The sequence below is a fragment of the Elgaria multicarinata genome, chromosome 9, assembly GCF_023053635.1.
Source record: "Elgaria multicarinata webbii isolate HBS135686 ecotype San Diego chromosome 9, rElgMul1.1.pri, whole genome shotgun sequence".
Lineage (NCBI taxonomy): Eukaryota > Metazoa > Chordata > Lepidosauria > Squamata > Anguidae > Elgaria > Elgaria multicarinata.
In genome coordinates, this window is record NC_086179.1 from 10,228,258 (window position 1) to 10,372,436 (window position 144,179).

Here is a 144,179-nt window from a genome sequence, read left to right on the forward strand (position 1 = left end):
CAATGTGCTGACCCCTATCCCCACAATATGTTCAGTGCTTTGGATACCTCCTTTAGTGTTCTGACTTGTTCTGACTCAAACCCAGAATGGATTCACAGCCCCACTGAAATCAGAGCCACCAGCCTCCACTGGGTCAGTCCATTGGCTCATCTTACTCAGTGTTGCCTATACCACATGTGAGTACCCAATCACTCTCTGCGTGGCTGCTCAACTGCTTCGGGCATCTGATAGGTGGTGGGGAAGACAGCGTTCTTTCCTGGCAGGAAACGGCAGGAAAGTAGCCATTTTTATCAGGTTCACTGGGGAGGTGGAGGTTAAAATATCTTCACGCCTTGTGCTTCTGATCAGGATTGCTGTTTCACATTGGCACTGTTGGGAGGGGGTTAAAACCTCTCTCCCCACCCTCTGTGATCCTGATTGAGAACAGGGGAGTGAAGTGAAACAGCGATCTTGCTTGCAGAACAAAGGATCTGCAAAGTGGTTTAAGGCCTCCCCACTGCAGTGATCTTGATCAGCTTTGTGTGTGAGAGAGACAGAATGAATGAACGGATGCACCAGAAGAGGCTGGTGGCTGCGATTTCAGTTGGGCTGTGAATCCATTCTGGGCTTTAGTCAGAAGCATCAAGGACTCTAAAGGAGCTATCCATGGTGGTGAACCTGTTTTGGAGATATGATTCAGCACTGTGGACAGCTCCTTCAGAGTTCTGGCTGGTTCTGCCTAAAACCCAGAATGGATGTACAGCCCCACTGAAATTGGAGCCACCAACCTCCACTGGAATGAATTATTGGGTGTGGTTATCTTGCCCCACCCACCACTGCCTCGCTCACCACCAGCCTCCACAACTGTACCCCCCCCCACACACACAAAGAATCCTGAAAAGGCCAATGTCTTTCCCCAGTCTGAAAATTTTGTACACCACTGGACTATGCTGACTGTCCGTGTCCTCATCCTCGTCCTTGTCCTCCCCCTCGTCCTCCCCCTCCTCCTTCCTCCTCTTCCTCCTCCCCCTCCTCCTCCTCCTCCTCCTCCTCCTCCTCCTTCTCCTTCTCTCTCTCTCTCTCTCTCTCTCTCTGGGTTTCATGTAGGAGACTTTCCCAGCTACACCTGGAATTGCCAGAGATTCAACATGGGATCTTCTGCATTTAAAGTGCATGCTCAACCCCTGAGCTATGGCTCTTGCCCTCTTGAAGTGGGGCTGTAAATCCATTCCGGGTTTTAGTCAGAACTCTGAAGGAGCTGCAACTTTCATTCTTTGAATGGGAGGATATTCTGCTCACTTCTCGGGACGTTGGGTCCTTTGCTGCTCCCTCACTTCTTCTTCATGTGATGATGTAGTGTAATTCACAGGGGTCTTATGGGAAATAAAAATGGCAGCCACAAGCTGCCCTGGCGAGCAACACCATCAACGCGAAACTGGTGGCAACAACACTGGGAAAGAACAGCTGGTTAGTTTTGGCACAACTTGCCACGCCCTGGTTCAATCCAGATGTTCTCAGCTCAGCTTTAGTACAAATGTATGTGTTACCTTCTCATGTTTGTATTCATGTTTGTAGCAAAATTATACTTTCCTTAAAGAAAAAAGATCTCCCATGATCCTTTAATTTAGCTCAATTTAAACTAAGGTGTGGCCAACATTCAGTAGTGCTCATAACGAAAAGAAACGTGTTTCCCTATATATATATAAAATGTGTGTGAGATGGAGTTTTAACACTTCATTGTTTCATTTCGCTTTGGCTTAGACGTGATGAAGAAATGTGTATACGTAGATGTACACCACCAAGGCATGTCATGTTCACAATTGCCATAGGACTCCCTTGAGGCATGATCAAGGAGTAGAACATCGGGATTTTTAGGCGAGATAATCAACAGGTTTTGAGGGAAGCCATCCATTTTCACATGGTAATAATGACTCCATCAAGCCCATAATTCCCTGAGCGGTGCAGCCACACCATTCATGCTAGAAAGATTGCCAATTTTGACTTAAAGACTGAAGTGCTTATAAATTCATCTTTGGTTCCAGCAAACCAGAATAATTGTCATCCCTGCCACCCACGTCTTTAGCTGGAGCTAGATGTAACAGAGGGCTGTTGCCAGAAACAGCAGTCCCAAGGCATCCCTGTATTGACAACATACGGCATCATCTTACTCTGCTTCCCACCCTCACTTTGTTTCATTGGTTTTTTCTTGCAGAAGTGGGAAAATGTGTAGAATTATAATGTCACATCCCATATTTGGTTTCCCTATAGGCATGGGGCTGGGGAATTCAGTCGCAGCTCCAGGTCCTCCACTTCCATCAACAAACATCTTGCTCCTGTGTCAAAATATTGGCTGGAAATGTTTTATTTCACATGTTCAGAAATGTATGCATTTATTTGTTACATTTCCATACCAGCAAGTAGCTAGAGATGTCTGGAGGATTCACAAACCAAACTTAAAAACGCAAGATACAATAAAATAGCAAAGGAAAGGAAAGGAACCTCTCGTGCAAGCACTTCATTGCTGAGTCCTAGAGGGACTCCTGCTTTTGCTGACGTTTTCTTGGCAGACTTTGTAGCGGGGTGGTTTGCTGTTGCCTTCCCCAGTCGTGGTTACCTTTCCCCCAGCTAGCTGGATACTCATTTTACCGACCTTGGAAGGATGGAAGGCAGAGTCGACCTGAGCCTGATTCTGCGAAGCTCCGCAAAGAAAGCTTATTAAAACAAAGAGGGAGGAACGGGCGTCTGCTGACTTGTTCCTTTCCCTTCCGCTCCCGGTTTCTCTTTTATATGAATCTGCGGACCTCTGCATACAAAATTTATAGTTTCCATCGTCTCCTCCCTAGCATCGTATCATTGTATATGCAATAATGCACATGTGCACATTTACAATATTACTGCACTCTAAAAAAATATTCAGGAAATAAATCGCTGCTGCGGCTGCAGTGTGACACTTTTTACCTAGATTCGACTCAATGGTCCAGGTCTGTGCCCGATTCAAAGTGCTGGTATTAACATTTAAAGCCCTAAACGGCTTGGGGCCAGGCTATCTGAAGGAACGCCTCCTCCTGTATGTACCTGCCAGGACCCTAAAGTCATCCTCAGGGGTCCTTCTCCGTGAGCCCCTGCCAAAGGAGGTGAGGCAGATGGCTACCAGGAGGAGGGCCTTCTCTGCTGTGGCACCCCGGCTGTGGAATGAGCTCCCTAAGGAGGTTCGCTTGGCACCTACATTATATGCTTTTAGATGCCAGGTGAAGACCTTTTTATTCTCCCAACATTTTAACAATCTATAAATACATTTTAACATGGTGTTTTAAATTTGTAATTTTGCATTGCTGCTGTTTTTATCTGGTTGAGCTTTTATATTGTATTTTATATTATGGTTTTATACTGTTGTTTTATACTTTGAATGTTTTTAATTTTTGTGAACCGCCCAGAGAGCTCCGGCTATTGGGCGGTATAGAAATGTAATAAATAAATAAATTAAGTCAATGGAAATTTGGGTTTATATTTAATGAGGAGCAATCCCGTTGTCATGTAGATGGGGGCTAGCACTAGCATAATGAGCAACTTTCTGAAATTCTTTCAAGAAACGAAATGCACACGCCTTTAGCTGTTGACTTTCTACAGTGTTATATTTGTTAATCATTTTATTCTTTGGTTTTAAGTGAAGTGCAATGCGCCTGGAGAGGCCTAAAGTGGGATGGGCAGGGTTTTAAGCAAAACAAAACCAAGCAAAACCAAGCAAAAGCCACTTATTTGCATTCCTGTCTTTATTTTTATTTTTTATTTTTAACATTCTCACTTCTGCTTTGGCTGGAGATTGGAAGAAAGCAAGAATGCATGACAGCAACAGAGACACAGGATTTCAACACCTCTGCCTTATTATTAAGACAGTAAAGAAAACAAACCCATCTTTCTCTTCCGCTCTATCTGTCCATATGCAAGATTATCCATTAGAATCAGTATAAATCCATCAATATGAAAAGAGCAGCAGTCAAAAGTTCATTTTCAATGGCTGCATCTAGAAATGCCAGCAGAGAAACCTAAATGGCAATGGCAAACCAATAGGTGAGCAGCTATGGGGCCATGTCAACTTCCTTGGGTAGGGTGTTCCCCATGTTGTTGGTAGTCTCCAATGTATGATGCCCTGATCCAGCTAAGGGCCACATGAACTTAGAAGATGGATTCCATGTGTATATCCCAAACTGAATTGGGAACTGTGCCTGCCCACGGACTCTGTATGTACAGTCCTGATCCAACCTCCAGGACTGTGCAGATGTAGAAAAGTAGTAGTTGTGACCATTGGCTGCTTGGGTCAGGGTGGAGAGTGGATGTGATGCTCCATGTTGCAGCATGGAGGTCGATAAATAATGAGATGAGACAAAGTTTAAACAGGGCCACATTTATTCCAAATCTGCAAAGGGGGTGGGGAATCCTATAGGGCATCCAGTATGGCCTGTTTACACGCTCCTCAAAGTTGGGTGAAGCATTCATATCCCTTGGGTTGGCGCTGCACCATTCGCCTTCCCCACGGGCCTGCCCCTTATGGGGTAGGGAGACCTTCCGGTGTCACCCCCAATCCAGGCTGCAGGGCTCTGAGTGGGTGAGAATGGTTGGCCTCAAAGGTCAGCCTTATCTCCCAGCCAGGCCATGGGGCTCAAAGCTGGGAGCTTCAGATCTTACCAGTCACCCTAACAGTGCCTGTGAATGCTCACCATTCCCAAATCCCACTCTGGATGCCCGTACCTAGCCGCCTATTAGCAAATGTGACCAAATTGAAAATCAACAAATCAACCTATTTAATACTCCCCACACTGTCTTGCAGTGTGGGGTAGGCGAAAAAACTCATGAACAATTCAGAACATGAGTAAAAAATTCCTACTCGGCCCTGAATGGCAACCAGCAAGCTCACACTGCCTAAAGGGAGGGAGGCAGGGAGCCGCGCAAACAAAGAGGAAGCTGGGAGAGGTGAGTCTTCTTTTAAAGACCCCGTAGTCCTCTCCCAGCCTGGTGGCACCATACTGTGCCCAGCCAATGGCTGGCGGGCGTGTCTCATTCTCTCCCCCGCCTGCAAAGGCCTCCCCACGCCCAGGCTGAGCCGGGTGTGGCAGAATAGCACTTCTTCTCCATCAAGGAACAGATTAGCATGATTACTGTTTTTCTAAAAAGGTTCCAACCATTCAGCAATGGCAGCTGAGTGCCATTATTAAGATTTTATCCCTGATTCAGAGATGGGTGCATGCAGCCCTGCACAGTAGTCCCTAGCTGTATCAGAACACATGTATACCCAATGATAAGAATGATTAAAAAAAGATAGCAAGGAATACCCCACCCACACAGTTAGGTGCAGATGGATATCGCATGATTAAGTCGGCACTAATATTATCTCATTGAACCTGTGTTGAAAACTGGGAATGTTCTTCCTATTTACCCAAGGTATTCATACGTGCATAACTATTTTGTTAGCTGCTGTGGAAGTTCTTTGGCTAAAAAGCAGCATAGGAATAATCAATCAATCAATCAATCCTTGCACTTTCACATTTTAGTGCATGCATTGGATTTGATTTCTATCGTTCTCATTGGTATCTTTATTTCATATTGCACCCTTTTCATCTGTTTCATGATACTGGCAGTTGATCAGGACATTTGGAACGAAGAGGTAATAAACTGGAATAAACATAATAAAGTAAAAGTTCCTCTAAGAAGAATGTAGCAGACTGAGACTTTTTCCTTCATCCCCACCTCAAAAGAGGCCCTAAATTTCAGCAGCTCACTACAACATGACCTGGATACATATTATGTCTATGGCACATTTTAACACTGAAGATTTCAATGATAGTGAAAAGTTCCGAAGACGAGTGCAATTTCAGAAGTGGAATTGAAGCCGTATATTTTACAAGGTTTATTGACTGTTTCCTTCAAAGGTTTTAATGTTCTCCTCCCTGGTGCATTCATTTGGCCAACATTTACAGAACCCTTTGATCCTCTCAATAAAATGGAGGAGGTGGGGAAGGACTGTAAATTCAGTTTCGTGCAAAGCAAACTTTGTCCTAAAAACCTTCAGTTGCTTTAAGCATGTTGCCAGCTTGAATGAAATGCTAAAATGGGCCACCGTCCCTCCCCCTTTAGTAGTGGCTTACCAGATGATTCCAAAGGGCATGATGGTGAAAATGGCCACCTCTTCCTGCTTATTCGCAGCCTCTGCAATCCAGTGTGGACATTAGGGGTGTGCACGGACCCCCCGTTCCGCTTCTCTTCCATATCCGCGATTTGCAGATCAGGCCGCTTCGCTCCGCCCCCGCTCCGCCTATGTCCACTGCGGAGCTCCGGATCCGGATTGGAGCTCCGTTTCTCCCCCCCCCATAGGCTTGCATTAAGCTAAAAAAATATACAACTTTTTTTCTGTTAAAGTTAGAAACCTCAAGTTTGGCACCATGACACCTCATGGATGTATACACATGCACGCCAAGACTCAAGGCAGTCCCATCATCCCCTGATTTTTGGGGAATTTATGAAAATCGGGCACCCCATTCACACCCCTTTCGATAGCTCCGTCAATTTGCATATTAGAAACCTCAAACTCGCCACCATGACAGCTTATCCAGGGATACACATGCATGCCAAGACTCAAGGCAGTCCCATCATCCCCTGATTTTTGGGGAATTTATGAAAATCGGACACCCCATTTGCAGACATGGGCTGTTCTCCTACGGTTTGACAGATAAAAAAAAAATGAAGCGGGCACCCTCCCAGATGCCACCCTAATACTAATTATAATATTATGTATAAGAATATAATACTAATTCTAATAATAATATGTATAAGAATATTACTAATACTATATGTAGGGAAATGGGACAAGAAGTGTGTATGCTTTGCCCAAACAGGATTTGAAATGCTCAATCTGTGGCTGTTGCACTTCACAAACAGTGCACACAGCACACTCACACAATAACACAGTCACACACACAGTCCAAGTAACAGAGAGAAGAAATAGAGAATAATATTTTTTTTTTTTTGGTATTTTTTGTATTTAGAAGAAAGAAGGAAGATGAAACACAGTCAGGCTTTAAGAGAGGGAATGGGGGGGGGGGGAACCAACCAACCAAACAAACACTCCAAAATTTAAAAATAAAGTTTATATTAAATCAAAGTAAGGGAAAAACACAGAGCAAACTAAGCAAAAAGTCAGAAGGAAGCAAACAAACACACACACACGCCAAGCTAAAACTAATCTATCTCCAAACACAGAAGCAGCACCTAACTAACTCCTCTCCCCACAAACGTAAAACCCACAAGACGCTGAGAGCTCAAAGCTCTGAGGGTGCCTCTGCCTTAGTCCCCCCCTCCAACGCTGGGATTGGAGGATTCTTCATGAGGTGATCAATTCTCATCAGGATTGGGAGTTGAATGTGCCTGTCATCGCTTCAAAAAAAAAAAAAAGCCGGTTTACCCGCTGTCCCTGTTTGTTTACCTGAATTTTCCAAAAATTCTAGCAAGCGAATCGCAGCCCGCAGAGAGCTGAGAGTAGGCTCAAAATGACCCCCGTCCATGACTCTCTAAGCACAATAAGTTTCAGAAAGATAGCTTAAAAAACAACACAGTTATCCCCGATTCTTTTCTGCAATGCAATCCTATGGGTGAAATTTTTCAAAATGGCGATTGGATCGCTCCGCGTAAAGAGAAGCGCTCCGCCAATGGCTGCTTCTCTTCGCCTTGCTTCTACGGGTCCCCGGTCCGCTTCTACTCCACCTCTGGGCAAGGTGGAGCAGGCCAATTCGCTTCTGATTCGCAGCTTCTAATCGGAGCGGAGCACATCCCTAATGGATATCCCATTAGCTATCAAGACTAATCACTCTTCACTAACCTATCCTCTGTGGATTTGTCTAAAGCCTTCCCCAAACCATGCATGCTAGTGTAATTTGCCAGGGATCTCAAAGCAGGGCACCACCTGTTTTAGGTTTATCTAAGGTCATAGCTAGACCTCAAGTTTATCCCTGGATGATCCAGGGGTCAAACCTGTTCATCTAGGTAACACACAGGGCATCCAATGCTCAGGCAAGGGCGAACCCTGGATGATCCCAGGATAAACCTTACGTCTAGCTGTGGCCTAAGTCAGTTGGTGTCACCACAACAGCTTTGCAAAGGGAGCTCTTCATCTGATCTCGACTGTGTGCTTCAGCACCACCATTATGGATGGTCAGAAAGTGATCCTGTAGCTCAGTAGGGCTTATGTGACCCAAAGTGGCCAGTATGGTTCCACCTGAAATTGCTTTAAGCGATTTCTCCCAGGCATTTTAACAGCATTTAACACGTTAAGTTTGTTTTTAATGTATCCAAGAATTGTTGTTTTTAAATGGATACTGTTTTTATACTGTTTTTATGTTTTTTTTTAAAAAAAAATTGTATACTTTTAATGTTTACTATTTTTAATGTTGTAAACCGCCCAGAGAGCTTCGGCTGTGGGGTGGTATATAAATGTAATAAAATAAATAAATAAATAAATAAAAGTGATGATTCTGGCTTAGGTCATCTCAATCTGAGCTGCTCCAATCCATCTCTGTCTGACTGCATGATCACTAGGTTGACCATCTACTAGCCTCGTGACTGCCAGCCTTAACAGATAATGACCATCATCAACATTTCTCATGACAATGAATTCAACAAGTTGGTTATGGGATTGGTGAAGAGATATTTCCTTTTGTTTGTCTTTAGCCTGATTTCTCCTAAGCACATTTGTTCATGTTTTTTCTAAACCTCTAGCTAGGGATGTGTGACTTAGCCAAACCCCAAGCTCACTGAGGTTTTCCAATTTCTGCCTCAAATCTTCTTCTGACTCATATCTGTATAACCTCTTGAGCCTTGTGTTCTTTTCCTTTTTTCATGAAAAATTGTGCATATTTGGGTGTGCATTTTCCAAAAGGACATAATTTCCACCTGCATGTTCCAAATGTATGCATTTTCAATGCATTTTCTTATTTCTTTCATGAACCACATCATGACGGTACAGACTTTGATCGCAGGCTGTGTTCAGGCCTGTGTTTGGTTCTAGGAGGTGCAGGCTGAGTAAATTCTGGCCAAAAAGAAATCAAAATGATTTTTCCCTACCTCTAGAACGTTCTCCTCTAAAGGGAAAACATGGCTTGGTGTTCGCCACATCTCTGTATCTCATAACTTGTATTGTCCTCTTCTTCTTTTATGGTCCTTATCTAAATTGGGACAACAACAACAACATCTCTGGATGGTTTACAAAAATTAAAAACATGTAACATTGGGGAGGATATTAAAAAGCCATCCCTCAATCAAGTAGTTGCTAGTGGATTCAGTTGCAAAATCAGGGAGTGATTTTAGGGAGGAGAGAGAGAGTTAATCATCTCCATGGCATGGCCTCAGACCTCTCTCTCTCTCTCTTTCTCTCTCTCTGCGCATGTGTGTGTAGCTTTTTCCACACCTAAGGGCCTTTAGGGATGGAAGGGGACGATCCCAGACTTACCTGCTTCTGGGATCATCCCAGGCTTGGGACCGCAATACCTGATGGAATGCCTCTCCTGACATCTTTCAGGCACCAGGTCAAGACTTTTCTCTTCTCCCAGGCATTTAACAGCGTTTAACAATGCTAAGTTTGTTTTCTAAAGGCCCCCAGAACTGTTGTTTTTAAATGGATACTGTTGTTTTTATACTGTTGTTTTTATGTTTCTGATGGTTTTTAAATTTTGTATACTTTTTTTAATGTTTACTGTTTTTAACTTTTGTAAACTGCCCAGAGAGCTTTGGCTATGGGGTGGTATATAAATGTAATAAATAAATAAATAAATAAATAAATAAATAAATAAATAAATAAATCCCTGGGTGTCTAAACGGAAATGTGAAGTACTGGAAGGGAAGAGAGATGTCGCACATGTCATGCCCACCATTTTTTTAAACAACAGCAACACAGGAACTGGAGCCCACTTGTGCCCCAGTGAAAAAATAAGCTAAACAAACAAAAAACCTCAGCCCCACTGCCCCGCTCGATGTCCCTGGACTCCTCCTGGCCCGGCTCCGTTCCTCTGTGAGGAGGAGGGAAGAAGCCAGGATGTGCACCCATACTGCCCGCGGTCCTCATGATTGTCCTGGGACTGTGGGTAAAACTGGGATAACTGAGTTCTTGGTTATCCCAGGAAAATGGAGGGATCGTCCCTGCCTGCTCACGGGATCCCCCGTGCATCTTTTGGATGCACAGGGATGACCCAGGGATGACCCTGGGGAAAAAGGCGGGTTTAGAAAGAGCCTCTCTCTCTCTCTCTCTCTCTCTCTCTCTCTCTCTCTCTCTCACGCGCGCACACACACACACACACACACACACACAGACTATTTTGTGCCCTAGGCAAGGCGAGCTACTTGTACCCACCCAACTTTGATTTTTAAAAACAGATGTTTTGTAGAAAAAAATAAAAAAGCACATAACTTGAACTTACGTTTTTTTCTTTCTTTTAACAGCTAATTTGTATAAAACTGTGACCCTCAAAGGTCAGTACTGCGCCCCTCTGAGGTCTGTGCCCTAGGCGGCTGCCTAGTTGGCCTAATGGTAGCACCGGCCCAGAGAGAGAGAGAGAGAGGGAGAGGGAGGGAGGGAGGGAGGGAGGGGGAGAGAGAGAGAGAGAGAGAGAGAAGTGCCTTCTGAGAATTTAGAAAGAGAAGAGGGGGAATCTCAGATACATGATACATTGAAGTGGCTGGTGTCCATCTGCCACAGTTATTCTGTCATTTCTTGCTAAAGTGTGTGTGGGGGGGATAGGGTGAGTTGAGGAATTCTTCATACAGAAAATGATTTTCATCTCTATGAAAAAAATACTAAAAGCAATCACAAGGAGAGATGAGAAATGGGATCTTGAAATAATGTACATATGTAGGAATGTGTTAGGCCAGTGAAGAGGGCACGGGGTAGTTTTGCGTACAACACTTGGCCTGAGGGGACTATAAATCTCTCAAGGTGAACCCACAGTTTGGTATAACTTTGTTATGCATTCTGCCTTTTTGAGACCCCCACCCCCACTTTTTTAGCTTTTTTTGGCCAGAGGCAACATTCCTGTCAGAATTAGACTTCTGTACAACATAACTATGCTATAAATTATGACACATTTAATTATCTTTCATTGATTCCACACATAGTAAAGATGCAGTGATATGTATTTTGCAACTAAGGTATAATCTCACAATTAACATTCTCATTTAATTTTGGTAAGGAGATTCGAACACTTCCCCTGGAATTACAGGTTCATCCAGCCAATGGGCACTGTAATATTCCAAGCAACGAGCAAATATTCTTTCAGACAAAACCTCTGACACTTGAAGGCATCCAACCAAATCTTGCAGGTACTGAATTCCATACATTAACTAGGCATAAGTTAATAAGAACTACTTCATTGAAACAGCCACCTGGTAGGGTTCATGCAGTTGGTGGCAATGACACTTGACTTAGCACAAAAAGCATGTCCCTGAAACCTGACTGTCCCCGAGGAGCCATTGTGAACAGCACCTGTCCAAATCATGGCCTCTGTTTTGCTCAATGAGGGCTGTGTAAAAAGAAAGTGGAACTATTTCAGTTTGTTTTACACACATCGGGCATTTCGCTTGAGGAGAGACCTTCAAACGCACTTTGAAAATTGCTTTGGGCCAAATGTAGAGTTAAATCCCCCCTCCATATATATTTACTAGACTAATTCAAATTATTTTGGGCCAACACATTTTCCTATTTTCAGCCCCTTGGGCTTTGTTTTGGTTCCGGCTGTGGCACTGGAATTGATTTGAAATGAGTTGAGCCAGTTGGGGCATTCTGCACATTTGTTTCTCCATGAATTCCATAATTCCATAAATTGCACAAATTTCTGAACTGGTTGCGCAAATTTGACCATGATCTGTGCAAATTGCTCAGATATCTGCGCCAATTGTGGAACCTGTGAGTAAAAAAATGCAGAAAAACATTCAGGGAAAAACCCACAGCTTGTCTCGCAAACACAAATTGAGGTGTACACACCGCAGATCCCCATAGATTTTTTTTCCAGCAATTGACATCCTAACATAAAGAAATGAATGAAACTGCTCTGTACCAATATGGACCACAGGTCCATCTGGATTAGTCCAGGCTATACTGACTGGTATTAGTCCAGGCTTTTCTGACATGATAGCACTCTTCAGATACTTGAAAGGTTGTCAGACAGAAGAGGGCCAGGATCTCTTCTCAGTCATCTCAGAGTGCAGGACATGGAATAATAGGCTCAAGTCACAGGAAGCCAGATTCTGGCTCGACATCAGAAAAAACTTCCTGACTGTTAGAGCAGTACGACAATGCAACCTAGGGAGGTGGTGGGCTCTCCCATACTAGAGGCCTTCAAGAGGCACCGGGACAACCACCTGTCAGGTATGTTTCAAGGTGGATTCCTGCATTGAGCAGTGGGTGGACTTGATGGCCTTATAGGCCCCTCCCAACACTACTATTCTATGATTCTGTGATTCTAAGTTATTGTGCAAGAAGAGGGAGGTTTCTCAGGCCTATTACCTGAGAAACCTTTGACGTAGGAGACATCAGGGATTCACATCCTCCTTGCATTCATAGCATGTGCTGTGCACCTCACTGACCAATCTGGGTCTGATGTTTTGTAGATCACTTCTGACCATGAATTCCCCCAGGACCAAAGTTGGTTCCTAATGGTCCATAAAACTTTTCTTACTCCTCTTTCATGTAGAGGCTGGGCAAGTTCTTTGAGCGAATTCAACAGTGAACTTTAATTCATGTATTTTAAACAAAGGTTATACGAGACTTACAGGCAGCTCACAAAAGAAAAAAAAATATCAGCAAGAATTGCATATTATGTTGAGAGTGCTTCTGACTTTCAAATTTCTCCACAGGTATTATTTCCTATGAATAGGAACAAAGAGCCAAAAAACAGTTAAAAAAAGCATATTCAAATGTGTGCATAAAAACGTTTGGTAAATGAACACTGTTTAGTTTGCTGACATAATTACTTCAATGTAATTTTTATGAGTTGTAGAAATCTTGGCATTTTCACTGAACCAGATAATTAGACTGTGAATAGAACAGGGTCAGAATAATTAATACATCAAAACTAGATGAACTTTTTCTAATTATTTTTATTTAATCTCTATTATAATTATTGTTATACTCTGTTGAGCATGATTGCCTCATGTTCATAGATTTGAATACCATCCTATAGTTGCATCGTGGGACTTTGTGGAATATTAACAAACCGTGGCATGGAGGAATTAGAATGGTGTCGTTTCATGATGGAATTCTAAATTGGAATTTTTCTTACTTTTTTTCTCTCTATACAGATGCACCAAATTTGCTCCACTGTCGTGTAAAAAATATTAATTTTATTTTATTTTTTACCAAAGAGAGAGAGAGAGAGAGAGAGAGGCAAAAAGGAGGGTATTGCTTGATTGTATTCCTTTATGGTTAAAGTTTTGGTAAAGTTCAAAACAAACTTGCAGGGATTGTGCACAGTGGATGGGAATACAGTATGAAGCTGAGGTGAATTAATTTTACCTCAGAGTTGTTGTCATTATCCTCACGCTATGTTAAAGCTCCAGTGACTTGCTGCCATGATTCTCGATTACCTATAAGGAATGGTTCACCAATCTACTGGGTTTCACCTGTGTTCCCCTTACATTACGTCCATTTGTGTGGTGACCAGGAACAAGGCTCTTGAGCACTTAAAAGCTATGTAGGAATTAGAACTTCGACGAGGAGGTGATTTGGACGAGAAGGTGCAGGGAACGCTTATCAAATTTGCAGATGACACAAAATTGGGTGGGATAGCTAATACCCTGGAAGACAGAAACAAACTTCAAAGTGATCTTGATAGGCTGGAGTGCTGGGCTGAAAACAACAGAATGAAATTTAATAGGGATAAATGCCAAGTTCTACATCTAGGAAATATAAACCAAAGGCACAGTTACAAGATGGGGGACACTTAGCTCAGCAATACTACAAACGAGAAAGATCTTGGAATTGTTGTAGATCGCAAGCTGAATATGAGCCAACAGTGCGATATGGCTGCAAGAAAGGGAAATGCTATTTTGGGCTGCATTAATAGAAGTATAGCTTCCAAATCACGTGAGGTACTGGTTCCTCTCTATTCGGCCCTGGTTAGGCCTCATCTAGAGTATTGCATCCTGTTCTTGGCTCCACAATTCAAGAAGGACACAGACAAGCTAGAGCGTGTTCAGAGGAGGGCAACCAGGATGATCAGCGGTCTGGAAACAAAGCCCTATGAAGAGAGACTGAAAGAACTGGGCCTGTTTAGCCTGGAGAAGAAAAGATTGAGGGGAGACATGACAGTACTCTTCAAATCCATTGCTTATAAGAACATAAGAAGAGCCCTGCTGGTTCAGCTCAAGGGTCCATTTGGTCCAGCATTTTGTTCGCACAGTGGCCAACCAGCTGTCAAGTAGGAACCCACAAGCAAGACATGAATGCAACAGCAGCCTTCCACCCATGTTCCCCGGCAGCTGGTGCACACAGGCTTACTGCCTGAGATACTGGAGATAGTACACGGTCATCATGATTAGTAGCCATCGATAGCCTTCTTCTCCAATAATTTGCCTAAGGACTAATCTACACCTACAGCCCTTTCACAACAGAGGAGGGGTACTTGTGAGGTTTCCCGCTTCCAGGATCGTCACTCACGGGGCACACGGGAGGGAGGTTTCCTGCAAGTAAAGGGGAGCCATTGTGGAAGGACGTGTGCCCCATGCTGGAGGTTCCGAATGGGCATCAGAAGAAGTGGGCAGGACTGGACAGATGGGTACAGGGCACGGATTTTTTTTTTAATAACTCCTCCAAGATGCACACCAGCGCAGACACAAAGCAATGCAGAGAGGGGGAAAGGGACTGTGTCAAAGATGACCTCCTGCACATTGGTGTTTGTGTAAAAAAAGAAAAGAAACACTTGCTGATGGAACACGCTGATGCCCATGCACACTGCCCTGACAGTGGATTGGCTGTCTGCTGTGTCAGGAAGTCGCACCAAACAGCAACAGCTTTGCGAAGGGTGTGTGTGTGTGTCACACCAGCCACAGAGTTTGGGATTGTAGCAAGAGAGCCAAAAAATCTGCTACAAGCCGGGCCCGATTCAAAGTGCTGGTATTGACATTTAAAGCCCTAAACGGTTTGGGGCCAGGTTATTTGAAGGAACGCCTCCTCCCATATGTGCCTGCCCAGACCTTAAGATCATCCACAGGGGTCCTTTTCTGCAAGACCCTGCCAAAGGAAGTGAGGCAGGTGGCTTCAAGGAGGAGGGCCTTCTCTGCTGTGGCACCCCGGCTGTGGAACGAGCTCCCCAGAGAGGTCTGCCTGGCGCCTACACTGTACTCTTTTCGTTGCCAGCTGAAGACTGTTTTATTTTCTCAGTATTTTAACACTTAATTTAACTTAATTTTAAACACTGCTGTGTGGTTTAAATCCAGGTTGTGCTTTTTACATTGTATTTTGTATTCATGTTTTTAAATGGTTGGTTGTTTTTATGCTCTTCATGGTTTTAATTTTTGTGAACCGCCCAGAGAGCTTCGGCTATTGGGCGGTATAAAAATGTAATAAATAAATAAATAAATAAATAAATAAAAATGCAATAAATAAATAAATAAATAAATACAAATCCAGTGAGTGACATCCTGGGAAAACGAAGTGGTCATGGGCTGATACGCCTAGAGTTAAATAAATAAAATAAATAAAAAAAATAAATTAATGTCGTTCCCTGCCTTGATCCACAGGGAGAGGCGGGTAATAAATAAAATTATTATTATTATTATTGTTATTGTTATTATTAATCATCCTGAGTTCACCACAGGAGCAGGTGAATGCCATGTGGACGGATAGGGATGGCTGTGGTATTATTCTGGAATAAACGGCTGGTGTAGACATGGGCCTTAGATAGACCTACCCGTCTAGTGGGATGGAGGGGTGAAGATCTCACAATATTTTTATCTCAAGATCCCCCCTCTGTTCACAGGCAGTGCGCGACGACCTCAGGGGGAGAGGCGGCGTGCTCGCCATTTTGGTTTTTTTTCTTAAAGAAGAAGATGCGCACCAAAAAAAACCCTTGATTTTTCCCCTCACCCCACCCCACCCCACCCCCAATGGGCGCAGTGCTCCTGAGGAGCTCTGTGCCCCATGCGCAGGTCCTGACTCCTTGCAAGGAACCATGAGGAACCGAGACAAACAGTGATGCCTTCACACACGTTCCACAGTCTAGGACTCAGCCCGAGACTGTGGAAAAAATGGGCCTAAAGTGTAGGGCGAGATCCTGGGGCAAGGGGGGGGATCATCCCTCCCTGATCCTGGGATCCCTTGTGCGTCATGTGCTGCGCAGGGATGATCCTGGGGATCGCCCCAGGATTTCGCCCCATCTAGGTAAGGCCATGGCCTAAGCTGTACATTTGTCACCCGTGTTGTAAGGGTGCCATGTCCTCTTCCCCATCTAATGACTCTAACTGCTTCAGTGTGGGTTGGACTAGAAGAAAGAAGCATATGGCATTTTATGCGGTGTGGGAAAGAAATGCTGCCAACTATAACAATGGTCCGGACTCTATACATGGCAGTTACATAACAGCAGTCATGGCACAATAGCAGTCATGGTAATTTCAAACTACAATGTGGCTTCAGGGCTGTGTCATTCATTCCAAGTTCCAATGTTGTATGAATTAACTCAGATAGCTGCCAATCTTTCTCAAGCACCCCTCTAGAAATCGTACTCAGGAGCAGTAATGGCAGGATCAATCAGCAACAGAATTTGGACCAAAACAGAACACAAAGAGTGGATTTGACATTAGTGCTGTAACATAGTGGTCGAACGCAGGCTTTGCATGCAGAAACGTCCCAGGTATAATCCCAGCTACCTCCACCTGGAAGGATTAGGATGCACAGGGACGCACAGGGATGCATGTGGATGCACAGGGACGATCCTGGGTATCACCCCAGGATAAAGCCCTGTCTAGGTATGGCCTCAGTTCTTTTTGGGTCCTCCTCCTTCATCTTGGGGCCCAACAGAATGGAGTAGAAGAGTCCCGGTTCATCTGAACCTGATGCACATCCCTACGTAAGACAACATGACATGACAATGTGGCAGCGAAGGGCCAATGGCATTCTAGATCGCAGTGACAAATGCATTGGATTTCAATGTCTCTATACACAGTGGTGCAGGGGGATAAACAACAGATGGAGGCCACCACTTCCAAGCTCTATTTGTGAGCTTCTAGTCCAAGGGGAGGGTGATGAGGCCCTCCAGAAGTATCCTCCAGACGTTTTGGGTTACAACTTCCATAATTCCTGACCTTTGGCCATGCTGGATGGGGCTGGTGGGAATTAGATTCCAAAAACGATTGGAGGGCACCAGGTTGTCTATTCCTGTTCCAACGTCATCTGGATGGGTATTCTAAGGAAACAGAAAGTGACACTAGGTGGACCTTTGCTCTTATCCAGCAAGAGCAGCTTGCCATAGTGAGCTCTTTTTGGGGGACTCCAAATCATGAAACTTTTTTTTGGGGGGGGGAATAGGATGCAAAAGAGAGGTAGAAAGGTCATAAGAGGCTGTGAAGGCCAAAAATTTTTTTAAAAAAATGGGGGGAAGGTGACATTTATAGCTATTCTGATTTGACAGATGAAAATCCCATGAAATTTGACATGTAATGGCATTATTTGAGGATGGTGAAGCCATCCCTTCATCATAGAATCATAGAATAGTAGAGTTGGAAGGGGCCTATAAGGCCATCGAGTCCAACCCCCTGCTCAATGCAGGAATCCACCCTAAAGCATCCATGACAGATGGTTGTCCTGCTGCCTTTTGAAGGCCTCTAGTGTGGGAGAGCCCCTTCTACCCAGGATCAGTACAAGACATATTGTTGCCTGTGAAAAACAAGATGCCCCCCCCCGTCCCACCAAGAGAAGCTAATTGGACTGCCAGTTGAATTGCTGATGGTCATGTTGTCTTACGTAGGGATGTGCATCAGGTTCAAATGTTGGGTCCCAAAATGAAGGAGGCTTCCCTATGAAGCCAAAAGAACTTAGGCCATAGCTAGATGGGGCTTTATCCCGGGGTGATCCCCGGGATCATCCCTGTGCGTCCACATGACGTACAGGGGATCCTGGGATCAGGGAGGGATGATCCCTGCCTTGCATTGAGATCTTGCCCTTCCCTTTTGCCCTGGTTTTTCCACAGTCCTGGGCTGACCCCGAGACTGCGAAATGTGTGGCCAGGCACCGTGGGTTGACCCAGCCCCATGCAATTCCTCACGAGGAGCCAGGAGCGGCACATGTGGCGCAGTGCTTCTCAGGAGTGCTGCGCCCATCGGGGGTAGGGTGGAGGGAGCGGGGAAAGTAATTTAAATCTTTAAAACCACTTGTCTTATGCACACGAGCGTTCATGTGCTGCTGGCCCTTTAATAAAAAAAATGGCAGGCGCGACGCCTCTCCTTCTGAGGTCATCATGCATTGCGTGTAAACAGAGGAGGGATCTCGCGTTAAACACAATGTGAGATCTTCCCTCCTCCATCGCGGGCTGATAGGTAGGTTTAGCTAAGGCCATATACTTCTTCACAACTAGGCTTTGTTACCAACTTGTTATTAACTTTTCTCTGTCTCTGTCTCTGTCTGTCTCTCTGTTTGTCTCTCTCTTTCTCTCTGTAAACACCCCCCCACACACACCCATTTTTTCTAACACTGGGCATGAAGAATCATCAAGAATCCTAAAGGGCTACTATATTTGCAACCACCATCCAATTCTGACCAAGAGAAAAAGCGTTGTGCCATTTATAAAACACTCCCCATGCTAGTCAATTGGAATCATTATTTTTGTTTTATTGATTTTATTTATTACATTTTTATACCGCCCAATAGCTGAAGCTCTCTAGGTGGTTTACAAAAACTAAAACCATAGAAACCATTCAAAATATAAAACAAACAGTATAAAAGCATAATATAAAGTACAATATAAAAACACAGCCAAGATAAAACCGAGCAGCAATGCAGAAATTAATACTGATTTAGGGTGACCAACTGTCAGGATTTCCCCGGATTTGTCCTGGTTTTTGTTCTTTCTATGGTGTCAGGGGGGATTTTCTATCATTTTCAATAATGTCCTGGAATGACACACCTTCCCCTTTAAGGCTGCCATTAGCATGGCAGGAAGGAATGACATGCTTTCTTGAGGCACATCATTCCCCCACCCCAAGCTCCAATTGAGGTCTTAAAGGGGAAAGTGGGTCATTCGTGGACATTATAGAAAAGGCCCCAATTGGAGCGGATGGTGGTGGTGCAGTATGAAATCCTTTCCTCTCCTCCACTCCAATCGGGTTCTTTAAGGTGGCGGGGGAATAACGTACTTTCTGCAGGACTCAGAAAGCTGCTTCACCACACACACACTAGGTGTCCTCTTTTTTGGTTTCCCAAATATGGTCACCCTAACTGATTTAAAATACAAATTTTAAACAGCAAAGTTAAAATTAAGTTCACAGACTGTTAAAATGCTGAGAAAATAAAAAGGTCTTCACTTGGCATCTAAAAGAGTATAGTGTAGGTGCCAGGTGAACCTCTTTAGGGAGCTCATTCCACAGTCGGGGTGCCACAGCAGAGAAGGCCCTCCTCCTGGTAGCCACCTGCCTTGGTTTAACAGACCTGAATTCAGGTTCGGTACCAAGTCAAAACAGACTGAGGCCTCATCTACACCAAGCAGGATATTGCACTATGAAAATGGTATATAAAAGGCAGGAGCCGCACTACTGCTTTATAGCGGTATTGAAGTGCACTGACAACTGTTGGTGCCCATGACACAGACCATGTACCACTATACCACTATATCCTGCTTGGTGTGGCTCCTGCCTTTTATATACCGCTTTCATACTGCTTTCATAGTGCAATATCCTGCTTGGTGTAGATTAAGCCTGACTCTGAATTAGTCTGAGTGGAAGTGGGCCATTTTCCAAAGCACCAAATCAGGGTTCAAGTTGAAGCCGGGGATTGGGACGCAGGCCCAAGCCTGAAAAATCAGTACCCCAAAGAAAGGACTTGTGGCGTGCATTATCAAATCTTTCTTTCTCATGGGGGAGGGTGTTGGTTAAAGGAAAGCCCTGTCAGTGTGTCTCACACAGTCCAAGGGTCACTCTCCTTCCTACTTCTCGGAAAGAACGTTTGGTCCCTAGAGCATTCTTCCCACACTTTAACTCTACTGATAAGATGGCTGCATTGCTAACATTTCAGGGAGGGCAGAATGACAAAATGAACATTAATTCAATTTGGCATCCAGTTTCCTTGGATTGACAACTTTGCCCACTAGCCGAAGTATGACTAGAGCAGGATCCACTGCTTTAAAACAGTTTATAACAGTTGTGACAACTGTTGGGGCCCAGGACACACTCCATATACAGTTTCCAACCCATCTTCAAAGGGTCATATCCTGCTTGGTGTAGATCTGCCCTAACCCACCATAGTAGGTTTGCAGGCTCTAAATAGGATCACCACATACCAACAGGGAAAAACCGCCTGTCTCTTTAATGTCTCCAGAGCTGTGAAAGAGGGTGAAACTAGGATCCATCATCTCTTCGCCCCCTATCCCTTTTCATTTATCTCACACATTTTATTAAGAGAGCAAAAAATAAATTTCTAAGCCTTGATTGCAATTATAGGTAAGAAACCCTAGCTGTATTACTAGATAATTAAAAGATCTGAGGCGGTTGTGGGAGGATGTGTAATTGATCTTCCGTTGTCTTGGCATAATTTAAAAGGTGCCGGCAGCATGATAAATCTTGTGATTTTTGTTTTCATGAAGCTTAAATAGCTCACGGAAGTTCTCTCCTCTGACCTTACATTGCTCATGCAAGTAGACCACTTGCAAGAAGAGGTATTTGCAAAAGTGAGTCAGCTTTGAAATGTTACACAACCAACTTTCGGTGATCTATTATGTTGTTGTTGTTGTTGTTGTTGTTATTATTATTATTATTATTATTATTATTACTACTATTATATCCTGCCTTTTTTCCCTCCAAGGAACCAAAGGTGGTGTACATAATCCTCCTCCTCTCCATTTTATCCTCAGAACAACAACCCTGTGAGGTAGGTTGGGCTGAGAGCCTGTAACTGGCCCAAAGTCACCCAGTGGGTTTCTTTGACCAAGCGGGGACTAGAACCCGGATCTCCTGACTCCCAGTCCAACACTCTAGCCACTACACTACACTGGCTCTGTGATACTTTTTTTCCTCATGTATCTTCTGTAGGTGGTCTGGGACAACTGTCCAGTTTTTGCCATTTTGGGTAAAACATTTCAGGTCCTTCTTTATGTCCTTTCCCTTTTCAATTTCCCTTCCATTTTCCTCCTGGATTTTCTGCAATTTATGTGCCTTATCGGACTTGATTGTATTTTCTCCTTCACACCTTGACCCTATACCGACATTGTGATAAGTCATACTGGTTAAGCATTTTGAGCTAAACATTATGGCTTAGTGTGTCGTGTGAATCATTCCTAACCATGAAGGCTACATAACCACATTTTAAACACACTCAGTAACCATTTGCTGCAAAAGGTTTAGTGGCCTAACCATGGCTTAGCATATCATCTGAACAGGCCCCTTGACATGGTTCACATAATCACCACAGCCCACCATGGCTTTTTTAAACCATGATTTGCTGTGGCACCCAGAGGCACCAGTTTCCATATTCAGGCCCCAGGATGTTGTCTGTATCTGAGGAGCATGGCTTGATGGAGGGGAAAACAACCCTCCAATAACCTATGACCTGCTGTAAGAATATCAGAGGGTTGTTTCATGTTCTACTTTGGGGCTCCCTCCCTTTGGGAACTGCTGAAGTGGAGGATGAAATTGACAACTTCTATGGAATATGACTCTGCTGGGCTAAATGAAGGTGTGTGTGTGTCTGTGTGTTCCTATAAAGAGGTTGAAATTGGCAAGGATATTTACGACAGGGGGGTATGCCTCTAAAGGGTTGCACACACACAAGTGGACTTATTACACACAATTGCGTAGCCATTTAAAAATAGAATAGAAGGAATCCACATATTGGACTGACTTGCTACATAACAAGTCAATGCCAGCAGGAGGAAATGGAGTGAAATCCACCAGGGCTTAACTGGTAAAATCTGTCAAGATTTCACCCAAAACAGAATTCTGATTCATCCCTACAATCCATCAAGATCTCTGGTTACAATGTATCACTCCAGCTAGACCATTTCCATGGATGAGGCCAAAAATGGGCATCTTCTTATTAGATCTGAGTACTCTGCTGCGCAACTGGGCCCAGGTTCCAATTCAATTGTGCTTGATGGTCACCATCCTTTGTCACTACCCTAACAAGTAAACAGGAATCGGGCCAGTGGCTGCCCCTGACATAATATAGGTAGAAGCTGCTGCCACAATATTTCATCCCCCTCCCAGCCCACCCTATAGTATTTCACCATTTATCCCTCATGCTTTGCCTAATGGCACAGTGGTCTAAAGATCCAAAGGTTCTTCACTCAAGCCATGATAAGAAGGAGGAGGAGGAGACCGCTATTGGGCGGTATAAAAATGTAATAAATAAATAAATAAATAAGAGGAGGAGGAGGAGGAGAAGGAGGAGGAGGAGAAGGAGGAGGAGGAGGAAGAGGAGGAGGAGGTGGTGGTGGAGGAGGTGGTGGAGTAGGAGGAGGAGGAGGAGGAGGAGGAAGAGGAAGAGGAGGAGAAGGAGAAGGAGAAGGAGAAGGAGAAGGAGAAGGAGAAGGAGAAGGAGAAGAAGAAGAAGAAGAAGAAGAAGAAGAAGAAGAAGAAGAAGAAGAAGAAGAAGAAGAAGAAGAAGAAGAAGAAGAAGAAGAGAGCTTCGGCTATTGGGCGGTATAAAAATGTAATAAATAAATAAATAAATAAATAAGAGGAGGAGAAGGAGTAGGGGGAGGAGGAGGAGAAGGAGGAGGGGGAGGAGGAAGAGGAGGAGGAGGAGGAGGTGGTGGTGGAGGAGGTGGTGGAGTAGGAGGAAGAGGGGGAGGAGGAGGAGAAGGAGGAGGAGGAGGAGGAGGAAGAGAAGGAGAAGGAGAAGGAGAAGGAGAAGAAGAAGAAGAAGAAGAAGAAGAAGAAGAAGAAGAAGAAGAAGAAGAAGAAGAAGAAGAAAAAGATTATTGCCTAAACAGAATACTGTTTAGCTGAAACATGATGAATATTCTACATGGTATTTTCCAATTGTTATTATAACTGTGTAATGTAAGCTTATTTTGAAATGAATTAGAAAATACCTGCCACAGACCAGTTTCGGTTTCAGCTTATTTATTTTGGTCACAGACCAGTACAGCAGCAAACATCAGCAATAATACTAATACTAATACTACTAATAATAAGATAAAATACATATATAAAATACATAAAGTCATTGTATTAAACACCACAGTCCCAACTTGAATTTAAAATATTATTGTTCAATAAAACTATTCAACATCAATTTCTGTTGGCTTATGGAAAGCCACATGAAAACTGGCCACTTTTAGAGTAACTTGAGGGTTCTGATCTGACAAGAAATATTTTAGGTAGTAGTCATCTGATCTACCAGGGGGTTGTTGTAAAATAGGGATTATAAAAGTTTGGCACAAATCCTGGTAAAAGGAGTAAATCCAGCAGAACATGGCCAACTCTTTCAACTTCACCCATCTCACAGGGGCATATCTTGTTTTTGTAAGACTAGAGAAATTTCCCAATGGTCATTTCCACACATCTGTCTATGTCCTGTGTTCAAATGATGATCTTCTTCTAGGCACCCGAGCACAACCACCTCAGGAATTTGATTGCTGATATCTGTTGATGCTGACTGGGAAGCCAGACATTCATTCTGGACCATGGCAAAAGACAGCTCCAATCCCTAATCCCTCCTACACATGACTTTCAGTGGCCCCCAGTGAGTCACAGTAGAGTTATTTACTTCATGAGGAGTATTGTTTGACTTCATCCTCTGCAGTTTAATTCCCATTGCTAATTCTACATGCGTTTAATCAATTTTTATGACTCCTTTCATTTTTATTTTCCTTTCCGGCTGTAGGCCTTTTCCATTTCTTCCTCTCCTCGCCCACATTTTCTCTGTATTCCCCCTGGGCCACTCTGTTTGTGTTACAAAATCTGGGAACCAAAAGAGAGGGGGGGGGAAAGGGGGATTCAGTATCACCAAGTGGGCTGCAAACAGAAATTTGCATCATTTGTTGAAAACCAAGATACCCTATTATCATATATTTCTTTTCCTTAAAAAAAAGAGACCTCATGAGATCAATCTCAGGACAAATTTGAAAGGCTCATTGTTTCTGGGATTTGCAATGGTGGGAGTCAGTTATATCTCTGAACACCGACAGGGGAGAAAAAGGTTGTATGAGGATCAATAACACTAAGGCCTTAGCTAGAACTAAGGTTTATACCGGGATCATCCCGGGGTCGTCCCTGCCAGCTCCCGGGATCCCCTGTGTGTCTTTTACATGAACAGTGATGACCCCAGGACGATCCCGGGATAAACCTTAGGTCTAGCTAAGGCCAAGGGCATCACACATGTTCAGATCCATCACTGCTGGTGCTACCAGAGCAGCAAAAAGGGAAAACAAATGGGCCATAGGTAGGGATGGGTGAAATGGGTGAGCTTTTGCCCCATGGGCACTCACCCTGCTGCAGCTCCCACCTGCACCAGTGAGCTGCCATTAACATAGTGGGGGAAGGTAATGGTGGGTAGAAAGGGGGACGTGCAATTTCTGGAGAATCCGGAAATTGCGCATTTCCCCGCTACATTAATGGCAGCCACCATTAGCATGGAAAGGAGGGATGCACAATTTCTAGAGCCTCCGGAAATTGTGTGTCAATCAATCAATCAATCAATCAATCACTTTATTACGGTCCGAGACCAGCACAACATTAATTCAGCAACAGCAACCATACAAAGTAGTATGGATCTTTAGTTCCCATCTCCCAGAGATTTAACAGTCCTCTGCGGTTACATGCCAATGGAGGCCTTAATAGGGATTTTAAGGCCGCCATTGGTCCAAGTGAGAAATGCATGATTTCCGGAGCCTTAAAGGCCCCATTAACATGAGGGTCAACTGGAAATTGCGCGAGGGTCTGGAAATTGTGTGTTTCCCTCTTCCATGCTAAATGAGGCTGCTGTTAGCATGGAAGGGGGGGAAATGAACGATTTCAGCAGTGGTAGTGGCCAGCTGCTTAAGTGGAGAGCTCACAAGCACTCAGCTGTGGTTCACGTTGGGTGCACCCTCGTAGACCCAGGTGGGCATCTGTGGCAACTCTAGCCATTGGACATAGGAAGCTGCCTGATACTGAATCAGACCCTTGGTCCCTCTAGCCCAGCATTGTCAACACTGACTGGCAGCAATGACTCTCCAGATTTTCAGGCAGGATTCTTTCTTAGCCAAACCTGGAGATGCTACCCTAGAAAAAGATGGAAAACAGAGGGGAAGAGGGGAAGGAATTGCAGGATAGGCACAACGCCATGTCGGTATCATGTTCCAAAATAGCAAACCAGGCAGGATGAGAGTGTGATGAAACACTGGTGTGATGGATAAGGTGACCATATGGAAAGGAGGACAGGGCTCCTGTATCTTTAACAATTGCATAGAAAAGGGAATTTCACCAGGTGTCCTTTGTATATATGGGGAACCTGGTGAAATTCCCTCCCAGAGTGGGAGGAGCTGGGGAAATGTATATAAAGCGCTACCTTCATCACAACAGTTAAAGCTGCAGGAGCTATACTAGAGTGACCAGATTTAAAAGTGCAGGAGAGCCCACAACCTCCCTAGGTAACTGATTCCATTGTCATACTGCTCTAACAGTCAGGAAGTTTTTCCTGATGTCCAGCTAGAATCTGGCTTCCTTTAACTTGAGCCCGTTATTCCATGCCCTGCACTCTGGGAGGATCGAGAAGAGAGCATGGCCCTCCTCTGTGTGACAACCTTCTGACCATCCAATCAGCACTCAGGCATTCCACCCACTCTCCTTACGAACCCAACCTGTGCATAGAAATTGTAAGTACATGGAGGCCTACTTACTTCTTAGAACTTTATGCACAATATAAACCATTGACTTTGCATATACTTACATGTAACGCATAATAGGCAGCTGAACATCACAGCTGCATGCATACAAATATGTTTAGCCTGGAGAAGAGAAGAGAAGATTGAGGGGAGACATGATAGCACTCTTCGAATACTTAAAAGGTTGTCACACAGAGGAAGGCCATGCTCTCCTCTCGATCCTCCCAGAGTGCAGGACACGGAATAATGGGCTCAAGTTAAAGGAAGCCAGATTCTAGCTGGACATCAGAAAAAACTTCCTGACTGTTAGAGCAGTATGACAATGGAATCAGTTACCTAGGGAGGTTGTGGGCTCTCCTGCACTAGAGTCATTCAAGAGGCAGCTGGACAACCATCTGTTAGGGATGCTTTAGGGTGGATTCCTGCATTGACCAGGGGGTTGGACTCGATGGCCTTGTAGGCGCCTTCCAACTCTGCTATTCTTTGATTCTATGATTCTATGAGTCTAAGAGAAGATGATCGGTATTCTATGAAATAATATCTGCAGAAATCTGGTCACCCTAGCTATACTAGAGTTACCAGATACAAAAGAGGGCAGGGCTCCTGCAGCTTTTACTGTTGTGATGAAGAGTCAATTTCACCAGGTGCTGCATGAATACAAATAACACCTGCTGAAATTCCCCCTTTCAATACCACCGTTAAAGATACAGGAGCCCTGTCCTCCTGTCCATATGGTCACCCTATTTTTAAACTTCCCTCTTATTCCTCAATGTTCTCGCTGTGGCTACCCAAAGTAATCCTGCACATGGTTCAATGTATTCTGTCCTTTAGCACGACCTCATCTCTCCATGTCTGTAGACTGTTGAGACGCCTCCAAACTAACTCGTCAAGGAAAGGGCCAGGAACCAAATTCAAGTATGTGTGACTGTGGGACAGCTGGATGAGGTTCGTGCAAATGCCCAGGCGCTGTGACGCCAGCATTCCATATCCCTCCACGCTTGGATGGGGATAATTCATACGGTGCCCTTGCGTGGCAAGCTATGATGCCATAACATTCTTTTGGCTTGTCCTCCACAGCCTTAGTGGAGAGGGGGGGGAAAATTAAAGCAGTGGAAGGCAGATCAAACATCTTACGTGGGACGCTTCGGTGGCGGTAGGCATGCAGCTTCGTCAGCTTCACCGCATCGTGACCTCAGTATGTGTTCATGTTCATCTCCAAGGATAAAAGGCATGTGATGGTTTAGGAATGAAAACATGGGTCACTTCCAAGACGAGGAAAGCAGAAACAGAAGTTGAAGACTATAGACAGAAATGTAAACCAGGCCTAGGATGTAGAGGTCTTGGCTGCATTATGTTGGAACAAATAGGAATGGCCAGGCAGAAGGTTTTGATAATGCTACCACAAACTCGAAGAAAGCCAAGGATCTAACCTCTATTATTTATTTATTTATTGCATTTCTATACCGCCCAATAGCCGGAGCTCTCTGGGCGGTTCACAAAAATTAAAAACATTCAAAGTATAAAACAACAGTATAAAACCATAATATAAAATACAATATAAAAGCTCAACTGGATCAAAACAGCAGCAACGCAGAATTACAAATTTAAAACACCGAGTTTAAATAACTCTAGTGTAAACCCATCCTGAGAATTGTTGTTGTTGTTGTTACTGGGCGATATATACTGGGTGGGGAAAAAAATATACAGATACGTGGGGCAAAAGTGCTCACTTTTTTTGCCAATACTTTTGGGAAGGTCAAAATGCTCTCGCTCTCTCTGGACATTTCCTCCTGCACCCAGCAGTGGTTGTGAAAATATTTTGGTATTCAATTGCATTGCCTGCAGTGATGTCATCTTATAATCAAATCTGATGTCTTGACTTACATGGCTTGGGACCACAATACCTGACGGAATGCCTCTCCCGACGTGAATATACCCCATCACTACGTTCAACATCTAAGGTCCTCCTCCGGGTGCCTACTCTGAGAGAGGCTTGGAGTGTGGCAATGAGGGACAGGGCCTTTTCGTTGGTGGCCCCCAGACTGTGGAATGATCTCCCGGACAAGGCTCGCCTGGCACCAACGCTGCTATCTTTCCGGCGCCAGGTTAAGACTTTCCTCTTTGCCCAGGCATATGGCGGCACGTCTTAATCACCCACATGTTTATTTTTTTAATGGTTTTTAATGCTTTATGTGTGTATGTTCTGTGTTTTAGAATTTTAAATTTTGTATACTCGTTTTATAGAAAGAGAGCCCTGGCTATGGGATCAGTATATAAGTGTAATAAATAAATAAATACATAAACAAATAAATAAAATTGATTGGGAGGTATTACCCATGCATCTAATCTAGGAAGGAGAAATTAGCAGCAGCTGCCGGAGGTAACACTAATCCCAAATGGGTGAATAGTGGCAAAACCAATGTTGGTTTTGGTGGGGAAATCCACCAATTTTCTTCTGTTTCTGCATTAATGTTTCTTTTTTGTAATAAATCACAAAAATGCATCTTAATTAAATATGTATTTTGAATGTATTTTCTCTTAAAATGTACATAAATAACTGTTCTCCCCCAAATACCTATTTTAAAAGCCATTTTGGTTAATTGTTTGAGCTGAGAACTGCATATTTCGGACTTTCAGGAAGTGCAAAAGCCAGCAGATAGTGAAGTCCTGATCTACACTTTGGTCCAGGATCAAGTCAGTTTATGTTGGGATTCGTCAATTACTTAAGAACTTGGATGGCCAAGAATTGTTCTCAAAATGATGATGTCCAGGAAAGGACTCATCTGCCCCATTCAGAACTTACCTTCTGTGCACCAGGCTCCATTGTGTGGAGACACCTATGAGTGCTCAGCTGAATGCATAACGGCTCCTTCTTCATTCCTTGTTTGAACATGCACATCTTGGGAGGGGCAAAGCCAGTGATCACAGCCCCACTTTCCTTCCACTAGCCTCACGCTTCTGAGGCCTTAGCTAGACTTAAGGTTTATCCCAGGATCATCCCGGGGTCGTCCCTGCCTGCTCCCGGGATCCCCTGTGTGTCATTTACATGAACAGGGATGATCCCAGGATAAACCTTAGGTCTAGCTAAGGCCTGAGATATCTTCGGAACAGGGCTTTGTGAATAGTGATATGGTGCAGTGATCAATAATAATTTCAAAAGCGTTCAAGAGCCCTTTAAAATAGGGAATCACATTTCTTCTCACCCTACAACACTAAGCCTTGGCATGGAAATATGGCTTCTAGATGGAACAAGTCACAAACACACAGTGAAATTATATTTGCTTCTTCAAACCACTGTTTGGTTTTCCTTTAAAGTTCTCAGACGTTTACCCAAGGAGGAACCAGCACATTCATCTCCAAATTATGCACCGGGCAACGTTTGGAGCCAACCGTTACTTGAATGAGATATTATTTATGCCTCGCTTGTCTTCCATGATGGAAGTCAAGATGGCAGGCGCGGGGTGCTTGGGAAGTTTCCCATCCAGGCATTTACAACATCCTGACCTGCTTGGCTCTAGCAAGGATGCAGCATGGCAGGATCTACACTACTGCTTTAAAACAGTTTATAACAGTAGTGACAGCTGTTGGGGCCCAGGACACGCTCTAGATACAGTTTTCAAACCATTTTCAAAGTGTCACATCCAGCTTGGTGTAGATCTGGCCCATGATGTGGCTTTAGATCATGCCTTGAGACCAACCATAGAGCTGGTGGGATTCCAGTTGAAACTAAGGTTATTCAGGCAAAATAGGACCCCATGAGAGCCAACTACAAGGACTATTGTGTCCTATATGCTGTTTGTAAGATGCAACCCCAGCTTGTAGCATGAACCATAAGAAAGTGTTGCCAATATAAGATACATTAAATGAAGGCCGTTGCTAGATGAGGCCTTAACACGGTGTGAGGCCCAGTTTCCCTCCTGTGCATCCAGATGACGTACAGGGGAATCCAGGGTCAGGCCACGCTAAAACTTCCCTTAAACCGGCATAAGCGAATTCGCTTATGGCCCGGTTTTTCCGCAGCCCCGGCCTAAGGCCGGGGCTGCAGAACGTCTAGCAGGGTCGGTGGCTTTTTGTGGCTGCTCGCTTACTCGCGAGTAGCCGGGAGAAGCCACGGACTGGGCACCATGCTCATACGAGTGCTGTGCCCATTGGGCCGGGGGGGGATCCCGGAGGGGGAGATAGGGGCCGCGGGGGAAGGACGGAACCGGCAGGAGAGGGGGGGAGAAGAGCAGGCATCGGGGATGGCAAGAGGGCAGGAGAAGAAGAGCGGGGGACAGGGCATCGGGCATGGGGGGAGGACGGGCGAGCGAGCGGGCAGGGGGGCATCAGGAATTGTGGGGGGGAATCAAGGGCAGGGGAAGCGGGGACCCTTTATTTTTTAAAAAAAAGCACTTACCTTCTCTGGCACACATGGCCCTTTAAAGGCCGAAAACCCAGAGCACGCGACGGGGCTTCCCCTTGCCCCGTCGCGTGTTGACGTCTAGAAGCCGGCGACGGCATACACTAGCTCTAGCGCGCCGTCGCCCCGCCTCCCTGCCGGCTTATCCGGCAGGTCTAGCAAGGCCCGAAGTTGACAAAATCACCCAAGGAAAATAATACTGTTGTTGTTGTTGTTGTTGTTGTTGTTGTTGTTGTCGTTGTATGTAAAGTGGTGACAAACAGAGCACTTCCATTCTTATTTTACTGTAAAATGAGAAATGACCTGTGATATTTTTCAGACACAACCCTTATTCATCTGTGCAAAGATGGCAAACAAAGTAAATTCATCCTGTATGTGTGCAGACACCAAGTTGTTGGCTCAAAGGTCTGATTTCTATCTCCTGTGTGCATGTGTGTATGTATATAAATCCACTGATTCCTGTAAACTCCCTTCTTGTGACACCAGCTGCATTGAATAGGGACAAAACCAAGCCTGTACAGGCGAGGGGATCTGGGGTAAATTTAGAAGGGGTGGGGGGAGCTGAAGAGATCAAGTTTCCATTTGACACCGACTGAATCCTGACTTCCTTCTGGGATGTGCAACCCTTTTTGCCACCGTTGGTTCCATTTCCCATCATGCCGTTGACCTTGGAGGTCACCTGTCATTGGAAGATGAAGCTCTGAATACACAGAGAAGACCCGGTGGTGTCTCTTATCTCTGTGTTTTGCCTCAAATCTCTGGGCGAGTTTTAAATTATTCATTCACTAGTGCTCTCTGCAAGTTACACATCTCTATCACCTCGTCGTCGTCCCCTCGCACTTTCCTCCCCCTCCCCCTTACCTCGCCATTTGTGAGGGAAGGCGGTATCCTTGGGAACCTTATCAGAGATCACAGATTGAGGCTCCAGAAATGAAATAAAAGAGGAAATTGGCTGTATTAGCATAAGAGGAGTCAGCCTGCAGTTGAATACACATCACCCAGGAGCTCTCTGGCTTCCCTTATCAGTATCAACTGATCGCTACTTCATTTATCTACTCTGTGTGTGTGTGTGTGTTTGTGTGAAACTTATACGAAGGGATGTATGAAATGATAATAAATGATTTAAGCTTCTTGAAATAGATTTCAACATGTCCAACTTTTTTTTTTTAATTAATATATTGTGGGTGGAAAAACAAGCAACACAAAGCAGGTAAATATCAAAATTAGTCAAATCCTTCCAACAAAGTTTTTTTCTTTTTCTTTTAAGTCTCCAGTGTGAATAAAAGTTATGCGGACTATGTTACCCCCAAATGAATCTGCTCTTTCCTCAGAAAGTAACAAAATCATCCATGTAATCTCAGACCAAGGGTTCTCCTTCAATTGTAGATCTCCTTCTGTGTATATTATTTTTTGTGTATATGAATTTTTGTATATGAATTTTTTGTGTATATGATTTTTTGTGCATGCACAATATCAAACTGCACCTTAGAAGTTGGAGTTTGGAATCATGTAATGCAACATGGCATCATGCATCACCGTATTATGTTCTCTTTTCTGATTGGTTGTTTTCAGATGTCGTAGGTAATATTTACTTGCAACAAAAAAGTACAGGGATAAAAATCCAGCACTGGGGTTCTAAAATGCCTGGGAGAAAAGAAAGGCATCTGGCATTGAAAAGATAACAATGTAGGTGCCAGATGAGCCTCTTTGGGGAAAGTCATTCTGTAGGTGGGGTGCCACAACTGAGAAGGCCCTCTCTCTTGTATCCACGTGTCTAGCTTTCTTCAGCAAGGTTAACCAGAGAAGGGCCTCCAAAGATGATTTAAGGGTTCAAGCAAGTCCATACTGGAAGAGAGATTTCTTTAGATACTCCAGCCCCCAGCTATTTAGAAAGCCATAGGAAGCCCTGATACTATTCATCTTTGGCATAGAGGGAGGCTACCCCAGTTGACTTCAAACAGTAATCCCTGGCCCTGCAATGCCCCAAGAGAAAACAGCAGATAGCCAGTGATGCCTGAAGAGCTGGAAAATAAGGAACACATTTTGTGATGCATTGTTTGCATGTTACACCTGTTTTTACAGTAGATGCAACTGTATTGTAGACCAAGCAGGATATTCCACTATGAAAGTGGTATACAAAAGGCAGGAGCCACACTACTGCTTTATAGCGGTACTGAGGTGTACTGACAACTGTTGGGGCACTCTGGCCTTTGCTAGACCAGCCTATATCCCAGGCTGATACCCGGGATCGCCCCCTGTGCGATGACGCACAGGGGGTCCCAAGGTCAGGCAGGGATCAACCCTGCCTGGCCCCGGGATATAGCCTACCCCTTTGGGCCTGCTTTTTCCCACAGTCTCAGGCTGAGCCTGGTGTCCACGAGCGCATAGCCCATTTTTTGTGGTTTCTCCCAGCTATGTGTGGTTACTCACATGTAGCCGGGAGCCGTGCATGGGGCGCAGTGCTCCTCAGGAGCGCTGCGCCCATCAGGGGCAGGGTGGGGGGAGCAGGGAAATCATTTTTTTTTAAAAAAAATTACCTTAGTCGCTCTTGCGCTCATGGGCTTGTGCACTCATGCACTTGTGCACTCGTGGGCAGCCGGCCCTTTAATTTTTTTTTAAAAAAATTAACCCGTCACGTCTGACATGTAGACAAAGGCGACTGTTAAAAATACAAAAGCCCTGTCCTCTTTTTCATATGGCGACCCTAATGGGAACCATTTTAAGCACTTGGAAATGTTACAATAGAAATGTGGCTCTTAATTTAAATAGGAGTCCTTTGGCCTTCAGAGGCCTAACAGATAGCACTGCCTGGAATTGTTATAACTGGACTGAAATACTTCTGTTTTTCTAAAATATTTTAATAATATTTTTATTGCTGCTATTTTTAATTGCTGGCTTGCTCCTCTGGTTGTTGTTCATTTATTTGATATAGATATATAGATATACCACTAAATACAATAAAATCCCTAAGTGGTTCATACATGAATATTAACAACATATTTAAAATACATTAGGAACACAACATTAAAAAACAATTGCAGTTACAATAAAAGCAATACAAGGAGCATTAAGAAGGAGCAGGATGAGTAATTTAATTGCAGCCCAGGGAAAAAACTTGGGTAAACAAGTGCATTTTTAGGAGGCATTTGAAGGATGCTGCATTGTCTACCTCCCAAACTGCAGGGGGAGGTTTTCCCAAAGAGGGGCGCTTCTACTTAGGGTGACCATATGAAAAGGAGGACAGGGCTCCTGTATCTTTAACAGTCGTATTGAAAAGGGAATCTCAGCAGGTGTCATTCGTATATTTGGGGAACCTGGTGAAATTTCCTCTTCATCACAACAGTTAAAGTTGCAGGTGCCCTGCCCTCTTTTAAATCTGGTCACTCTAGTATAGCTCCTGCACTTTAACTGTTGTGATGAAAAGGGAATTTCACCAGGTTCTCCGTATATACAAATGACACCTGCTGAAATTCCCTTCTCTATGCAACTGTAAAAGATACAGGAGCCCTGTTCTCCTTTTCATATGGTCACACTATTCTACTGAGAGGGTCCACCATCAAGTTATTGCATGGTGACATTCGTTAATTTCAGAACTACCAGCAAGGCCTCCTCTGACAGTCTTAATCTTTTGTAAACTGCCCAGAGAGAATCAGCTATGTGGTGATATAGAAATGCATAATAATAATAATATTTAATAATAATAATAATAATAATAATAATAATAATAATAATAATAATAATAATAATAACGGTCGTCTGGGTATGTATAAGTAGGGTTACCATATGAAAAGGAGGACAGGGCTCCTGTATCTTTAACAGTTGCATAGAAAAGGGTATTTTAACAGGTGTCATTTGTATATATGGGGAAGCTGGTGAAATTCCCTCTTCATCACCACAGTTAAAGGTGCAGGAGCTGTACTAGTGTGACCAGATTTAAAAGAGGGCAGGGCACCTGAAGCTTTAACTGTTTTGATGAAGAGGAAATTTCACCAGGTTCCCCATATATACAAAGGACACCTGCTGAAATTCCCTTTTCAATATAACTGTTAAAGATAAAGGAGCCCTGTCCTCCTTTCCATATGGTCACTGTAGTGTAAGGGAAGGTGGTATGCTAGGTATTCCAGTCCCAAGTTGCTTTGTGTGTGTGTTTAAATGTATTGTAATTTTATTTTGTGATTTGTGTTGTTAGCTACCTTAGGGTGACCATATGGAAAGGAGGACAGGGCTCCTGTATCTTTAACAGTTGTATAGAAAAGGGAATTTCAGCAGGTGTCTTTTGTATGCATGCAGCACCTGCTGAAATTCCCTCCTCACCACAACAGTTCAAGCTGCAGGAGCTATACTAGAGTGAACAGATACAAAAGAGGGCAGGGCCCCTGCAGCTTTAACTGTTGTGATGAAGAGGGAATTTCACCAGGTTCTCCATATATACAAATGACACCTGCTGAAATTCCCTTTTCCATGCAACTGTTAAAGAGACAGGAGCCCTGTCCTCCTTTTCATATGGTCACCCTAAGCTACCTTGAACTGCATAAGGAGATGCAGGTTGCAAGTACTTAAAAAAGCAACAATAACTAAATTGTCCAGTCACAAAATGGCTGCTCACAATAATGGCTGTTTGTGTGTGTAAGTGGAGTGTGGGGATCAGGAGGCAGGAACAACCTATATTCTATTTTAATTGGTTTTTTTTCAGTTGTTGTTTCAATTGATGTTGTACACCACCTTGTGATTTGATAATAAAGGACAGTGTATAAATATTTTTAAATAAATAGATAAATAAAGTCTCTGAGCATCTGGTAATAACTCGAAAAATAAAAAAGAGAGCTTTTAAGTGTATGCATGAGCCACTCTTTGGTTGAAAGTGCAGAAAGGAAAAAGCAGAGGAAAGAGAGAGAGAGAGACTGTTATCCAACTTCACAAGTCCCATCTCAAGCCAATCTTTCCTAGAGACAATTTGGAAAGTATGGGAACGCTGATAACCAGACCACCATGGACCCACAAAGAAAGAAAACAATCAGTTAAAACTTGGGCCTTGGAACTGCTACAAAGGGAACAAGAAAGGAAGAACTGGCTCTTTTTTACACCCACAATACTGATGTTTATGCCTGCTTGAGTCTTTCGCACCAGTGCATAATGTTTGTGGATGCTTATCACAATCGCTCCCTTGGCAGATGAGAATTTTAACTGCGGTAGCTTTTGGAAATGTAACAAAGGGAGAAGAGAGGATTCTCACCCACAACATTCACGTCGCCCAATCCTCTGACTCCCATCCATGTTCTAAACTGTTTAAAGAAACCCCGAACACTTGGGAAAATGGAGATCTGACCCCCACACACCCATTGAACAGTTTACAACTAACCATCATTTTCCCTAACGCAAAGAGCTCTTTGGAACTCGGTCAAAATACAGAACAGTTTCAAAGCTCTGTGATCTTTACCCGGGGGCCTAATTGACACTGCATGTAGGAATATTACATTCTCTCTCTCTTTTTCTCTCTCCCTTTCCGCTATAAAGCCAGTTCCAAAACTGGGCACTCTCCAAAATAGCTTATGAAATCAACAAACGTATACCAACCCCCCCCCTCCAAAATTGCACAGCATAAATTCAGAGCAAAGGTGAGACAGAAGAAAGATGTATTAGAAACAGCATCACAACCCAAGTTTTATTCAGCTAGCAAGTCGAATGAGGGAATTCAGTGATTTCCCCCCCCCCTTTCAGTTTAGTTTAGGGTTCTTGTTCTTGTATTTTCCTAAGTTCTCTTCCTTTTATATTGGTTGTTTGAAAAGGGATCTGAGGAAAAAGCCCAAATCCCCATGTAAAAGCATATATATTTTCAAACACTTGGATACCTACGCATACTCGCATTGAGACGTATCTCTTTTTTTTCAGTGGGCACTAGGCGATTACAGAGTTTTCGCAAAGTGTGTTTAGCAGTGGAGTTTGGCATTCTTACCATTCTGAAACAATCCTAAAAGTTTGCTGGATGAAAACTGAAGTAAACATTATGGGGGTGGGCAGAGGACAGAAATCGTTGGATTTGTTCTATTTTATATTTTATTTTAAATGATATTTTTTTTTTAGACCACCTTTAAGGGTCAAACCCTCTCAAAGCGGCATAGAAGATAAAAGCATAAACAAAATGATGTGAAACAAATACAATACAAAACAAAAAGAATCAATGAAAAGGTATAAAAAACCCACTCAGGCCTTTGCTAGACCTAAGGTTTATCTCAGGATCATCCCGCGGTCATCCCTGCCTGCTCCCGGGATCCCCTGTGTGTCCTTTACTAGGGTGACCATATGAAAAGGAGGACAGGGCTCCTGTATCTTTAACAGTAATATAGAAAAGGGAATTGCAGCAGGTGTCAATTGAAGAGGGTGAAATTCCCTCTTCATCACAACAGTTAAAGCTACACTAGCTATAGTAGAGTGGCCAGATACAAAAGAGGGCAGGGCTTCTGCAGCTTTAACTGTGTTGATGAAGAGAGAATTTCACCCTCTTCAATTGACACCTGCTGAAATTCCCTTTTCTACATTACAGTTAAAGATACAGGAGCCGTGTCCTCCTTTTCATATGGTCACCCTACCTTTACATGAACAGGGATGACCCCGGGATGATCCCAGGATAAACCTTAGGTCTAGCTAAGGCCTCAGACCTGCAAAGAAGGTGTGTTATGAACCCCTGATAGAAGCCAAATCCAGAGGTGATAACATAGGACCCACATCTCTAGAAATTTGTGATACATGCACACACACACACACACACACACACACACACACACACCTCTGGTTCCGATAGGACTGCTTAAAATAGATCAAATAAGAGGATGTCTACCAGACACTATAGGTCTCATGAACTCTAGTTGCTTTGGTCAGACCACATATAAATGAGAACAGCTGAGGTGTTCCTACAGCCTCCAAATATCCTGGCCTGGATAGGACCTTCTTTGCTACCCCACCCTAATCCTCCAGCATGGACTCAGTATGGACAGTATGATATGGACTCAAGGATGGGTAACGGAGATGGTACCCACCCAGGCTAGGAGGGCCACAGGTTACAAAGAGGCCTTTAGGTCTGTATTCCTAACAGTGTCATCTGGGGTGCAACAGGGCCTAGAAAACATGGGACATCCCTTTCCCACATGGATTGTGGCCATCTCACAGTCCCTGATGCCCTGATCCCTTTAGATGCCCATTGTCTCCACCAGCCCTTAGATGGGACGGCTGGTGGAGACAATGGGACGGACCTAATCTAAACCACAATAGGTTTGCCAGCATATTGCCAATGACAGTACCGGGATCGAAATAGGAAGAGGTTGGATGCACTGTGGAGACCCTGGGCATGTCTAGATGGGGCAATATCCCAGGGACCATCCCGGGATCGTCCCTGTGTGTCAACAGGGAATCCTGGAAGCAAGGAGTGATGATCCCTCCCTGCCAGTCTTTATTTTGAAATAATTGATGCCTTGTGGGGCACATGTTTAATGAATACTGTCCTGATACCTGTTTTGTTAAAAAGATGGTCAAGTACTACTCACCAATGTATAGTGTTGTAATTGTGGGAGAAGTAGGAGGAGTTTGAAAGGCCACGTGCATTATGTTGCTTGGGTTTGTAGCATGGCATATGCCACAAGCCACAGTGCAGTACTGCAATTGTGGGAGAAACATGCAAATCCCTTTGAAGGCCCTGCAAAAAAAGAGCAGGGAACAGCAGAAGGAGGAGGAGGAGAAAGAAGGAGAGGAAGAGAAAATGTTGGGAGGTCATCATATCATTTCTGCCTTCTTCTTCCTTAAGTACGATCACTGTATGCACACATTCTCAGCTCTTTAAGGATAGTTTAAAAAGAAACCACATGGCTGTTCACAACGGCACTGCTGTGTAGGTTTGCAATGCTAAGTAGCCACATGCACACAGAATAACAGGTTGCCTATCCTTAAATCCCATCAAAAGCTGTGTAAAGAAAGAGTAGATAAAGGAAGGAAGAGAAAGGCAAGGGGTGCGGGTGGGAAAGAAGGCGGGGAAATTAAGCAAAACAGATCCTGCAGCTTTATGGGCACTGCCACTGGTACAAGTAATAATACCAGTATAATAGAACACACATGATTTTGTAGTGCACAAAAATACAAGCACTAAGAAAATTGTCATAGCCATAGTTTGGTGGGGAAATGAATTTTTAGGAAGAAATAGCATTAGGGCAATGGTTTGGCGAAGATGCGTTGTGCCCTGTTCCTTGAAGTAAGAATGTTAGCATTGCATTTAATCTGGTCTGTATGAAGTTCACAGATTGGGTTGAGTTTTCCAGTCCACCATTTGCAAAACCGCAGACTCAGATTATTATTCTTTTCCTGCCCAGAAAAATCATAGAATCATAGAATAGCAGAGTTGGAAGGGGCCTACAAGGCCATCGAGTCCAACCCCCTGCTTAATGCAGGAATCCACCCTAAAGCATCCCTGACAGATGGTTGTCCAGCTGCCTCTTGAAGGCCTCTAGTGTGGGAGAGCCCACAACCTACCTAGGGAACTGATTCCATTGTCGTACTGCTCTAACAGTCAGGAAGTTTTTCCTGATGTCCAGCTGGAATCTGGCTTCCTTTAACTTGAGCCCGTTATTCTGTGCCCTGCACTCCGGAAGGATTGAGAAGAGATCCTGGCCCTCCTCTGTGTGACAACCTTTTAAGGATTTGAAGAGTGCTATCATGTCTCCCCTCAATCTTCTCTTCTCCTGGCTAAACATGCCCAGTTCTTTCAGTCTCTCTTCATAGGGCTTTGTTTCCAGACCCCTGATCATCCTGGTTGGCCTCCTCTGAACATGCTCCAGCTTGTCTGCATCCTTCTTGAACTGTGGAGCCCAGAACTGGACGCAATACTCTAGATGAGGCCTAACCAGGGCCGAATAGAGAGGAACCAGTACCTCACGTGATTTGGAAGCTATACTTCTATTAATGCAGCCCAAAATAGCATTTGCCTTTCTTGCAGCCATATCGCACTGTTGGCTCATGTTCAGCTTGCAATCTACAACAATTCCAAGATCTTTCTCGTTTGTAGTATTGCTGAGCCAAGTGTCCCCCATCTTGTAACTGTGCATTTGGTTTCTATTCCCTAAATGTAGAACTTGGCATTTATCCCTATTAAATTTCATTCTGTTGTTTTCAGCCCAGCACTCCAGCCTATCAAGATCACTTTGAAGTTTGTTTCTGTCTTCCAGGGTATTAGTTATCCCACCCAATTTTGTGTCATCTGCAAATTTGATCAGCGTTCTGTGCACCTCTTCTTCCAAATCATTAATAAAAATGTTGAAGAGCACTGGGCCCATGACTGAGCCCTGCGGCACCCCACTCGTTGCCTCTCCCCAGTTTGAGAAGGTTCCATTGATAAGTATTCTTTGAGTCTGATTCTGTAGCCAACTGTGAATCCACCTAATATACAAATGCATTTGAATTACAGAAGAAGCAACTTTCTAATCGATTTAGTAAGGGGGGGGGAACTTACTGGTAACATAGCGGGCGATATGGGGTTGTGTGTTTCTTTATAGTGGAGTCTTCCAGGTTGGTGCGCTACCTGGAATATCCATAAAAGGGCTTGAGGGCCTTTCATGGACATTCCAATAAGTTTGCTGACTCTAAGATTGCTTGAACATCTTTCAAAGACGGAGGAAAAGGGCCCTTTCTTCCTTGAAAGACACAGGCAATCACATAGCCAACAAACTTATTGGCATGCCCATGAAAGGACCTCAAGTTCTTTTATAGATATTCCAGGAAGTGCACCAACACCCACAATGCTTACCATGTTACCTGTAAGCAGAGTGCTGCCCCCTGCCACCCTACTAAATTTTGGAAATTGAAAATTCAGTGCATTTCTGTGGTATCTGCTTGACCCAAGATCACTGTTCAATGTGGAATTCACGACCAGATTGCAAGGAACAATCTTATCGGTTGCCGATTTTTCCAGCATCTGTAGCATAAGCCAGACTTTACTGTACATGGATAAGATGCTAATGTAGATTGGTTCCTAGAGGCCCTTCAGGCATTTTTCTCCAAATTTTGAGCCCACGATCTTTCCATGTCCTCTGGAATAGGGCCCCAAAGGTTCAAAACCTGAAAGGGCATATACCTGAAAACCAGAAATCCAATGGAAAACTTAGGGCTGATCTCCACCAAGCAGGACATACCATTATGAAAGCTGTATGAAAACAGTATATAATTTATTTATTTATTTATTTATTTATTTATTTATTTATTGCATTTCTATACTGCCCAATAGCCGAAGCTCTCTGGGCAGTTTACAAAACTAAAACAATTCAAAACAAAACAACAATATAAAGGCAGGAGCCACACTACTGTTTTATAGTGGTATTAAAGTGCACTGACAACTGTTGGGGCCCATTGACACAGACCATAGACCGCTTTCATACCACTTTCACAGTGTTATATTCTGCTTGGCATAGATGTGTCCTGGGACCCAACAGTTGTCAGTGCACTTCAGTACCACTATAAAGCAGTAGTGTAGATCCTGCAGTGCACTTCAATACTGCTATAAAGCAGTTGTGTGGCTCCTGCCTTTTATATGCTGCTTTCATAACACTTTCACAGTGGAATATCCTGCTTGGTGTAGATGAGCCCTCAGGGTCAGCTTATTCAGTCAGGAGGAACACATGATAAAATGTTTTCAAGACTGGGGCCTTAGCTAGACGTAGCTGTTGTTCCGGGGGAGAGGAGAGGAGACAGCCTCAAGAAAAGAGGCATTGTGCCCGCCATTTTTTTTTATTCTTAAAGAGGCAGGAGCGGCCCACTGATCCTGTGCAAAGGTAAGTGGTTTTTTGTTTTTTTTACCAATGTTCTCCGCTCCCCCCACCCTCGCCCCGATGGGTGCAGCTCTCCACTCCATGCGAGTAATCAGCCTGAGACTGCAGGAAAAACTGGGCCCAAAGTGTAGGTCTGTATCCTCGGACCAGGGAGGGATGATCCATCCCTGACCCCAGGATCCCCTGTGCATCATCTGGACACACAGGAGTTAAAGGAAGCCAGATTCCAGCTGGACATCAGGAAAAACTTCCTGACTGTTAGAGCAGTACGACAATGGAATCAGTTCCCTAGGGAGGTTGTGGGCTCTCCCACACTAGAGGCCTTCAAGAGGCAGCTGGACAAGCATCTGTCAGGGATGCTTTAGGGTGGATTCCTGCATTGAGCAGGGGGTTGGACTCAATGGCCTTGTAGGCCCTTTCCAACTCTGCTATTCTATGATTCTATGATTCTATGATCCCGGGTATCAGCCCAGGATAACCTCTGGTCTAGCTAAAGCCTGGGTCTCTTTAGGCTTCAGGTGTGTGCTGTGTTGTGTTGTGTTGGAATGGTCCCTCATATTAGATACCAAACATGGGATCCAACCAGTCTGCATACATTATCTATTCAATTTTTTGTCTGCCTGTTATATATTTTGTCAAAGAGCTCTGTGTATTCTGCAAGGTTCTCCTGACTTTAACCTCACAACAACCCTGTGAGGTAGGTGAGATTGAGAGACAGTGATGGGTCCAAGATCACCCCTTTAGCTTTGTGGCTGAGCTTGACGTGAACTTGTAAAAACTCTTCTTTTTTTTTTGTACGCATCTGCAACAAACAAAATTTCTGGAAACCATCAGCTACCTTTACAGCCAAAAATAAAAATAAAAAACGTTTGTGTAGAAACGATAAAAGTGCAACCACATCAACACGATGACATTGATACTTTTTGCCAGATTTAATGGAAGTCTTTTGGCTTCCCCTGAAATTCTTGAGGAGCAGCCTCCACATTTACTTCTAATTTTGATTGAGACTAATATGTTCGTTGCAAATCAAATTAAAAAACACACACTAATTCTTCCAGGAAAAAAGAATAGCTCCATTATGTCTTTTTTTTCTGTTTATAACCTCTCTCCTTGGATTGATAAACTGTATGGATATGAAGATATATGTAAGCACCATTAAAAAAAAAAAAACCAGAAAGAAGATAATGTTGCTTAAACAAATATGTGCAAATATTCAAAATATTGGCCTTTGAGATTCTGAAGCATTGAAGCAAGCCTCTCTAAAGACATCACAGCATCCGTCAGAACTCCCATGGTTCTCTGTACAGTGGTCCACCAGAGCACTGAAGGATACAGAACAACTCACAGCTACTGTCACCACTAGAAATAAGGGTCAGAGATTTGGTTTCATGTCAGCGGATCCCATGACATGTGCAATGGCTCCAGATAGAACACACATATGATACCTAGAGCTGTTAATTGAGCAGTCTGACCAGTCTATTCAGAATGTCAGATTCTTAAGGCTGATAATTTAGCATTTACCCATCCAGATGCACTGTATTACTTTCCAGCAAAGGCGCTTTGGGCCACTATGATATGCATCTGCTCTCACCCTCCCTCCTAATAGAGGTTAAGAGAAACCATTAAGGCAATGTCAGTTAGTTGCTGCATATTTTCCATTGTTCAGCTCCAGCATAATGATGGAGAGATGTGCAGTTAAGACATAGAAATTTAGCATTTTAAAATATTCCCAGGGGATGGGAATGCACCCTGAACTGTAGTATCACATGGGTCGTTTACCCGGCCCACATTAGGCTACTAGGGCAGGCACTTATAAATCACCAAAAAAGAGAGAAAATGCAAAAAGAAAAGAGAAGAAGATACCAATTGAAAGTGGATAAGGAGACATCCCTACCCCAGGGCCAGCGCTGCCATAGAGGCAGCTCAGGCGGCGGCCTAGAATGGCAAGCAAAGGAGGGTGCTGAACGGCGCACCCGGAAGCTGCACTCCTAGAGCAGCTTCCGGGCGCGGTGTTCCAAAGCTGCTGCCCCCCAACCCCAGTGTCCCGGCTTCAAAGCCAGCGCCCGGCCAGAAGCTGTTCCTGGCTTCGAAGTCAGGACGCTGGGGTTGGGGGGGTGGCGGCTTCAGAACGGCGCGCCTGGAAGCCACTTCCGGGCGCACCGCTTTGAAGCCTCTGCCCCGCACCCCAACCCCAGTGTCCTGGCTTCGAAGCCAGGAGCGGGCGCAGGGGGCGGCTTCAGTACGGCACACCCGGGCGTGCCGTACTGAAGCCAAACCCCGCCCCCCACGCCCGCTCCTGCTCCTGGCTTCGAAGCCAGGACACTGGGGTTTGGGGGCGGGGCGGTGGCTTCAGAATGGCGCAAAATAGTCTGGCGCTGGCCCTGTCTACACCAAGCAGGATATTTCACTATAGAAGTGGTATTAAAGTGGTATGTAAAAGGCAGGAGCCACACCACTGCTTTATAGCAGTACGCCCATTGACACATACCATATACCACTTTCATACCTCTATATCCTGGTTGGTGTGGCTCCTGCTTTTATATACTGCTTTCATACTACTTTCATAGTGGAATATCCTGCTTGGTGTAGATTAGGCCATTCTCTCTCTCTCTCTCTCTCTCTCTCTCTCTCTCTCTCTCTCTCTCTCTCTCTCTCCCTCTCTCTCTCTCTCTCTCTGTGTGTGTGTGTGTGTGTTTCCACACCTGCCTTTTTCCCCGGGATCATCCCGGGAACATCCCTGTGCATGCAAATGACACACAGGGGATCCCGAGAGCAGGCAGGGATGATCCCTCCATTTTCCTGGGATAATCCTTAGGTGTAGAAAGGGCTTCTCTCTCCCAGAACTGTGGGTCATTCCATGAAGCTGATTGGTGGGAGAGATTCAAGGCAGATAAAAGGAAGAGCAGCAGATAGTTAAACTGTGGAATCCACTTCCAGAAGATGTAGTGATGGCCACCAAATGTGATGTTTTAAAAGGGGGGTAGACAAATTCATGGAGGAGAAGGCCATCAGTGGCTCCTATCCTGATGACTATACGTTACCTCCAGGATCAGAGGCAGTATGCCTACGCACAACAATTGCTGGGGAAGATAGGTGGGAAGGTACTGTTGTGCACATGTACTGCTTGTAGGTTTGCATGCCCAGCTGATTAACAACTGTATGAATATAATGCAGGACTAGATGCACAGTTAGTCTGATCCATCACGGCTCTTCTTATATTCTGATTAAATTAGACTTGGACTGGACAGCCCTTCAAATAGAGGATGTCTTCAAAACAGAGGACAGTCCACTGGTACCCCTTCCTATAAAGGACTGACAGGCTAAATCAGTGGTCCTGATGCTCATACTGATGGAAAAAGTGCCACTGAATTTCAGCCAAAGCAAAATTCATGGCAATAGTTAATCATCCTGCCTGGTTAAAAGAAATGTGTCTGCGGGGATTTCAAGGGAAGTAAAAAGCTTGGTGGGAGGACGTCTCTAGAAGGTCAGGAAGCCAAGATGGATGGGGGCACAGCAAGCAATGGACTGAGAAACAGGAAGTCGAGAAATAGGAGGGTGGGGATGATAGCCTGTGTTCTTGGGGAAGGAGGAAAGAGTGAAGTGGGAGTTGAAGAAAGAATCATAGAATCATAGAATAGCAGAGTTGGAAGGGGCCTACAAGGCCATCGAGTCCAACCCCCTGCTCAATGCAGGAATCCACCCTAAAGCATCCCTGACAGATGGTTGTCTAGCTGCCTCTTGAAGGCCTCTAGTGTGGGAGAACCCACAACCTCCCTAGGTAACTGATTTCATTGTCACACTGCTCTAACAGTCAGGAAGTTTTTCCTGATGTCCAGCTGGAACCTGGCTTCCTTTAACTTGAGCCCGTTATTCCGTGTCCTGCACTCTGGGAGGATTGAGAAGAGATCCTGGCCCTCCTCTGTGTGACAACCTTTTAAGGATTTGAAGAGTGCTATCATGTCTCCCCTCAATCTTCTCTTCTCCAGGCTAAACATGCCCAGTTCTTTCAGTCTCTCTTCATAGGGCTTTGTTTCTAGACCTCTGATCATCCTGGTTGCCCTCTTCTGAACACGCTCCATCTTGTCTGCATCCTTCTTGAATTGTGGAGCCCAGAACTGGACGCAATACTCTAGATGAGGCCTAACCAGGGCCGAATAGAGAGGAACCAGTACCTCATGTGATTTGGAAGCTATACTTCTATTAATGCAGCCCAAAATAGCATTGGCCTTTCTTGCAGCCATATCGCACTGTTGGCTCATATTCAACTTGCGATCTACAACAATTCCAAGATCCTTCTCGTTTGTAGTATTGCTGAGCCAAGTGTCCTCCATCTTGTAACTGTGCCTTTGGTTTCTATTCCCTAAATGTAGAACTTGTAGAATGTAGAATCTACATGTAGAATCGCATGGAGTCGGGTCAATCCGTGGCACCTGGCCACACGTTCTGCAGTCTCAGGGTCAGCCCCTGATCATCCTGGTTGCCGTCCTCTGGACACGCTCCAGAAAGGCCTATTGAAAGAGGCTGGCTGTGAAAAGTACTCACTGGGCCTGGGAGTACATGTTGCTAGCAGGTAGAAAGGGCAAAAAGAAAAGAAATAGGCCGGATCTACACTATTGCTTTAAAGCGCTTTATAACAGTTTTATAGCATTTTAAAGCAGTTAAAGCACTTTATAACTGTTATAAAGCACTTTAAAGCAGTAGTGTAGATCCGGCCATAAAGTGCTGGGCAGGGAAAGAAGGTAGTCCTTCCTAACATTTCATTAAAACCTTTCATTAAAACCCCTTAACATGGTTTCACCATTTGTCTCATGCCCAATTCCTCTTTGCAGTCACTGCTTGCGCTGGGCAATTGAGCAAATTGGCAATGATTGAATGTGAAATTTGCACAATGTTGTGCAACTTTTTCCCATAGACTAAAGCATGGCTGGGGGATTTGCACAAAAACAGGGATTTGCACAAAATCAAATTGAGAAAATTGCAATAACAACAACAACAACAATAATAATTATATATTTCTATACTGCCCCATAGCCAAAGGTTATGGGTGGTTTACAAAAGGTTAAAACATTAAAAATCAATATACAAAATATAAAAACATAAAAGCATATAACAAATTGAATGTGAGCACAAGGTTCGGGGCTTGGAGCAGGGCATGCTCACATGTTTTGTGAGCAGAAACGGCATTCTCATTTTTCCCTAGTTTACTTATTATTTATTTATTACATTTATGTACCGCACCCATAGACAAAGCTCTCCGGGCGGTTCACAAAAGTTAAAAACAGTGAACATTAAAAAATAATATACAAAAATGTTAAACCATCAAAAGCATAAATACAACAATATCCATTTAAAACAACTATTCTGGGGTCAGTTAAAAACTCAGCATATGTTGTTAACTGCCTGGGAGGAGAGAAAAGTCCTGACCTGGCAACGGAAGGATACCAATGTTGTCGCTAGGTGAGCCTTGGGGAGATCATTCCATAATTGGGGGGGAGCACCACTGAAAAGGCCCTCTCCCTTGTTGCCATCCTCCGAGCTTCCCTTATTTATTTATTTATTTATTTATTTATTACATTTCTATACCGCCCAATAGCCGGAGGTCTCTGGGCGGTTCACAAAAATTAAAAACATTCAAAGTATAAAACAACAGTATAAAACCATAATATAAAATACAATATAAAAGCTCAACCAGATAAAAAGCTCAGCCTTGGAGTAGGCACTCGTAGGAGGACCTTAGATGTTGACCACAGTTCAGATCAGGGGAGAAAAGAGGAAGAGAGGAGAGAGAAGAAAAAGGGACAGGAGGAAGTGGAGGAAGGTCCTTCACTCTCACCACTACAGCAGGCACCTCTGCTACAGCAAAGGTCAGGTAACTAGGTGGGTGAGAAGTTCAGGGAGGAACCCTTCTCGATTAGGACTGAGATCTAACTTGGAGAAGAATGCTCACCTTGCATGGAAGTTCAGCATTAGGAGTCACAGAAGTTCATATTCTGGGCCAATGAGTTATGAAATTTGGTGACATCTCACTGCAGAGGTCATCAGCCTTTCAGCATCAGATGTCTTCCTGTTGGGACTTCATCTCTGGTGGCAGTGGTGCATCGCCTCTCCATGCAGTGGCCAATGTTGATTAGGTCAGGGAGAAGAGATCCCAATAAATTCTGCCTAAACTGAAATTTCAATGCAAACTTGGAGGTCCCTGTTTTATGCTGGCACGACGGAACAGAGAACAGAGCAAAGGGAAGGCACACAATAATAATAGAAAGTTAATGAGCTAACAGAATATGTATTTAATAGAGAGAAAAACTAACACTCTTTTTAGGAAACACACACAAAGAATAATAGGGTAGATAATAACTTTGGAGACATTGCTTACAGTAACTTACTCTTGCATGTCTTGTTACTGTAGACAAAATGAATTGGGGACTTTGAGTAGGTATAATGAAAATTCACTGTGTTTTTTCTCAGTTGAGAGGACTCATTGAAGCTCACTATTAATGAGTCAGGATACATTCAGCAAGAAAGTCTTGTTCCAGCCTGCTCTGTCTGAAGCTCAGCTAAGTTTTAGCACCGTACGTTGGATGGAACTATGCATGCTTGATGGGCAGACCAATGGCCGTGTTGCCTTTGTTCTCCCTTTGTCATGGCTGGGGCAAGGGCAGCAGTCTGGTGAGCCAGGGGCTAGGAATGATGAGTCTGGGGAACAATACATCTGGGAACAATAAGGAGGCAGGAACTATAAGTCCTGAGTTGTCAAGATCAGAGGACGAATCAATAGGCAGGACAGGAGGATAAGCAAAGAGTCAGGACTAACGAGGACCACAGGAACATGGTTGTTCTTCCATTCTTATAAAGGGGAAAGTGGGGCCATTTTGCTGCCCCTGGTGAAGACCAACCCCAGGAAGGCACCTCCTCCCTCAGTTGTGATCACCAGCAGCTTGTATTGAGGGAGATGATGAGAGGGGGAAGCTGGGCCAATGGGCCACCAGCCCTGCTGAAAGACTTGCACTCTGGTGTCATTGGTTGGCCATCAGTCTTTCTTGAAGGTTCCTTTAGTATGAAGATGTAGACTCTGGTTCCATTTGTTGCAGTCTGACGTCCCCCCACAGCTGCCCTCTTCCTCTGGATAGCTAACAGAGTGCTCACTCTTGGCCAGGAGACTGAGCCAGATAGGTGTCCACAGGTAGTGCCATCTCCCGAGGTTGAGCAAGTCACCCTCAATGCCCCCTCCCTCACCACCATCACCACCAGTGACTATTGCTTTTCCTCCTCATTCCCATCATTGCTACCACTTGCCTGTGTCAGGGTTCCTTCCTATGACCTGGACCCTTGAGGAACTCCTTAAGGATCTCTGCCTCCTTAAGAGTCCCACGTTCTGTCTTTTATCTTCCCCTTCCCAGTGTCATGGGGTTTAGGCTGTAGACAGGGGATGTGTGGCATTCCAGGTACTTGTGACTTAATACAATAGTTTACTAGTGAATTAAAACAACCAAATCGAAATAAAAACATTTAGCAAATAGAGTTGAGTGATACAAAGGCATAAAAAGTAGTTGCAACAACACATGTTCTTTACCCAAAGCTGCACCTAGACTTCTTCAAGCTGCATCTTTCTGCTCCATTCTTATAGGGTGGTCTTTCTCTGGCTCTTCCTTGGCTGGCTCACTCACTCTTGTATACCTTCTCCCCCCCCCAAACAGAAAGTACCGTTCCAATCTTGAAGAAATGAAACTTAATGGGGGGGGATGAAACTTAACCAGGAAATTAATCTTAGGTAGAAAAATGAAATTACTCCACTCAAAGTATAAAACAACAGTATAAAACCATAATATAAAATACAATATAAAAGCTCAACCAGATAAAAAGCTCAGCCTTGGAGTAGGCACTCGTAGGCACCCCTTCCAACAGAGAAACCCCAGGCCTCTAAGGCCTGACATTAATACCTTGCCTCAGTAGGCCCCAAACCTTCACGGCTTGTTTCACAGGGAGAGAGCCAGTGAGAAAGTAGGTGGTGACATCTATTGTTCCTTCTCACAATCACCAATGCCTGGGCCAGACTGAGAGGCAGGTGAACATGCAGGTTGCAAGAGAGCTGTTGTTAGTTGGCCTCTGCTGAGTGTGGGCCATTGGCAGGAACCAAAGCATGCTTGCCCGTGATGTCTTCACGATCCCTGGTGCAGACTCCTGATGCTGACATCTGCAGGAACTTCAACCTCTGAATCACCATCCAGGGCATTGAACCATGATAATGGAAGTCTCCCTCTATCTGTAGATCTGCCTTGGTGGCATCTATACGGCACAATTTCTGGCAGATCATTTCTTTGTTATGCAGATTGCTGGTTTATAGGCCAGAATGGTTGGACAATGCTTCATCAATGGGAGCTAATGGTCAGGTGGTAACTGGGGATCTCGTGTGGTAAGGCAAATGGATGTGCACACGGACACACACATGGACACACACTGTTACAAGAGGTTATGTGTGTGTTTTGCAGCTTGTAACAGAGAGACGGGAGTTGGCAGAAGATACCTTGAGGATGAAAGATCCCTCTGGGAATCTAATCAAGGGAAGCAGATCTTCTACCTTTTAGGAGTGTCTGCTGCTTTATTTATAAATAAAGGAACAAAGGTGGCATCGAAAGAAAACCCTGGTATCCCTGGAACTTTCTCCATTCAGGATGGTAAGCAACATCTGAAAATGGGTCAAATCAGATAATGCCACTTCCACAATCCAGCCAGCCAAGAACATAGAGGAGAAATGGTGAGTTCCTTCCCTCTCCACTCAGAGTACCAGTCCTACCTGTGCCACCCCTGCATATCCACACTGGGATGGCCTGTGGCTCAGTGGTAGAGCATCTGCTTTACATACAGAAGGTCCCAGCTTCAATCACCAGCATCCCCAGATAGGGCAGGAAAAAACCCTGTCTGAAACACTGGAGAGCCGTGGCTGCCAGTCAGTGTCGATAATACTGGGCTAGATGGACCAAGGATATGAGTCGGTATAAGGCAGCTTCCTATGTCCCTCTGAGTGTAAATTAGGGCTGTGCTCCGCTCTGATTCGGATCGCAAATCCGGAGCAGACTGACCCAATCCACCTCCACTAAAGGCGGATCTGAATCGGGTCGGGGGAGCTGCGGATTGAGTCGAAGCGGTTCGCGTCCATCCGGAGCTACGAATGCAGGTAAGTGGGGGGGAGGGGGGCTCACCTGGCAGCAGCACCGCAGTCCGTGTAGTGACGGTGGTGGAGTCAGGTAAGGGGGCAGGGGGGAGGGGGGCTTACCTGCATCCGTCGTGGTCTGGCACAGGCTTCAACTGAGGCCCAGGCCTCAAAACAGAAGCAGGCCTGCTTCTGCTTTGAGGCCTGGGCCTCAGTTGAAGCCTGCGTCAGACTGTGATGGAGGCAGGTAAGTGGGGGGGAGGGGGGCTTACCTGGCTCTGCCGCCACAGTCTGTGCGGTGACAGTGCCAGAGCCAGGTAAGGGGGCAGGGGGAAGGGGGCTTATTCGGCCTCCATTTCATCCCTCCTTCCCCACTTACCTGCCTCCGCCATCTGCCACGGAAGCAAGTAAGTAGGGAAGGAGGGGGCAAAATCTCGATCTGCCCCTCCGGATCTCGCTCCACAGAGCGGAGCGGGGGAGGGTCGGATTGACTCGGAGCGGTTCAGGCCCAATCCGAAAGTTCCGGATCCACAGCCCTAGTGTAAATGTGTATAGGCATAAATTAGCTGGTCAGATAACTTTCCTTCCCCTGGGGTGGGTGGGATCATCAACCCTATGATTCCGGCTTATACACATTGGGTTTTACGTGAGGTTCAGAAAGTGTATAAATTAGTGATCTTCCCCTTGTCTTTATTTTTATTTTTGTTTTTAACAAATGACTGGGAGTGTTATAATGTGTTTGATTTTTTTTTCTCTCTCTCTCTCCTCCAGAGGTAATCTTAGATGTGGAGTGAATGAAGTGGAGTCCGTTATCAACCCATAACATCTGCTGCAGTGTCAAGTGATGAAACGAGCGACTCCAAAGTCCAAGACAGCTGCGATGGCTTTCTTAATACAGTTGGGTATTGTGCAAACAAACAGGCACTGATACGGTCTACGGCTGTCACAATTATTCAGGCGAGTGATACATCTTCCTGTATTAGCTGCTTGAACAGTCCTATTTCGGTTTGTTTGTTTGTGTATTTGTTTGTTTGGGGGAGGGGATTTTATTTATTTTTAATAATAACAAGCCAAAAAAAAAAAAAAAGGGGGGGGGGGGAGAAAAAGTTAACTGCTGCTTAACAATTGACACTCAGGTCTCCAGCCTCAACAAGAAGGAAGAAAGTGTGGAGGGGGATAGGATGCTGGAAGGAAAGAAAAATACAAATTAAAATTGGGCACTGGAGCAACAAAGCATAAACTGAAATAAACTGAAATCACGATGAAAGAGGAGAGAGCCGACTTCTCTCTACAGGGAAAATGCATCAAGGGGAATACCTCCGTTGAATAGCTAAAAGCAAATACAGTGGCTATACAGTATATGTATGCACAGTTGCACATACACTCATTTTCTTTGACACACTTTTCAGAATCATGGAAATCATCGGGATCCCTTGCTCATCCCTTTTTTAAAAGAAGAAGAAGAAGGAACTATCAAGTTCCTATTGTTCCAGGTACAATTCTGGGAATGCGGCATTCCCAGAAATATAACATAGAGTCCTTTTTCATTAAGCTGCCAAATGCGGACTAGAGCAGACCTGCATAGCTTGCAATCCACCGAAACAAATATCTGCCGGGCACCAGCCTTGCTTCGTGCAGTCCTGTTGTAGATTCCCATGCCTTCCAGTTCACTTCGGAGTCAGAGGAAACGGCAGATCCCTTGCTCCTTAGCAGGAAATGATGTTTCTGGGCAGGGGGCACGGCTGCTTCGTTTCCAATTCACAATGCACTGGTTATCTCTCGATTGGACTACTGCAACCTTCTTCTCTCTGGCCTTCCTTCGTCTCACATCAGTCCGCTGGTCTCTGTCCACCACTCTGCTGCTAAGATCATCTTCTTGGCCCGCCGCTCTGACCATGTCACTCCACTTCTGAAATCTCTTCATTGGCTTCCAATTCACTCCAGAATCCAATATAAACTTCTCCTGTTGACCTTCAAAGTTTTTCACGGTCTAGCTCCTGCCTATCTCTCCTCTCTCATCTCACACTATTGCCCCGCTCGTGCTCTCCGCTCCTCTGATGCTATGCTTCTCGCCTGCCCAAGGACCTCCACTTCCCTTACTCGGCTTCATCCTTTTTCTTCTGCTGCCCCTTACGCCTGGAATGCTCTTCCAGAACACTTGAGAACTACAAACTCAATCACATCTTTTAAAACTCAGCTAAAAACTTTTCTTTTCCCTATAGCTTTTAAATATTGAGTTTGTTCTGACTCTATACTGTTAGCTTCACCCTACCCAGTGCCTGTTTACCCTACCCTGTGCCTGTTTGCATTCTCTTTCCCTCCTTATTGTTTACTACAACTTTATTAGATTGTAAGCCTATGCGGCAGGGTCTTGCTATTTACTGTGTAATCTGTACAGCACCATGTACATTGATGGTGCTATATAAATAAATAAATAATAATAATAATAATAATAATAATAATAATAATAATAATAATATACTGCGGTTGTCTATTGCGAGGAAATCCGGCCTTTTGTGTGTGGGGGGGAATCCCCGGCGTGGCTTGCATTGTGCAAAATACTGAACAGAAATGGTGTAATTTGTGCAAATTCGACCATTTACAGCTGTCAAATTGTGATTTGTGCAAAGGTCCATAATCCAACAGATTATTCTGACATCACTACATACACCAGTGATATGTAATGACTAACAGTGTAATTGGAATCCCTTCTGCCTACCGCAGACTGCCAGAAGAAGTTAGTGGGTAGTCACAAACCACCAGCAGGCCACATTTGTTCAGCTTTGTAAGTCATCATCATCACCCCCAAATTATTATTATTATTATTATTATTATTATTATTATTATTATTATTATTTATTTATATAGCAACATCAATGTACATGGTGCTGTACAGAGTAAAACAATAAATAGCAAGACCCTGCCGCATAGGCTTACATTCTAATAAAATCATAATAAAACAATAAGGAGGGGAAGAGAATGCACCAAACAGGCAGTATAAAAGTCAGAGCAAAATCAAGTTTTAAAAGCTTTAGGAAAAAGAAAACTTTTTAGCTGAGCTTTAAAAGCTGCGATTGAACTTGTAGTTCTCAAATGTTCTGGAAGAGCGTTCCAGGCGTAAGGGGCAGTCGAAGAAAATGGACAAAGCCGAGCAAGGGAAGTAGAGACCCTTGGGCAGGTGAGAAACATGGCATCAGAGGAGCGAAGAGCACGAGCGGGGCAATAGTGTGAGATGAGAGAGGAAAGATAGGAAGGAGCTAGACAGTGAAAAGCTTTGTAGGTCAACAGGAGAAGTTTATATTGGATTCTATTTATTTGTTACCCACCTCTCCTTCTCGATTGAGGCAGGGTACAACACAAATTCAAACACTATAAAATACTAATTAAAACATTTAAAACTAATACATTATTAAAAACAGCACATTATTAAAAGGCATCTTAAAATTCAATGGATAGGCCTGCCAGAAGAGGTTATTCTTGATAGCTTTCTTGAATGCTAGTAGACTGTCAAGCTGACGAGTCTCCTCCGGCAGGCCATTCCACAGTCTGGGAGCAGCAGAAGAGAAGGACCTCTGGGTAATGTTTGTCAGCCTAACTATGACTGAGTGAAGTAGCTTCTTCCCAGAGAACCTGAGTGTGTGGGGCAGATTGTACTGGAGAAGGCGATCCCGCAGGTAGCCTGGACCCAAACCATGTAGGGCTTTAATGATAATAACCAACACTTTATACTTCAACCGGAAACTAATTGGGAGCCAGTGAAGAGATTTTAAAACTGGTGTAATGTGGTCACCCCTAGGTGTACCGGTGACCAGCCTGGCTGCCATATTTTGAACTAGTTGAAGTTTCCGGACTAAGCACAAAGGTAACCCTATGTAGAGCGCATTACAGAAGTCGAGCCTCGAAGTTGTCATAAGTTGTGCAGGCCTCTTATATGGTGCAAGGGTGATTGTGCTGAAGTATTATTTTATTATTTATTTATTCACAATATTTATATACCATTCCCCATTCAAAATTTTGGAGTTGTGTAAAAGATAAAATCAAATCAAAACATAATAAAAACACATTAAAATAGTATTGTTGTGCGTAGGGATGTCTGGATTTTGTAAAATCCATTCCATCTATGGCCTTAGCTAGACCTAAGGATTATCCCAGGCAAATGGAGGGGTTGTCCCTGCCTGCTCCCGGTATCCCCTGTGTATCATTTGGATGTACAGGGATGATCCCGGGATGATCCAGGGATATAGGCCTGGTCTAGCCATGGCCTATGTTTCAAGGACTGTTGGACTTCTTTAATTCCATCATCCACTCATGGACAAAAACAGCTTCATTTTGTTTGTTTTTTAAATAAATAAATCTGCATTTCCTTCTATTTGTGCTAATTTGCATTAACACAAATGCACGTTACTTTCTTTATTTGTGATATTTATATACCACTAAATATATATTAAAAAATTCCCTAGATATGGCTATATGAATATTGCAACTATCTGCTTATAAGGAAGTGGTATTAGCTGCATATCTGATGCTTTCTACATTTTGAGATAGTAAATTCCTCAAATGATGAATCGGTTCATGTTGTTGCCTAATGTAGGTTCGCTTTGGGTGGGGGCTTGGAAGGGGGAAATAATTAAAAACAGCAGAGAATCTGATGCTTTGCACATGTTCTGATCTGCATGTTCAGTCCCGCTTATATAATCTTTATGCGGATAATGCAGAAAGACTTTGTGATTATGTCAATGTCTGCCCCTGCTCAGCAATGCTGGATAACTGGGGGTCAACATTACACAGCACTGGGTGGTTTTAATATACATTGTTGAAGGATGCACGGTCTGTTGGTTATGGCGTGACTGGGTTATCTGAGTTCTCTTTCCAGTTGTACATCAGAATTGTTATGGAATGTGGTTTGTGAATCACGTAGCTGCAACAAACTCTGCCTTTATTGCTCATAAGAATCTAATGACTAGATGAGTTGGAGGGATGGAACTCATGTGTGTTGCAGTCTGATCTGAAGCAAATCCAACTGTCCATGCAGAATGATACCATGCGAACCAAGATCAGGTAAATGTAGAGATGTCAGAAAATTCTGTTTGTGCTTGCAAAACACGCGCACATGCCCATTCAAAGCCCCGAATGCATGTGGAAGCCCATGTCCACCAAAAACATTCACACAGTCTTGAACTCATGCTCACATTCCTCTTGTGAGCATGTGTTCAACAATGTGTTCATCTCCGTGATGAGAGAAAGTTACATCAACTGGGGTTGTTTAACTTGGAAAAAAGGAGGTTAAGGGGAGACATGATAGAGGTGGACAAAATTATGCATGGTATGAAGAATGTGGATAGGGAGGCATTTTTATCCCTCTCTCAAAATACTAGAACCCAGGGTCATCCCATGAAACTGATTGGTGGGAGATCCAGGACAAATAAAAGGAAGGACTTCTTCACACAGCACATAGTTAAATTATGGAACTCACTACCACAAGATGTAGTGATGGCCACCAATCTGGATGGTTTTAAAAGGGGGTTGGATAAATCAATGGCTATCAAAGGCTATCAATGGCTACTAGCCCTGATGGTTGTGTGCTATCTCCAGTATTCGAAGCAATAAGCCTGTGTGCACCAGTTGCTGGGGAACATGGGCGGGAGGGTGCTGTTGCACCATGTCCTGCTTGTTCATCCCTGGCCGAGGGCTGGTTGGCCACTGTGTGAACAGAGTGCTGGACTAGATGGACCCTTGGCCTGATCCAGCATCAGGGCACTTCTTAGGTTCTTATGTTCCCAATTCCCAGTTCAGTTGTGCAAATATCCTAATTTGTGCAAATTCCCTCTGAATCAGCCCCGCTTTAGTTTATGGAGGAAATATGCAGAAGGCCTAATTCCATTTCAGAGATGTTCTTGGGGGCCACGTTCCAGGGGTGGGGCCAGGAGATGGGAGCATGGCCTTCTGGGGAATCTAAGAGGACTGGATTAGATGTGCCAGATATAGCCCATGGACATGAGTTTTTTTTTTTAAAAAAAAACTGTTTTAAAATGTGAACTGTATGAACTTGCTTTAATAGGGCCTTTAAGACCCACCCACTGACTTTTCCCAAGGCTGGGGGAATTTTGTATTTTCCTCCTCCATTATTTTTTTTAAATTTTTATTTTATTTATTGCATTTATATCCCACATTTTTCCTCCTTAAAGAGCCCAAGGTGGCATACATAATCCTCCTCCTCTCCATTTTATCCTTACAACAACAACCCTGTAAGGAAGGCTGGGCTGAAAATCAGTGACTGGCCCAAAATCAACAGTGAGCTTCCTTGGCCATGTGGGAATAGAACTCAGATCTCCCGACTCCCAGTCCAACACTCTAACCACTACACTACACTTCCTCTCTTTATTCACTTAAGAATCTGCAATATTGTTCTTTGGCCTTTTTAATCTGCTGTCTATGGGTGTGTTGTTTTAGTATGTTGTATTTCAACTTTGATCTTGTCCTTTTATATGGCCATAAACTGCCAGAGAATCAATGTTGATGAAGGCTAGAGTATAAATAAAACAAACAAAACACATAACCTGAGGCCTCTCTTGAGAAGATCTATTATCTCTCTAACTGTGCCCTCTTCCACAAAGGTGTAAACTTCACATCCTGTGGCAGGAGCCCTACCTTTATGTTTATATGAAGCAGTCTGCAGAGATGAATCCATTGCCTGGAAAAAGCATGTGGTTAGAATATTAACCAAATGACAGATGCTTCTGATATCAGAGGCGTCTGACGATCCAGAGTCCTTGTGGGCTGTTACCAGCAGGGTGGGAAGAGAACCAGGGCCTTTTTTAAATAAATAAATAAATCTCCCCACCTTCCCATAGTGCTTTTACAGACAGGTCTTTGAACCTATCTGGCTGAATTGTGCACTAACGTAGGGTTGTGTGAATCAGCAAAACGTGAGCCCATGACGTTCTCGGAATTTCATCATGAAATTTGTTCTGGCACAAATCCATATCAGATGGAAAACGTTGTTGTTGTTGTTGTTGTTGTTGTTGTTGTTGTTGTTGTTGTTGTTTTCACATGAAAATCCATGCATAAGATTCGACTCGATACCAAATCTGAACTGATGTTCAGAGGTCCAAGGGATCATGCTGCCCATTGACTATCATGCGAAATCCAAGAATGGCTCTAACATTTCCCCTCTGTTGGACAGAATTGGATGATAGTTGCAGGCTTAGTAGCTCCTTGGAAAGGGATTATACCTCCCCAACACCAGAAAAATGTGGTGATGGGGTTGTGCAATGTGCCTTTATGTTTTGATTCCTTTTTAAAGCCACTTGCCAATTTGGCTTGGGCTTCAGCCGAGTTCATTGCTCATCCCTACCTTCAAGACATGCATCCATTTGCACACCCTGTCTCTTGACAGTAGAACATGTGCCTCCAGGCATCAAATGGAGGGCCAGATGTTCACCACCAGAGAGAGGCCTTTTAAAGGGGAATCAAGGGGCAAAATCCCTGTGGGCACAAAATCCCTGTCGGCATACAACTCCCCTGTTAAAACATAATTCAAAGAGCTGGTTAAGCCCTATATGGCTTGGGTCCAGGTTATTTGAAAGACCGTATTCTCCCTTATGAGCCTGCCCATGCTTTGAGATCTTCTGGGGAAGCCCTTCTTTCAGTCCCACCATCTTCACAGGCACACTTGGTGGGAACATGGGAGAGGGCCTTCTCAGTGGCTGCTCCGGTGCTCTGGAACTCTCTTCCTGGTGAAGCTAGACTGGCTCCCTCCTTGATGGGCTTTTGAAAGCAGGCTAAAATTTTTTTGTTCCAGCAGCCCTTTGGAGAATAATCTGGCCCTCCATCTATGTTAATGTCTTATACTTTTGTTGTGTATTTTAAACGTTTATGGTTTTGTTCCCCCCCCCATGTATGTTTTAAGCTTTGTAAGGCCGCCTTGAGGCCCAGCATTGGGTAAAAGGTGGGATACAAATTAAATAATAATAATAATAATAATAATAATAATAATAATAATAATAATAATAATAATAGACCCACTGCACACATCAATATTGTGAACCTTTTAAATGTACACATTCTTCTTCCATTGAATAGGAGAGCAATCCTATAGTCCCTAGGCAGAGCCTGGGAAGGATGGAAATAGGATACTTCAGATTAGGGGTGTGCACGGACCCCCCCGCTCCGCTTCTCTTCCAGATCCGTGATTTGAGGATTGGGCTGCTTCGCTCCGTCCCCGCTCTGCCTATGTCCGCTCCGCTCTGCTGCAGAGCTCCGGATCCGGATCGGAGCTCCGTTTCCCCCCCCCCATTGGCTTGCATTAAGCTAAAAAAGTATACAAATTTTTCTGTTAAAGTTAGAGACCTCAAGTTTGGCACCATGACACCTCATGGATGTATACACATGCACGCCAAGACTCAAGGCAGTCCCATCATCCCCTGATTTTTGGAGAATTTATGAAAATCGGGCACCCCATTCATACCCCTTTCTATAGCTCTGTCAATTTGCATGTTAGAAACCTCAAACTCACCACCATGATAGCTTATCCAGGGATACACATGCATGCCCAGACTCAAGGCAGTCCCATTATCTCCTGATTTTTGGGGAATTTACAAAAATTGGGCACCCCATTCACACCCCTTTCGATAGCTCCATCAATTTGCATGTTAAAAACCTCAAACTCGCCACCATGATAGCTTATCCAGGGATACAAATGCATGCCAAGACTCAAGGCAGTCCCATCATCCCCTGATTTTTGGGGAATTTATGAAAATCGGGCACCCCATTTGCAGACATGGACTGTTCTCTGACATTTGGACAGATAAAAAAAAGGGAAGTGGGCACACTCACAGATGCCATCTAGACCCACAATCATGCCAAGGTACAAGGCAATCCCATCATCCCCTGATTTTTGGCGGAGCTTAAACCTGCAGACAGCTCAATGGGGCCATTTCAAAGGAAATCCCAAGATGCCATGAATTGGGGAGTAGAGATCAACCTAAATATGAATCTTCTTCCACACTTGAAAAATAGATTTGGAACTTCCAAAAGTCTAATTGAGCGCAGGAAGGACTTCTCCCCTGAGTCAAAGCCAGACATAAACCATCCCTGAGAGGCGGGCAGGGGAGGAGGGAGGGAAGGCAGGCAGGCAGCAGACATTTTTTTTCTTTTTTTTTTTTATTACATTTTTATACTGCCCAATAGCCGAAGCTCTCTAGGGGCATAAGGAAGTGAGCCAAGGATAAGCCAGTAATGCATATAAAATGGAATAAATAAATAAATAAATAAATAAATATACGAAGGAGGGGTGGAATTAAAAACAGCAGTGTTGCTGATTAAACAACAAGAAGAACTTTTTTTTAAAAGGCTATATCTGTCTTTTACCAGTAATGGGGGGTGGGGGGTGGACGTGTCCAAAGGGGAAAGCATCAGCCAATTTGACTGGTCCTGTCTAGGTACCAGTCTTTTAAGAAGCAAACGCTCACTTCAACTCATGATAGGCATTGCTCCACTGGGTTACTCTTTGGAGGGCTCTGATGGCCCTCCAAGTACAGGAGAGTGAGGGCACGTCCACATGCCCTAGGGGAGCTCATCCCCTTGCACCACATCTATTCAGTTGTTCCCCAAAGTTAGGGTGGGTAGCAGTGCTGTGTTTTTTCTATCTCTTATTATTGGTTTAGTATATGATTTCAAGTTGTGTTTGTGCATTTGGTGGGGCTACTGTTTTAAAAAACACTGGGAAAAGTCAGTTCAGACTAAGAAAGAGAAGTTCCCAGAATCCCAAGTTACCCGTTTTGCCTATCCCCTCCTCCAACTTTGGGATCATGTGATCATGACCAGGAGTTGACTCTGCCCCTCAGCAATCGAAAATGTAATCTTTTTCCCGCCTTTACCCTACTTTTTAAAAAATTCTAGCAAGTGAACCGCACCACGCAGAGAGCTAAGAGTAGGCTCAAAATGACCCCCAGCCATGACTCTCTAAGCACAAGAAGTTTCAGAAAGATAGCTTCAAAAACAACACAGATATCCCCTTTTCTTTTCCGCAATGCAATCCTATGGGCGAAATGTTTCAAAATGGCGATTGGAGCGGTCTGCGGAAAGAGGATCGCTCCGAAAATGGGCGCTTCTCTTGGCCTTCCTTCTAGGGGTCCGCAGTCCGCTTCTACTCCGCCTCTGGGCAAGGCGGAGTAGGCCAATTCGCTTCTGATTCTCTGGTTCTAATCGGAGCGGAGCACATTCCTACTTCAGATTCCTTGATGTGAGGTCAGAGACACCACTCTGAATTTGGTCTCAGGAAACCAAGTTCCCCACCCACTCCACTCACAGGAAATGTGGAGAGAACCATGCTGTCTGCCTCTCTGAGGTCACAAAGGGAAGGGGTCAGTTCTGTGTGTAGGGAGGGGAGTATACCGCTGCAGCTGGCTTATGATGTATCCTCTGGCCACCCAGCCCCCTTCTCTACCACTCTTTTGAGCCCCAGTTAGATTACCCATCTAGCAAAAATGCAGGAATCACCCATCTAGCAAAAATGCAGAGTGGGAGCAGTGTGGAGGCACAGATCGCATCTGTGCTGCTCCTGCTCAGCACAGGATAACTACCTATCAGCCTCCAAGTTCAGAGGCTGATTGGAATTCTGATAGAATTGTGCCCTAAAGTGTATTTGTGTGCAATTTTCAAAACTATGCATTCTTTCATGCCCATTTTTTCAAATATATGCATGCTGTTGAATGCTTTTTTGGGGGGAGGGGGTGTCCATGACTTACATTGCAATCTCAGAAATGTATGGTTTTGACCATAAAGTGTATCCAATTCCATATTTGTTCCAGAAGGTGCAGACTGGGTGAATCCTGACCAAAAACAAACAGAAATGAATTTCTCATACATCCCTACACCATGGCAGCAGGGACTGGGGCTGAACGGCCTTTGGATCTTCCAGATCCATGCCTTCTCCTCTCCCCTCTTCACCTATTGGCATGCTCTTCTACCTCCCTCTCCATCCTCATCCCAAGGTCGGAGCTCATACCTTGGGTGAGGAGCACCCATGAAGCTTTCTGTAGTGACTGTGACGAGTAAGAAGGGGGAAATTTGAGAAGGCATTTTCACCTTTGAGGTCCTAGCTCTGTCTATGGCCTCAGTGTTGGGGGGAATCCCTGTTACATTATGGCCCCTCAGACTCTGGGCACTGCTAGACAAGGACTTACCCAGGGATTGCCCTGGAATCATTCCTGTGCATCCACATGACGCACAGGGGATCTTGGGAACAGGGAGGGATGATCCCTCCCTTGCCCCGGGATATGGCCCTACACTTGTGTTACAATTTTTCCATGGTCTCGGGATGATCCTGAGACTGCAGAATGTGTGGCCTGGCATCTCACTTTTGTCCCGGCTCCTTGCGAGGAACCACAAGGAATCAGGACCCGGGGATGGGGCATGGAACTCCTCAGGAACTCTGTGCCCACTGGGGGTGGGGGGAGTAGGAGAGTTGTTTTTTTTAAAGAAACCTTACCTTTTTCGTAGGAGCGCTCCTACTCTCTTTTCCGATTTAAAAACAAAAAGAAAATGGCGGCCATGATGTCCTCTTCTTTCTGGGACATTGCACGCAGCATGTAGATGAGGGTGACGATCTTGTGATCATAAAATCACCCTCCCCCCTTCGTGTAGCCATGCCCACTGCCTAGGGGGCCAAGGGATTGCTCTGTTACTCTCTTCTGGATCAGAAACTGCAAGAAATGAAATGGGGTTGGATAGAAAATAACCCAGCATGGGCTCACCCAATACTTCTGGAAGAAAGATTCCCTAATGGCTAATATTTGAAATACAAACAGCAACTTGTGTTACATTGGCCACTCTCGGGGTATAAGATATATCAAAACTGAGCAAATTGGAAGAAGTCCCACGTTTCCATTTACTTTATCTATCCAGGCACATCAATTCTTTTTCCTCCGGCCTGATAAAGTGGAGCTGCCACAGACAAATGAGGTAGTGGAGTTGACATAATGTGTTTGTCAGGAAAGAAATGTTGGATGTTATTTTTTTAAACACACACACACACACACACAAAGCTTTGATTCTCCCCGGGATGATAATTTTGCTCCATCTGAATTTGAGCCGTTTACTTGCAAAGAGAGTTTTAATGAAAAACAAAACCCATACTTGGCAATGGTGTTGCCGAATTGCCGGTATGTTAATGGTCAACCCACAGAATAGTATTCGATACAGGTAATGCACACCTGTATCTTAAAAGTCAGTGAACTTTTAAATGAAGGTTGGGTAGAAATTTGTTTTAATTTTCATGCAAGTTTATCTAACTAACTGTATACTTTTGAACCTATCGGCGAAGCAAAACTCAGCTGTCCTTCAAAATTTGTGCTCCTGCGAATTTTGCAAAGGAATTCTACTACCCAAAAATGCATACAAAAATTTGTATAGTAGCAAGAAATGCATACAAACATTGACATATATATCAATATATCAGTATTTTAACACTTAATTTTAACTTAAATTTAAGTTATACTGTTTTAACTCTGTATTTTAACCTTATATCAATTTTGCTGCGTGGTTTTATCCTGGTTGTGCTTTTTATATTGTATTTTGTATTTGTATTTTTAACTTGTTGGTTGTTTTATGATGGTTTTAATTTTTGTGAACCGCCCAGAGAGCTTCGGCTATTGGGCGGTATAAAAATGTAATAAATAAATAAATAAATAAAATAAATATATATATATATTCATGAATATAACACGCAAAAGCCCATTGTATTAGGAAAATTGCTTGCAAAAGATAAGTTGGACAAAATTACATATGCAATACGAACTGTGGGCCCGTTCAGAAGACACATTAAACTATGGCTTTACCATGGTGGTTAAGCCAGAAAACCAGGCTGTGTTCAGAAGACACCTTAAACCATGGCTTTAACCATGGTGAATAAGGCTTTTTCATAAGGTTCTCAACACCAAGTCTGAAATCCATCTCCATCAGATTAGACAGGGAAATCACCTAAGGCCCTCTTCTACGAGACGTTCAGAAGGGAGAGGGCCTTCTTTGTAGTGGCCCCCAATTTTTAACAATCTCCCCAATGAGACCGACTTGTTGCCAGCAATGTCATCTTTTTGGTGCCAGGTAAAGATCTTCCTCTAGTAGCAGGCATTTTTAATTATTATTTTTTTAAAAAATGTTTGGATGTACAGTATATGTGTGTATGTGTGCTCCGGCTGTCTGTTTATATGTCCCTGTGACCAACCGGGCTGCCATATTTTGCACCGGTTGGAGGTTTTGAACACTGCTTGTTTGCCTCTTCCAGATATACAGACAGCCCCAAGCACAGTATATTAAAGAAATTGAGCCTTGAGGTTACCAGTGCATGCACCACTGTTACTAGGAGAAGTTCCAGGAATGGGAGTAGCTGGTGCTTCCGTTTAAATCTATGGCCTTAGCTAGACCAGGCTATATCTTGGGGCGAACCCCAGGATCGTCCCTGTACATCCACATGACACATAGGGTATCCCGGGATTAGGGAGGGATCATCCCTCCCTTGCCTTGGGATACAGCCCTACATTATATGCTTTTAGATGCCAGGTGAAGACCTTTTTACTCTCCCAGTATTTTAACAGTCTATAAATACATTTTAACTTGGTGTTTTAAATTTGTAATTTTGCATTGCTGCTGTTTTTATCTGGTTGAGCTTTTATATTGTATTTTGTACTATGGTTTTATGCTGTTGTTTTATACTTTGAATGTTTTTAATTTTTGTGAACCGCCCAGAGAGCTCCGGCTATTGGGCAGTATAGAAATGTAATAAATAAATAAATAAATAAATACGCTTTGGGCCCACTTTTTCCACGGAAAAAGCCCGTTGCTGTGGCTTGATCCAGTTCTGCGCGATTACTCGTGCGGAGCCAGGAGCCGCGCATGGGGTGCAGCGCTCCTCTGGAGCACTGCGCCCATTGGGGTTAGTGTGGGGGGAACAGGTAAACCAAATTATTATTATTTTTAAAAAAACTTACCTTCAGCGCACAAGCATTCATGCGCTGCCATTGCTTTAAAAATTAAAAAATGGTGGGCACGATGCCTCTCTTCCTGAGGTTATTGCACCTTATGTGTAAACAGGGGAGAGATCTCATATTAATCCCATGTGAGATCTCCCTCCTCTCTCCTGGAACAAAAGGTAGGTCTAGTTAAGGCCTATATCTGCTAACACAAGAGAAAACTCTCTGAAGCTATTAACATGGTTGGTATCTGACTCCCAGAAAATTGGCCTACATTACATCTGGTTCCTCTCCCATGTGCTGGAGGGGATGCCAGGTGGTTGGCATGTACCAGCGCATGTGGTGGGAATGTGTTGAGACTCAAAAATTCTGGACCACAGTGTTTTCTGAGATTACCCAGATTGTAAAAACTGAAGTACACATGGATCCGGAACTAGCTCTATTGAACTTATTTATTGAACCAAACATGAATTTGAAACATAAAGAGTTAATTTCATTTCTTTTGCTTGCTGCTAGGAAAGTAATAGCGTTGCATTGGAAGGATCTCAAATTTACAGACTTGAATGAGTGGTACAAAGTGGTGTGGAAGATAGCAATAACAGGAAAATTGTCATATAAATTACAGGTCATGAGAGGTCAACAGAAGCATGGTTCCTTTGTGGCTGTATGGTTATCATTCATTGAATATACTAATATGGCAGAACGTGGTCGGACGGTACCTGTATGTTATAAATCACTATGGTTGTTGTAAATGTTTTGATATTGTTAATTTTCAAAAGTTGAATATACCTTCGAAGAGATTTTGTATTCTCTGTAACTCGATCTAGGGGTGGGTAGAAAGGGAGGGAAGTATTGTAGAATAGTGCATTTTGTAAAATACAATAAAAATAAAAATTAAAAAAAGGAGTAGCTGGTGCATCATCTGAAGCTGATAACAGGTGCTTCTCACTGTTGCCTCTGCCTGGACTTCTTCCAGCAGTCCTTCAAAGAGCTGGCTCTGTAAAGTAGGACACCTGAAGTATGACGTGATACAGCCCAGAAACCTGCTTGAACCACCACAGGGAGATGTTGGCAAGTACAGGGGAATTTGGGCAAGGCTAACCATAAGGGCATAAGAACATCAGAAGGGCCCTGATGCTGGATCAGACCAAGGGTCCATCTAGTCCAACACTCTGTTCACACAGGGCCAATCAGCTGTTGACCAGGGACCAGCAAAAATGGACATGATGCAAAGGTACCCTCCCACCCATGTCCCCCAGCAACTGGTGTACACAGTCTTATTGCCTTGGATACTTGAGTTAGCACATAACCATCAGGACTAGTAGCCATTGATAGCCTTTTCCTCCAGGAATTTATCCACCATTTGTAGGGTGACCCTATGAAAAGGAGGACAGGGCTCCTGTATCTTTAACAGTTGCATAGAAAAGGGAATTTTAACAGGTGTCATTTGTATATATGGGGAAGCTGGTGAAATTCCCTCTTCATCACCACTAGAGCTACACTAGAGTCACCAGATTTAAAAGAGGGCAGGGCTCCTGCAGCTTTAACTGTGGTGATGAAGAGGAAATTTCACCAGGTTCTCCATATATACAAATGCCACCTGCTGAAATTCCTTTTTAATACAACTATTAAAGATACAGGAGCCGTGTCCTCCTTTTCATAGGGTCACCCTATCCACCACCTTTTAAAGCCATCCAAATTGGTGGCCATCACTACATCTTGTGGTAGTGAATTCCATACTTTTAAAATGTGCTGTGTGAAGAAGGACTTCCTTTTATTTGCCCTGAATCTTTCACCAATCAGCTTCATGGGAGTTTCAGGGACTCCAACATTTGGACTAGGAAAGACATGTGCTCATGTTGGAGCCTCGATTAGCCACTGACTTGGGATAGTGTGTGCTCAGGCTGTAGAGCTTTCTTCAGCTGCAAAAGGGAAAGAGGTGTGCAATATCAGCCCCTTTGATTGGTAGGGAGTATGAAGACTCTGGATTGGCTGATTCTGAAAAAAATATGAGGGGCCTGTCTTTCTTAGGCCTAATCTACATCAAGCAGGATATTGCACTACGAAAGCAGTATGAAAGTAATATATGGTCTGTGTCAATGGGCCTCAACAGTTGTCCATTCACTTCAATGCTGCTATAAAGTAGTAGTGTGGCTCATGCCTTTTATTTACCGCTTTCATACCACTTTCATAGTACAATATCCTGCTTGGTGTACATTAAGCCTTAGTCAAGAGATCGGTACTTCAGACCAGCTTCCTTCTAGCTGCAAGTCCCCTCAGGCCTCCATAGCTAGAGGATGCAATTCCCAGGCCATAACTAGACAGGGCAATATCCCGGGGCAATCCCCGGGATAGTCCCTATGTGTCTACATGATGCCCAGGGGATCCCGAGAGCAGGGAGAGATGATCCCTCCTTTTCCCCAGGATATCGCCCCACCCTTTCGGCCTGCTTTTTTCGCAGTCTCAGGATGATCCTGAGACCACAGAATGTGTGGGCAGGCATCGCGGTTTCTCCCAGCTCCTCACAGTTACTCATGAGGAGCTGGGAACTGCTCTTCAGGAGCTCTGCGCCCATCAGAGGTGGGGTGGGAGGAGAGGGGAATTTTTTAAAAAACTACCTTTTAGCGCTCATGCGCTGCTTCTGTTTTCTTTCAAAAACCAAAATGGTGGCCACGATGTCCTCTCCCTCCAAGGTCATCACTTGCCACACATAAACAGAGGGGGAGATTTCGTGATAACAATATCGCGAGATCGTCACCCCTCCGTCGCGTTAGACCCGTAGGTCTAGCTGAGGCCATAGTCTTAATCGTGGCTCTGACTGTAAGAACTCAAAGATCCTTTCAACAGCTACTGCAATCTCTGGGCAGGACCAGGCATAGCACCCCGGTTTAGCCATATGTAAGGATAGAAACATCCCCAAAATATAGCAAGCCGCAGAAACTGTCTACAAAGTTTTATTATTCAGCAAGTTCCATTTAGTGACTGCAATGTCTAGTCCTGGCTGGCCTTTGTTATGGTGTGGTCTTACTAATGGATGGATGTGAGCAGCGTAGAGCTCAGAGATGCTAATGCATATATAATAATGCATAATGCTGAACAGATCATTTCCAAAGCAAGAGTCAGCATTTTTGTTAAGTGATCTCCTCTTTGTCCCGTGGCAGCAAAATACAAGAAAAGCCAAAAAGGGCAACTATATTGATTATAATAGGATTATATATTGATTAGTGCTAGCCCCAAAGACATGTTTCTAACTTTTTGAATAGAGAATAAAAATCCTCCCCTCCCTTTTGGTGATTTTGGGGAGGAATCATGTGCACATGGAGCAAAGGAATCCATCCATACAGAGTCTGGGTTAGCTAGGGAACACCTACGTAACCTTCTGGAAAAGAATTGCCCTCACTCTGTATTGGCTTTATTTACACTCACTTATTTCACTTAGTGCAACCTGGTGTGTTGGACTATAAGTAGGAATGTAGAGATTTTGTTCAATTCATCCCATGCGTGTTTCACAGATAGCCGGGCGGTTTTCATTCTGTCACCCCAACATTGACTGAACTGGATCTCACCTCCTCCTTCGGAAAAGTATGCCAAAATGTATGCTGCAATTTATTTAAGTTTTGCTTGAGCACAATATTTTGCATATTTTTCTTAGGGCTACACAGTGGAGGATGAAGAGAGATCAGAGATGTATAAAGTGTGGATGGGGATAAAAAAGAGAAGAGCCTTTACAATGGTGGCCCTTTCTCTTTGGAACTCCCTGCCCCTGGAGGTCAGGCAGGCGCTAAAACTAGGCTGCTTTTGGCGCCTCCTGAAAACTATTCTAGTTCGAGAAGCCTTCTTCAACTGACTTGCCACTGTTTTTACTGGTCCTTTGTTTTAAAAAGAAGAATTTTAATTTGGTGTTTAAATGTTCCTTCTTCTTTCTGTTTACTACTATGTGCATCACTCCAGAATCTAGGCTGACCATATGAAAAGGAGGACAGGGCTCCTGTATCTTTAACAGTTGTATTGAAAAGGGAATTTCAGCAGGTGTCATTTGTATATATGGAGAACCTCGTGAAATTTCCTCATCATCACAACAGTTAAAGAAGCAGGTGCCCTGTCCTCTTTTAAATCTGGTCACAGTATAGCTGCAGTATAACTCCTGCAGCTTTAACTATTGTGATGAAGAGGAAATTTCACCAAGTGTGACATGCATACAAATGACACCTGCTGAAATTCCCTTTTCTATGCAACTGTTAAAGATACAGGAGCCCTGTCCTCCTTTTCATATGGTCACCCTACAGAATCTATTTTAGATATGGAGCGGTGGATAATTATTGGTGTGTGTGTGTGTGTGTGTGTGTGTGTGTGTGTGTGAGAGAGAGAGAGAGAGAGTTTTCCACTAATTTTCATGCTTCTGTATGACTAATTTTGCATATAAATCCAAGATGATTTTAAAAATAGTCTGCAAGTCTTAGAATCATGGAATCATAGAATGGTAGAGTTGGAAGGGGCCTACAAGGCCATCGAGCCCAACCCCCTGCTCAATGCAGGAATCCACAAAAGCTTCCCTGACAGACGGCTGTCCAGCTGCCTCTTGAATGCTTCTAGTGTGGGAGAGCCCACAACCTCCCTAGTAACTGGTTCCATTGTCGTACTGCTCTAACAGTAAGTAAGTTTTTTCTGATGTTCAGCCAGAATCTGGCTTCTTGTATCTTGAGCCCCTTATTCCATGTCCTGCACTCTGGGATGATCAAGAAGAGATCCTGGCCCTCCTCGGTGTGACAACCTTTCAAGTATTTGAAGAAGCTTGAAAGTACATGGAATCCAAATGACTTCCACCTGATGCAGAATCTGCAGTTCGAATTCATGGAACTACAAAGGCATCTGAATTCATTTCAAATTTCTCTGACATCCCTATCTACAAATCCCAGTATCTGCAAGCCAGCAGGTTGGGTAAGGCTGACTTAGCCAATTCTCATTGGTTATGCAGTGTTGAAGAGTATCACATTTACTATGTGAACCCTGATTGGGTAGGATCAAGAATGTGAAGGAAGGAAGCCCTAAGCCAAAAAGCAGTACCACTGAAGGAGAAGAGGAAGAGGAGGGAAGTTACAGGAAGCCAGATTCCGGCTGGACATCCAGAAAAACTTTCTGACTGTTAGCACAACACAACAATGGGACCAATTGCCTAGGGAGGTCATTGGCTCTCCCACACTAGAGGCATTCAAGAGGCAGCTAGACAGCCATCTTTCAGGTATGCTTTAAGGTGGATTCCTGCACTAAGTAGAGGGTTGGACTCAATGGCCTAATAGGCCCCTTCTAACTCTACTATTCTATGATTAGGGTGTCCATATGGAAAGGAGGACAAGGCTCCCTTTCCATATGGACACATTTGTATAGAAAAACATTTAACATTTGTATAGAAAAGGGAATTTCAGCAGGTGCCATTTGTATGCATCTGGTGAAATTCCCTCTTCATCACAACAGTTAAAGCTGCAGGAGCCCTGCCCTCTTTTGTATCTGGTCACTCTAGTACAGTTCCTGCAGCTTTAACTGTTGTGATGAAAAGGGAATTTCACCAGGTGCTGCATACATACAAATAACACCTGCTGAAATTCCTTTTTCTAGACAACTGTTAAAGATACAAAAACCCTCTTTTCATATGGTCAGCCTATCTATGATTCTATGAACAACAGTAGTAAACAGGCTTGAGAAAGGGGCTTTTCAGGAAATACTTTTGTTCCTCCAAAAGGTATATTTTTTACAGCCTGGAAATGGAAACACAATGCAACCCTATATGAGTGACTATTCAATGCATATGCAATGACCTATATATTCAATGAATCCCTAGATAGGTGAAAATTATTTATTTATTTATTTATTTATTTATTACGTATTTATACTGCCCAACAGCCTAGACAATTTACAACTAAAACCATGAAATAAAAACAATCCAGATTAAAACTTAAAACTTTAAAAATCAAATAAAGCCAGAATAAGTTACAATCCAGGGAAGGCTTGTCTAAAAAAAGATATGTTTTTAGGAGGCATTTAAAAGATACTACATTTTCTGCCTCTCGAACCGCACAAGGGAGGGTTTTCCAGAGGGTGAGTACTGCTACAGAGAAGGCCCTGTAGCTGAGGTTCTTCGTGACAACATCCTGTTTGTCTGAAAATTCAATACCATACTAACAGCAAACTTGATTAGTCAATATTAGGGTGACCATATGAAAAGGAGGACAGGGCTCCTGTATCTTTAGTAGTTGCATAGAAAAGGGAATTTCAGCAGGTGTCATTTGTATATATAGAGAACCTGATGAAATTCTGTCTTCATCACAACAGTTAAAGGTGCAGGAGCTATAGTAGAGTGACCAGATTTAAAAGATGGCAGGGCTCCTGCAGCTTTAACTGTTGTGATGAAGAAGAAATTTCACCAGGTTCCCCATATATATAAATGACACCTGCTGAAATTTTCTTTCAATACAACTGTTAAAGATACAGGAGCCTTGTTCTCCTTTTCATATGGTCACCCTAGTCAATATCAAATGCTGAGAGTCTTCCCAAGGCCTAATCATTTCTCTTAACAATCTCTCACACCTCTGCACCTGTGTGTCAACTGTCCCACTTTGAACTACTTTCCCATTGTACCTTTGGAAAACTGAGAGAGGGGGTAAGGTCATAAACTGTGTTTGAGGAGCTTGCAAAATGTCACTGGGTATAGACATACCCTGATGTTTTTGCTCTAGGAACCGCATTGGGGAATCACACTGTTTCTGATTTGATTTGGGAGGTCAGGGTGACATCATCAACTATTATACCAACCATCATAATAAATCCCTCCATCATCACAGATCTACTTGCCTGCCTATCAATCCATCCATCTAACACTTTAAAAGGGGACAAAGGTCAGATATACACCAAGCAGGACATAACACGTTGAAAAAAGCTTGAAAATTGTATTTGGACGGTGTCCTGGGCCCCAACAGTTGCCAATACTGTTATAAACCATTTTAAGGCAGTACTGTGGATTCTAGCAAAGACAGCTATATATATGAGGCCTGGAAGCATAAATCAAGCATGATATGGTGATGTATTTATCTATTTAACTCTGGGCATCACACTTCAAAAAGGATGCAGCCAAATTGGAGGGAGTTCAGAGGAGGGCAACGGGTATGATCAAGGGTCTGGAAACAAAGCTCTACGAGAAGAGACTGGAGGAACTGGGCAGATTTAGCTTTGAGAAGATAAGACAGAGGGGAGACATGATGGCACTCTTCAAGTATTTGAAAGGTTGTCACACAGAGGAGGGCCAGGATCTCTTCTTGATCATAGAATCATAGAATAGTAGAGTTGGAAGGGTCCGATAAGGCCATTGAGTCAACCCCCCTACTCAATGCAGGAATCATCCCAGAATGCAGGACACGGAATAATGGGCTCAAGTTACAGGAAGCCAGATTCTTAGTGGACATCAGGAAAAACTTCCTGACTGTTAGAGCAGTACGGCAATGGAACCAATGACCTAGGGAGGTTGTGGGCTCTCCCACTCTAGTGGCATTCAAGAAGCAGCCGGACAGCCATCTGTGAGGGATGCTTTAAGGTGGATTCTTTCGCTGAGCATGGGGTTGGACTCGATGGCCTTATAGGACCCTTCCAATTCTACTAGTCTATGATTCTAATCCACTAAACACCATGGCAAAGTGAGTTTTAGAACCTGTGTCACTGCAGGCCTAGTCCAACACTCTAATCACTTCACCACACTGACTTTGTAATGTAACATGGAGTTTGACCGTATGTCAGGTTCATCCTGAGTGGCAGACAGTTCAAGTTCAATCCATAACCCTTTTAAATTTACATGCTTGGATTTAAGCCTTTTTAATCTCATTGGAAGTCAAGGGTACCAAACATCTTAAAATGAAGCACATCAGTATTGTTCACCTGTGGATCAGTGCTGAGTGTCAGATGACGTCCCTTTTCAATAGCATTTTCCACTTCAGCTAAACATTTACAAGTGTATACTGACATCTTGCGGACAAAAGGAAAATAAAAATGGATTGCTAGTTATGTTTCTGCAACATTTCATATGCTAGACCTCCAGACAAGATTCAGCTGGATAGTTTTGAAACAATATGAGAAATCCTATCCTCCTTACCAGATACCTCTCTTCTGGCTGAAATCCTATACACATTTACCGGGGAGCAAGTTGTATTACATAAAAATATAAGGAGAGCCCATCTAGTCCAGCATTTTATTTGCATAATGATCAGCCTGCTGCCCATGCGAAACCCACAACTACGATATGAGGGCAACAGCACCCTCCCACCCATGTTCCCCAGCAACTGGTATACATAGGCATCCTGCTTCTGATGCTGGCATATAGTCACCAGGACTAGTAGCTAATGACCATAGAATCATAGAATAGCAGAGTTGGAAGGGGCCTATAAGGCCCTCGAATCCCACCCCCTGCTCAATGCAGGAATCCACCCTAAAGCATCCCTGACAGATGGTTGTCCAGCTGCCTCTTGAAGGCCTCTAGTGTGGGAGAGCCCACAACCTACCTAGGTAACTGATTCCATTGTCGTACTGCTCTAACAGTCAGGAAGTTTTTCCTGATGTCCAGCTGGAATCTGGCTTCCTTTAACTTGAGCCCGTTATTCTGTGTTCTGCACTCTGGGGGGATTGAGAAGAGATCCTGGCCCTCCTCTGTGTGACAACCTTTTAAGGATTTGAAGAGTGCTATCATGTCTCCCCTCCATCTTCTCTTCTCCAGTCTAAACATGCCCAGTTCTTTCAGTCTCTCTTCATAGGGCTTTGTTTCCAGACCCCTGATCATCCTGGTTGCCCTCCTCTGAACACGTTCCCCTTGTCTGCATCCTTCTTGAACTGTGGAGCCCAGAACTGGACGCAGTACTCTAGATGAGGCCTAACCAGGGCCGAATAGAGAGGAACCAGTACCTCACATGATTTGGAAGCTATACTTCTATTAATGCAGCCCAAAATAGCATTTGCCTTTCTTGCAGCCATATCGCACTGTTGGCTCATATTCAGCTTGTGATCTACAACAATTCCAAGATCCTTCTCATTTGTAGTATTGCTGAGCCAAGTATCCCCCATCTTGTATCCAACCCCCTTTTAAAGCCGTCCAAATTGGTGGCCATCACCACATTTTGGGGTAGTGAGTTCCATGATTTAACAATGCCTTGTGAAAAGAAGGACTTCCTTTTATTTGTCCCGAATTGCCTGCCACTCAGCTTCATCAGAGTTCTAGTATTATGAGACAAGGAGAAAAGTGTCTCTACACTAAAAGTGTCTATCCACATTCTCTACATGAGGCATAATTTTACATACCTCTATCAAGTCTCCCCTTACTTGCCTTTTTACCAAGCGAAATAATCCCAGGCTGTAGCTAGACCTAAGGTTTATCCCAGGATCATCCCAGGTTCGTCCCTGCCTGAGCGCTGGATGCCCTGTGTGGCACTTAGATGAACAGGTTTGACGCCAGGACAATCCTGGATAAACCTTAGGTCTAGCTACGGCCCAAGATCATGTAACCTTCCCTCATACGGTAATTGCTCCAGCCCACTGTTCATTTTAGCTGCCTTTTTCTGCAGTATTGAATTCTATGTGGCTTACTTTTGAGTACAGCTGGATTGGGTTGCAGTGTCAGTTCTTCTCTTCACCCTTTCCCACCAATGGCGCCCAGATCACATCTCGGTTCTAGCACCAATCTATAGTTCTTCGACACGTTTGCCTTCTTCCTTGATTTCTTGCAATAATCCCTCACAATTCAATTCTCAAACTGCCTTTTCCAGACGCCGCATAGGGAAAACACAATTTGTCTTCCTGGGCCTAAGTTCTCTACCCTGGAATATTCCACCTTTCATTTATCTTACAGCAGTTGGACCGATGATCAACAGCCCGTGAGTAATTTTTCCCCCGCTTAACAGTTAGAATGTTCATGAACATTCTGACTGTGTTAGAACGTTCATGAACATTCTAACACATCATCACAGTTAAGCCAATGGCTGGAGAGTAGAAATGCCTTTTGAATATCGCCATTTCATGCAGGAGCATTGAAAGAAAGAAAAAAGGTGGCAGTCTTTCAGAACCTCTAATTCCTCTACCACTGGAGCACGAGATTTGAATGAGTCTTTCCCGTCCTCCCCCAGCCCTTACCCACTTCACTCTATCCAGATCTACACCAAGCAGGAAATGACACTCTGAAAACATTTTGAAAACTGTAAATGGAGTATGTCCTGGGCCCTAACAGTTGTCACTACTGTTATAAAGGACATTGTTGTTTTTTATGTCCTTGATGGTTTTAAATTTTGTAGACTTGTTTTTAATGTTCACTGTTTTTATCTTCTGTAAACCACCCAGAGAGATTCAGCTATGGGGCAGTATATGAATGTAACAAAATAAAATAAAATAAAATAAACCATTTTAAAGCTGTAGTGTAGATCCTGTCTTATTTTGTGCATCATTATTGATTAGTATGACAGCAAAGAAAATAGATATATCCAGTGGAGGCTGCTGGATTCAGTTTCAGAGGGCCAGTAGTCCCATTCTGGGATTTACTTAGAACAAGCCTTTCTCAACCTGGGGCACTCCAGATGTGTTGGACTGCATCTCCCAGAGCTGGCTGGGGCATTCTGGGAGTTGTAGTCCAACACATCTGGAGCGCCCCAGGTTGAGAAAGGCTGACTTAGAACAAGCCAGAGATCTGAACCCATTTTGGGGATAGGATGCAGCACCTTGGATAGTACCTTCAGCATTCTGGTTGGTTCTGACGAGGGCTAAATCTACACTAATGCTTTATAACGGTATTGTAATGCACTGATAACTGTTGGGACACCATCCACATTCCCTATACCAGTTTCATGGTGTCATTTCCTGCTTTTTATTCCACATTTGTAATAATTTGACACAAGGTGTAGATCTGGCCTAAAACCCAGAATGGAATCCCTGCCCCTCCGAAACTGGAGTTACCGGCTTCCACTGGGTACATCAATGCTATCTTAGCGATATCAAAATAGTTCATTTTTTTAAGTTCAGATACAAAGAGCAAACTCTCTTAATTAGTTTCTAAAATGACATCTCTGCTAGAGGGAGATTTGAATCAGCATACACATCTTTGAGTTCTTAATTGCAGTTCAATTATACTACTTATCATTACTTGCATGGTTTGCCATGACGTAAGCTGTAGAAATACTGACATCTTGTGGGACAATGTACTGATCTAATAGGGAATAGCTATGGCTCATCTTGATTGTCTGATCTTGTTTGTTTTCTTTGGCTGGGATGTTATCTCAGGCGAGAAACAATTAAAAGCTTCTGTTCTGTACCAAACCAAATTTCAAATTAAATATCTAGCACCTTCCATCCCACAACGTTGATGTAAAAACTGATATGCAAGCTCCTGAGTTGTTTCTCTTTGTCAGTCTTTAATGTGACCCAGGGTGGAGCTCAGAGTTTACCCCAGGACAGGTATGATGGGAACTTCAGCAGAGCGCCTTCTGGTGGCCCTCCTCCAGTGTTAAGGTGACCCTGGTGGGCAGACTTGGGGGATAACAGAAGCAGCAACAGTGTGCTACAATGGGCACTGGGTCATGGGTTGACTGGCCATATGCCCTACTTTACATAGGACAGCCCTCTAATGGATGGGCTGTCAAGTCTGAATCTAGTTTAAAGAAATGCCCTTCTGCTACGTCCCATTCATGTGGCCTCGGGGAAGCTGTTGCTGGGGGGGGGGAGAGAAGAGGCATGCCTCCTTGCTATTGGAGGAGGCCATATGGTGCCACCAGCTGGAAGTGGAGCAATGGCACCGACATTGCCCATCCTTCCAGCCTCTTCTGGATCTTGGCTCCCCCCCCCTTCCTCCAAGTATGCAGCGTGGGTTACCTGGTCTCCCTTTTGGAGCTGAATAGGATTCTTTTCATATAGCCTGATTGGCTGGGGCTATATGTTATTCGCCTACTTCACACTAAGCCTGGAGAGAGTGTCTTGGGGCCTTGCTAGACCAGGCCTTAGCGTGCCTTCCGACCCGGTTTCCCTGCTGTGCGTCCACATGACGCACAGGGGAATCCGGCAGCAGGCCGCGCTGAGGCCTGGTCTAACACGCCATAAGCGAATTCGCTTATGGCACGCCTTTTCCCCACCTCCTGCCTCAGGCCGGAGCTGGGGAACGTCTAGGGACTTCCGCGGCTTTTCGCGGCTACTCGCTTACTCATGAATAGCCGCGAAGAGCCGCGGACCTGCCTGGCACAGCGCTCATACGAGCGCTGTGCCCATCAGCCCGGGGGGGGGGAGAGGGAAGGGGGAAGGATGGCAGGGTGGGGCAAGCGCCTGCTTGCTCGGGTGGCGAGCGGCACGATCGCACCCGCCCTGCCCCCTTGCCACCCACCCTGCCATCCTTCCCCCCTCCATTTTTAAAAAACACCACTTACCTTCTCGGAGTCTTCGGGCCGCACCCGGCCCCTTTAACCCCCCCCCCAAAATGGCGGACGCCGCAGGGACTCAACGTCTCTGCGCGTCGTGCGTGTGGAAGCCTGGGGGAGGCACGCTAACGTTAGTGCGCCTCGGCCCCGCCTCCCTGCCGGCGTAAGCCGGCAGGTCTAGCAAAGCCCTTAGAAATTCTTGTTGGGTATTAGCAATTGGTCACATTCGGCCCAGGCTGTTAGGGGTGGGCACGTTTAGAGGTCAGGGACGGTGATCATTCTGTGGCACTGTGAAGGGGTGACAGGTAGGTGAAGCCTGAGGCCTTCCGCTGAGGGTTTTTGTGGCCCCAGTGGGGGAGGAGATAAGGGTTACCTTTGAGGCCAACTGGGAGGGAGTGACACGGGAAGGCCTCCCCTCCCCAAAAGGGGTAGGCCTGTGGGTGGTGATCAAGCTGACCCCACCCATCAGGTATAGAATGTTTTGCCTGTTAAAATGCCTGCTAGTTGCTGACATAGTTAGGGCCCGTCCAGTGCGTCCTTTCCAGCTGTGGCCCTAATTTGAAACAATACACACTGGTGTCATCTTTTTATCCCGCCCCCCCCTTTCACCTGCAAAGAGAACCATAAGAAAAGAGAGCAGAGAGGGAACTTGATGGTGACTATCAACGCTTGGTCAGCAGAATGAGCAGGCACCCTGGTCACCCGGACACTTGCCCACTTGCCCACTATTTAAATCATTGTTTCTAGATGTCTAAAAAAATTGTATGCATTAGCAGATGCAAAAATTGTGCATTTGGCAATGCATTTGCTCTTAAACTGAAAACAAGGTAAGTTAGTATTTGTCTTTATCATCCTGTGTGCCCACAAACTCTTGCTCTTTTGCTACAAGAAATGTGAAGCGTGGCAGCCATAGCCTCTTTTTCTTTGAATGCAGTGTGTTGGTTGCTAGACATGTAAATAGGTCTGAGATGTGGGTGGGGATTGTTGTCACAGCTGCTGATCTCATAGAGAAGAAGTAGTAACACTCCTGTGCACAGGCCATACTGGCAAAAGGTCTTTTTCTGGTGAAAGCAACAAGGAATGTGAAGGGCTTATTTTATTATAGTCTATTGCTTTCCCTCTCCTATTCAATGTGCAGACACTAGCTCCCCTTCAGCTTCTGCTTCTTAGTTATGACAGCATGGACAATGTCCCTCCATTTTCATATATTCTTGCCCTTCTTGTCACAATATGTATGTCACATATTTGGACCAGAGTTGGTTTTCTTTGCATGGAGTAGTGCTGACACCAAGTGGATGAACCTGAAAAATGAACCTGAGGCTAAAAATTAGGCTAGTTTTTAAAACTCAAATTGATTTCAAGCAAAGTTTGCAAGCGAAGTCCTCAAGATCAGATTGCATTATATTATTGGCTTTTTAAAAAATGAGTGTATAACAACTAAGGAATTTATCTCTTCTTGATCCTCCCAGAGTGCAGGACACAGAATAATGGGCTCAAGTTACAGGAAGCCAGATTCTGGCTGGACGTCAGGAAAAACTTCCTGACTGTTAGAGCAGTATGGAAATGGAACTAGTTACCTAGGGAGGTTGTGGGCTCTCCCACACCAGAGCCCTTCAAGAGGCAGCTGGAGAACCTTCTGTCAGGGATGCTTTAGGGTGGATTCCTGCATTGAGCAGGGGGTTGGGCTCGATGGCCTTATAGGCCCCTTCCAACTCTGCTATTCTATGAGTCTATGATTCTGATAGGTATCTCATAAAGATGAATAAATAAACTACAAAATATATTTTTCATTTGAAATTTAACTTTGAGGAAATAACAACAATAACAACTTTAAAACACCTCATTGCAGCATGACTACGTTGGGAGCCAGAACCTTAAAGGCAGAGGTACGTGTAGACTGCTCCAAGTGGTGTGTGCATACCTATCTCTCCTTCAACATAATTGGGCCTTGGTGACCACTTCTCAGCTGCTCACCTGTGTGCCGAAATCACACACTTCCCCTTCCTACATCAATGGTAGTCGCTATTAATGGAACAGGGGGAATGGCGTAATTTCCAAAGCCTCCTTGAAGGCCCAACGATGCAGGGCTAGAGGCTCCACCCTGGCATGTATGGGGCCTTGGGAGTTCTCAGGTGGGGTTCCACACTTGTGTTGGGAGTGGCCAACTGGTCCACAGGACTCCTGGACCCAATCAGGCATTTGCAGCACTCTTAGCTTCTATAAGCAGAAGGGGGAAAAGGGGGGAGCAACAGAAAAAAAACACCCATCCCCCAAAAGCCTATCCATTCACACAATAGCGGTTCATACCACCATTCATAAAAAGAAAAGGAAAACAGAAGAAAGAGAAGATTTAACATTCCTATTTCAAATATATGCATTAATATAATAGATCTACATAAGCAGCCAGATGAAATTGAGAGCTGTAGGAGATATGTCCAAGTGCAGCAAGAGCTCCTACCTGGCATGGTCCATTCTGGCGGGGTTGTTGTGTAGGTGGTGGAAATGGCCTGTATCATGATAAGAATATAAGAATGTTAGAAGTGCCACACTGGATCACACTGAAGGTCCATCTCGTCCAGCACTCTGTTCACAAAGTGGCCAACCAGCTGTTGACCAGGGACCAACAAAGCAGGACACAGTACAACAGCACCTTCCCATCTATGTTCCCCAGCAACTGGTGCACACAGGCTTACTGCCTCGAATACTGGAGATAGCACACAACCATCAGGGCTACCAGCCATTGATAGCCTTTGCCTCCAGGAATTAATCTAAGCCCTTTTTAAAGACATCCAAATAGGTGACCGTTACTATATCTTGTGGTACTGAGTTGCATAACTTAACTAAGTGTTGTGTGAAGACGTCCTTCCTTTTATCCATCCTGAATCTCCCACCAATCAACTTCATGGGATGACCCCGTTAGGTTCTAATATTTTGAGAGAGGGATAAAAATGGCCATTTCTACACCAGTCTGGTGTAGAGGGAGGGAGGGGGGAGGATCTCATGATATCCTGATCATGAGATCCTCCCCTTCGTCCACATGCGGGCACAACTTCCTGGGAGGAAGGATGTCGCGCCCGCCATTTTTAATTTATTTTTTAAAGGAGCTGAGTGCACTCCAATGAAAAGTGAGGTTAAAAAAAAGCCCCCACCCTGTTCCCCCAACCCCGATTCCTCCCATACCAGTTCCTTCCCTGCTACTCATGTGGAGGAGGGAAGAAGCCAGGACGGGCAGCCACACCACCCGTAGTCTCGGGACAATCCCGAGACCACGGGAAGAATTGGATTTTCCCAGGTATTATTTATCCCCGGGAAAACCCTCGCTCATCCCCCCTGCCCCTGGGAGTCCCAATGCATCATTTGGACACACAGGGACTCGGCCATGACTAGCCCACATTTTCGGACTGGTGTAGAACTAAATGGTCAATGTCTCCCTATTCACATTCACCACACCATGCATGTTTTTAAACCCCTCTAACATGTCTCCCCTTAGCCTCCTTTTTTACAAGCTAAACAATCCCAACTGCTGTAACCTTCCCTCGTAGGGGAGATGCTCCAGCCCCGTGATCATTTCAGTTGCCCCTTTCTGCTGTGTCATGACACAGGTGATGAGGGTGGAGTCACAACAATATATGGCCCACTCTTTTACCCACCTGTCAGCTTCTTCATGCTGTGCTCAATGTCCATCTACAATCCCTAATGAGACAGTGCAGTCTTTGGCTGGTCTCTTTGGGGTAATGGTAGGCATTTTTACCCGCTCCCTTAGCTTTTGGGTGTAGAGCTTTTCACTAGGGGTGTGCACGGACCCCCCGCTCCGCTTCACTTGCAGATCCGCCATTTTTCGGATCGGGCCGCTCCGCCCCGCCCCCGCTCCGCCCCCTTCCGCTCCGCTCCGCCCGGAGCTCCGGATCCGGATCCGGAGCTCCGTTTCCCCCCCCCATAGGCTTGCATTGAAAGCTAAAAAATTATACAACTTTTTTTCTGTTCAAGTTAGAAACCTCATGTTTGGCACCATGACACCTCATGGGGATATACACACGCATGCCAAGTTTCAAAGCAATCCCATCATCCCCTGATTTTTGGCAAATTTTTGAAAATCGGGCACCCCACACACAACATCCCTGCGAGGTGGGCAGGGGAGGAGGGAGGGAAGGCAGGCAGGCATGCAGCTGGCATTTCTGGGGGCATAAGGAAGTGAGCCAAGGATAAGCCAGTAATGCATATAAAATGGAATAAATCAATCAATAAACAAAGGAGGGGTGGAATTAAAAGAAGCAGTGTTGCTCAATAAACAGCAAGAAGAATTTTTTAAAAAAGGCTATATCTGTCTTTTACCAGCAATAGGGGGACGTGCCCGGGGGAGGGGGAAGTAGCTGCCAGTTCAAGACAATGACAGCCACCAACAGCTCTGAGAAGAAGTAAAACGCTCACTTCAACTCATAACAGGCATTGCTCTACCACTGAAAAGTGACCATTCACTTCAACTCATGATAGGCATTGCTCCACCGTTTTACTCTCTTTGGAAGGCTCTATGGCCTTCCAGTGCAGGAGAGAGTGGGGGCACGTCCACGATGAGATGCCCTAGGGGAGCTCATCCCCTTGCACCACATCGATTCAGTTGTTCCCCAAGGTTAGGGTGGGGAGCAGTGCTGTGTTTCTATCTCTTATTCTTGGCTTAGTATATGATTTCAGGTTGTGTTTGTGCATTTGGTGGGGCTACTGTGTTAAAAAACACGGGGAAAAGCCCGTTCAGATGAAGAAAGAGAAGTTTCCCAGAATCCCAAGTTACCTGTTTTGCCTATGCCCTCCTCCAACTTTGGGATCATCATGACCGGGAGCTGACTCTGCCCCTCAGCCCTTTGAAAAAGGTATTTTTCCCGCCGATTTTTTAAAAACTTCTAGCCCGCGACCCGTACGATGCAGAAAGTTGAGAGTGGTCTCAAAATGACCCCCATCCACGACTCTTTCAGAATGATAGCTTAAACCCCCCCCCAGTTATCCCCGATTCTTTCCCTCAATGCAATCCTATGGGCGAAAAGCCGAAAACGCAGTTTGAGCCGTGCGGTTGACCCGATTTTCACAAAAACATTGCACGTGAACCACAGCACGCAGAAAGTTGAGAGTAGTCTCAAAATGACCCCCATCCACGACTCTCTGTGCACAAGAATTTTCAGAACGATAGCTTAAACCCCCCCCCAGTTATCCCCGATTCTTTCCCTCAATGCAATCCTATGGGCGAAAAGCCGAAACGCAGTTTGAGCCGCGCGGTTGACCCGATTTTCAAAAAAATATAGCACGCGACACGGACAACGCAGAGAGGTGAGAGTGGTCTCAAAATGACCCCCATCCACGACTCTCTGAGCACAAGAATTTCCAGAGCGATAGCTTCAAAAACAACGTAGTTATGCGCGATTATTTGCCGCAAAGCAATCCTATGGCGAAATGTTTTCAAGATGGCGACCGGAGCGCTCCGCCTGAACTCGGAGCTCCGAAAAATGGTCGCTTCTCTTCGCCTTGCTTCTAGGGGGTCCACGGTCCGCTCCTACTCCGCCTCTGGGTAAGGCGGAGCAGGCCAATCCGCTACTGCTTCTACGCTCCTAATCGGAGCGGAGCACATCCCTACTTTTCACCTTCCCAGGAGAGATCTGGTTTGGGGCCTACAGTTGAAATAGCCTGGGGGCAGCGCTGGCGTTTGTTGGGTTTAGTCACAATAGCAGGGTAGTGTGGGAGAGAGGTCAGCAGGCAATACGCAGTACCTTTTTTGGTGAAAGGGTAGTGTTGTTGTGATAGCTCATCATGGCAGTCCCCGTAGCCATGTCTCCCAAGGAAGTCAAAACATTCAGGCATCTGTGTTGATTCATAATAACAAACCAGGTCTAGCTGTTTTCATCTCCACTGGGAACAACTCTGTTGGAAAACTCACGGGTCTTCCTTCACCGAAAGGCCATTTCTGGATGCTTTAGTTTGCAACAGTAGATCTACGGTAGCGCAGAGCAACTCTCCTGGAGGACAGGCAGTTCTCCAGGGTGCATGGATGCTTCAGGTAAGCTTGATGTGGGGCAGGCAGCAGCTCACAGTATTTGAGTGGGCAAGCGGGAGGGGAGGGGTGAGCAGGACAGCAGAGCGTTGTGTTTCTCAGAACACTCCTGCTTTCGATGGGAGGCAAATGATGAGGCTTGCTAAGTAATCCACATAGCTTTTATTAAGCAACAAATGTCTGTTCTACCTGAATAGAGTCTAACCTCTTGGAAACGTCCCTCTAGGCAAAACTATGCCAACTAAGCAAGACAATTGTCCGCTCAAGAAGAATAGGAAGCCACTTCCCAAACACCCGTAACTTCAGGGAGCCTGGTACGGAGGCAGGTTCTGGCATAATCAAACCAACTTTCTCACGCCTTCCTTCTGTGCCATGCGTTTCAGCTTCCAGCAGACCCTAGCATCAGCTAACTTGTTGGGATGCTCATCTCCAGAAGAAACCTCACTTCTCACTGAGTGTGTAGGATTTGGCCTTGAGGAGATAAGCTCTGGAGGGGGCTGAGTCTCGGCTGGGGAATCACCCGTGAGAGCTTCCTCCCCCACTGGTACAGGCTGGCTGGTGTCTGGCGCTGTGTCTTCTAGTTCTGAATCTGATTCTGATTGATTACCTGAAACACCTTCTCCCAAGACAGGGGCAGTAGGGTTAGACATGACACAGAGTATGAGCAGGAGGGGAGGGGAATCCTATGGACTGTGCCAGGCTTCAGATTTGGAACTAAATCCTAAGTGAGTCAAGGTGGTACTGAGGTGCTCCGGATCAGCCTCCAGACAAATCATGTGACCTAATCTTTTTTGTCCAAGTTCATTCTTAAATAGTTCAGAAGCAGTTTGAAGAACATTAGGACAAACCTGGTAGTGTTCTTACATGGCTCCAAATCTTTTCAGTAAGGCTCATAGTGGATTAAATCCTTTATCTCTCCTGCCCCCGCTCTACACTGCCTGTTACTGCATAACATGACTGTAATCCTGCAAAGCTAATAAGTCTTTTTGTCCAGCAGATGGAGTCAAAGGATTGCACAGGGAATCTTGAGGCAGACCTTCTCCTGACTTCCAGACATGGACTGAAAAGTTCTTTGAGACATCGGGTTAGAACATGATTAGAGATGACTGAAACACATCTGTACATAAGGCCCCAAGGTAATCAATATATTGACCACATTTTGAGAATACCATCTGCTTGCTGGATCAGCCCAAAGGTCCATCAAGTACAGCATTCCTCCTCCAAAACTGACTAGCCAACTGCACCTGGGAAGATTTCAAGCAGGATGTAATGAAGGCAGTCACCCCTTGTGGTCTATTGCCACCATTTGGCTATCAGATATACATTGCACAGAGAAATGAGGTTCTGCTTTCACCTAGAAGGACTAATACACAAATGTGATCTGCAAAAAACCGTTGAGGATTATCTTCACTGTCTCACAGGAGTGCTTCTGTTCAGGGTTCCAAACAGCCATCCCTTCCTCAGGATACACCATTTCTTCCCTGCCAAGTCCCAATTTTCCTTCCCCGCCCCCCAACTGATACCCAATACTCTGTGGCTCCTGAGCGTGCTTAATCCTTTTTAGGCTTTGGTACTGTTGAACGTTTGGTCTCATTAGAATTTAAATTAATTATTTTTATTGTAATTTTGCAAACCTCAGAGTTCCCCCAAGCATTGCCATTGTCACGACTTGACACGATGGACCTGTTCAGATGACATTTTCAAGGTCTGTGGTTAGCGAAACTGTAGTTCTCTGGGATTAGCACTAACCATAAGCCATGTTGTTGCACAAGACACCATAAACCCTGCCCGTTTTCTAAGCCACATGCTAACCACAAACCTTTTTGCTGAGCTCCTCAGTCATCTGAATGCTCCACCCCATATCCCAGCATCCCTTGCGGTATGAGCCCCTTAGCGCCTGCTATTTTAGGTCTTCTTCTTCCTTCCTCACACATTCATTTTATGCTGACTGCTTTGAAACTGAGTGCTTTTAACCACCTCCATTGCTGGAGAGGACACTCGCCATTCAGGAATGTCTATGCCTCCCCCTCTCTCACTCGCCAGGACAGTCACTGGCAGATTCAAAGCCATTTGTGGCGCTATGGTGCCGTCCTGTTCATGGTGCCATTTTGAAAGGATCACCTGCTATACTTTACGCTGGCAGCCATTTTGAGCAAGCGCATCAGCATGGCAGCAATTGGCAGCAGAGATCAAGTTTGCCGTCTAGAGTGGCCTAGGTGATTTAGGCCATTCTCACTGTCGACCTCTATGATTCCAGACCGTTAACCCTGGTGGGATCATATAAGACACTTTAAGCCAGGGTTAGCACCACTAACCCTATTGCAGAAACAGGGCCGGCGCCGGACTATTTTGCGCCCTAGGCAGGTGTGCCATGCTGAAGGGCCCCCCCCGCCCCCTGCACCCACTCCTGGCTTTGAAGGCAGGACACTGGGGTTGGGGGGTGGGGCAGAGACTTCAGAATGGCACACCCAGGTGCACCATACTGAAGCCAAACACCACCCCATCCCACGCCCGCTCCTGCTCCTGCTCCTGGCTTTGAAGCCAGGATGCTGGGGTTGGGGGCGGAGCAGCAGCTTCAGAATGGCATACCTGGGTGCGCTATACTGAAGCCAAACCCCGTCCCCCACGCCCGCTCCTGCTCCTGGCTTTGAAGCCAGGATGCTGGGGTTGGGGAGCAGAGCAGTGGCTTCAGAATGGTGCGCCCGGGCGTGCCATACTGAAGCCGCCCCCTGTGCCCGCGCCTGGCTTCAAAGCCAGGATGCTGGGGTTGAGGGGCGGGGCAGGGCCTTCAAAGCGGCGTGCCCGGAAGTGGCTCCCGGGCACACCTTTCTGAAGCCACTGCCCCCCAACCCCAGCATCCTGGCTTTGAAGCCAGGAGTGGCTTCCGGCTGGGCGCTGGCTTCGAAGCTAGGATACTGGGGTTGGGGGGCGGCCAGGGCAGCGGCTTTGGAACAGCGCGCCTGGAAGCCGCTCTAGGAGAGCGGCTTCCGGGTGTGCTGTTCGGCACCATCCTTTGCTTGGTGCTCTAGGCCGCTGCCTGAGCTGCCTCTATGGTAGTGCCGGCCCTGTGCAGAACAGAGTTAGTGAAGACAGTCTGAATGTGGATACAAAGTGACCAGGGCTGAGCAAAATGCATCACACAAGACACCCTAAACCCTGCAGCTTAACAACAAAAAAGGCTTAACCAGAAGGTTTTGGGGTGTACTCTGAACAGGGCCAATGGATTCTACACATGAACCATACTTCCCCCCCCCCAAAAAAAACCCCTCACGTTTCTAATTTTATTTCATTTCTTTTTTAAAAAAAATGCTGCAAAATTGTAGGTCTTAGACTGGATATTTTTGTGCTATGCCAAAAATGTCTTCTAGATTTCTTTCGACCATTGTTACTCAATCTGATAGAAGAGGAATCACTTTTGAAACTGAATTCAACAGAGAGGAACATTTCATAGGAATGTTCATGGTTTGGGGGGTTTGTGCTTACCTTACTTATGAGGTGGCTTTGGAGCGTGGGGGAGTGTTGTTGACTTTCACTGTGAGAACGTTCAGATGACACACTATGCCACAACAGTTAAGCATTTTGAGCTATGGCTAGGAATGCCACAAGTGCCTGACTAGGCCCGGGAGTCCTTCAGAACTCTCTACGTATAGCCCACCAGATATGAAAGAAGGCAGGAATCCTGCAGCTTTAACTATTGTGATGAAGAGGGAATTTCACCAGGTGCTGCATGCATACAAAGGTCACCTGCTGAAATTCCCTTTTCTATTCAACTGTTAAAGATACAGGAGCCCTTGCCATAGGTTGCCTTAGTTTACTGCCTCTGATATTGGAGGTATCACATAGCCATCAGGACTAGTAGTCATTGCTAGCCTTCTCCTCCAGGAATCTATCCATCCCCCTCTTAAAGCCATCCAAATTGGCTTTTGATAGTGTGAGTTGGCAAGTGCTAAAGATGGTTCTAAATAAAATGGGATTTGGAAACAAATTTAAAGCAATAATAGAGTAGCTATACTCCCAAAATACAGCCGTAGTGGTAGTAAATGATGGAGTTACGGACAAGATACGACTGGCCAGAGGGACAAGACAAGGTAAAAAAGAATGATTTTGAAGGAATTTGGAAAAAGTTCTTAGTATTTGTGTTTTCTAAGGGAAGCGGGAAACCATCAACAGAAGAAACTATGAGTTTTTGGAAACAGGAATGAGATCCTGAGGTGAGGGGCGCACTTTTATGTTGAGCATGAATATGTTTAATAGACTAAGTTTGAATATATGATACAAATACTATTTTATGTTTATGTACTATGTTTCTTTATTTTTGTTAACTGTTGTAAAAGTTAATAAAAAGATTTTTTTTTTTTTAAAAAAAAAGGACTAGTAGCCATTGCTAGCCTTCTCCTCCAGGAATCTATCCATCCCCCTCTTAAAGCCATCCAAATTGGTGGCCATCACTACACCTTGTGGTAGTGGATTCCATAATTTAACTACACTCTGTGTGAAGAAGTCCTTCCTGTCCTGAATCTCCCACCAATTAGCTTCATGGGATGGCCCCACTGGGTTCTAATATTACGGGAGAGAGAAAAAAAATAGGGGTGTGCACGGACCCCCCGCTCCGCCCTGCTGGCCGATCCGAAAATTTCGGGTCGGCTCGCTCCGCTCCGCGCCGCTCCGCTCATACTCCGCTCCTCTTCGCTGCAGAGCTCCGGCTCCGAATCGGAGCTCCGCAGTGGAGGGGAGTGGCGCCAGGTAAGGCCGGGAGAGGAGGGCGGGAGGTTTACCGGGCCCTGCCGCCATCGTTGCCCGTGAGGCGATGGCGGCAGAGCCCGGTAAGGGACCAAGGGGGAGGGGGGGTTACCGTCAATGGAATATGCCGATGGACCCCGGACGGAGGCAGGAAAGGGAGAGGAGGGCGGGGGGGTTACCGGGTCCTGCCGCCGTCGCTGCCCATGCGGCGACGGCAGCAGAGCCCGGTAAGGGACCAAGGGAGAGGGGGGCCTTACCTGCCTCCGTCCGCGTTCCGTCGGCGTCTTCAATTGAGCCTGCGGTTCAACCAGGAACTCTGGGCCGCAAGCAGCCCAGACTTCCTGGTTGAACCGCGGGCTCAATTGAAGACGCCGACGGAACGCGGACGGAGGCAGGTAAGGGAGAGGAGGGCGGGGGGGTTACCGGGCCCTGCTGCTGTCGCCGCATGGGCGACAGCGACACCGGCAGGGCCCGGTAAACCCCACTTACCTTTCCAGCGGAGCTCCGGATCGAGGCGAAGGATCCGCCTTCACCTCGATCCTCTTCGCCACGCTCCGCCGGCCCCCCAATCCTCTTCGCCTCCGCCTTAAGGGCAGACGAAGCCCCCCGCTCTGCTTCTAATTCGCCGGTCCGATTAGAAGCGGAGCACATCCCTAAAAAAAATGTCTCCCTGTCCACATTCTCCAGGAAATTTCCACACAAGGAAATTGAGGGATGCAGTCCTGTAATGGAAAACAAACACACACACCATTGCACATGCCACAATCTTCACCTTCCAACACCATGGGCCTTGCTAGACCTACCTGATAATCCGTGTGGGAGGAGGGGCCAGCCCGCACTACAAGCAGCATGGGCTGTTGCCCCAGTCTACACGTCAGATGTGACGGGCTGCAGGAAGGACCCATCACGTCCGCCATTTTTTTATTTTTAAAGAGCCGGGTGTACAGGAGCACACCATCGACTGGTAAGTGTGTTGTTTTAAAGGGTTCCTCGCTCCCCTCCTGGTTCTGATTCCTCCCCCCGGGTGCAATTCCCCCCATCTCCGGTTCCCCGCCCCCACAATCTCCGATTTCTCCACCCTGCCTGCGATTCCCCCCCCCATCTCCGGTTCCCCCTCGCGATTTCTCCCTATCTCTCCCCCCTGCCCCAATGGGCCCAGCACTCCTGCAGAGCGTTGCACCCCATCCACTGCTTTTCCTGGCTCCTCATGAGTAATTGCAGTAGCCAGGGAAAGTGGCGGACCGGCTCAGCCCGAGACTGCAGGAAATACCAGCCACAAATGGTGCCGTTTATCTCGGCGTAAGGGAGGGCTACCCCTGCCAGAGCCCGGGGTCCCCTGTGCATCATTTGGACACACAAGGGCAAGCCCGGGGCTTGCACCGGGCTAACCCATCATCTAGCAACAGCCCACATGGTGCTATGGAATGTACTGTTTTTATTGTTCTTTTCAAGAACTCTTAATTTTATCAGAGATAAGCTGACACATAGCATGTTGGTTTAGCACAGACCCTACGGAGCAGGGCAACTGATCCTGTGGCCCTCTAGATGTTGTTGGACTGCAAATCCCATCATACTTTATTTATTTATTTATTTTATTTATTACACTTATATACCGCTCCCATAGCCAGGGCTCTCTGGGCGGTTTACAGATATTCTAAAATTGAGGTAAAAACAAGTATACAAAATTTAAAACTCTAAAACACAGTACATACACACATAAAGCATTAAAAACCGATTAAAAACTAAACATGTGGGTGATTAAGATGTGCTGCCATATGCCTGGGCAAAGAGCAAAGTCTTAACCTGGCACTGGAAAGATAGCAGCGTTGGTGCCAGGCGAGCCTCATCAGGGAGATCATTCCACAGTCTGGAGCCACCACCGAAAAGGCCCTGTCCCTCATTGCCACACTCCGAGCCCCTCTCGGAGTAGGCACCCGGAGGAGGACCTTAAATGTTGAACGTAGTGACCGGGTATATTCACATCGGGAGAGGCGTTCCATCAGATATTATGGTCCCTAGCCATGTAAGGCTTTATAGGTCAAAACCAGCACCTTGAATTGGGCTCGGAAACATACAGGCAGCCAGTGCAAGCTGACCAGAGCAGGTGTTATATGGTCAAACCTTCTGGTTCCCGAAATCAATCTGGCCGCTGCATTTTGCACGAGCTGCAGCTTCCGAACCGTCTTCAAAGGCAGCCCTACGTAGAGCGCATTGCAGTAATCTAACTTGGAGGTTACCAGAGCATAGACAACTGAAGCCAGGTTGACCATTATTCATCCTGGCTGGGCCTGATGGGAGTTGGGGCCTAAATATATATATTTTTGTGCCACCGGCTATCTTTCCCCGGCCCTGCCATGAAGCAATTCAACTGTCCTCCTAGCTTGGCACATCCAAGCCATCTCTTTGGAGTGCATTCAAGTGTTAACCAGCAGTGTCAAGGCAAGGAACAGCTGTTAGCCGATTAACCGACCTGCTTCAAAACATCGTCGTGTCTCTCGTTCCCCTCCTTCTCCCTTACTTCTAATCAGCTCTTTAATAGTTCTACAGCTAGGTATGTGTGTAATTACTATAATTAATATTAGGTAACTAATTAGCCCTGCTGAAGGAAGCACAAAATCAGATTAATGTTTCTACAGGGATTCAGGGAAAGAGTGTGTTGCTTTTCTGAACAGGAAGAGCTTCATTAAACCCTTTTTGCTGTGCTTTGAAAACACACTTTACAGATTTTTTAAAAAATTTAAAAACAAAAGAAAAAAAGAAAAACACCTCTCAGCCTAAGGGTACTGGAGCCAAGACCACACCCCACAGAATACAATTGCCAAGGGTGACCATATGGAAAGGAGGACAGGGCTCCTGCATCTTTAACAGTTATATTGAAAAGGGAATGCCAGCAGGTCTCATTTTTATGCATGCAGCACCTGATGAAATTCCCTCTTCACTACAGCAGTTAAAGCTGCAGGAGCCTTGGCCTCTTTTGTATCTGGACATGCTAGGCAGGGCTCTTACAGCCTCTCTCTCTCTCTCTCTCTGCTGAACGTTGCAGCACATCCAAAAGTATTTGCAGAATAGTGCCCCAGGAAGCCCAGCAGCAGGAACCTGGCCCATGTGAGAGTGCCAGGCAGGAGTCTGTGGGCAAAAATTCCATCCCTCCGAGATAGATATAATCAGACTGGTTCCATGAGAAAGCAAGCAGAATTCCAAGAATTGGAAGCTCACCAATGAAGAATGGTCCTGAGTAGGGCTGGGCACAGCCTTTGACCGAATCCCCAAAACAAAGGTGAGGCAGGCTGATTCGGTACCGGGTTGGCTTGAGGCTGAAGCAGATTAGTACCAAAACCTCAGGGCACCTCACACTGATTTGGGGTGGTGCTGGGCTGCTCCAAATTTCCCTCCCACCTGGCTGGGAAAGCCAGTGCAAGGCGGCCATGAGTCCAGGTGAGTCCACTGGACTCACCTCCTTCTCCTCCCCCCTTTCTGGAAAACTCCTGCTGCCCTGCAACTTCCCTGTAAATCACATCCTCTTCCCAGAGAGCCATTCCTCTTGATGGCTGCTGTAGTTTTTGGCCATAGATATAGTAAAAACAGAGAGCCACCATGATCTTAAGTTTAAATTGCAGGCCGGGTCTCTGGAGGAGGATGTGATTTACAGGTAGGTCCCGGCGATGGAGGCTCTGGCTTGGGGGGAGGGGGAAGGGGGCGAGGAAGGTGACGGGGGAGAGGGGTCTGTGAGAGGGGATAGGGAAGTTGAGAGTCCCATGGACTCCTGGTTGGCCTTGTTTCCAGTTTTCTTGGATGCCAGCCATGGGGCTGGCACCCAGGAACCTGCAAGCTCAAGTCGCTTTGTGGGGGCAAAACTCACTTTGGCTTCAGTGCTGAGGTGAGATAGAGTCAAATCAGGGCTGTTTCAGAGGCTCCAAAATGGCCTCCGAGGAGAGTCCTAATCCTGAGGCTTATATCAAGGCTTTAACATCTGGATTTCTCAGGAGACCCTCTAAAAGGTCCCATTAGCCAGTGTATCTGTAGCTGATCAGCAAACAGCTAATGTGGTTGAGGTACTAAAATGACACCAGCAGAAGCATAGCCCAAGGACTTCATTCTGACAGGTTCTGTCACGAGACTTTGAGTTCCATACTCCAAAAATGGCCTTCTGACAGGGCCTATTCCAGTGTTATCATGCATGCAAACTTAATCATGTGAAGGAATTCCAATTCCCCTGCTGTTGCATCTTCACCGGCTCAGCCCTCTGCTAGCCACACATCTTAAGAGGCGAACATGCATAGGGTTTTTTAATTTGTTTTTCCTCCCATTATTGAGACTGTGTGGACACCAGAGTTACCCTCTTCAGACCACACATGAATACAGAGACAGGGATACCCAGGGGGTGGAGCTGATGGCCAGACTAATTCTCCTTCTCCATACGATTAAGATTATGTGAAACAAGGATTTGTTATATTGGTTTTCTTTCTTTCTTTCTTTATTACATTTTTATACCACCCAATAGCCAAAGCTCTCTGGGCAGTTTACAAAAATTAAAACCACAAAGGGCATAAAAACAACCAACAATTTAAAAACACGAATACAAAATACAATATAAAAAGCACAACCAGGATTAAAGCTACAAAGAAAAAATTGATATAGGTTTAAAAAATGGAATTAAAACAGCAAAGTTGAAATTTAAGTTAAATTAAGTGTTAAAATACTGAGAAAATAAAAAGGTCTTCAGCTGGCGATGAGAGGAGTACACTGTAGGTGCCAAGCGAACCTCTCTGGAGAGCTCATTCCACAACCGGGGTGCCACAGCAGAGAAGGCCCTCCTCCTAGTAGCCACCTGCCTCACTTCCTTTATTACACTTATATCCCATTTTTTTTCCCTTTAAGGAACCCAAGGCGGCATACATAATCTTCCTTCTCTCCATTTTTATCCTCACAACAACAACCCTGTGAGGTAGGTTGGGATGAGAGCCTGTGACTGGCCCAAACTCACCCAGTAAACTTCCATGGCCAAGTGGAGACTAGAACCTGGAACTCCCAACTCCCAGTCCAACACCTTAGCCACTATACCACACTGGCAACTTGTGGGCCTCCCGATATGTTGACCTACAGCTCCCATCAGACCCTACCAGCATAGCAAATGGTGAGGGATCATGGGAGTTGTAGGCCAAATCATCTGGAGGACCACAGGATGCTCACCCCTGCTGTGGAGGATCATGCCTGAACAGGGCCTCTGACATCTACCACTATGCACATTCTACTAAAGTTTGGTGTGTGTGTGTGTGTGTGTATGTGTGTGTGTGTTTTAATAAAGTAGTACAAGAGTCTTGCATTTCTCTCCCCACCCCCACCCCCTGTCTCTCACTCCAATAGAACAGGGATCACTGTTAAGAACTCCCTATTAGTCTTGTAGCCATGTCTTTCCCTTCAATTAACCAGAATTTAATGGAAAACAGCAACCCAGCTTAGAGGAATTTATCACAAATGCAACCAGCTTCTCAGGGACCTGAACCCTTTAGCTGAACCTGCCGATAAATGGAAGCTGAAATCGAATTCCTACAGATGTAAAGTAGGTTTGTTGGCAACGTGCCAGGACATTACTGTGGCACGTCTCTGCTGTCTCTGCAGTGATGAGGTTTTAGGGAGTTTGGCAGGGAGAAAAAGAAGTAGAAAAAAGAAGGGGAGAAAAGAACTTGAACTCAGCAGGTTTGTATACGGAAGGATAAAAGCCAAGATGCAAAGTAAAGGGAGCAAAACGAAACAAGAAGAGAGGAAACTATGGCCATAGCTAGACCTAAGGTTTATCCCTGGATCGTCCAGGGGTCAAACCTGTTCATCTAGGTGACACACAGGGGATCCAGTGCTCAGGCAGGGGCGAACCCTGGATGGTGCCAGGATAAACCTTAGGTCTAGCGGTGGCCTATATCCACCATGGCTAGTGTTACAGAAGTGTACCCATGGGTAGCTCAGGCGGACCTCAACTTGCCACCTTGAAGTTGTCCCCAGCACAAATTAGAGCGGCTGCTTTTGGGGGGGGGCATTAAAGGGTGGCAAACTTTTTGTTTGGGGACCCCAGTTGGAGGCCCCCTTTGGACTTTGGGAGCCCCTTTGAGCTCCCAAATATCCTGAGCCATCTCTCTTTCACCGTCATTGCCTTCACAGTGCAGAGTTGGTGCTGTTCCACTGCCAAACCCTGCAGTATCGCTGCTGTGGGGTGGTGATAAATAATCCCCATAGGGGGTAGAAGCACGGGCTTTGGGGCACCTATTAGGCTCTCTGGGCCCACCCCCTCCCCCTCCCGTGGCTTCCGGCAACCAATGAGAGGTCGACGTCCACCAGGGAATGCATCTGGCGCAGCGCCGGAGTGAGGACAGATGTTGGAAGAGACTCGCTGACCTTACTCAGGCAGGAAAAGTCAGAGTAAGGGAGTTCCTAGACCAGGCCTTAGCGCGCCTTCTGACCCGGTTTCCGTGCTGTGCGTCCAGATGACGCACAGGGGAATCCGGAGGCAGGCCGCGCTGAGGCCTCCTTCAACGCGCCATAAGTGAAAAGCCGTGAAAATCCACGGACCGGCCTGGCACAGCACTCATAGGAGCGCTGTGCCCATCAGCGGGGGGGGGGGGGGAAGAGAGGGGAGGGCGTTTTTTAAAAAACGGGGGGGCGAAGGATGGCAGGGTGGGTGGCACGGGGGAGGGCACGGCGCGATCTCACCCGCCCTCCCCCGTGCCACCCACCCTGCCATCCTTCCCCCCCCCCCCGTTTAAAAAAAAGAAGTAAAAAAAACCTTTACCTTGTCCGCCGTCTTCGGGCCACACACGGCCCCTTTAAACAAAAACAAAAAATGGCGGATGACGCAGGGCTTGCGTCCTCCCTGCGACTCCGCCGTCTGGAAGCCCGGGGGAGGCGCGCTAATGTTAGCGCGCCTTGGCCTCGCCTCCCTGCCGGCGTAAGCCGGCAGGTCTAGTAAGGCCCTGAGTCCCTGACTTTTCATCTGTGGATCTTCCGGTCTTTGCCCTGGGGTGGCTCCGAATCAGAGGCTGTGTCATATAACCAACACGGAGCCGCTTCAGAGCCATCCCAAGGCAAAGGCGACATCTAGACGGCCCCCTGCTGGGCACCAGTTTGGTTGGTAGAGTGGACCTTTGGCCATTGCATTGAAGCGCCATATACGGAAGTAGGAACGGGGAGAAACTTCTACAGTTTGCTTTCTGACACTTTTGAACCCGCACACAATCCAAAACTCAGCTGTCCTTCAAAATTCACACACTTCTCCAAATTTTGCAGTGGAATTCTCCAGTCAAAGCATGCATCCAAAACCATATATTAGATGCAACCTTGGATTTCTGTTTTTGCTTCTTTTAAATTTTGTTTTAACTGTTTTATTCTGTTTTTGTTTTTATTTTACCTTGTACACTGCTCCGAAATTTTTCAATGGGGAGCGGTATATAAATATTCTAAATAAATAAATAAATAAATAATATATTAGGGAAAACAACATTGAAAATGCCTCATGTTTGGGAACAACAACAACAACAATAATAATAATAATAATAATAATAATAATAATAATAATAATAGGTAAAAATGCCTACAAACATGCCTGTATTACGAGAAATGCACTTATGGTTTCTTGTACAATTTTTTTTTTTAAAAAAAGGATCTCTAAAGTCAGGATGAGCTGAATTTAAAACTGGAGAAACACTCAAAATTTGAGATGAGCCCAACCTGAGATTTGAAAAAATGGGAAACTGCACGTTGTTTACTTCCTCTCTCAAAAGAGGAAGTAATGCGGGACAAACGCGTGAGCAGGGAAGTGAAAGTAAGCAAATGTGATTTTCCCCCAAGACATTGAGCAGAGATCCTGGTAGAACAAGAACTCTACCAAACATGATTACCTAAGAATACGAACTGCTTAAAATGATAACTGTTTCATCGGAACAGCGGAATAGAACTTTAATGTTAGTTCAAAAGGACTAATCATTATTTCTATTATGGTTTTAAATATCCTAATTGTATTGATTGCCTTGTGTGTTTCCTAATTGCAAAGTTTTGCCATTCTTTAATGCTGTTCATGACTTAATAAAAATTAATTCTTGAAGCCTGGAGCACTCAGCTGGGATTTATTTTATAAATATGTTGCTGAGTAGGTTCTCTCCATATGGCCACAGTTTTCTTTCTTAGTCGGGTGAGTGACAGACACACCTGTTCAGGTAAGGGAAATGAGCCAGGCCTTAGCTAGACCTAAGGTTTATCCCGGGATCATCCCGGGGTCATCCCTGCCTGCTCTCGGGATATCCTGTGTGTCATTTACATGAACAGGGACGACCCCGGGATGATCCCGGGATAAACCTTAGGTCTAGCTAAGGCCCCGGTCAGATGAAGTGGGGATGGCTCTCCCATCTAAGATCTCATGAATACTTGACTTATAGTAACTCTGGGCCAAGCAAGATATGGCATTAATTGAGGTGCTCTCTTTTAGTTATATAAATAGAAGCCACAAGGAAACCTCAACAACCTTAAGATGATGAGGGGGGAGGTGAGGAGGCACATTTTAACTCTTTCTTTCCTGGCCATGGTTCAACAAATAATAATAATAATAATAATAATAATAATAATAATAATAATAATAATAATTTTCTTACCCCCTCTCCATTTTGATCGAGGCAGGGAACAACAGTAAATATGAAATACATAAAACTGAATTAAGAACATAATATACATTGTTAAAACATCCTTGTTAAAATTTTAGAATGTTTTTAGGATGTTTTTTATCATGTATGCTATGTTTTTAATCCGTTTTTAATTGTTTTATATCTATTGTTGTTCCCCACCTCGATCTAAGTGGAGAGGTGGGTAAGAAATAAAATTATTATTATTATTATTATTATTATTATTATTATTATTATTATTATTATTATTATCCTAAAAGCATCCTAAAATTCCACTGGAAATTTTCTCCCATTTTAAGGGAAGTTCCCATTGGTGCCAGCAAAGACTTCACTTGAAATGCAAATAGCACCTTCAGGGAGGAATTATTATTGTTGTTGTTGTTGTTGTTGTTGTTGTTGTTGTCAGGGAATGTGGCAGGGAAAGAAAGAGTTAAACTTCTTCTCTCCAGTCCAGAGGATGCTCTGACTTCCCTGCAACTGTTATGTACATAACAGAACACATGCATGTTAAGTGCATTGGTGCAGTCCCAGTGGGAAAGGGCAGGAATTAATCCTCTGGCGTTGTGCTTGCAAAGCATGGCCCCTGTCACCTGGAAGTAGGCCCTCAGGCCCTCACCATTGTGGAGTGTGTTTCGCTGCCTCAGAGGGCAGCTGTGAAAGTAAAAGGCTGGCTCATCCTTCAGCTATCCTTTCACAGCCCAAATAAAGGGGCCAGGTTTTTTTTTTATCAGAGAGAAAGTTATCATTCTCCTTCACCAGTTTGCATCCTTTCACTCTCTCTCTCTCTCTCTCTCTCTCTCTCTCACACACACACACACACACGGTGAACATGCATGACGGGAGTCCAACCTCCCTTCCGAGAACGCGTTCTGTTCAACTTGTTCAACCGCTCTTGTGTGTGCCGTTTCCCGCAGGGGTCTTTCTCGGTGCGCGTGTGTGCAATTATGTAAGTTCATAATTAGCGGTGACAGAGCTGCAGTTTGCAGCGTGTGGGCAGGCGATGTGCATCTGTTAATTTTAACACAGTTCTCTGGCGCTCCTGCCATGCGGCTTCTAAATTTTGCTTGGGAGGCTGCTAATATTGGAATATTCACTTGGAGATGAAGGAGGAGATAATAATTATCTGATCTGCTTGTTCTTCCAAGGATGCTACTTGGAATAAATAATGGCCGTGCTTCACAGGCATGGCCACCAAGGTTTTGAAGGGCCTTGGCAGGAGACCCTCAATGGACCCCCCCTCCTTTAGTGGGCCTCCTCCTTCAGTGAGTCTACCTTCTCACCACCATTGTCACCAGTTCCTCCATTGTCACCAGCTGCTATTGTTCCTTACCCTCTTTCTCATCACTGCTACCATTTGCTTGCCTGACTGGCTTCTACTGTTCTCACTACCACTGTTGTCTGGGCCAGAGTGTGAGTCAAGCATATTGCAATGGTGAAAAGGACTCTTCAAATACTTAAAAGGTTGTCACACAGAGGAGGACCAGGATCTCTTCTCGATCCTCCCAGAGTGCAGGACACGGAATAACGGGCTCAAGTTAAAGGAAGCCAGATTCCAGCTGGGCATCAAGAAAAAACTTTCTGACTGTTAGAGTTGTACGACAATGGAATCAGTTCCCTAGGGAGGTTGTGGGCTCTCCCACACTAGAGGAATCATGGGTACTGATACTTGCTCAGGATCAGGTCCACCCACCTACCCCCTGACTTGGTTTTTTCTAGTTGAGGTGGCTAGGGGCCACCACCCCATTTAAAAGGCCCTGCAGTGCTCCAAAGTGACTCTATATTGGAGCATTGTTGGGATTTTTAAAGGAGAGGCAGTTTGTTGAAAATCACTGCTGTGCTGCTACAGACTGTGAATCGTGATCATAATCCTGCCAGAAGGGCACAAGTACTGGGGCATTTTGCAGGGGGCTTCCTTGGACATAAAGCCAACTCTGTCCAGGGCTTCCTCCCCATGATGTGTTAACTTTTTTTTTTTTTAAAGTATCTGGAGATCAGTCGATTGCAAGGTGCAGTTGGGCCCTGAAGAGGGATAACCAGGGCCTTGCTAGACCTACCTGAAAATCCGGGCGTGTGGAGGGGCCAGCCCGCGCTACAAGTAGTGTGGGCTATCACTCCTATCCACACATCAGATCTGCACCGGGCTAACCCTTCATCTAGCAAGGGCCCCAGGCAGAAGTATGATGCTTCAGTGAGGCTTAGCCAGGGAATGTTGTGCTTAAAACCTGCTACTAAGCTTAAGGGATGACTTTGAGTAGGCCTGGAGTTTGCAGAGATGTTCTGTTGCTGTTCACCCTGATGCAAATGTGTCCGGGTCTTGGTCCATGTCAGAGAAAGCCAGTGCCAGCTCCAGGTTTTGGAGGGCTCTTGGGCAAGACACCCTCATAAGAACATCAGAAGAGCCCCGCTGGATCAGACCAAGGGGCCATTCAGTCCAGCATTCTGTTCCCACAGTAGCTGTTGACCAGGAATCCACGAGCAGGACATGAGTGCAGCAGTAACCTCCCACCAATGCTCCCCAGTGACTGGTGTATATAGTCATACTGCTTCTGACCCTGGAAGTAGCTGGAGCCTAAGTCAAAATATCATGTTGTGAGGCCGAGCCAGATGCAAATTCACAACTTTGGGAGCTAGTTGTCTCTACTGCCTCTGATCCTGGAGGTAGCATTTAACCATCAAGACTAGTAACATTGATAGCCGTCTCCTCTAAGGATTTATCCACACACCCCTTTTAAAGCCATCCATATTGATGGCCTCAATGGGCCGCTGCACCTCTACCTGTACACTAGCTTTGCCACTGCCAGCAGCTCCTCCTCCTCTTCCTCCTTCTAGTCTTCCTCATCATTGCTACCACCTGTTGGCTTGCCAGGCAGAGAGGCGATGAGCAAGGAAGCAGTGGCATGGACCACTCTTCCTTCTCATGACCACCATTTTCTGGGCCGGAGCAAAAGGCAGGTGACAAGAGGGCTGCAGGACTTTTTGGCAATGCCCCCACCCACCCATCCACCCTCAGCAGGTACCGATCCTTGCCGACCCCTTACACTGGCACCGGAGAATACCAATGAAGTTATGGCAGGTGGGTGGTTGGTTGCGTGGGATCTCTGAAATCAGAGCTTATACGTGGGGGGCATATGGGAAATCACCCGGGGCTAGATTGATTCCTCTGGTCCCCTGTTGCCTTCTCTTATTACACAGAAAATGCTTTGAAACATCATATGCTGAAGCTGGTTTGTACAAGTTTGGGACATGATCAAAATAGTGCATGGCTTTGGCATACTTGTCCTAGGAGAATGCATTCCTTTTTAGTTATTATTAGCTTTGTTTCCATTCTTGGTCTTTAAATGCATCTCAGAGGTCTTTTTTCTGAAAATTACCCAACAGCTGGAGGAGGAGGAGGAGAAGAAGAAGAGGAGGAGGAGGAGGAGGGGGAAGGGGAGGAGGAGGAGGAAGACTACGAAGAAGGAAAAGGAGGAGGAGAAGAAGAGGAGGAGGAGGAGGAGGAGGAAGAAGACTACAAAGGAGAAGGAGAAGGAGGAGGAAAAAAAAGAAAGAAAAACACACACTGTGCAAGTGATATTCCTAACCTTTGCAAACCTGTGAAGTGAGGGGAGAGAAAAAATAGCAACAGTGTGGTGTGTATGCTTGCAAGCTATTTATATCTCTGCACAGTTCATATCAACCTGTCATTGCACTGGCTAGGTTGCTTGACTAGGTATGGCAAACGGAATATAAATATTAAGCTGCCAGCTAGTTGAAGATGGGAAAAGTGATGAAGGAACAACACCACAACGGAAGATCGGACTAATATTTCAGCATATTTCTTCTCCCATGACCCTGTAGTGTTGACAGCTCAGGCCTATATCACACAAACGAGCTGGTAGGACTGTGAGGGGCATTGCATTAAAGGCACCTAATGTCCAGACCATGAGAAGTCCCTCAGTATTCTGCACAGGTCACAAGTAGTGTGTCCAGGTCCCAGGTGCCATGTTGTTGAAAAAGGTTTGCGGGGTGGTGGTGGAATGTATCTACAGAACAGCAACTAGGAGAGTGAAAATGGTGTCATCCAAGTCCTATGAGGAACAATTGAAAGATTTAACATGGAGGAGAGAAGATTAAAGGGAGACATGGGTGATCATGATATCAACGAGTAGAAATTTCAGGGAAACAGAGTTTGGCTAAACATTCCTTTTTAGTTATTATTAGCTTTGTTTCCATTCTTGGTCTTTAAATGCAGTTTGGCTAAATCTCCTAATGGTACAAGCTGTTTGAATGAAGAGCAGATAACCCTGGGACAGGATGAGCTTTCCTTCGTTGGGCACGTTTAAGCAGACGTGTGGACAGTCATATCTCAGGGATGCTATAGCTGCATCCTGCATTGTTCAGAAGGCTGGACTAGATGACCTTCAAGTCCCTTCAAGCTCTAGAATTCCCTGATTCTAATAGATATAAATGTAGATATACAGATTAGGGTTAGGGATGGCAGCAGAGACCGGTTGGGGGCTAGAACTCGGTCCCATGGACTGGAATCAGTGGGCTACCATGTTTGCTTGACTCACTGCTGAGCTATCATTGTGCAAAAAATGACGGCTTTAAACAGACCATTTATGCCTGTCATTTGGTGTAAATGGGCATCTTTATGGCTGCCATTTACAACAAATTGACCTTTATGGAAAAGCCACAAACAAAACCATAAACAATTAAAAAATACACAACAAAATTATAAGACCTTAACATAGATGGAGGGCTGGATTATTCTCCAAAGGCCTGCTGGAACAAAAAAGTTTTAGCCTGCTTCCGAAAGCCCATCACGGAGGGAGCCAGCATAGCTTTCCCGGGAAGAGAGTTCCAGAGCACCGGAGCAGCCACCGAGAAGGCCCTCTCCCATGTTCCCAGCAAGCGTGCCTGTGAAGAAGGTGGGACTGAAAGAAGGGCCTCTCCAGAAGATCTCAAAGCACGGGCAGGCTCATAAGGGAGAATACGTTCTTTCAAATAACCTGGACCCGAACCATATAGAGCTTTATAAGTCATAACCAGCACTTTGAATTGTGCCCGGAAACAGACTGGAAGCCAGTGGAGCTGTTTTAACAGGGGAGTTGTATGCTCCCTGTAACCTTTTATGCCTTTCAGATTCATTACACATCCCAACAATACACATTAGAGATGAATAAGAACATTCGGTGTTCATGAGGGATGATTCCTCCCCTATGGATGGATGAATGTCACATCCATGACTTTTGTGAACCGCCCAGAGAGCTCCGGCTATTGGGCGGTATAGAAATGTAATAAATAAATAAATAAATAAATAAATAAATAAATAAAATATGCAACTGTTAAAGGCACAGGAGCCCTGTTCTCCTTTCCATATGGTCACCCAAAGATAGGCCTTTGGAATGATCCACCAGGACTCTTCTGATGTTCTTATCTTCCAAAGCGGGTCCTTCATTGCCAAAGGGGCATGGCAGCTGTATTGCTTTCCTCTGGTCAAGGACGCTGTTTTAGCCAGTCTCCATCTGCTGCAAACCACTCAGGAATACCTCCCATCATTATTGGAACCCTATGGAGGGATGACATTTGGGGAGAACTAGGGAGGGAGCATTGCAGGTCTATTGGAAACAGGCAGAGTGAAAGTACTGGGGGGGAATAAAAAAGTGGACAAAACAAGACCAAAAGGATGGTCAGAAAGTATCACCCTCTGCCTATTATAGCAATCCGACTGTCATTATGACAGATCAGGGAAGGCAAAATAAAATATGACCCATATGTTTCAAGGACCCTAGTGGGCAGGGGGGACATTGCATCTCCATGCAGCCTGGAAGGATGGAGAACTTTCTAGCCCTGGCCCATGTTGAGCCTTATTTTTGTTTATTTTTAAAATGTATATCCTGCCTATTGCAAAAAAGAAAAGAGAAGAAAAGAACTCAAGGACGTTGACAATAATAAAATGTTATATAAAAAACACATAGATCAGGAGTACACAAAATAGCAATGTTGGAAAACAGCAATGATCATAACAGTTAAGCTTTGGAACACTTTTTCAACCTGAACATAACCAGGAAAGGAGAAAGGGATATCTTGCCACCCAGGTTGTTCGGGAACCTTTTTATTTATTTATTTATTTATTTATTTATTTATTTATTACACTTATATACCACCCCCATAGCCAGAGCTCTCTGGGCGGTTTACAGAAATTCTAAAATTGAGATAAAAACAAGTATACAAAATTTAAATTTTTAAAACACAGAACATACACACATAAAGCATTAAAAACCATTAAAAAACTAAACATGTGGGTGATTAAGATGTGCCGCCATATGCCTGGGCAAAGAGGAAAGTCTTAACCTGGCGCCGGAAAGATAGCAGCGTTGGTGCCAGGCGAGCCTCATCAGGGAGATCATTCCATAGTCTGGGGGCCACCACCGAAAAGGCCCTGTCCCTCGTTGCCACACTCCGAGCCTCTCTTGGAGTAGGCACCCGGAGGAGGACCTTAGATGTTGAACGTAGTGACCGGGTATATTCACGTCTAATCTGCCCAAGAAACCTTTTAGCTAATGAGTGAGGCAAACACAATAAATAACCAAATGAAGAAAAATAGTCCCACCTAGGAACGTGGCAACTGGCTTCAAAAAGGTGGGAAGTGACACAACGGTCCTACAACACATTTCTTCCTTTCCCAGAGTCAGTTCCCAGGTTGGGGTGCAGAGACACGCTTCCAAATCCACGAAGTGATTTCCCGAATCCAGTTCCGTGACTTCTGTGTCTCCCCCTTGCTCTAGCATGACTCAGCTGTTGCACGGTGAAGCAACGCAAGGTGAGCAAACAGGTCCACAGATACGCCAATCATGAGGAAAGGCATTTTACATTTCGCACTGGCATCCATTCAGACAATATTTTTTCCTGTGCTGGACTTTTGACAGAGATGCAAACGTTCCACTACAGCACCAGCCTGCAAGGAATTTCAAAGGAGGGAAGAAGAGGCGGGGGAGACGGCGCTTTACGTGTTTCAAGTGCCCATTAATTTGTCCCACGAACATTGCTCATTACCAATGATTTACATCCAACTTAACGACATTCAGTAGCACGCAGCAAAAAGCCTCTCAGGCAGCCATATTCACACTCGCTATCACCATATGTTTAGGAACTTATGGAAATGTTACTCCTACTCAGAATAAATTGCCCAGCTAATTACTTGAGCAAGTTGGCAATTTACCCTGTTTTTGGGGGGGGGGTACATTTCCTTGGGCATTATGTTCATTGCAGCTGTACTTGGTTTCTCTCTCTCTCTCTCTCTCTCTCTCTCTCTCTGTGTATCTATCTATCTATCTATCTATGGCTGTTCCTACATCAGCCTGATTATTATTATTATTATTATTATTATTATTATTATTAGTAGTAGTAGTAGTAGTAGTAGTAGTAGTAGTCCCTGTGCATCCAAATGATGCATAGGGACTCCCTGGTGCAGGGGGGAATGGGCACGGGTTTCCCCAGGAATAATAATAATAAAAAACCTGCGAATACCTGATTCTTCCCACAGTCCCAGGATGATCCTGAGGAATGTGAGTGGTGTGAGTGCCCATCCCAGCTTCTTCCCTCCTCCCTGCAAGTAGTGGGGCTCAGCAAGGGAAGAAGCCAGGCAGGGGGCAGTTCAGGAACATTGGGGGTGGGGTGGGGAGCAGGGGCAGGGCTTCTTCTTTTTTAACTTACATTTTTCTGGAGCGCAAGTGAGCTCCGGCTCCTATTGCTTTACAAAAAATGGCGGCCATGATGGGTGGGATGTCCCTCTTCATTTCTGGGATGTCGCATGACCGTCTGAACATAGGGAAACAATCCTGGGAGCCAGAAATCCCGGTATCATCTCCCCAGCATCCCTCTACACCCTTAGGTGTAGAAAGGGCCTATCTGTCTATCTACCGTTATTTCTATGGAGAACAGAGCAGGATTGATCTGCATCCTGTTCTGTGCCCCCTAAGCTAGCCTGCTGTCCTCAGGCACCATCTTGTCCTTCACTTCAGGCAGCAAAATGTCTTGAGCCCTTGGAGGGGCGAGGCCTAAGACCCAGCAAAAGTGGCATTCAAGTACTGGTGGGGGGAGGGGCACTGTCCCGCTCATCTTCTGTTTTGGACCACATGCATCAGGACCATCCCTCAGAGCTGGTTCCAGTATTTGTGGGAGGAGCAGGAGTTGAGGGCTTGGGCCACATGTTCTCAGAGAACACCCTCCCCAAGGGCACCCCCTCCCTGAATGTGCCCATTTTACCCCATTTCCCATGATCTCCACTCCCTGTATCAGGGGCCCAGTACCTCAGGCTCTAGGACCTTAACCAGGCCTGTGGTGTCCCCAAATGTCCATGCCCCTTTCCCCCCCCACCTCTTTTCCCTCCCCCACCAATTATTTGGGGGTTTCATGACTTTTGATTAGCCTTTCTCCCTTCCTAAAAGGTTAAAATGCCCCCTCCTAAGGCTTAGTTACTGAGCTTTAAACTAAAACATGCTGGAGGGGGCGGGGTTATTTTTGGAATTTCATCCCTGACTGTTTTGCAATTGGCCCTTCACACTAACCTAATATGGGGGGTGTCTATATGCATTCACTTTGCAGCTTCCTCCCCTCCAAAAAACACACACCACAGCATCATTGCTGAGGCATGCACATGCTAAATCTAGGGCATAATCTACACCAAACAGGATATTCCACGATGAAAGTGGTATGGAAGTGATATACAAAAGGCAGGAGCCACACTGCTGCTTTATAGCGGTATTAAAGTGCATTGACAACTGTTGGGACCCATTGACACAGACCATAGACCTCTTTCATACCACTTTCATAGTGTTATATCCTGCTTGGTGTAGATGTGTCCTGGGCCCCAACAGTTGTCAGTGCACTTCAGTACCACTATAAAGCAGTAGTGTAGATCCTCCAGTGCACTTCCATACCACTATAAAGCAGTCCTGTGGCTCCTGCCTTTTATATACTGCTTTCATAGTGGAATATCCTGCTTGGTGTAGACGAGCCCCTAGATCATAGAATCATAGAATCATAGAATAGCAGAGTTGGAAGGGGCCTACAAGGCCATCGAGTCCAACCCCCTGCTCAATGCAGGAATCCACCCTAAAGCATCCCTGACAGATGTTTGTCCAGCTGCCTCTTGAAGGCCTCTAGTGTGGGAGAGGCCACAACCTCCCTAGGTAACTGATTCCATTGTCGTACTGCTCTAACAGTCAGGAAGTTTTTCCTGATGTCCAGCTGGAATCTGGCTTCCTTTAACTTGAGCCCGTTATTCCGTGTCCTGCACTCTAGATGGCAGGAGGGACCACGGGCTATCAGGCAGCCATCTTCCTTGTCAAGCTCGTCCCCTGCCTTGCATTCCTGGGCTTACCCTGCCCTGGGAACCGCCCCTAGGAACACACCCGAACTGAAGCCACCACTGATGGACAGGAGAAATGACACGGTGGCATCGGAGCAAACGGAAAAGTCGCTGTAAAAGGACACCGTGAGAAAGCGCAGTGTCGAAGGTAAAACCCCGATGTAGCTGCGAGTTGGCAGCCACATCTTAGAAACAACACAACACCACCGCACAGCCACTATGGGTTATATAGAGCATAGAGACAAGCCCGTAGCCCTTGAGAGATCCTCCAAAATGAAATTCGCCCTGAGGCTGCCTGAAGCTCGACACACCTGGCCTATCATTTGCATGCCTCGCCCGCTAGCCAGAGCTTCCTAAAAGTACCCACTACTGTGAAAATGGTACCCAGAGTCAACACTTGCACTATCAGGAATAATCACATGAGAACTACTCATCACCCTAAGGCAGTAAGCTGTGATTCTGTGCTGTGATTTGGAATATTAACAGTCCCCCCTCCCCTCTTCTCCCATCCGCTCCATTGCTGTGCACTTTGCTCACAATGTATTCAGAGATTTCTTGATGAGGGACTGACCCATGTTGATTTAAAGACAACTGAACTCTGGTTGAACTTGCTTCAGCTTGACCTCTCATTGCTTGGAAGCACAGGAAAGCTTTGAGCGCAGCCGAACACCCACACCGACGTTCATTTCCCATTACGTTGAGCGACTTTAAGCAGCCCCAGGTTGATTGAAAGGTCCCTGCTAACTGTCCAAACTCTCGGGCAACATTTCTTGTGCCTACTTGTTTATTTGTAACTTCTTCTGTTTTGAGCCCACCTACACCTCAAGGCTCTGGGTGAGTAATGACAGATGAAAGGACATGGAAAACCCAACCAGTGAGACTGATCAACAAATTAGGATGTAGGAAAAACTTGACGAGGACGAGGGCCATTGCTAGATGAGGTGTTGGCATGGTGTGAGGCCCGGTCTCTCTCCTGTGCATCCAGATGACACACAGGGGATTCCGGGGTCAGGCTGGGCTAAGACCTGCCTTAAACCGGGATAAGCGGATTCGTTTATGGCCTGGCTTTTCTGCAGCCCTGGCCTGAGGCCGGAGCTGCGGAAAGTCTAGCGACTTCCGTAGCTTTTCCTGGCTGCTTGTTTACTCGCGACTGGCCATGAGAAGCCATGGACTGGGCACAGCCCATCATGCCGGGGGGGGGGAGAATCACGGGGGGGGGGGAGATGGGGGCTGGGGGAAAGACCGACCCGGCAGGAAAGAGGGGGGGAGAAGAACAGGCATGGGCATCGGGGACGGGGGGTGAGGGAAGAAGAACTGGCACGGGCATGGGCATTGGGGACGGGGGACGGGGGGCTGGGGAAGAAGAATGGGCATGGGCACGGGCATCGGGGATGAAGAACGGGCACGGGCACGGGCATCAGGGATGGGGGCGGGGGAAGAAGAACGGGCACAGGCATCGGGGGCAGGGGAAGAAGAATGGGCACGGGGACAGCCATGGCAGATGGGGGGGAAGAAGGACGGGCACGGGGACAGCCATGGCGGATGGGGGGGAAGAAGGACAGAGACAGGCCTGGCGGATGGGGGGAGGACGGGCGAGCGAGCGAGAGGGCAGGGGGGGCATCAGACATTGTGGGGGGGAAATCAGGGGCAGGGGGAGCGGAGGACCCTTTGTTTTTTTAAAAAAAAACACCCTACCCTTTCCGGCAGTGCGCTCCTGCACACATGGCCCTTTAAGGGGCAAAAACCCAGAGCACGCGACAGGGCTTTCCCTTGCCCCGTCGCGTGTTTACGTCTGGAAAAGGGTGATGGCGTGTTACAGCTAGCTCCCAGACGGATTTTCTGGTAGGTCTAGCAAGGCCCCAGATCTATCCCGAGCAGGGTATAGCACTGGCCCTTTCTATACCTCCTGGCCTTCTGGGAGGGAGGTGGGAGGATCTTGCAATATTTTGCTCACGAGATCCTCCCCCTGGATTCACACACAGTGTGCAACCTCCATGGAGGAAGGAGGGATGTCGCGCCCGCCATTTTGTTTTTTAATGAGCGCACTTGTGCTCCAACAAAACTGTACGTTTTTTAAAAAAAACAACAACACCCCAATCCCAATCCCCCTGATGGACATGGAGTGCCCGACGAGCTCCATGCCCTGTGCCTGTTCCCCACCTCCTTGTGTTTACTCACGAGGAGGCAAGATGAAGCAGGGCAGGTGGCTACACACCTCCCACAGTCCTGGGATGATCCTGAGACCGCAGGAAGAATGTGGTTTTCCTAGGGTTTATTTATCTCTGGGAAAATCCGTGCCCATCCCCCCTGCCCCCTGGAGTCCCTGTGCATCATTTGGACACACAGGGACTCCTCCGTGACCAGCCTGGACTATCAGGCTGTTGTAGAAATGGCCAGTATTAAAGCAGTATGGAAGTGGTACATTGTATGTGTCACAGGGCCCGACAGTTGTCAGTGCGCTTCAATGCCGTCAAAAAAGCAGTTGTGTGTCTCCTGACTCTTAAATACTGCCTTCATGCCACTTTCATAGTACTATATCTTGGTTGGTGTAGATTTGGCCAAGGTCAGAAGAAGGACCAATCAGAGACAGGGCATCATCCTCCATCCCACTAGATTGTCTTCATCAGACTTTGCCCATTTGAGTTTAAGGCGTTCTCTGAAATCATGAGAGCGAGGAACTTGGTTTCACGGTGAGCCTTGTTCCAGGAAAGGAAAGGAACCTCTTGTGCAAACACTGAATCATTACTGACACTTGGAGGGATGCCAGCTTTCGTTGACGTTTTCTTGGCAGGCCTTATAGCGGGGTGGTTTGCCGTTGCCTTCCCTGGCTGTGATTACCTTTCCCCCAGCTAACTGGGTACTCATTTTACCAACCTTGGGAGGATGGAAGGCTGAGTCAACCCAAGCCGGCTGCCTGAAAACAGCTTCCTCTGGGATCAAACTCAGGCCGTGGGGAGAGTTTCAGCTGCAGAAACTGCTGCTTTACCGCTCTGCGCCACACGCTCTGTGCCATGTTCCAACCAGATGCCAAATATAGCACAGGATATACACAGGATTGAAAATCACTCCAATAAACAATATCATAAGAGACTTCCATGTTATAAACCAATTTCAGTGGCTATGCATCTCTCCTTAACACGTCCATCTTAGGTATGTTAAACAGTAGCATCCAGTTGCCATGGCTCTGCTTTCAAAAGAGCGACACCATTTCTGTTACTTTACAAATCCCGCAAGAGATTTGTAAAGTAATCTTCGCTGGTGCTGCAACATGCTCACAACCCCCAAAACAGTTTTTAAGGAAATTAAGCCAATAAATCCCAGATGTTTGATTTACAAATCCTAACTTTGTTTCTTGGGATGTAGGGATGAGGGAAGATTTATACATCCTGATACTGGAAAACTTTAGCACTATGATTGCATAATGACTCTCATTCGGTCTAGTGGAACAGAAAATGGGCTAGCCAACGCAAGATCTTGAAAATGCCTGGATAGTGGATGATGGGGAGGGCTTGTGGCTGGTTAGAGAGCAGGGCAGGGTGAGTTTTTGAGGAGTCAAGTGATGAACTAGGGTGACCATATGGAAAGGAGGACAGGGCTCCTGCATCTTTAACAGTTGTATTGAAAAGGGAATTTCAGCAGGTGTCATTTGTATATATGGAGAACCTGGTGAAGTTCCCTCTTCATCACAACAGTGAAAGCCTGCAGGTGCCCTGCCCTCTTTTAAATCTGGTCACTCTAGTATAGCTCCTGCACCTTTAACTGGTGTGATGAAGAGGAAACTTCACCAGGTTCTCCATATATACAAACAACACCTGCTGAAATCCCTTTTTCTATGCCACTGTTAAAGATACAGGAGCCTTGTCCTCCTTTTCATGTGGTCACCCTAGATGAACCCACCACCTGATGGCTTTGACTGGTTAAGGTGGTGGATCCTAGTGAATGCCAATTTTAAAACTGGCCATCTCATAGGGCTGTGCCATGGGCAGAGGACACAAGTGAGGCAGGATCCAGGAGTGATGGGATAAGCCAGTAGTCAAGATCAAAGACTAACCCTAGATATAAAACACTTGAGTTCAACAAGACCCAGCTGAAACAGGAAGATCATATTATTCTTCCTGTCCAGGATGACCCAATGGTCAGTTTGGGTGGGTGGATTCAGTGCAGGGGCTGAAGGTACTTCACTGAGAAACGTCCCCCACCCCCGAAGTTCAATAACCCTAGGGTGATCATATGGAAAAGAGGACAGAGCTCCTGTATCTTTAACAGTTGTATTGAAAAGGGGATTTCAGCAGGTGTCATTTGTACGCATGCAGCACCTGGTGAAATTCCCTCTTCATCACAACAGTTAAAGCTGCAGGAGCTATACTAGAGTGACAGATACAAAAGAGTGCAGAGCTCATGCAGCTTTAACTGTTGTGATGAAGAGGGAATTTCACCAGGTGAAATTCCCGTTTCTGCGCAACTGTTAAAGATACAGGAGCCCTGCCCTCCTTTCCATATGGTCATCCTAAATTATGGTAAAGCTGCACTTCCTGTCACCATCTTTGACTCTAAGGAACTGATTTCATCAATGAGATAGCAGTTACCAAAATCAATGGCAAAAAGGATGGGCAGGTAAAACACCTGATAGGGAACCCCAATGAAAGGAGGTGGGGCAGGAGTTTGGTTGTGCCATCTCTAGGAGCAAAAATCTAGTAGAAACTCAGGGCTCATCTACACCAAGCACAATATTCTACTATGAATAGGGTGACCATATGAAAAGGAGGACAGGGCTCCTGTATCTTTAACAGTTGCATAGAAAAGGGAATTTCAGCAGGTGTCATTTGTATATATGGAGAACCTGGTGAAATTCCCTCTTCATCACAAAAGTTAAAGCTGCAGGAGCTATACTAGAGTGACCAGATTTAAAAGAGGGCAGGGCACCTGCAGCTTTAATGGTGTGATGAAGAGGAAATTTCACCAGGTTCTCCTTATATACAAATGTCACCTGCAGAAATTCCCTTTTCAATTCAACTGTTAAAGATACAGGAGCCCTGTCCTCCTTTTCATATGGTCGCCTTAACTATGAAAGTGGTATATATAAAAGGCAGGAGCCACACGACTGCTTTACAGTGGTATTGAAGCGCACTGACAACTGTTGGGGCCCATTGACACAGACCATATCCTGCTTGGTGTAGATGTGTCCTGGGCCCTGACAGTTGTCAGTGCACTTCAGTATCACCGTATAGTAAAGCTCCTGCAGTGCACTACAATAGTGCTAGAAAGCAGTAGTGTGGCTCCTGCCTTTTAAATACAGCTTTCATACCGCCTTGATAGTGGGATATTCTGCCTGTTGTGGATCATATGGCAATAAAAGTTGGTCATAGGTAGAGACGGTGAAACCAGCAGGATAAATTCTCCAGGATAGTACATACATATGCACACACAGAGAGAGGGGTGTGTGTGTCTTAGCTAGACCTACCTGTTAGCTCGCAACGGAGGAGGGAAGATCTCACATTATGTTTAACACAAAATCCCTCCTCTGTTTACATGTGACGCACAACGACGTCAGAAGGAGAGGCGTCACGCCCGCCATTTTTTATTTATTAAAGGGCCAGCAGCGCATGAACGCTTGTGCGCATAAGGTGAGTGGTTTTTTTAAATTTAAATTCGTTTCCCCGCTCCCTGCACCCTACCCCCAATGGGCGCAGCGCTCCTGGCTCCTCACGAGGAATCGCGCGGAGCCGGGTCAACCTGCGGCACCCGGCCACACGTTCCATGGTCTCAGGCTCAACCCGGGACCACGGAAAAACCAGGGCCAAAGGGGAGGGCGAGATCCCAGGGCAAGGGAGGGATCATCCCTCCTTGATCCCGAGATCCCCTGTGTGTCATGTGGATGCACAGGGACGATCCCAGGGATCAAGCCCCATCTAGCTATGGCCAGAGAGAATGGATTACAAAATTTGGGGCACAGATTCCTGTGGATGTCCAGCCAATCCAGCTGTGGTTTTAGTTGTGTAGTTGAAGATGGAAGGGTAATTTACCAGTTCTGAAGGTCTCCCCATGACCACGCTAGGGCTATCCAGAGGCCTTCACAGGTAGTAGGACTGTTGTGTTTTCTAGCCATTGGTTCATATTAATGACCTCTTTAGCATGTGTTGGCCTTTGTATCAGCCCAGTGCCCTTGAAGCCCCTCCTGAGGGGCTGCCGTGACATTCCCTACACTGCCCTGATAAATGTACTCTATGGACAACCGTTTATGTGTCTACTATGGAGAGCATGAGAAAGCTGGCCAAAGGGATGAAAATCAGAGCAAAAAGGAGAGCTGAAGAGATGACAAAAATATTTGTCTGTCAAGGGTAAAGATGATCCGAAATATCTGAGTTTGTTTTTGAACAGATTTGATCATTTTCAGATCCCAGTTGAATGGATCAGGCTTGTTCCCATCTTTCCTGCATGCAACGTGAATGGAAAATTCAAGAGGACAATTTTGTTCATAGGTATGAGACAAGACAGAGGATTAATGACTAAATTTAGCTCAGCAAAGGGAATCACTCCTGGAATTTATCACTGCTACCAATGTAGTTCAGTATTGATCGGTTAATTTCTTTTCTTTGTGAAAGGCAGAACTGAGAATTTGCTGATAGCACAGCATTATTTAATTTCATACAAGAGGATTGGGGGAACAATTGCAGGAGGACAAGAATACCGCTTCAGCTGAACTGTCAAAGGTAATGTGACATCAGAAGAGAAATTTGTGACAACCTCACAAATAGCAAAAGAACGTACACAGAAGTCCTGTATGAACTGTCAAGAATATTGGTATTTATAGGCCTGCTGTTTAGAAGGTAGAACAAGTTTATTGATTGATTTGGAATAATACCCAACAAATGCTGGTTGCTATTGTTGTTTACAGGGGGAGGGGGCAGTAATGACAAAAATCCCACATTCCATACCCCCACCCCCACCACAGTTCACTGTCCCACAGTCTACTCTTCCTGGGATTCATACACCAAGCAGGATATTCCACTATGAAAGTGATATGAAAGCAGTATATAAAAGGCAGGAGCCATACCACTGCTTTATAACGGTACTAAAATATAGGGGTGTGTACGGACCCCCCGCTCCGTTCTGCGCCGCTCCGCCCATACTCCGCTCCTCTTCGCCACGGAGCTCCGGCTCTGAATCAGAGCTCCACAGTGGAGGGGAGTGGTGCCAGGTAAGGCCAGGAGAGGAGGGCGGTGGGTTTTACCAGGCCATGCCACCGTCGCCGCCCATGCGCTCCTGGCTCCTCACGAGGAATCGCACGGAGCCGTGTCAACCCGCGGCCTAGACTTCCTAGTTGAACCGCGGGCTCAATTGAAGAAGCCGAGGGACCGTGGACGGAGGCAGGTAAGGGAGAGGAGGGGGTTTACCGGGCCCTGCCGCTGTCACCGCATGGGCGACAGCGACAGCGGCAGGGCCCAGTAAACCCCACTTACCTTTCCGGCGGAGCTCCAGATCGAGGCGAAGGATCCGCCTTCACCTCGATCCTCTTCGCCACGCTCCGCCGGCCCCCCAATCCTCTTCGCCTCCGTCTTAAGGGGAGGCGAAGCACCCCGCTCCGCTTCTAATTTGCCGGTCCGATTAGAAGCGGAGCACATCCCTACTAAAATACACTGTTGGGGCCCACGACACATCTACACCAAGCAGGATGTAGCACTATGAAAGTGGTATGAAAGCGGCCTATGGTCTGTGTCAATGGGCCCCAACAGTTGTTAGTGCACTTCAGTACTGCTATAAAGCAGTCGTGTGGCTCCTGCCTTTTATATACTGCTTTCATAGTGGAATATCCTGCTTGGTGTAAATGAGCCCTAGATTCAGGATTAATTAGGAGACTTTCTTAAATTCTTTCAAAATGTAGGGGTGGGGTGGGGGAGGCTGCAGCATTTATGGTTCTTTCCTTAGTGCGTAAGGACTCCTCTGAATGAGCAATTTAATGCATGCTCATGGTTGCCCACTCATGGAAGTTTTCAGGTCAATTGCATGATGTTCTCAACAACCAGGACGTCTCTTGCTGAATCCTCTGGAAATCCCCGGGTGAAAAGAATCACTTTTAAAGTGGTAATAGCCAGGAAACAGGAGGATTCTCTTCCACTGGATGGTGCTGCCTCAACAGAACTCTGTAGAACTGAATAGAGGGGAAGTATTCCATTCAAACCCCTTGGCACTCCTCTCCTCCCATGTAATTCAGCCCATAACAATTATACCAAAGAGCCAGAAAGTACAAAAGTCCCGGGTAAACAACACAATTTCTCTTAATGTCGAGATCTTCTAAGGAGAGTCTCTGTGGCTGTTGATCCCACGCAGGGGAAGGCATTGGTGAGCCTTCTGCATCTCTCTCTGCATCTACTGGAATAGCTCAGCAGCCAAAAACAATGTCGCTGACCACACTAGCGTTGGCTCAAATCAATATATGGCTCTCCTTCAATAAGCACCGGTTGGCCAGGTTCTAAAGCAAATTGGAAGTCTTCAGAAACATGATTTCTCCCTTATGTAACAATAGGTGGCAGTCTTGTACGTCTCCAAAGAAAGCATTGCTGCAAATTCAACCAAAATTTGTAGGGGGGTGGGGTGGGGGAATAAAAACATAGGTAGGAGTACAAAGCTGTTTCTGCAGCTGTTCTTAGCATCTTAGTTTTTAAATAGGTTTAGATGCTAGGAGTTCTGTCACCTGTCACAATAAGCAAGCTCTGGTTGGAACAGTACAAAAGGAAACATTAAAAGAGAGAAAGAGAAAGAGAGAGAGAGAATAGCAAATGAGCCATTGAAGGAAAAAAAATATCCCTCAAAATAAGGGAAGAGAACTTCCTGATCATTCAGTGAAGTTAGCAGTTACCTCAGACGACCCCTCATTTTTCTTGGATTTTTCTTCAACCGCCTTCTGTGCCATTGAGACCAGGGCCCTTTCTAGACCTAAGGATTATCCCCGGCAAATGGAGGGATTGTCCCTGCCTGCTCCCGGGATCCCCTGTGTGTCATTTGGATGCACAGGGAAGACACTGGGATGATCCAGTGGGAAAAAGGCAGGTGTAGAAACGGCTCTGGGGAGCAATGTGGTGGTATGCTGGGTGCCACAGAATGGTGGCATTCACACTTCAAAAAAACAAACAAAATAAAATCTTTGAGCCACATAATAGCTTTGAGCCACATAATGCCTTATAATAGGGTGACCATCTGAAAAGCAGGACAGGGATCCTGTATCTTTAACAATTGTAGAGAAAAAGGAATTTCAGCAGGTGTCATTTGTATGCATGCAGCACCTGTTGAAATTCCCTCTTCATCCCCACAGTTAAAGGTGTAAGAGCCCCATTGTCTTTTGTATCTGGTCAAGAGGGCAGGGCTCCTGCAGCTTTAACTGTTGTGATGGAGAGGGAATTTCAACAGGTGCATGCATACAAATGACACCTGCTGAACTTCCCTTTTCAATACAACTGTTAAAGATACAGGAGCCCTGTCCTCCTTTTCAGATGGTCACCCTACCTTATAATGAGTCTGACCATTGGTCCACACAGCTCAGGACTGTCTACGCCAGGAATGGGGCACCTCTTCTCACCTGAGAGCTGAATTCCATTTCATAAAAGGCCTCGGGAGCTGCGTTCCACTGGCGGGCACTGCCAAAGGCAAAAGGACTAGAACTACAACACAACTAGCACATTGTAGCTGGAAGCTCTTTACTGCTAGTAAGCGTTGGGGGACACATTTCATCCTGTTAGGAATGGGGGGAGGGGGGAGGACTCCACAAAAATCCACCAAATGATTGGTGGTTGGGCAAAGTGGCTGGGATGAGGGAAAGGGGTGGGTCTTTCTGGGATACTCTGGAGGGCTGGTTTGTGACCCCAGGAGGGCCAGTCGGCCCACCAGGTAGGGTGACCATATGGAAAGGAGGACAGAAAAAAGAATTTCAGCAGTTGTCATTTGTATGCATGCAGCACCTGGCGAAATTCCCTCTTCATCACAACAGTTAAAGCTGCAGAAGCCCGGCCAAAGCCCTGCAGAAGCCCTGTCAAAAGGAGCTCTTTTGTATCTGGTCAATCTAATGTAGTTCCTGCAGCTTTAATTGCTGTGATGAAGAGGGGATTTCACCAGGTGCTGCATTCGTACAAATGACACCTGCTGAACTTCACTTTGCTACACAACTGTTAAAGATACAGGAGCCCTGTCCTCCTTTTCATATGGTCAGCCTACCACTAGGCCTAAGGTTCACCTCCCCTGGTCCACACTGACTGGCAGTGGCTCTCCAGGGTTTCAGACAGGGGTTTTCACCAGCCCCAGAGACTGAACCTGAGACAAAGCTAGGAATCAGGATGTCCCTGGTTCGAATCTCGCCTCTGCCATGAATTCACTAAGTAGCCTTAGGCAATCCACTCACTCAGGCCTAATCTATACCAAGAAGGATATTGCACTACGAAAGCAGTATATAAAAGGCAGGAGCCACACCAAGCAGGATATAGTGGTATGAACGTGGTATGAAAGCAGTATAAGATACGTGTTGATGGGACCCAACAGTTGTCAGTGCACTTCAATACCACTATAAAGCAGTAGTGCGGCTCCTGCCTCTTATACACTGCTTTCATACTGCTTTCATATATTTATTTATTTATTTATTTATTTATTACATTTTTATACCGCCCAATAGCCGGAGCTCTCTGGGCAGTTCATAGTGCTATATTCTGCTTGGTGTAGATTAGGCCTCAGTCTCAGTCCCCTTCCCCATCTGTGAAATGGGCAGATAATAGTAATTGTGCACTGCCCAGAGACTAATAGTTAACGGGCAGTATAAAAATTAGGGGTGTGCATGGACCCCCCGCTCCGCCCCACGGGCCGCTCCAAAAATTTCGGATTGGCCCGCTGTGCTCTGCGCCACTCCACCCATAGTCCGCTCCTCTTCGCTGCGGAGCTCCGGCTCCGAATCGGAGCTCCGCAGTGGAGGGGAGTGGCACCAGGTAAGGCCCCCCTCCCTCCTCTCCCTTACCTGCAGAGACCAAGGGGGAGGGGGGCTTACCTGCGTCCGTCCGCGGTCCCTTGGCTTCTTCAATTAATCCCGTGGCTCAACCAGGAAGTCTGGGCCGTGCGGCCTAGACTTCCTGGTTGAGCCGCTGTCTCAATTGAAGAGGCCGAGGGACCGCGGACGGATGCAGGTAAGGGAGAGCGGTTTACCTGGCCTTCCCGCTGCCGCCGCTTGTGCTGCGACGACAGGAGAGCCAGGTAAGAGACCAAGGGGGAGGGGGCCTTACCTGCGTCCGTCCGCGGTCCCTTGGCTTCTTCAATTGAGCCCGTGGCTCAACCAGGAAGTCTGGGCCACAAGTGCAGCCTAGACTTCCTGGTTGAGCCGCGGGCTCAATTGAAGAAGCCGAGGGACCGCAGACAGACGCAGGTAAGGGAGAGGAGGGAGGGGGGTTTACCGGGACCTGCCGCTGTCGCCGCATGTGCGACAGTGACAGCGGCAGGGCCCGGTAAACCCCACTTACCTTTCTGGCAGAGCTCCGGATTGAGGCGAAGGATCCGCCTTCACCTCGATCCTCTTCGCCACGCTCCGCCGGCCCCCCAATCCGCTTTGCCTCCGCCTTAAGGGTAGGTGAAGCCCCCCGCTCCACTCCTGCTTCTCCGGTTCGAGGAGAAGCGGAGCACATCCCTAATAAAAATGTAATAAATAAATGAATTAAATAGTACTGTCCTAACTTCTAGGGTTGTTGTAAGGGTTGCAACTAGATGATGCATGTGGAGTGCTCTGAACAGTTCCAAACACTATTCAAACAACGATGATGTTATGATGATGATTTATGAATTCTCAGTAAAGGTCATTCAAGCTTTCTTCTCTGACTAGAGAGGGCCACACTGTCACGATTAGTGGACAGTGGTGTTGAACTCTATCCTGAAAATAGCTTTAGCACCTTGGATGGCTCCTTTAGAATTCTGCCTGGTTCTGACTGAAACCCAGAATGGATCCAGACCCCCCACCATGGCCGATGCCACCAGCCTCAGCTGCTGACAAGCCTAGCTTTGCTATTGCAGCCCTGCTGTTTCTTGGACTCCTCTTAGGAAGAAATGCCATCGTGCCTTTCTCTCAGCAATTTAAGATCCGTCAGCCCTTCAGCAAATACACAAACAAAAAGCTGTCATTCTGTCGTGATCTCAAATGCAGGAAGTCGGAGCTGCCGCGCAGTGCTTAGCACAAATCTGTCCAGGAAATTGGACAATGTGCTACACACTGGCACTCTGCCATCTGAGGGCCAGCTCATCCTTTGCAATTTGCTTCATACAGAGGGCCTGGAGGGGCCACATTGGAATAACAATGCGTGGAGAAAAACATAGAGTGCTGCGCACTGGTGGGGATCCACAGGGCTCACCCAGCCAGCAAGAAGTAACCATTTCTAACTACTTTTCACCAACCCCCAGGAGCAAATCCGCCCCCTCTAGCCTGACTCACTGCCGCCTTCCCTTTCTATTTCCCTGTGGTCACACCACCAACAGAGAAGTACCACCAAATGCACCCCTAAAGACTACCGTTCCTTTTTCTCTTCCTCCGTTCACCTCTGATGTTTTGAATGTTCTAGTGACAAAATCTACCCCAGGGGCTCTTCACTTGCATACAACTTGTTTTGGAATCTGCATGGCCCACGGTTTCTTTCACCTTAAACGTTGAATACATTCAGTGGTCTCGTAGGTGCAAGAAAGCCAGGGGGACTGCCTCAGTTGAAGCTGCTGCCCGAACCACCATGGAGCCAGGTAAGCCCCCTCCCCCTGCCTCCTTACCTGGCTCCGCTACACCTTGAGGCCTGGGCCTCAGTTGAAGCTGCTGCCCGGACCTCGATGGAGCCAGGTAAGTGCGGGGGAGGGAGGCTAACCTGGTGGTGCCGCCACCACAGTCCATGCAGAAACAGTGGCAGAGCCAGGTAAGGGGGAGGGCGAGATCCAGGTAAGTGGGGGGAGGGGGGCTTACCTGTCTCTGTCGTGGTCCGGGCGGCGGCTTCAACTGATGCACAAGCAGCCTGCTTCCGGCTTGAGGCCTGGGCCTCAGTTGAAGCCGCCGCCCAGACTGCAACGGACGCAGGTAAGTGGGGGGAGGGGGGCTTACCTGGCACCACCACCTCCACTGTCCATGAGGTGACGGTGGCAGCGGTGCCAGGTAAGTGGGGGAGAGGGACCTATTTGGCCCCCATTTCATCCCCCCTTCCCCATTTACCTGCCCCTGCCGTCCTCTGCGGAGGCAAGTAAGTGGGGAAGGGGGGGCAAAATGGGGTCCGAATCTCGATCCGGCCCTCCGGATCTCTCTCCGGATCCGGTTCCAGATCGGATCGGGGGAGGGTCGGATCAACCTGAACCAGTTCGGGGTGGTGATGGTGCAATATATATAAATTATATATTGTTTTAACTTCGATCGTGGTTTAATTTGTTTTTAACTGTGCATATTTTTTTGTTTTATACTGTATGATTTTATTTGTACGCCGCTCTGAGATCTTAATGGTATAGGGTGGGATACAAATGTTTTAAATAAATAAATAAATTATATATATCTCAAAAAAAAATTTTTTTTGATCGGAAAAATACTATTTCTCCAGGAGCCATCAAAATACATAAGCACTAATCAACCTTCTTTCAGCAGACATTTGGTTACGGGTGCAATCCTATGCATGTTTAGACAGGAAAAAAAATACTGCCCTTATAGAAATCTATAGTGCAACCACACTTAGAACACTGTGTACAGTTTTGTGTACAGTTCTGGTCACCACACCTAAAGAAAAGATATTGCAGAGCTAGAAAAAGTGCAGAAAGGGGCAACTAAAATTATCATGGGGTGGTAGCATCTCCCCTATGAGGGAAGGTTACAACAGCCGGAACTGCTCAGCTTGGGGGGAGGGGAAGGAGAATAAGGTGAGACATGAAAAAAGTGTATGAAATCGTTCATGTTGTGGAGAATGTGAATAGTAAGACATTTCTCTCTCTTTCTTTCTTATTTATTTATTTATTTATTTAAGCATTTTTATCCCGCCCTTCAGCCAAAAAAGGCACGCTCGGCGGCTTACAAAAGTATTTCTTAAGACAGTCCCTGCCCACAGGCTTATAATCTAAAAAACATGACACAAAAGGAATGGGGATTGGGAGGGAGGAGGAGGGGGCAAAGCAAAGCAAATTCAGGAACTACATTCTTAGGCTGTTGCTAGATGAGGGTTTAGCCCAGCCTGATACCCGGGCTCACCCCTGTGCGTGCAGATGACGCACAGGGGATCCCAGGGTCAGCCAGGGCTAAACCCTCCCTTGACCCGGGATAACCGGATCCACTTGTGGCCCAGTATTTCCGCAGCCCCAGGCTGAGCCCGGGGTGACCACCAATTTGGATGTCTTTAAAAAGGGCTGGAATAATTCCTGGAGGAGAAGGCTATCATTGCTACTAAGCCTTATGGCTATGTACTACCTCCAGTATCACAGACAGTAAGCCTATATACCCCAGTTGATGGGGAACATGGATGGCAGGGCACTGTTGCACCTGTGTCCTGCTTGCCTTCTTATGTTCTAAAGTTCCACAATTCCCATGCTGTGAGTTGTAGGACCTCCTTCTGTCTAAACATGCATAGGAATGGACCTTAAAGCTTATTTATTTTGTAGGGCCCTGGGAAGACTATGGACCTCCTGGAGGAATCAAATTGACCACAGTGGGATGGTGAATTAGATGGACTTTAGGTCTGAGTAAGCAAGGAAAACATCTGTAGTCATTTTGAGAGGACTTAAGCATCGAATTAAGATTTTTAAAAATGTGTATGTGTGGGGAGGTAAACACATCTCTAGTTCAAAACTGTTTAAACAACTTGCATTTGCACTCACAAAGCCAAAGGGATTCCAGGACAAATGTCTGATGCGGGACCTCTCCGTGGACATTAGCCATGGCCCTGCAGCACACCGGGAGGCCCTTCCCTTGGAAGGTACCCATTTAAAAGCTGTACAGATGCTCATGCTGAGATAGCGGAGCCCTCAAAATGTGTCTCTCTCAACCCCCTGCTGAGGACTTTAAATAGCTTATAAGACCTTTAAAAACCCAGTAAACGTAAGTGCTTGCAGGCTTTATAGCACCGTAAGCCATTTACAGCGTTTCCACTGCCCTACTGTTAACACATCCCCAGAATCATCAAATTATAGGGACCTGGAGTCTGTCTTTTCTTGGTAAGTGCCAAGACCATGGAGAAGCACAGGTAGGGGGGAGAGATATTTATTGTCCAGACATTGGAGCAGGGTCCTAGTAAATTTACAGCGCTACCAGATTATTTATTTCATCCATTTATTTTGTTATACTTGGCCAGCTTTTCTTTGGAAAGCTCAGGGTGTTTTAAAAAGAGCCTTCAAAGAGTTTCTCCCTTTCGTGCACCAATCAGGCCCCAACCCCTCACCTACTTGAACTTCATGAAAGCTAAAATATCAGGTCCCCCCCCCCTCGGTACCATTTTCTGGGTCAGGTTTAGCTGCTAGGAAAATGTGGGCTGAAATTTGCAGTCTTCCTTCAGCCAGGCTGGCCCTTGCTGCCATGGCCTAGGGATTAGGGATGTGCTCCGCTTCTCTTCAGTTCAGAGAAGCAGGAACGAGGCGGCCTAATTCGCTTCCGGAAAAGGCGAAGAGAGTCAGGGTGCTGCGGATCGAGGCAAAGAGAATTGCCTCAATCCGGAGCTTTGCCTGCAGGTAAGTGGGGGGGGGAGGGGGCTCATCTGGTGTGGTGGCACCAGGTAAGGGAGCAAGGAGGAGGGACGCTTACCTGCCTCCGTCGCCGAGGCCTCTCCCAGCTTCAACTGGGGCCTCAATTGAAGCCCGTGACATATGCAGGTAAGGGGCGGGGGGGGCTGGCCTACCTGGCACCTCCGGTGCCGCCATCCATGCGGTGCCGGCACTGCCAGGTAAAGGAGCAGGGAGGAGGGACGCTTACCTACGTCCATCGCGGGCTTCAATTGAGGCCCCGGTTGAAGCTGGAAGTGAAGGCCGAGGCCTCTTCCAGCTTCAAGCCAGGGCATCAATCGAAGCACGCGATGACAGACACAGGTAAGGGGGTGGGGTGTGTGGCTTATCTTGCACTGCCGCCGCTGCCGCCATCCATGCACATCCCTACTAGGGATGTTTGAGTCAGGGATTGGCTTCAAGCCCAGCGTGAGTTTCCTGGAGGCATCTGTTTGGCCACTGGGGGTACCTGGATGATGGACTAGATGGGACATTTGGTCAGATTCAGCATGGTTCTTCTAAAGTTCATAGATCAGGTTCATGACATAGGTTTCATCTACACCAAGCAGGATATTGCACTATGAAAGCAGTATGAAAGTGGCATATAAAAGGCAGGAGCCACATAACTGCTTTATAGCAGTATGGAAGTTCACTGACAACTCTTGGGGCCCATTGAGATATACCATATACTGCTTTCATACAACTTTCATAGTGCAATATCCTGCTTGGTGTAGATTAGGCCCAAAGTTATTAGATAGTGGTATAATCATGGTCTCACCCTACGAAGCTCCCAAGGTCATGCTTAATTTTTCACCAAAATAGATAAAACAAAACTAGCAAAATGCTTATCACTGTGATGTGATGGGGGTGGGGAGTGAATGGGTCTCTGTATTCCAGGACCCTCGAAGGAGTCCAGGGCATCTGTTGTGTCCACCTAATGAGGGATTTCAACTGGTATCCCCACAAATCATGAGGGATAGGCAAAGTTTGCTCGCAGCCCCACCGCCATGAATGGTGGTGGGCATGGAACGGGCATGGTGTCACTAAGCAGCATAGTGGGACAAGTCTCAGACGGCCCACCGCACCTGGCGCTGAGACCCCTCCATTAAAAAGAATCAAGCTATTTGAAAGGCCTGGAGCTGAGTTGAGAAATGCCAGGCTGGGCTCGTGCTGTGATCACCCTCTCCTTTCTCCCAAAATGCTTCTGGATGCCCCGAATATCGCAGGGGGGTGCTGCCTTGGGGAGGCCTTGGGGAGGAAAGGGGAAGGCAGGCACAGCAGCTGCACAGCCCAGTGCTTCTCCCCACTCAGTGCCAGAGTCCCCCTTAAAAAAAAATGGTGAGGGCCTGACATGTCAGTAGCACTGTCACCGCCCCACTATCTGGAAAAGCACATGGAAGGGTACTGTGGGTGGTGAGGGTGGGGGGGGGCACCTTGCCTAATCTCCCCCTCAAACCTGGTGCCAGGCTAATATGGAGAATGTGAAGGAGTGTTCCAAGGGACTAAACTGCCCCTATCCTGTTCAATTCCCTAGGGCTGCAGGTATTCATTCCCTCCCAATAGCCCTACCCATTGGAGGAGGAGCAAAACCATAGAATGCATTGGATGTCACTAGAGAATGGCATCTACTCCTATCTGCACAGCCCCAACCCAGGGACAATTGCTAGGCCAACCTGGTGTCCTCCAGATGTGTTGGACTACAACTCCCATTATCCCTAATCGTTGCCTGTGCAGACCGGGCATTATGAGTTGTAGTTTAAATGTTCTGTAAACTGCCCAGAGTGCTTCGGCTATGGGGTGAAGGAGGGCACCGGCTTGGGAAAGCCTGATCTAGAAGATGGCAAAATGCAATAACATTTACAGCTTGTGAAATGTTTCTCACAATTCTAATATTGATAATTGGACATCGCACAAGCTTACAGTTGCCTTGTTTTGTTCAGTTCTTGTGTGTGTGTGTGTTTCATAACTGCTTTCTATTACTACCCCCATCAAATGATCAGTAACGATTATGAAACCCTTTCAGATTGGTTCAAATCCAGCACTTCTCATGTAGCCATCAGAACAGAATTTAAGCATCATGGAACTTGCTAACGTTGCCAAGTACTGTAGTTTCCATCCAAAATTATGAAGTGATTCAGGCCTGCAAAGCCATATAGGTTTAAATAAAGCTTGGCCTAGCTGCTGGCTGTCTTCTTCTTCTTCTTCTTCTTCTTCTTCTTCTTCTTCTTCTTCTTCTTCTTCTTCTTCTTCTTCTTCTTCTTCTTCTTCTTCTTCTCCTCCTCCTCCTCCTCCTCCTCCTCCTCCTCCTCCTCCTCCTCCTCCTCGCTGCTGGTTCTTCTGCCTATTTTGTTGTTGTTACTGAATTGTTTTCTTCCATGCTTTAAAGTTCGACTCTTTGAGTAATTCATTGCCTTTGGAGGAGACACAGGCTCTCACCACCACTGAGTCCACTGGCTGATGAATGGGGAAAGGATGGGCCAAGGTTAACATAGACTTGACTCCTTTTGTATGTCTAGGGTGACCATATTTGGGAAACCAAAAAAGAGGACACCTAGTGTGTGTGTGTGGGGAAGCAGCTTTCTGAGTCCTGCAGAAAGTACGTTATTCCCCGCCACCTTAAAGAACCCGATTGGAGTGGAGGAGGGGAAAGGATTTCATTCTGCACCACCACCATCCACTCCAATTGGGGCCTTTTCTATAATGTCCGTGAATGACCCACTTTCCACTTTAAGACCTCAATTGGAGCTCGGGGTGGGGGAATGATGTGCCTCAAGAACGCATGTCACTCCCTCCTGCCATGCTAACGGCAGCCTTAAAGAGGAAGGTGTGTCATTCCAGGACATTATTGAAAATTATAGAAAATCCCCCCTGACACCATGGAAAGAACAAAAACCAGGACAAATCCGGGGAAATCCTGACAGTTGGTCACCCTATGTATGTCCCCATAGGATGGATGACAGTTCTGTGAGGGAGGGAAGCTTCCAGTAGGCCTGCCACATGTCCTACTTTGCAAAGGACACTCCTCTATTTGAAGTCATTCTCTATCTAATCCAAGACTGGTTTTAAGCTAAAGAAATGTAAGAAAAGAGAGCCAAGAGTGGTCCTGAAGTTGTCAGTCAAAAGTTAGTGCCCGGACAGTTGGCTACGCAGGTACACAGGTCATCTGGTCTCAACCTTCCCCACTATCATGATATGTATTTTTTTATTGTTGAAATGAAAGTAATCATTTCTAAATTTGATTCAATATGTATAAATTCCTATATGCAAATTTTATGCAAGTTTGTGTGCCCTTTTTTCTTTGATGATGCATTTCCTCTTTTTAGCTCATGTAGCCACCCTAGACCATGGCCAGGGAATGAAACCCTGCTGACTTTGAACTTCTGTCATTGATGGACTGGATATTGGAAGAAGATCCACGTCTCCTAGGAACTGCTGGGCAATGAATGATGCCAAGGATGCTGCAGAATTCTGAAGTTGTCATTAATGCAGAATACATTCATTTTAATGTATTTTAGAAACTTTCTATCTTGACTTTTCTTTTTGCCCCCAAAAGGCCCCCCGAGGTGGCTTCCAGGTTTGAAACAGGAAAATACCATTTAAAAAAATGACAAGATGCAAACAAATACAATGTATTAATGTGAATCATTCAGATGGCAGCATGAGAGGCCCATAAAACAGCTGGGTCAGTTTAAAAATGTATTGGCACAACAGGAGGTTAAAACAGATTAAAGTCATGGTGGAATTTTTTAAAAAACGGCTTTGCCACCCTCTTAAAACTGAAGAGACACGATAGTAAAAGGAAGGAAGGAAGGAAGGAAGGAAGGGAGGGAGGGAGGGAAGGAGGAGATGATTGTAGAAAGAACCAGAACCATCTAACTCCCAAAGCCATTTCAGATACAGCAAACTGGAGGTAGATTTGGGAATTCATTGACATATCATCTGAGGAATGTTAAACCCCCACATTTTGAGAAGGTTAACCAACATTTCTGGGTAGGGGGAGAGACTGGGGGCCCTGCACACCCCTTGGGTGAATCCCTAGGATGTCACAGGATTTAACTTCCCTGTGAATTTGGAGGCTCCTTTGTTTTTGGCATGAGCATGTGATGAATTTTGACGCAGGCCAAAAGGGCCTCAGTGGGTTTCCGGACTGCCAAGTCGCCAATGCATGGCACCTGGAGTGCGGAGGTGATCTTTGCCTCTGCTCTCCAGCCTCTCTGCATTTCTACTAGACAGGTGATTTCACCCATCTAAAAATGGCACCTTGGATCAGGAGGGAAAGAGGCAGGGCTGGCCATACGCAATGTCATATGGCTGATGCCCCAGTCTCCTCCACTCCCTGCCCCCTAGGAATGCCCCCATCTCCATGCTCTGTTTACTGAGCATGGAGAGCTAGCCAGTATGGTTCTTTCCATGATGACTATGGCCATTGCTAGACGAGGAGTTAGTGTGGTGTGAGGCCCGGTCTCCCTCCTGTGCATCCAGATGACGCACAGGGTATTCCGGGGTCAGGGCGGGCTAAGTCCTCACTTGAACCGGCATAAGCGGATTCGCTTATGGCCTGGTTTTTCTGCAGCCCCGGCCTCAGGCTGGGGCTGCGGAAGATCTAGCAGGGTCCGTGATCTAGCTGGGAGAAGCCACGGACTGGGCACAGCACTCCATAGGAGCGCTGTGCCCATTGGGCCGGGGGGGGGAGAAAATCATGGACGGGGGCGTGGAGGGGGCATCGGATATGACAAGTGGGCAGGGGGCGGGCATGACGAGTGGGGATGGGGGACGGGCATGACGAGCGGGGATGGGGGATGGGCATGACGAGTGGGCAGGGGGCGGGCATGACGAGCGGGGACTGGGGACGGGCATGACGAGCGGGCATGGCGAGCAGGTGCGGGCATGGTGGACGGGGGAAGAAGGACGGGGACAGGCCTGGCAGATGGGGACAGGGCCTGGCGGATTGGGGGAGGATGGGTGAGCGAGCGGGCAGACATTGTGGGGGCATTGTGGGGGGGAAAGGCATTGTGGGGGGCGAAATCAGGGGCAGGGGGAGCGGGGGACCCTTTATTTTTTTAAAAAAACACCCTACCTTTTTTGGCGGTGCACTCCTGCGCACATGGCCCTTTAAGCGGAAAAAAATGGCGGACGCGATGGGGATTTCCCTTGCCCTGTTGCGTGTTACGTCTGGAAAAGGGTGATGGTGCATGCTAGCTTTAGCGCGCCGTCGCACCTCCTACCAGACGGATTATGTGGTCGGTCTAGCAAGGCCTTATCAGCGGGGAGGGGAATACGGTTTCCTGGCTACAAAGTTGGAATCCTGGCCTCATAGACAGGAAAATGAATTGTACAATTGTAGAACCATAGAGTTGGGAGGGGCCTATAAGGCCATCGTGCCCATCCTCCTGCTCAGTGCAGGAATCTGCATTAAAGCATTCCTGACAGATGGCTATCCAGCTGCCTCTTGACGGCCGCGAGTGTGGGAGAGCCCATGACCTCCCTAGGTCATTTGTTCCATTGTCGTACCACTCTTACAAGTGCAAACGCAAGGAAAACCCCATGGGGGAGTAAAAAAAGCCAAAGGCAAGGGTAGAACCAAGCAATCTTCAAAAACAAATATTTACAAAAGTTTATTTACAGTGCCAAGGAGCCCGTTATTCCGTGTCCTGCACTCTGGGAGGATCGAGAAGAGATCATGGCCCTCCTCTGTGTGACAACCTTTTAAGTATTCAAAGAGTGCTATCATGTCTCCCCTCAGTCTTCTCTTCTCCAGGCTAAACATGCCCAGTTCTTTCAGTCTCTCTTCATAGGGCTTTGTTTCTAGACCTCTGATCATCTTGGTCGCCCTCCTCTGAACACGCTCCAGCTTGTCTGCCTCCTTCTTGAATTGTGGAGCCCAGAACTGGATGCAATACTCTAGATGAGGCCTAACCAGGACTGAATAGAGAGGAACCAGTACCTCACGTACTGTCAGCTCTGCAAGATTCAGGGAGCTACAGAAGCACGGGATTGCAAGCACAGTAAAAAAGCCACAGATCCCCAAGAGATGTGCTCTGATTATTTAAATTCTCTGTCAGCAGCAAATACACTCCGATTGTTCCTTTGTTGGCAGAAATGCTTTGTATTCGCAGAGCCCATTGTGAATGCAGATAGTTCTATAGACTGCTGAAAACTTCCTATTTCTGTTTAAATGTCAATAGAACCGGAAGGCAAAATAAGCAATAACCGGCTAAGCTTAGACAGCGGCTCTTTTATTTTATTACACAACCAGCTAGTAACCACCAAGATGTTTGAGGATCATAAAGGATATAAGAATTGACCTGTTGGATGATATCAAAGATTCATCTAGTCTAGTGTAGGGACATCAGAGAAATCCACAACAAATTCAAATAAATTTGAATTTATGTGGATTTTTCGACTTATGTGGACTTCTGAACTGGGGTAATTATTATTATTATTTTGCAGATTTTTATACACAAATTTGCATTAGTACAAAATGCACATTTGTGTGAATGCGCATTTGGGTAAATGGGCATTTGCATGAGTGGAATGAAATTCTCGTGCATCCCTAAAAAAAAAAGAATCCAATTCCATAAATGACTGGATGATGGAATTACAGATGCCAAACAATCTGAAAAACAGAATAAATTGAATAACATCCATACTAGTTACTACTTTCAACAATGACTAAACATAGAGGGCTGTGCTGACACTATTGGCCACTAGGGTGTGCACCCAGGGATTTATTTATTTTTTTAAAAAGGTGATCATTTATTGAATACTCAGTCATAAAGGATATTATTTTTATTCATTTATTTATTAAGCACTGTAGACACTGACACCCTACTCTGCATTCGTCTTGTCTGGCTGTGGGAGGGCCATTGCAGGTGAGGGGGGAAGAATGAGGAGACACTCCTCAAATCCCTGCATTGGTGGGGCTTTGTGGTGACATTGACTGGAGGAGGAGCTTACAAAGTGATATTAGCTTTCGAGGTCCCTCCACCTGGCCTCTTTGAAATGTGGCTCTCGGCAGAGTGACTGCCGGTAGAGTGATTCCTTTTCGCTCCTGTTGCTGGGAGCAATGGCGTGCTGTTGGGGTGGTGGCGGCTGTGGAGCAGCCAGAGGGCATCTGGAGGACTAATCTCGCTGCTTCTGTATCCTCCTTTGGATCCCTACATAATAGCCCCCTCAATTTGGTGATTATTGCTTGAGAAATTAGGGTGTTCCTGGTAACAGCTGGCACACCCCTTGTGCATGCCTATGGGTCAGAGCTGTTTGGCCTCTGATTGGAAACTGCGGAAGACACGATGCTGAATTTAATGGGTCTTTGGACTGATCCCTTACAGCTCTGCTTATGTTCTTATGAAATGGAGAGGGAGAAGCAGCTGAGGACAGGGTAGAGGCAGGGGAGTCACAATAAACCCACAAGAGCAACACCACTTTTGAAGTATGTGTCAAAGGCACATCTGGTTGGCCTTGTGTCCATCTCACCTTTCTCCATTAAAGTAGGGTAAGAGGAATCGGGGGACATGTGTCCTCTTTTTACAAAGCATAGTCCTGTATGAAGGACTATCAGAGGGAAGTCCTCTATTTGAAGGTGTCCTCTGTTTGGCGGGCTTGTCCAGTCCAAGTCCAGTTTACAGATACAGAACCATCAGAAGGAAGAGCTGGGCCCTGAAGTTATCCATCAACAGCACCAGGGCAGAAGAATGAACTCAGTGGCAAAGAGCACTTTTTATCAGCTTAGGTTGATATACCAACTACGCCCTTATCTGGACGGAGATAGCCTAGCTACAGTTATCCATGATCTGATAACTAGGGGTGTGCACAGACCCCCCGATCCGCTTCTCTTCCAGATCCGCAATTTGCGGATCGGGCCGCTTCGCTCCACCCCGCTCCGCCTATAGTCCGCTCCGCTGCGGAACTCCGGATCCGGATCGGAGCTCCGCTTTCCACACCATAGGCTTGCATTGAAATCCAAAAAAGTATACAACTTTTTTTCTGTTAAAGTTAGAAACCTCAAGTTTGGCACCATGACACCTCATGGATGTATACACATGCATGCCAAGACTCAAGCCAATCCAAGCGTCCCCTGATTTTGGGGGAATTTTTGAAAATCGGACACCCTATTTTCAGACATGGACTGTTCTCCGACATTTTGACAGATAAAAAAAATTGGAAGTGGGCACCCTCACAGATGCCAGCTAGATCCACATTCATGCCAAGTTTCAAGCAAATCCCATCATTCCCTGATTTTTGGCAGGGCTTTAACCTCTAACGCACCACCCATAACCCCAATTCACACCCCTTTCAATATCTTCATCAATTTCCACATTAGAAACCTCAAACTCAGCACCATGATAGATTATCCATGGATACACATGCATGCCAAGACTCAAGCGAATCCCATCATCACCCCATTTTCAGACAGGGACTGTTCTCTGACATTTTGACAGATAAAAAAATTGAAGCAGGCACCCCCACAGATGCCATCTAGATCCGCATTTATGCCAAGTTTCAAGCAAATCCCATCATCCCCTGATTTTTGGCAGGGCTTAAACCTTTTAACTCACCCCAAATCAAGTCCCATGCTACAACTACGTCAATTTGCACATCAGAAACCTCACGTTCGGTCCCATGACAGCTTATCCATGTGTCCACATGGACGCCAAGTTTCAAGCAAATCCCATCATCCCCTGGTTGGTTCTTTTGGGTTTTTTTTGGCGGAATCCTCGTATGGCTAGCTACATGATCTGGCCAATCAGGATATGGCTGGACCGACTCGCCCATGCCTGGTTTCGCTGGGTGCTCACTCAGCCACCGCTGCTGCCCTCCCCTGCTTTCTATGCCTCCCAAGTGTCCTGACGAGCACCTCAGGGCCAGTTTATAGATAAACCTATATGAACCTTCTTCCACACTTGAAAAATTGATTTGGAACTTCCAAAAGACTAAGTGAGCGCAGGAAGGACTTATCCCCTGAGTCAAAGCAAGACACACACAAACCATCCCTGCGAGGCGGGCAGGGGAAGAGGGAGGGAAGGCAGGCAGGCAGCAGACATTTCTGGGGGCACAAGGAAGTGCGGCAATATGTATAATAATATAATACTAATACTAACGAATGCATGGTTCTTGTCCTCACACTGAATGGGGAAGTATTTTCACCCCATTTCACAGGCCCCTAAATTATGTCAAAATGGAAGAAGCATTTTTTCCGGAGGTGACTGTTTCGTGCACAGCTCCCGTTTAGGCTTAGCCTTGTTTCAGATTGCAGAGAGGGGGTTTACATGAGTGAATACTTCTCCAAACACATGCAGCTTGTATACCAGGCTGTGAAAGCACTATCAATCAGAACGATCGTCGACTTTCAGGTTGTTTTTCATGAGAGCTTTCCATCACTGCACAAATTAAAACTATATTCTGATCCTGCTTTAAACACTTGTACAAAAGAACATGCTCAGTGGGCTATAATTAGGAATCCATGTTCCGAAGTAGCCGTTGAACTAGTTAAACGTATCCAGAGAGTTCAGTTGGTTTTCTCTGGATTAGCTATTAGCTGGAAGGGGTTGGGGGAACAAAGAACAAAAACAAATTGTACTTGTACTTGTAAATAATAAGCATAATTCAAACACAAATCCGAACCCTGATGCTTCCCTTCTATGCCGTAAGCTTTGACAGTTGCATTATTTCAGGCCCCAGGAATTGGCTTTTCCCCAGGACATTTGAACAGCGTAGGTGGATGGGAGAAGGCTAGAATTGAGAAAGGAGCAGAAGACCTGGAGCTTTTCTTTGCTTGGGGAAAAAGATTAGGATTTCTTTCTTTCTTTCTTTCTTTCTTTCTTTCTTTCTTTCTTTCTTTCTTTCTTTTTTAAAAAAATACTCCCTGTAGCTAATAAGGCACAGATTGTGAGCCAAGTGTTCTCTGAGTCAAAACCAGCAGCCTTTTAAAAATAAACTCCAGATCCCTGTGTGCATTTCATTGTCTCCCTTGGTGCTGAAGGAGGAGAGGAGAAAACTGGCTCCCTTTCAAACCTGTCACAGAGAGAGCCCTGCACGCATCTTGAACGGCATCGCTGGCAGGCCGTCCGACAGCGGCTGAATGCACGATGGTGCTACCTGTCTCCGAGAAGGATTTCCCTCTGTGGCTTGATCATGAAACGCTGCGTTTTGTTTTGCTATCGTCCTGCCCAGCAAGCCACAACAGCCTATGATATCCCACTAGCTACTACTAAAATGATATACAATCGAACCTCAGGGATACATAAGCCACAATCCGATTCCACGGGTCTCTAATGGGGATGCCAAGCTTTGTGTACAGTGCTTAGTGCGCACAATGGGATTTCACACACTTGGCATCCCCTTTGCTCCAATAGAGGGACAGGTACACCATGGATGCATTCCAGACATCTCGGCCAGCAATGTCTCCAATGAAAACCTCCTTAAAATAAACAGCGGTCCAGATGTTTTCAATTTGGGCTGGAGAGATAATGTATTGGTACCTTTCTTGGGGATGTTACTGAAGGCAACTCTATACTTTGCTTTCTTAACAACACATAGGCCTCATCTACACCAAGCAGGATATTCCACTATGAAAGCAGTATATAAAAGGCAGGAGCCACACTATGGCTTTATAGCAGTATTGAAGTGCACTGACAACTGTTGGGGCCCATTAGCACATACTATATACTGCTTTCATAGTGCTATATCCTGCTTGGTATGGCTCCTGCCTTTTATATACCGCTTTCATACAGCAATATCCTGCTTGGTGTAGATGAGGCCATAGTTAGACAAACAAGAGTCCTAGGCCCTTTATACACCAAAGGATTATCCCAGGAAAATGGAGGAATCATCCCTGCCTGCTCCTGGGATCCTCTGTGTGTCATTTATTTTATTTTATTTTATTTTATTTATTACATTTCTATACCGCCCAATAGCCGGAGCTCTCTGGGCGGTTCACAAAACTTTGATGCACAGGGATGATTCCAGGGGAAAAGGCAGGCGTAGAAACGGCCACAACCCGTACTGGGTTGGGAATGCTGGAAGTGTAGGATTTTCCCCCCTGCCTAAACATGCATAGGATAGCACCCTTACTTACTTAAGAGTGGGTTGTCTGGTTGGCCAACAGAACATTCTATTTTCTATGCATTTTTCCTTGAATATATAAGTCTCTGCCCCTTTTCTCTTAAATTATATTTTTGTACAGGTTTATACACATTTTTCTACTTCTTTTGGTAAATACTGTAAAGAATATTTATTTTGACCTAAAATGCACATTTAATTATTATTATTATTATTATTATTATTATTAATAATAATAATAATAAATTGATTTCTTACCTGCCTCTCCATTTTGATCGAGGCAGGGAACAACAGTAAATATAAAATGCATAAAACTGAATTAAAACATAATATACATTGTTAAAACATCCTAAAAACATTCTGAAAACCGCAGGATAACTGTATTTCCAGACTACAGATTAGTCCAGAAAGTGTGTTTTGTTCGAAACGGTGGATCAAACAAAATCCTTTGGTGTTGATACTAAAGGTAAGGAGACATCCATTTTGCACTGGGCACCAAACTGGCAGAATAATTAATTTATTACCAGATAAAATCCTGCAGTACCTAACTCTTCTTGATAAAAAGAAGAAGAAGACTTTAGCTTCTCGCTCCCCCTTATTCCTTGATCATGCATTTCTTATTATTGACAAACAAGAAAGACAGACAGAGTCAAGCTGGAGGTTAAACAAAGAATAGCTACAAAAAGCCAGACTCAAACTACCTTTGTTTAAAAATCAAATTAAAATGAAGCGAGTAACCTGAGGGAATTGACACGAAGCAGATTATAGCAAAACCAGGAAAGTTCTTTTATTACATTTACAAGAGATGAAATGAGTGTTGGTGTTGGGGGGGAGGGCATTGCATGCCTTACAAGAGTCTAGCTTTCCCTTCAGCAAAGCAGAAAAGCTAGCAGTATTAAACCAATTAAGATTAAAATAAAACTGCAAGGCAAATGGCAATAGTTTATTCCATGATCTCTCTCTCTCTCTCTCTCTCTCTCTCTCTCTCTCTCTCTCTCTCTCTCTCTCTCTTGTGTGTGTGTGTGTGTGTGTGTGTGCGCGTGTGTGTTGTTCAAGATGTGGGCGCAAAAACCTTAATACAATGTATTCCTTCCTGGCAAGACAATTAAAACGGTAATATGTATTCAAAAGTTTTAGAATTAAATCAGAAACTAAATAGCATTTTCATTATCATTCACATTAAGGATTTGATTATAATTCAAATTAGCCTGAATGCCATTTTCATCTACTTTCTCCCCCACCCACCCCACCTCATACTTCAAACCACTTTTGATTGAATTCTGACATCTGAGAGAATACATTTCAAGACACTGAACAAAGAGAGATAGTATAATGGTGAACAATGCCAGGAAACTGGCATGACTATGCCAATGAAAGAGAAAGGAGGTGGAGGGAGAGAGAAAAAGGGGGGTACTTAAGTTGCCTAAATAAACACACATTTGGTAGAGCCTCTGGAATACATAATGTGCCTTTGCAATCTACCGATCATCTTCTCTTAGACTCATAGAATCATAGAATCAAAGAATAGCAGAGTTGGAAGGGGCCTACAAGGCCATCGAGTTCAACCCCCTGCTCAATGCAGGAATCCACCCTAAAGCATCCCTGACAGATGGTTGTCCAGCTGCCTCTTGAAGGCCTCTAGGGTGGGAGAGCCCACAACCTCCCTAGGTAACTGGTTCCATTGTCGTACTGCTCTAACAGTCAGGAAGTTTTTCCTGATGTCCAGCTGGAATCTGGCTTCCTGTAACTTGAGCCCGTTATTCTGTGTCCTGCACTCTGGGAGGACTGAGAAGGGCCATGCTAAGCATTACCATGAACACTGAGGCTACCATTAAAAATGGCAATGCACGTTAAATTAACTCCTCCCTCTCCATAATCTCTAGTCAGCAGCAGAAAGGGAAGTGGTTTGCTAGCAACAAAGCTGACAATAACAGCAGAAGCATCTGAACACAGCAGACTGAATCCAGAAGTATAATACAGCACAGCCAAGCTTCTAACAGGAATGAAACCACTACTACTACAAAACATAGTGAATGGGCAGTATTTTTATATGCAAGGAATCCAGGCTAAAAAGGAAATGTATTTTGCTCCATCTGGTTGCTTGGCAGCATCCTGTAACCCCTGTTTGTACCAAATACTCTCGGATGCATCCAGAGCAGTTTATTAGCTCTTCACCCCATGTGCCCCCTGTTGCTATGCCTACTAACTGCCCTAAGTTAGAAGGCACACATTAACCCTTAGCATGCATCCTTAGATGGTGTGATCCCCTGCCACTCCTACTGTAAGATACAATTTCAGGGTAAATCAAAGGGGAGGAGACTTAACAGCCATACCTGTAAGTGCTATGAAGCAGTGATGGAGGGAGGGGATGTCCCACTCACCACTGTGCAGTTGCTCACTGAACAGGCAGCAACCTATCCAATTAGTGACCAATCATGTACTTGCATGGTGTTAAAAGAGTCACACAAGTCCCCCCCTCTCTTTTGCACACAAACACACACAATTGCCTTACAGTGGTGGCCAGAGGTTCCTACAAGTGAACCACTACACTGCCACCATTGTAACTAGTTCTACTACTTACCCTGTTCCTTGCTATTGTCATGATGCACATCTCCCTAGGGATGTTGAGGGAGTCCAAGAGAAGTGGAGTTGAATGGCTTCCTGGACTCCCGTCGGCAGACCATCAGCACTTATCCAACCTGTTTGGATCCTGCCAAGCAGGCTATGGGAGCCCGGCAAGCAGGATCAAGCGCTTGACTCCTCAGAGAGCCGCCATTTTCCACAGAAATGGTGGCTCATTGTTTAACATAAAAGATATCGTACACAAATGGTGGCTGCAGAGCATCCATGTACACAAGGTTACAGGCATGGATGCCTGTTGTCATGTCTAGCCCTGCTCCCCCTGGTTTGGAAGAAGGTGTTTCAGGGAATCAATCAGAATCAGACTCTGCAACGAGAGGAGTTGGCGCCAGACACAGGCCAGCCTGTACCAGTGGGGGAGAAAGCTCTCACGGGCTCGTCACCAGCTGGTGGTGAACTCTCTCCAGAGCTTATTTTATTATTGATTAATTTTATTTATTTCATTTCTATACTGCCCAATAGCTGGAGCTCTCTCCGTCAGCAACCTCCCTCAGCTCAGGCAAGGAGACTGTAGGGCAGCGGGGCGGACGGTACACCAACAGAATCCTTAATCTGTCTCGAGTACTCAACACACAGTACAAACACTCAAGACCAGCACTCAAATGAACAGGAAGCCTAGAGAGGGAGATTGTATTTCTATAGACCATGGCAACCCCCGCTCCCCAGCCCTCAAGTCTGTGCTGATGCTGCACCGAGTACCCAGGAGGGCATAGCTGGGTGAGAGCAACCCCTCCCAGTTCACCCACCCAGGTCTCAGTGATAGATACCAGGTCAGCCCCCTCATCCACAATCAGATCATGGATGAGGGAAATTTTGTTTTGGACTGACCTGGCATTCAGCAGCAGCAGCACCAGACCCGAGAGCAAGCTGATAAGGCCGCCAGGAACTATCTGGTTGAGGGAAGAACCAGAAGAGGGGATAGCTGTAAGGAATCTAGCCCCTCTTTTCCTCATCTGGCCTGTTCCTCCCCTAGCACCAAACCTGCCCCTACCCGTGACCACAGTTATGCGGGCATCCCCATATCCCCCAGATATCACGTGAAGGGCAAATAATACACAGTCAGTGGGAAGTCAACATTCTTCCAAAGGGGAGAGCATGGACAGGTTAGCCAATCCTAGAGTACGCCGCAGATTAAAATGGGTGGAGCGAAAGGAAGGCAAGAAAAAGTTGGCCTGGCTTGCATTGCGTCAGAAGCCACCTCAGAACTAGTCTCTCTGAAGTTCACTTGTTTTAGGAAAGGGCTTTCCCTTCTTCTTGAAAGGACAATTGTCTCGCTTTATTTGCATAGTTTTGCCTATGGGGAAGTTCCAAGAGATTAGACTCTCTTCAGGTGGGAAGAGATGTTTATTGCTTGAATAAAGCTTTGTGGATTACTTAGAAGGCCTCGTTATCGTCTCCGAGGAAGGCAGGAGGTTTTCGAGAAACACGACACCTGTGGACTGACAGGCAGCTCACCCTGGGAATTGAGCAGGGACAGGTAAGTGGTGCCATTTTGGTGAGTTGCGTGTGGAGTGGCCATGGGATGGTTTGTCCAACCCTACATCTCCCCAGCCAAAGATGTTGGGCAGTAGTAGGAAAATACTCCTTGTAATATCATCTGGACCCAGAACAGATCATGCTAGAGATTATGAGGGGAAATGGGAAATGTGACCCGGGGCTGTAATTTTTCATGTCATCCCTGAGTTTCTTGTAACATTTTAGTTCTGCCCTTAACAACATGCTGAATTTCAAGTGTTCCAACATTACTACTATGTATAAGCTGTCATCACAGCTATTGTTTGGTATTCAAATGTCTTCTTTCGTTTAATTAAAAAAAAAGACCAGTTAATAATATTTCATGTAGGAAAACATTGTTTAGCATGCAATAATTTGTGTGTGTGCAATTTTACACATCATTGAGCAGCATTTTCCACTGTATTCAAAGTAATTTGTAGTGGAAAATTACCTCTCAATTAATATTGGCTAGGGTTTCTCCACCACCACCACTCACTTTTAATTACATTAATATGGCCAACATAATATTAAAATGAAGCGATACCCCTTAATGCTAACAAGTAAGCCATGGGGGCCATAGGACTGATCACAAAACAAACTATGAAAACAAATGGGCATCATCCAGGGGTTTAGATGAAACCTTTGGAAGAGGTTTTCCCCAGATATTGGAGGCCCCTCCCACCTTTCCCAGCTCCTACTGAGGTTTCTGAAGATGTTCCCTCTACAAGGTCAGAATTCCAACCTCATAGTGTACTTGGGGAGTACATGGGGACAGCTTCGGCTGATTCGCCAGCTACGGCCTTTCCTGGACAGGGACAACCTAGCCACAGTAGTGCATGCACTGGTAACGTCCCGAATAGACTACTGCAATGCACTCTATGTGGGGCTGCCCTTGAAGACGACGCGGAAATTGCAGCTAGTGCAAAATGCAGCAGCTAGACTGCTGGCAGGTACATCTTACAGAGCCCACATAACACTGGTTTTAAAGGAACTGCACTGGCTGCCTATACGCTTCCGGTCAGGATTCAAGGTGCTTGTAATGACATTTAAAGCCTTAAATGGCTTGGGACCTCAATACTTGAGAGAGCGCCTCTCCTTATATATGCCTGCAACATATATGTTAGAGCCTCGTGTGGCTCAGAGCGGTAAAGCAGCAGTTTCTGCAGCTGAAACTCTCTCCACAGCCTGAGTTCGATCCCAGCGGAAGCTGGTTTCAGGCAGCCGGCTTGGGTCGACACAGCCTTCCATTCTCCCGTGGTTGGTAAAATGAGTACCCAGTTAGCTGGGGGAAAGGTAATAACGGCCAGGGAAGGCAACGGCAAACCACCCCACTATAAGGCCTGCCAAGAAAATGTCAGCGAAAGCTAGCGTCCCTCCAAGGGTCAGTAATGACGCAGTGCTTGAACGAGAGGTTCCTTTCCTTTCCTTCCATATATGTTATGATGGGACAAGGGAGAGGGCTTTCTCTGTGGTGGCACCCCGACTGTGGAATGCCCTCCCCTTGGAGGCCCGACTGGCGCCAACATCGATTTCATTTCGACGCCAAGTAAAAACATGGCTTTTTAACAAAGCCTTTGATGATTAAACTCACTGGAACATTGTTTTAACTGTTTTAACTGCATCTATTGCTTTTAAATTATATATTGTTTTAACTTGGATTATGGTTTAATTTGTTTCTAACTGTGTATATTTATTGTTTTATACTGTATGTTTTTATCTGTACGCTGACCTGAGATCTTAGTGATATAGGGCGGGATATAAATATTTTAAATAATACATTTTAAATAAATAAGTAGTGGGGAGGGGACTGAATCTGTTTTGGGTATTTGGTGGTGGACATAGAGGGACGAGCCATGGATTCAAAGCCCTCTCAGCCCCCAAGCAACGCTTTGTCACAGAGGACTTTAAACCAACTCTGAGGATGGTATAACGTGATACGTGGAAGAATATGTTTCTTAAAGTGGAGGGGGAATCCCTGTGGAGGGAAAAAAACAGGGGGAAAAATCCTTTCCATCATTGCTTCCACCTTGCTGGCAAGAGGAATGCTCATCTTCCATTCACCCTCTCCACAACCAGGTTTGTGGACTTGAATTAAGGTCCCTACCTCTTTCTTTTCTTGGTTGGCTTCTGAATGAATGAATACCTTTATTGAATAAGTCTACTGACCATTTCAAAAAATCACATATTAAAAACAAACAAATACTTAAAAATTATGATTTAAAATTCTAAAACAATATACAGTTCATAATTAATACAATTATATATGACTAACAGTTAATAAAACCCCACATATATTGCAACATTTGATAAAAACTTATTAATTAATCCATTTTTTCTAATTCTTTTTTCCTTATACTGGCTGCTTTAAGAGCGAAGAGAGCAACCCTCTGGGTCACAAAATAGTTAGAACCACGTAGGAGAAAGGCCAATTTATCCTTGGCTGACCAGTCTCTCATGCGTATTAAAAACATAGATAGATAATGTTCTCTACATTTTGAATATAAACAACATTCAAGTAAATAGTGGGCTAAATCTTCAATTTCAGGGTTGCCACATATTAAGGTCCCTACCTCTTTCTTTTCTTGGTTGGCTTCTGCTCTGTAACATTCATAGGAATGGGCAAACTCACCTGCATCCAATCCGTTGAATGCTCACCCTGACACCACTGCTGCCCGCCACCACTCATTGGGCCACGCACAATGGGTGGTGGGGGTGGGTGGGTTTGTAATTTCAGGAGACTCTGTTGTGGTGGATGGACTCAGTTGGGTATCTGTGACATCCCTAAAGGTAGGCAGATACAACAGGGACCTCTCCATGCTGTAGATAGCTGTATCCATTGAATTTGATAGGGATGTTGGAGGAATCCGATTGGGGAGTGGAGCCCCCCCTGACCTGATATCCACCACCTAGTTTGACTTATCCCTTGCTGAGTTGAGCAACTGGAGGATTTTCACCCTTTGCGTGGTGATGGTGGCAGAAGAGGGTGGGATGGGAGCACTATGGCCAATGGCACTCCCCCTTCTCCCTTCAATGCTGCCGCCATGCAACCATCATCCTTCTCTTTCTGCCGGAGTTGGCCCCGGCATGGAGAGAAGAATGATGCTCATGGAGCTACTCTTCCACTGTGCCACACTGTCACATCACCACATTCCCTGTATTCTTGTCAGGGACGAAGGGAACATGACAGTAAACCAAGACACATAGGACCTGTGAAAAATAATGCAATATCCACAATGGGCTGTACACAATTGTGGCTAAATTAGCCAGATATTCATAATATTTTTTACGTATAGCATAAACAATACAGATATATATATATATATATATATATATATATATATATATATATATTAAAAGTAAACATTAAACACAGTGAGAATCTTACATTCTTGAAATACAAGTCTATTTTTACTGTATAAATGCATGCCAATACGCAGAATAAAATGACAACTCCAGATTATATTAATCCTTTTGATACTTCATCAGTCAAACTCTGCATGACGACACTTCAATATCTGAGGTGCTCTTCACTCTCACTATGGCCTTAGCTAGACCGAGCGAAATCCCGGGGCGAACCCCAGGATCGTCCCTGTGCGTCCACATGATGCACAGGGGATCCAAGGATCTGGGAAGGATGATTCTTCCTTTGCCCCGGGATCTCGCCCTCCCCTTTGGGCCTGCTTTTTCTGCAGTCCCGGGCTGAGCCTGAGACCGTGGAACATGTGGCCCGTTGCCACGGTTTGACCCGGCTCCAAGCGATTCCTCGTGTGGAGCCAGGAGACGCGCACGGGGCACAGTGCTCCTCAGGAGTGCTGCACCCATTGGAGGTAGGGTGGGTGGAGCGGGAAAACTAATTTTTTTTTAAAAAAACCCCTTACCTTTAGCGCATGAGCGTTCGTGTGCTCCTCTTCCTTTAAAAATAATTTTAAAATGGCGTGCGCGACGCCTCTCCTCCTGAGGTCGTCGCACCTCACATGTAAACGGAGAAGGGATCTCGCATTAATCACAATGCAAGATCTTCCTTCCTCTGTCACGGACTATAAGGTTGGTCTAGCTAAGGCCTATATGTTGCAAGTAGGCTACAAGCACAAAAGTGACAATAATGGAGCGTGTTCAGAGGAGGGCAACCAGGTTGAACAGGGGTCTGGAAACAAAGCCCTATGAAGAGAGACTGAAAGAACTAGGCATGTTTAGCCTGGAGAAGAGAAGATTGAGGGGAGACATGAGAGCACTCTTCAAATACTTAAAAGGTTGTCTCACAGAGGAGGGCCAGGATCTCTTCTCGATCCTCCCACAGTGCAGGACACGGAATAACGAGCTCAAGTTAAAGGAAACCAGATTCCAGCTAGACATCAGGAAAAACTTCCTGACTGTTAGAGCAGTACAACAATGGACTCAGTTGCCTGGTGAGGTTGTGGCCTCTCCCACACTAGAGGCCTTCAAGAGGCAGCTGGACAACCATCTGTCAGGGATGCTTTAGGGTGGATTCCTGCATTGAGCAGGGGGTTGGACTCAATGGCCTTGTAGGCCCCTTCCAACTCTGCTATTCTATGTGTCTATTATTCTATGAATGCAACCAGGTAAATGTTCCTGTAAAACTTACTGGAATTTTTTTTAATGTCATTTGATAAGGTAATCTGAACATGGTACCTTCCTATATCAGGCCTTTATATCTTTTAATTTCTTAGGAAATGCCTTTTAATTTCTATTGAAAATGAGATGAATCCTGCAATACACCCCCCGAGTGTCCTTCCACTAAAGCACTGGGATCGGACACCCCTGATAAAACCATTTCCGCCCCCCACCCCCCCATACATTACTTCCTGCTTTTGAGTGAGATCTTTTAAAGAACGCCACTTCATTTTGATACTTTGTGACTAATATAATGGCAACCCTCATCCTCTGAGGGAAAATGTAATGTTATACCAGAGCTTGGTGGGTCTGTGGGGGGAGGCAGAGGGCGAATATAATTGCAGTGGTGGAGTGGGGGGAAAGAGAATTGTTTAATACATTATTCAAACTTTACTTAACAATACAAACAAAGCACAGAGCATATGAGCCCAATTTGCTCTTCCTACTCTGGGAAAAAAATAAACAATATACCAAAATTGGCTAAAATTGAGCAGCTTGTAGTTATGTTGCTATGGTTACGGGACTCCCAGAGGCCTGGAAAAGACAGCTCAGGGAAGGGGCCTAGACACACGGTTTTGTGCCGAGCGTGTGTGTGTGTCTACTTTGTCATTATCAAGGTTGTGGACATTTTGAGTTGCAAGAAGAGCTCGGCCTACCTCGTGGAGCTGAAATATGGAAACAAAAAGGAAAGTGAAATGAGTTAGGAATAAATATACCACATAGCTGTCACTTGGAGGTCTCAAACTATTGTCACGGAAATGCTGAGAATGTGTGTCGAGTTAAGAGGCAGACACTTCTAGGTTTGTTTTTATTTTGTTTCTGAAGTTCTTTAATGGACACTGATGGCTAGAAGATGAACCAGATGGCTTCTGATGGCTTCTAGCTAAGAACATAAGAACAGCCCGGCTGGATCAGCCTGAGGGTCCATCTAGTCCAGCACTCTGTTCACACAGTGGCCAACCAGCTGTCAACCAGGGACCAAAGAAGCAGGACATGGTGCATCAGCACCCTCCCACTCATGTTCCCCAGCAACTGGTGCACACAGGCTTACTACTGAGAGAATGGCCCTGTTCAGACAACACACTAAGCCATGATGGTTAAACACTTTGAGCTAAACTTTATGGCTTAGTGTGTCATGTGAACCATGACTTAGCGGGTCATGTGAACTTTTCCTAACCATGGTGGCTACATAACTACGGTTTAAACATGTTCACTAACCATTTGCTGCAAAAGGGTTAACAGCCTAACCATGGTTTAGCATGCTGTCTGAACAGGCCCTTTGGGACATATCCCCCAATTTTTTAGATGGGAAGTAAGAAACTGTCAGCAGATTTGAATGTATCTATCAAAGGAGTGGAGATTCAGAGTTGCTGCTGCTGTTTACAACCGGGGGGCAAATTTGAAACAAGGCTGTCCCTAAAACTTCCTTCCAGCTTGAGTGTTCTTGTTCAGAGCCAAAACTGAGTAGGAGAATCAGTTTCTCTTTCTCTTTCAGCCACCTCCTCCACCTCTCTCTCTCTTTCTTTCTCTCTCTTTCTCTCTCTGGCCCTTTCTACAACTATGGGTGTAGAGGGAGAGGGGGCGATCCTGGACTTACCTGCTTCTAGGATCGTCACCCTCAGTCCAAATGGGTGTTGCGCCTGTTGCGGCTGCTATTTTTTTTTAATAAAGGAACAGAGCTGGAGCACACTCATACTCCAGCGAAAATTAAAAGTTATTATTTATTTATATAGCACCAACAATGTAGTTGGTGCTGTACAAAATATACAAATAAAACAGCGATACCCTGCCTAGAGGCTTACAATCTAAGGGTGTTACTAGAAGGGGCTCTAGCGCGCGTTACCTTCCGCAGTCACGTCGAGGCTCCCAGATGACATTCACGAGGATCCGCCGTTATCCTGCAGTGAAGCCTCTTCCTTCCGACTTTAAAAAAGTGAGTTCTAGTGCGCCTTTTCCTGCCGTCCCGCGGTAATTCAGAGTACGTGTGGGAGGATGTGAGGTCACTGCGGTCTGCACTGGGCAGGAAAAGGCGTGCTAAGGGGGAGTGGTCAGCGGCTTCGGTGAAGCCGCCTCCGCCATTTGCACCCAGTCCGCCAGCTGGGGCAGCGCGGCGGAGCGGCTTTTTTTTTATTCCCCCAGTGACAGTTTGCGCAGGAACGGAGGAACGGAAAAGTGGCTGGTGACTCCTTGCGGTGGGCAGCTACCATGGCCGCATAATGGCGGTGCTGTACGCTGCCTGTTAGTGTGGGTACCAGGCTGGCAGAGGGCAGAGCTGTTTGTGGGCTGCTGCCATGGCTACGGCCAGATGTGGGTTGGCTCCTTGGGATGGGGCACAGAGGCGGTCATCACCGCCGACACCTCAGAGGCATGATGGGAGATGTAGGCACAGAGTGCCCATGTAGACGATTGACCTCAGGTCATATTACACCCGCCACGACCCCCATCAGGAAGTGAGCGCATCAATGCCCTCAACAGCACCAGCAGCACTTCAGCTGGCACTGGCACTGCCGCCGCCGCCGGGGCCAGCGGCGGCATCGCTGACGGCTGCGCAAGTTTGCGGTCTTTTGGACTTGCGCAAATCATGCAGCGAGCGAAAAAAAAAGCCGCGGCAATCAGGCCGGTGTGGCTGCGCAACCGTGCTCGCGGCGGCAGCAGCACAAACGGCGCAAACTTCCGCCACAAATCGAAGGCAGGTGTGGATCATGAGGCATCATGGCTGAACGGGAAAATCCACTTTCACCGCTCCTCAACGACGGAACACCCGGTAGGTCTAGCAAAGCCCTAAAATCACATTAAAACATACGAAGGGGGGGAAGGGGTTCACAAAGCAGAAATAAGAGAAAAATCATAGTAATAAGAACAGTAAATCAAGCTAAAAAAGAAGCCCTGACCCCACTCCCCACCCCACCCCTGATGGCCCTAGACTCCCCCACCCCGGTCTTGGCTCCTTCCATCTGATGACCCCCCACTACTTGCGGGAAAGAGGGAAGAAGCCAGGACAGGTGCCCACACCATCTTCGGTCCTCGGGATCATCCCAGGACCGATTGTAAAACCGGGATAACTGAGGTCTCAGTTATCCCGGGGAA